Consider the following 144,179-nt stretch of genomic DNA (forward strand, 5'->3'; position numbering starts at 1 on the left):
TCAGCAGGTGGAGAGGTTAACTACACGATGGCTAGGCTGTAGCCACAACACAAGCTGACACAGTTCCAAGACTGAGCCTCAAGAAATGGGAATGGAGTGACTCTGGAACTCAAGGTTAACTGTACCTAAAACAATGAGCAGACAACCAGTGATCAGTTTCGAGTTGACTGTCACAGCTGCCTGCTGTTTGTATGTGGAGCACCCTCCCTCTGTCTATAAAAGCTCTTCCCCACTGACTGTCAGTTGGGGGAGGTGGGCGGGGAGTCAGCCTTTGGCCAGGAGTTCCGTCTGACCCTCTTCCTTGTTGCCGGCTTCCAAAATAAACTTTCCTTTCCAGCAGCCTGGTCCTTTCACTAGCTTCGGAGCAGGGAGCAGCCAGACCCCACTTTGGGTTACGTTATCAAGTTGCCCGTGTTGGTAGGTTGTTCCACTTCATTTCTGATTTGAACTCCATATGCGAATATCCCATCATTGTTCATTCTCTGTGCTGTGGGCCTAATGAGAGTACTTCCAGTTTGGGGCTCTTGAGGATGAAGCGGCAGGCAGTTGGCTTTCCTGCAGACAGGGCTCAATCATCTTACATAAACACCCAGGGGGGAAACTGTGGAGAGATGGCCGTAGATGTGTAATGGAAGCAGGAAGGAATTTGTCAGAGTGGCTGAGCTGGTTTTCATCCTCCCCTGCAGGGCATCACAGTTAAACAGGCTCCCTTTTAAGAACCCTGAAGGGTCTGTAAGGAGAGACACAGTGAAGGGGAATAGCGGCTGTCTTTTCACGGGTCTCTACTGGCCGACTCTTTTTGGCATCAGATAAGTTGGTGCCGCAAAATAAAACACATACGGTGGTGAAGAAACCCCTGCTAATGCAGGAGACCCGGTTTTCATCCCTGGGTTGGGAAGACCCCCTGGAGGAGGAGATGGCGACCCACTCCAGGATTCTTGCCTGGAGAATCCCACGGGCAGGGGAGCCTGTGCTGTGTCAGTCAGTCGTGTCTGACTCTCTGCGACCCCATGGACTGCAGCCCACCAGGTGCCACCGTCCACAGGGATTCTCCAGGCAAGAATACTGGAGTGGGTAGCCATTCCCTTCTCCAGGGGATCTTCCCAACCCAGGGATGGAACCGAGGTCTCCCGCATTGCAGGCGGATTACTTACCATCACTAAGTCCCACTCCTGTGATCTCCATGGACTGTAGCCTGCCAGGCTCCTCCGTCCGTGGGATTCTCCAGGCGAGAACCCTGGAGTGGGTTGCCGTTTCCTTCTCCCAGAGGAGCCTAGTGGGTTACAGTCCATGGGGTCATAAAGAGTCGGACAGACTGAGCAACTGAACAATAAGCAGCCCAGGTGTCTGTACTCTAGCAATCACGCTGCAATCGTGGGTTAATCCATGATTAACCACTACCCTGAATTTTTTGATTGTTTGCTTTTATTGTGGTAAAAGTCATACAACACATATTATTTTAACCATATTTAACTGTACAGTTCAGTGGCAGTAAGCACATTCACATTATTGTGTCCTACAAGTATTTATTGATCATTTTTGGCCTAGTTATTACATTGTTTTTGTGTAAGGTTGTATCCTTACTTTTGTGTAAAGTTTTCACTTTCATGCACCGGAGGAGGAAATGGCAACCTACTCCAGTATTCTTGCCTGGAGAATCTCAGGGACAGAGGAGCCTGGTGGGCTGCTGTCTATGGGGTCGCACAGAGTTGGACACGACTGAAACGACTTAGCAGCAGCAGAATCCTTACACAGGGATACAAAGTTGTATCCGTACTTTTGTGTAAGGTTGTATCCAGCTCTTGCGAACCCATGTAGCCTGCCAGGCTCCTCTGTCCATGGCATTCTCCAGGCAAGAATAGTGGAGTGAGTTGCCATTTCCTTCTGCAGGGAGTCTTCCCCACCCAGGGATCGAACCTGGGTCTCCTGCATTACAGGCAGATTGCTGTCTGAGCTGCACTCTAGGCTGTGGTTTCACAGTTTATTTATTTATTTTTATTTTTGGCTAGCTGGATCTTTCTTGATGCACACAGCCTTCCTGTATTTGCGGGTAGCCGGGGGTACTTTTCCTTGCGGTCGGAAGGCATCTCATTGTGGTGTCTTCTCTTGCGGCACAGCAATGGGCCGCAGGCTCTCCGGCTTCAGGAGTGTTTTTTCTTTTCTTTTCTTTTTTTTTTTTTTGCTTTGAAAGCTTTACTCTTTTACCAAACACCTACGGTGAATTACCTGTTTTCCAGCTAGCAGGCAGCCTGCAAGGCTGCACGGTTGGCTGCAGTCTTTCTCTCGAGGAACGTGGAGTCTCAGCTGCGGCTGGTTGAGCCGAGCGACTGGCTGGCACCATGCACCCCTCCCCAGGCGTGTGCGCCTGTGCGTGTGAGCGCGGGGTACGCTCGTGATCGCGGGGGGCCAGACTCACAGTCCTGCCTGCACAGAAGGACCGGGAGCAGGTCTTGTCCACATTTTCTGTGGCCCCTGGTCTCACTGCTGTGTCTCTACTTGGCCTGCGTGCCTGTGTGTGCACCGTGGGGTACCCTCCTGACCGCTGGGGTCTGGGGGCGTGGTCCCGTTTGCACAGAAGGACCTCAGGTAGGCCTTGTCCGCATCTCTCCTGTCCCTCTGGCCTCGCCGCATCGCCACCACCGGGCCTGCATCTTCATCTTCTACCATCCACCCTCTGCCCCGGCCTTCCCTGGAGGCGGACTGGCGGCCGGGTCCACCTGTCGCCTCGCCTGCTGCCAGATGGACGCCCTCTCCTTCTACCATGCTGGGCGTCTGCATTTGCTGGACGTCTGGCCAGACGAACTTGGTTCAGTGACGGGTTCGGAAAGGCAGCAGGAGTCAGTCCTTTTTTCAAAATTTTTTTATTATTATTATTATTTATTTATTTTTGGCTCTGCTGGCTTTTCCGTTGCTTTTGTGTGGGCTTTCTGTAGTCGTGTCGAGTGGAAGTTTCTCTTCTTGCAGTGCGGGGGGGGGGTTCCATTGTGGTGCCTTCTCTTGTCGTTGAAACCGGGCTCAACACTTGTGGCTCCCAGACTTAGTTGTTCCACACAACACGTGGGATCTTCTCGGAGCAGCCCCGTGTCTCCTGCATGGGCAGGCGGATTCTTTTTTTATTTTTATTTTAACAGAATACCATTTATTGTTGATGGTTTTAATTAAGTTAGTGAAGCTAAAGAGAAAATGAGGCATAATTTATATATTTGATAGCTTAGTGCAAGTTACCTTTATGTTTAGATCCATCTTTTTGAATATGTCACCAGTCAGTTCAGTTCAGTCGCTCAGTTGTGTCCGACTCCTTGTGACCCCCATGGACGGCAGCATCAACTCCTGGACTTGACTCAAACTCCTGTCCACTGAGTTGGTGTCACCAATGTTTGTTCTTGTTTGTATATGTTTATACACATTTGATGGATATATTGCTCATTATTCCAAACACACTTTCTAGGTTCTAATGTTTATTTGCAAAAAATCTTGGTATTTATAGACAACATGTGTTCATTTACATGATAGAGTTTTACAAATGTCCTTTAAATTTAGTACTTTTTTGTTCATGGAAGTATTCTGATATGTAGTCGGCAAATAATGATGTTCGCTCTACATTTTTAAAGAAAGAGAAGCAATTGACTTTCTCCATCAAATACCTGGTTTAGATCATTGTGGTTGGCAGGTGGATTCTTCACCACAGAGCCACCAGGGAAGCCCGTGGGTGGCTTTGAGAAGGAGCTGTGTGCATTCAGGAATGGTGGCTTGTTCTGTGGGGTTCAGGAGTCCCCCTCCAGTCATATGTTCGGGGAACCCAGCCACGTGTGTTGCAGAGAAGCATGCAGTGGATGACTGAGTCATAGGCGCATGAGACACAGACACCCTGGATCCTTCCAGGCCCGCTTGGAACAGCCCCACGGAACCCCCTTCCAGGGCCCTGGCTCTGAATGCAGAAAGGCCAGGTCCCTCCGTGTGTCCCACTCACTGTAAACCATGAAAGTGCTTTTTCCTTTTGTTTCAGCATCCCTGACAGCACATCCCATCACTCACCAAGGCAGGGGGGGAAGATCTGGTAAAGGGACCCAAGGCATCCGGTTGTACTCAGGGTTAGGCTGACTGTGGTATTTACCAGATCACGTGTTGAGTGAGGAAGACTCAGCTAGTGGAGGTGATGGAATCCCAGTTGAGCTATTTCAGATCTTAAAAGATGATGCTGTGAAAGTGCTGCACTCAGTATGCCAGCAAATTTGGAAAACTCAGCATTGGCCACAGGACTGGAAAAGGACAGTTTTTATTCCAGTCCCTAAGAAAGGCAATGCCAGAGAATGCTCAAACTACCACACAATTGCACTCATCTCACATGCTAGCAAAGTGATGCTCAAAATTCTCCAGGCCAGGCTTCAACAGTAACATGAACTATGAACTTCCAGATGTTCAAGCTGGATTTAGAAAAGGCAGAGGAACCAGAGATCAAATTGCCAATATCCACTGGATCATCAAAAAAGCAAGAGAGTTCCAGAAAAACATCTACTTCTTTATTGACTACGCCAAAGCCTCTGTGTGGATCACAACAAACTGTGAAAAATTCTGAAAGAGATGGGAATACCAGACTACCTGACCAGCCTCCTGAGAAATCTATAGGCAGGTCAAGAAGCAATAGTTAGAACTGGACATGGAACAACAGACTGGTTCCAAGTTGGGAAAGGAGTATGTCAAGGCTGTATATTGTCACTCTGCTTATTTAACTTATGTGCAGAGTACGTCACGAGAAATGCTGGGGTGGATGACACTCAGGCTGGAATCAAGATTGCCGAGAGAAATATCAATAACCTCAGATATGCAGATGACACCACCCTTCTGGCAGAAAGCGAAGTAGAACTAAAGAGGCTCTTGATGAAAGTGAAAGAGGAGAGTGAAAAAGTTGGCTTAAAACTCAACATTCAGAAAACTAAGATCATGGCATCTGGTCCCATCACTTCATGGGAAATAGATGGGGAAACAGTGGAAACAGTGTCAGACTGTATTTTTTGGGGGCTCCAAAATCACTACAGATGCTGACTGCAGCCATGAAATTAAAAGATGCTTGTTCTTGGAAAAAAAGTTATGACCAACCTAGACAGCATATTAAAAAGCAGAGACGTTACTTTGCCAACAAAGGTCTGTCTAGTCAAAGCTATGGTTTTTCTAGTAGTCATGTGTGGATGTGAGAGTTGAACTATAAAGAAAGCTGAGCGCCAAACAGTTGATGCTTTTGAACTGTGGTGTTGGAGAAGACTCTTGAGAGTCCCTTGGACTGCAAGAAGATCCAACCAGTCCATCCTATGGGAGATCAGTCCTGGGTGTTCATTGGAAGGACTGATGTTGAAGCTGAAAGTCCAATTCTTTGGCCACCTGATGCGAAGAGCTGACTCATTGGAAAAGATGCTGATGCTGGAAAGATTGAGGGCAGGAGGAGAAGGGGACGACAGAGGATGAGATGGTTGGAAGGCATCACTGTCTCAATGGACGTGGGTTTGGGTGGACTTCGGGAGTTGGTGATGGACAGGAAGGCCTGGTGTGCTGGGGTTCACAGGGTTGCAAGGAGTCCGACACGACTGAGTGACTGAACAGAACTGAACTGTACAGCCTAGTGACTCAGTTACACACATACAGACATTCCTTTTCTAATATTCTTTCCCAGTGTGGTTTATTTCAGGAGACTGGATATAATTCTCAGTGCTCTACAGTAGGACATTGTTGTTTGTGCATCCTGCATATATTAGTTTGCATATGCTAGTGTCAAACTCCCACACCATCCCTCCCCTGCCTCTTGGCACCCACAAGTCTCTATGTCTGCAAGTCTATTTCTGTTTTGTTAAATAGGTTCACTTGTGGACACCGTATATTAGTATTGCATATTGTTCTCATTGCAATCTAGGCAAAGCACTGTAGAACTACCATCTGTGGTTTATTTTCTCTTCTCACAAAGACAGTTTCAGGATTCACACCATGCTTCCTAAACAGGGTTATCACCTGCTTCACTGTGCATTCAATTTCTACATAGTTGGATTTACATGCTTTGTGCATGAGAAGTATGGCCGATGTCCTCACTGACACATATGTGCATTAATCAGTTTATTGATCAGTTTAGAAATCCAGTAACATCAACAAGAGCACAGGAGATTCATACTAGGAAAGTCATGGGTCATGACTTCCTGGGAGAGAAAAAAATGACAATTTCAAGGAAAAGGTCTATTATCTTCACACGGATGATTGTGACCCATTAGTGCTGTGACGCTGCTCATATTCTTAACTTTGTTTTCTTCTTGAAACATGAAAAAAAAAAAGCACATTGTTGAGCTGATTAGGATTAACGTGATGTTGCTCATAGCATGCAAGAGGAAACAGAAGCAGTGGATGGTGGAACCAGTGGGTAAATTTTCCTACAGCTTTCACAGAAGTCCCTCTGTGAGTGTGGCCATGTGGGGTTGCATAGAAGTATCACCTGGTGAAAGCAGATGTGAGCAACGCTGTATCAGCTCTTATGTTGAGAGTCACTGAGTTACATATTCAGAGGTCTGAGATGTAGGAGACTATATACTGTGTCACCTGTGCGGCTCTCATCTTCTGTAGACTCATTTATCATCATGAATGTGTGGTGGCTGCAAGGTCATTCACTCACAGTGGGATTCACCAGGGGTCATCATATCTCACAGCTTGGGGCTTCACACAGCATCCTCCTCTGTCTTCAGAGCATCTCACTGTGGAGTCTAGACCAGTGTTGTGTTTGGACATTTAAATCCAAACACTTACGGAAGCCCCATCCTTTGCCGCTGGCAAAGTGGACTGTTTTGTTATCCTATTCTTTTCATAAATTAGTTTTTATTGAAACGTCCTTGATTTGCAACGTTGTATTACTTCCAGCTCAGCAAAGTGATTTATTTGTATGTTTGTTGTTGCTGTTTAGTCACTAAGTCATATCCCACTGTTTGTGTCCAATGGACTATAGCTTGCCAGACTCTATCCATTGGATTTTCCAGACAAGAATACTGGAGTGGGTTACCATTTTCTACTCTAAGGGTTCAGGGATAGAACCCACGTCTCCTGTGTCTCCTGCACTGGCAGACAGATTCTCGACCACTGAGTCACCTCCAAAGCCTCAGTTATACATATATGTAGGTAAATGCACACCTTTTAGATTCTTCTTTATAAATTATTACAAGACATTGAGCATAGTTCTCTGTGCTATCCACTATGTCTTTGTTGTTTATTTAATATATTTTACTGTGTATCTGCTCATCTGAAACTCCTAATTTACCCCTTGCCTGCTTCCCCTTTGGTAACTATTAATTTTGTCTGTGGTTGAGAGTCTGTTTCTGTTTTATGAATGGTTCATTTGCATGATATTTTAGACTCCACATGGAAGTGATACCATGATATTTGGCTTTCCTCTGTGACTTACTTTACTGAGTAAGATCATCTCTAGCTCCATATATGTGGCTACCAATGGCATTATTCCATTCTTTTTCATGGCTGAGTAATATTCCATTGTGTATGTATCCCATTCTTAAAACAGTGAAACCCCTTCCCCCAAAGTGTCAACCTACTGAAAAAAAGCTCAGTGTTGTACGTGTTATGTTTCTACTCACCCAACTGATGTTCTCTGTTCTTATGGAGGACAATCGTCTGTGAAAGAGAAAGAAGAAGGGGAATAATGGCCATTGACATGCGTTGGTTTCCAAGGATTATTTCATAACAGCTTTTTAAAAAGATACCTGTGCCAATGGGAATTTTGAATTGAATGTCCTGGTGATGTGTTTTCATTTTGGATACTTGTTGTCATCTGGGGCTTTACCTGTTTCGATGACATTATCTATATTTTCATTCGGAATCCCCCTTTCACTGGTCAGCTCCTGATACTTCTGAAGTTCTTCTTGCGTGAAACTGGTTCCTTTGGCTGGATTTCATAGCAAACGGGGCAGAAGAGGTGTGCATTAGAATCTTTCATAGGTTATAGAGTGTCACCTGGCTCCTACCTGTGGAGATGGGTAAGTCTCACCAACACCACTGCCCTCCCCCATCATCTAAACCCTGCTCTCCAGGTACTTTCCTACAGACGTGCCCGAGTGTGCACACAGGTCTTCACCTGTGTCCATGGGGGTAGAGTCCGCATAGTTAACGTGTTACCACGTTCCAGCTCTCACAACTACTGAGTGAGGTACAGATCATTCAGCTGTGAGCTTAAGCATGCCCCAGTGAGATGCAATTTTTCATGGTACATCGGAGAAGGTCGTGGCAAGTCTGAGACTCAGGATTTTCCCCAACTCTAACGCTTTCTGTCTAGAATTCCACCCCTGTGGTTTGCATGAACGCTCATGAAATGAATGGGGCGGGGGAATGATTTGGAATTTTCAGAAGCACACTGACCCCATTGAGATGGTGCAGGACCATGTGTTCTTTGCCCCACCCCTGATATTTTCTGCCTGCCTTTTGTCTGTGAAAGATTGTAGTCAATGTGTAAGTTTCATCAGAGAATTGCGAATGTCATATAGCAAAGGAAAACTGTCAAAGGAGATGAAATAATAATGTCGTTATGAAGCAGAGACAAGCACCTGCATTTCCCTCCCGAGGGCAGTAGATACTGTTCTGGGTCATATCATGTGAGCTGTCTCACAGATACTGAAACCCCCACCCGCTGGACAAGTTAACGACAGGATGACCAGACTGTAGCCGTGACAGAAGCTGCCACGATCCTGAGAATTGATTTCAAGGAGATGGGACTCTCAACTGTCAATTAACTGTACCTAAAGCAATCATGATGCTGCTGCTCATACCACTGATGACCGATTTCAAAATGACTGTTGGAGCTGACTGCTGTTTTTGCAGGGAGCCCCCTCCCTCTGTCTATAAATCTCTTGTCCCACTGTTTGCCAGTTGTGGGGCGGGGCAGTCAGCCTTCGGACAGAAGCCCACCCTCCCCCCAGTTGCAAGCATCTGAACGAAAGCAGACTTTTCTTTCTAAGAAGCTGGCCTGTTAATTGCCTTTTGAAGGGCAGGCAGCAGGGTCCCACATTTGGTAACCACATCACACATGCTACTGAGGAAAGAACTCATGGTCTGTCATCCTCAAAGAACAGACACGACCCCCACCCATCCCCAATGAGGATGTAACATCAGAGGGGATAAAGCGATGTGGCAGTGAACCCAGGGGATTGGCCGGATGGCAGAATGACTGACATTCCAGACCACACCGCCTCTGCAGTCTTCAGTGTGATCCAGTGATATTTGCAGAGCATTGGGTTCAGGTTCAGGCAGTACTTTTATGATTGTAACAAAGGAGAAAGCATTTGTCGTGGAGATGAATGCAGTCATGGCCGGGACCTGTGAGTTTTCTAAACTCAGATCTAAACCTTGGTTCACTTTGGTGTCAGGACCCAGCAACTTTGTTTGTGTGATACTTGGCAAGGAACTCATGAAGCATCCTGAAATATTTCCTTGGATTTCTGGGATAAGGGTATCTCATTTTTTAAAAAGCCATCTGATAGAATCCCCAGTGGGTACGTTTCTTCATTTTTCTAGCCGACTTTCTATATCCCTGACTCACGTCGCATGAAGCCTGAATTCTCCATGTGAACACACATCTGTTCCAGCGTGCTTCAGATAAGGCGCTGTGCTTAGTTTCTCGGTCGTGTCCGGCTCTTGGTGACGCCATGGAGTAGAGCCCACCGGGCTCCTCGTCCGTGGGATTCTCCAGGCAAGAACACTGGAATGCATTGCTATTCCCTCCTCCAGGGGATCTTCCCGACCCAGGGATCAAACCCAGGTCTGCCCCACTGCGTGTGAGCTCTTGCCCATCTGAGCCGCCAGCCAAGCCCTAATACAAGTTATGTGTGTACCTCTCTCCTTTCTGTAAAAATACTGATCATACGAACACAGCTACTTTGTACTGGGTAAGCGATAGTACGTACCAGAACCTTCAGTTATTTTTGTGATCTTCTGTCCGTCATCGTTTTCAAAATAAAATACCAGCATGTTGTCTGATACATGAATGATGTGCAAATAATTGGTACCCGCAACTGTGACAGAGAAAAAAAAAAAATCAAACCTCAATGTGATTAACTTCTTTTCATTTGAGCGTGTCTTACTTCACATGCTATTGCCAATCTTCCCTTGGATGGTGAACTGTATCTCGCTGAGATTTCTAGTGATGCGTTGTTAGAACCAGTTAAGACAGCTGGTGAACTAGGAAAGCTTTCTCCACACCCCCTTCTCCTGAAGAGAATGAAGACTTCCAGTCTTCTAGACTGAGCAGTCTGTGAATGATAGAAAGTTGTTTATTGCAACTGTAGTAGGTGTGGAACCTCAGCCATCTCATATGAGCTCACAAGAGCTGACTATTAAATTTTCACGAATTTTGTAACCCAGTTTGCAAGTACAATCATGGTTAGAAAGGAATTCAACAATTTAAATGCATGATATTAAAATGAATGTCAGTACATCATCCTGAGTTATTTCCTAGTACAAGAGGTAATAAAAGAGGTACAAATTAGTCTATTGCGAAATGTTGGACATATATAATCTGAAATGGTTGCAGATTAGATCCTGTGGCTCTGTGTCCACAGTTGAAATTAAAATAAATGCATCAGACCAAGATTAGAGTGCTCTGCTGTACATTTTTTCCCATAAAAATGAAACATACAGACATTTGATCACTGAATAGAATATTGCAGTACTGACATTAATATTGGAGAATTATTTCCTGTCATTTTCAACTTCAGAGATAGAAATCTATATTAATGCCCCTTTCAAATTATGTATTGATATTCATATTTGAGAATTGTTTCTCCTTATTTTAAGCTATGGAGATAGAAGTCTATGCTAAAGTCCATTTCAAATTATGTAAAAATTAGTTTGAAATTTTGGCTGTTATTTTAACTGTTTCCATTTTTGGACTTTAAGTTAATCATGTTCTACTTACTAAACTTGCTAACGAGCAACTTTTAATATTTAAATAATTTATTTAGTCAGAACAAATTTCATCATGTAGGTCAAGTAAAAGCCAAAATTGTGAAAGAGTCGATATTAGCCTAAGTGGGTAATTGCACTTCTCCATGCGCGAGGAACATGAGGAGTCAGTGTTCTGGGGCTTTTTCTCAGAGACCATGAATGGCCACATTCCAACCTTGGACCTCATCCTGGTGTTGTGGGACAGAATTGATTGCTGAAAAATTAAATGGCTTTTCCAAGTTGCATTGGTAATGAGTAGAGGAAATAGTCCACCCATTGAGATATCTAGTTGTTTTGGATGAAATGGAGACTATCCATCCAAACACATTCCATGGTTTGGGGAAGACCACCCATCAGAGAAGCTGGAATACTCACACTCTATGACGTAAACACCTCCCTCTTGTCTCTGTAGCACTTCTGAGAAAAACTGGCATCTCCCATCAATCCTGAAAAGCAAACAGACAAGACATTCCTTCCTCACCATTCACTTCCCGGGGCTTGAGGACACCCTTCCGGGAATAGAGTTCGCACACCCAACTTCACAGCCATGACGCACACCTCTCCCTGTACATTGGACACCGTACCCCATGTCAGAGGTCCACAGACTCCTTGTTCTCAGCTGAGGAGGATTGTGCTTACTTGACATAAAATGTAAGGGAGAGGTATTGGCAGTCATCAATACATTCAATCTGGCGATTATAACACCTCAGTGGGCCCCCTTCCACAATCTTCTCCTTGTTATCCGCGGCTGCGTAAATAGTGCGCCATGTGTTAACAGTTACTCTCCTGTAACCTAAGAAGGAAGGTCTTCATAAACGTCAGTCAGGCTCTTTTCTGGTTACTCACCGATACACGGCACTATCCATGCTTCTGCACTTACCACAGAGGAGAAGTAAATTTAATCTTACTAAGCAAAGAGGAGTTCTACCCCCTACCTTGCTGAATAATGTGAGATGAAATCATCTTTCCTATTGGAGCACAAAGCATAGAATTCAGAAATTTTTGCAGACAGTTCACAGTTTTTTGAAACAGCTTAAACAATGCCAGTCAAGACCAGGACAGTTTGTAACTTTCTGAATGTTAGCATGTTAGGCTTTTTTTGTTTGTTTGTTTTACCTACAGATGAATAAGATAAGTGAAAAATACCAAGAACAGACAGAGGGTAATGTTATGTTCATGTAGATACGTGGACCACAGAAGGTGCACATTCTGGTCATCCGTATACACCAAATTATCTCTGTCACATGCACACACAACCTCACACGCACACGTGCACACACATGCACACACACACAATCAAACAAGCAACAACTTCTAGCAGATCAGCTCATTCTGGGTACCTTTGAGGGGTCTATCTCAGCTGGAGTTTCCTGGGCCGCACAAACCAGAGCAAAGAGGAGCGTCAGGAACACAGCCTTCATCTTGTAACTCACGTGGTCCTTCTTCTAGAGAAGCTGAGGGTGCCCCAGTTGTTGGAGAGGATGTGAAATGGTTCCACTTTTTATGGGCTCTGTCTCTTGGCGGAATACATATTGATCAAACAGTGGTTAATCACAAGACCATGGTGAGGTAAGCATAATCTTCTGATATCCTGGTTGGCAGCTGAGCATTTTGGTATTCTGTGCTTCTTATACAACTCCTGGGTTATTCCTTTCACATTGAAGAGGTCTGTTTAAGCTTATTTTCTAAAACTAATGATGGCACCTTTGGTTTGAGAAGATAAATATGTGGTATCTCTACCAGGAATCAGTTATCAGGGCATTCCTCAGAGGGGTCTATATTTTTTTTTTAATATTGAAATTGAAGTATAGTTGATGTACAATATTTTTTGTTACAGGTGTACTGTATAGGTATTCATAATTTTATTTCTCCTTTTGGAGTTATAAAAATATTGGCTTTTTTATTCCCTATGTTGTACAATCTTTATTTTTCAAATAATTTTTGTATGTTATTTATTTTATGCGTAGTACTTTGTACCTCTTATCCACTGCTTGTGTGTGCATTACTGACTTCTTTCCCTCAGCATATTCGTTTGAATAAACATCCATATATTTTTGTAGACTCCTTTCCCATTGACCCTGCATAGTATCATCAGGATATGTTCCACTTTTATCCATTCCAGTGTTGATGGATACATGTTCATAGACAAGATTTTGTAAGGAAGAGAGCCATCTTCTCTCTTGGGTAGAGACTTAGGGGCTCAACTTCTGGATCTCGGTGCCTCTTGATTTTCGATTCCTGCCAACAGGTGACGAGACTTTCCATTACTCCATCCTTGCCAGGACTCAGTATGGTCAGTTGTTTTCATTTCAGAGATTGTATTAAGTGTGTGAGTGTATCCAATTTCAGAAGTAGTTTCCATTTCCTCAATGAATAAAGTGGTGGATTTGCCATTTGTCTGTTTCCTTTGCTAGGTGTCTCTGCAAGTCGCTTGTTCACGACTGTGTGAATTATTTGTTTTTTTAGGCTTTTACCTTTTCTGGATATGAGTCTCTTTTCAGATGGCGATGTGTGAATATTTTTCCCCTGCCACTGGCTTCACTTGTGTTTCCTTAAAGTTGTCCCTCAAAGATGCAAATATTTTGATTGAGGCTTGGTTACTAACATTCTGTTCCCAGTGTGGGATCCTGCTTGGTTTAGATTCTAATCAGTAACCGCCTAGTCTGTGGTCACAGAGTTTCCGCCTGTGTTTTTCCTCTAGAGTCTTTCTTGCTTTGGGTCTTAAGTACACGTCTATGAGTCTCTCTGTGTGAGTTGTAAAGCGTGGAGCGATGAAAGGGTTGAAGCTCTTTATATTTTTTTTGGCATATGAATTCCCAATTTCTCCAGCAGTCCTCCTTATAAGATAATTATGCTCTTCTGAATTTCCTTTGTAACTGTATCCAAAATCTATGCCTGTATAGTCCTGTCCCTTCCCCATGAGCAGATTTGGTTGTGTTTTGGTTTGTGTTTCCCCATTCTTGGTCCTTTTTGGGGGCAGTGTTAAACACAGTTGGAACATGAAGACCATATGACTAGCCTTCAACCAGTTTGTGTCAAAAACCAAGTGTTCACGGTTCACAAGCTTGTGAAAATAGAATTTTCATCCGTTTATGGATCATTGCTGCTGCTGCTGCTAAGTCACTTCAGTCGTGTCTGACTCTGTGTGACCCCATGGACAGCAGCCCACCAAGCTCCTCTGTCCACAGAATTCTCTAGGCAGGAATACTGGAGTGGGTTGTCTTTTCCTTCTCTTTCTGGATCATTAGAGCAGTGCATATTTCTGTTGATTTTCACAAACCGTGTCTGAAATAGCAAGACATTAGTTTTGCTACATTTTGGAGCCAAAGGAAATAATCCTTGAGTAAATGCTGGCTGCAGAGTTCTCAACATAAGCCGATACTCGGTTTCAAAAAACCGTAAGGATTTAATTGACTTAAGTTCTACTGTTTTTTTTTTTTTTTTTTTTTTTGATATGCTTTTTCCTGTTTAGTGATAATTACCTTAGGAGCTCCTGTGATTTAAAGAAATATGTAATGAACAGCATGGTGACTATGACAAATAGGATTGCACATATATCTGTCAGTGATTTAGAGCAGAACTTTTAGGTGTTTTTATCTCATACACACACAGACACACACACACAGGGTAAAATGAGTAACAGATGTGTTAGTTAACTTGTGTCTTATGTAAATCACCAGTGACGGTTTTTCTTCGACTCTGCCTTCCTGCTCTTTATCTCCCTGCAATCTTCTAAGAGTTGGTGTATATCCACGCTGATTAAACTTAATCCACTTGTGATAGAGGACCCCTCTTCCCCAGGGTTTGATATATTGTCAGTTGGATAAAGATCCCTGAAAATAATTTCTCAGATAAAAATTTTTTAATGGTTCATATTTCCTGCCTGGTTCCTAATGTTCTTTTCATTATTCAGATGGCAACAGTTTCTCTGAGAATTTTTAAAAGTCTTTTAGTGGTGTATCTCCGTGGTCACACTTCTTATAACTTGTGCTGTTTTTTTTTTTTTTTTTTTTAAATTTTACAACACACGCTGGGTCTTGGTTGCGGTGTTGTGCCTTTCGCTAGTGCTGGACGGAGGGCTTGTCCTTGTGACGGTTCTCCTGTTCGGGCTCTGGAGCACAAGCAGAGTAGATGAAGTGCATGGACTTGGTTGTGGTACAGCAGGTGGGATCCTCCAGGATCAAGGATTCAATCTGTGTCCCTTGCATTGGCAGGTGGATTCTGAACCACCGGACCCTGGGGAAGTCCCTCTGCTCAGTGATTTTTTTTTTTCTGTTTCTTAGTTTTAATTCTTGTTTTAGTGGCTTCCTTGGGTGAGACCTAAGTGAGCATAGCTTCATTCGTTCCGGGGCTATTAGTGGTCATCCTCCACTCTTCCCCAGAAGCAATACTGGACACCTTCCAACCTGGTGGGGGGTCGTGTTCAGTATCGTATCTGTTTGCCATTTTACACAGTTTGTGGGGTTCTCCCAGCAAGAATACTGGAGCGGTCTGCCACTCCCTCCTCCAGTGGACCACGTTCAGTCAGAACTCTTCACTGTGACGCGTCTGTCTTGGGTGGGCCTACACGAAATGGCTCATAGCTTCCCTGAGCTATGCCAGCCCCTTCAGCACACAAGGTGTGATCCATGAAGGGAGTATAGCCTATTCGTCAACCGCTATTGTTCTGTTTTCTGTCAACAACTCGAGTTAACGGACACCTATATGTTGACCTTGGAGACCAGTGTGCGGTGGGAACGTGCATTCAAACTGCACGCAGCTTGCAGTGAGCCTTGGCAGGGTCCGTGCCCAGTGCCCTATTCAGTCTTTCTTCTCACTCCACAGCCGTTCAGGTGCACCCAGCCTTCCACATCCTTACGAGCCTACCAGAGGTCTCCAGAGTGGTCTAGCACGGCCTCATCTTTCCCATCCCCCTTACACATCTTTCCTGGTCTTTTGTCTAGTCCAGTGTCGTGACCTCTGGGGTACCCATGATGCTCGTTTTGCCCATTAGTAGGCACGAGTCAATGACTATTACTTTGAAAAATGTCTGATGAGGAACTTCTAAGCAGAGCCTTAGGTAACTCAGCACCTGCATCAGCAGCAAGGCCTCTGCTCCTGGGGTTTGAGCTGCAGAGTAGCACCCCCTGGTCGGACCCCACAGACCCCATGCTTTGTAAACACCATCAGGGCTCTGGCTTTACTAAACACTGTTCACTTTTCTTGTATGTGTGTGTGTGATCAGTTGATAAATCGTGCCTGACCTTTGTGACCCCATGGACTGTAGCCTACCAGGCTCCTCTGTCCATGGGATTCTCCAGGAAAGAATACTGGAGGGAGTTTCCATTTCCTTCTTCAGGGGAGAAGCCATGTGAGACTGCATTCTGCAACATCCTCGCCACCTCCTGCAACCCCACAGCAGATGAACACTGCTTGACACCATCATTGAGTTGTTTTCAGGTTCCACTTAGGACAGCTCAGATGAACGTGTCTGACCAACCAGTCCCATTTCTCTTGTGACATCTGATCGAAACCTCATTTCGCCATATAAAACTACTTTCTGTGGTGTATTCTCTCATCTAGCAGAAACACCTGCAGGATTCACACCATGCATCGTAAACAGTTATTTCCTCCTTCGTTGTACACTCGATTTTATGCGTGGTTGAATTTACATGTTTTGAGTGTTAGCAAACACAGAACCTTTGTTCACTACACATATGTGCTTTAATCAATTTATTTATCAGTTTAGGAATCTAGTAACATAAGCAAGAGCAGAGGACATTCATAGTTGGAAAGCCGTAGATTCAGGGTCATGATTTCCCGGGAGAGAAGAAATGATGATTTCAAGGAAAAGGTCTTCTGTCTTCATATGTGTGATTAGGACACATTAGTACTTTGATGCTGCTCGTATTCTCACTTCATTTTTTTCTTTTAACATGAAAAAAAGTAATACATTGTTGAGCTGATTAGGATTAATATGATATTGGCTGTAGCATGACAGAACATAGAAGCAGTTGCTGATGGAAGCAGTGGGGAAATTTTCCTACAAGACACATTTCACAGAAGTTCCTCTCTGTGTGTACCCCTGGGGGTTCCATGGAATTGCCACCTAGTGAAACTAGCTGTGAGCAGTCCAGTATCAGGTCTGATATTGAGAGTTACTAAGCTATGTATTCACAGCTCTGAGATGTAGGAGATTATATGCTATGTGACATGTGCCACTTACATCTTCTGTAGTCTGATTTATCCTCATGCACGTGCGGTGGCTGCAAGGTCATTCATTCACAGTGGGATTCCCAAGCGATCATCCTGTCTTACAGCTCAAGGCTTCACACCACCTCCATTGTCCTTAAAGCGTCTCACTATGGATTCTAGACCAATGTCAGGGTTTAGATATTCTAATCCAAAGACTAAGGAAGCCCAAGATTTTCACACTGACAAGGTGAAGTATTTTGTCATCCCATTTATTTTTAAATTAATTTTTATTGACATGTAGTTGATGTTCAGTGTTGTGTTAGTTTCGGGTCTAGAGCAAAGTGACTCATTTATACATTTGTTGTTGTTTTATCGCTATGTTGCGTCCCACTCTTCTGTGACCGTATAGAGTATAGAGTCCCAGATTCCTCTGTTCATTGGATTATCCAGGCAAGCATCCTGGTGGGGGTACCATTTCTTATTCGAAGGATCTTCCTGACCCGGGGATAAACCCACGTCTCCTGTGTCTCCTGCATTGGCACACAGATTCTGGAACTCTTGAGTCACCTGGAAAGCCCTCAGTTACATATATATATTTAGGTATGTGTATACCTTTTGTCATTCTTCTTTTTAAAGTTATTAGAAGATATTGAGTATAGTTCTCTGCTCTCCCCAGTTTGTCTTTGTTGTTTATTTTATATATTTTAGTGCATCTGCTCGTCTCAAACTCGTATTTACCCCTTGCTGGTTTCCCCTTTGATAACCATTAATTTTGTCTGTGTTTTAGTCGTCTCTGTGTTTTATTGCTTTATTTGAACCATATTTTAGATTCCACATGGAAGTGATAGCATACGATATTTGCCTTTCTCTTGCTGAGTTACTTTACTTAGTAAGATCATCTCTAGCTTCATCCATGTTGCTGCATCTGGCATTATTTCTTTCTTTTTCATGGCTGAGTAATATTCCATTGTGTATGCATCCCATTCTTAAAGCAGTAAGCCCCCCTCCCCAAAAGTGTTAACCTACTGAGAAAAAAATGTGTTGTATGTGTCATATTTATACTCACCTGACCGCTGTTCACTGTTCTTATGGAGGACAGTTGTCTGTGAAAGAGAGTGAATAAGGGGGAAAATGACCATTGACATGCCTCTATTTCAAAGGATTATTTCCAAACAGCTTTTATTAAAGATATCTCTGCCAATAGGTAATTTGAATTGAATAGTCTAGTGATGTGTTTTCATTTTGGATACCTGTCATCGTCTGGTGCTTTACCTGTTTTGATGACATTATCTATATTTTCATTTGGGATCCCCCTTTTGCTGTTCAGTTCCTGATACTTCTGAAGTTCTTCTGGAGTCAAACTGGTTCCTTTGGCTGGATTTCATAGCAGACAGGGCAGGAGAAGTGTGCATTAGAATCCTTTATGGGTTGTAGAGTGTCATGTGGCTCCTACCTGTAGTGATCAGTAAGCCTCACTAACACCACTGCCCTCCACCATCAGCTAAACCCTGGCCCCCAGGAAGTTTGCTACAGACGTGCCTGAGTGTGCACACAGGGTCTGTGGGGGTGGAGTCCACGTAGTTAACATCTTAGCAGATTCCAGTTCAGAGAACTCCTGAGTGAACTACTAATCATTCAGCGGAGACCTTAAACATCCCCCTAGGAGATGCAGTCTTTCATGGTACATCAAAGAAGGTCAAGGCGGGTCTGAGACTCAGAATTCCTCCCAACTCTTATCTCTTCCTGTCCACTCTGTCTACATTCTAGAAGTCCAGCCCTGGGGTTTTCATGAACCCTTATGCAATGAATGGGTGCGAGAATGATGGGGAGGTTTCAAAACCACACTAATCCTAGTGAGACGGAACAGGAGCCTGTGTTCCTTGCCCCACCCACCATGTTTTTGGCCTGCCTTCTGTCTGTGAAATGTTTAAGTCAAAGAATAAGTTTAATCAGAGAAATGAGAATGAGGAAAAGCAAAGGAAAACAGTCACAAGAGACCAAATAATAATATTGTAGTCATGAAGCAAAGACAAGGACCCGTAGTTCCTCCCCAAGGACAATAGATATTGTTTTGGGTCATATCCTTTGAGCTCTTTGCTACCACATGGACTGTAGCCCGCCAGGCTCCTGTGTCCATGGGGATTTTCCAGGGAAGAATTCTAGAGTGGGTTGTTATGCCCTCCTCCATGGGATCTTCCCTACCCAGGGATCAAACCAGGCCTCCACATTGGATGTGGGTTCTTTCCCATCTGAGCCACCAGTGAAGCCCTATTATAAGGTGTGTGTACCTGTCTCCTTCGTATAAAAATACTGATCATACGAGCTCATCTACAGAAGCTACAGTACTTACCAAGACCTTCAGTCATTTTTGTGAACTTCTCTCCATCATAATTTTCAATATAAGTTACCAGCGTGTTGTCCGATACATGAATCACTTCAAAAGTATTTGTACCCTAGACTGTGACGGAAAAAAATAATTCAAACCTCAGTATGATTAACCTCTTTCCTCTTCAGTTGAACGTGTCTTATTCTTCACACGCTCTCTATCGTCTGTTTTCCCTGTGATGGTAAACTCTGTCTCGATGACATTTCTAGTGGTGTGTTGTTAGAACCTTTTAGACAGCTAGAGAAGTAGGAAAGCTTTCTGTACACACCCCTCTCCTGAAGATCATTAAGACTTCCAGCCTTCTATACTGGGCAGTCTGTGAACGACGGCAAAGTTGCTCGTTGCAGCTAGAGTATTTGTTGAACCTCAACCAACTCATACCCGCTCACAAGAGCTGATTGTTACATTTCCAGGAATTTTGTCACCCAATTTGCCAGCACAGTCATGGTTAGAAAGGACTTCAAAAGAATTAAATGAATCTTGGTAAAATAAAATTTACTACATAATCCAGAGTTATTTCTTAGCAAAAGAGGTAACAAAAGAGGTACAAGTTAGTCTACTGCCTAATGTTGGGCATATATACCCTTTAATGATTGCAGATTAGATCCTGTGGCAGTTGAAATTAAAACAGTTGCATCAGGCCAAGATTAGAGTGCTCTGTTGTATATTTTTTCCATGAAAATGAAATCCATGGATATTTGATCACTTAATGTAATGTTACAGTGTTGATATTACTATTTGAGTATCATTTCCTGTTATTTTCAACTGCAGAGATAGAAATCTATGTTAGTGCCCCTTTCAACTTCGTATTGATATTATATTTGAGAAATATTTCTTGTTATTTCAAGGTGTGGGGATCGAAGTCTATGCTAAAGTCACTTTCAGTGTATGTAAAAATTAATTTGAAATATTTGCTCTTATTGGGAAGTGAAGTGAAAATCACTCAGTCGTGTCTGACAGTTTGCAAACCTTGCCTGTCACCCATCAGACTCCTGTGTCCATGGGAGTCTCCAGGCAAGAATACTCGAGTGGGTAGTCATTTCTTTCTCGAGGTTACTTTCCAACCCAGGGGTTGAACCTGGGTCTCCTGCATTGCAGAGCTCTTATTTTAGCTGTTCTAATTTTGGGGCTTGAAATTAATCATGTTCTCCTTACTACACTTACTAATAAAGAACTTTTAACATTTAAAGAATTTCTTCATTTTAAGCAAATTTGATCATGTAGGTGAAATAAAAGATATAAAAAGTTTTGAAATAGTGTTTATAATCTTAAGTACGTTTACACACTTCACCATGCCTAGTGTACATGTATAATCACCGTTCTGGTGCTTTTTCTGAGACCATCAATGGCCATATTCCACCCTTGGACCTCATCTTGGTGTTGTGAGACAGAATTTATTCCTGAAAAATTAAATCGCTTTTCCACGATTGCATTGGTAATGAGGAAACAGTCCAGCCATCCAGATATCTAGCGGTCTTTGCTTGGAACTGAGGCTATCCAACTGAACACGTTCCATGGTTTTGGGAAGACAGCACATTGGAAAAGCTGGAATACTCATTCTAAGACGTAAACATACCTTCTTTTCTCTTTGCCACTTATGTGAGCAACAGGCATGTGCCACCAACCCTGAAAAACCAATAGACAAGACATTCCTTCCTCACCATCCATTTCCCAGCACTTGAGGACACCCTTCTCTGAATAGAGTTTGCACCCTCAACTTCACAGCCATGACCCACACCTTTCACCGCACATTGGAGCCTGGACCCCATGTCTGAAGTCAACAGTCTCCTTGCTTTCCGTTGAGGAAGATTGTGCTTACTTGATATAGAATGTAACGTCGAGGGTTTCGCAGTCATCGATACATTCAGTCCAACGATAGTAACCCCTCAGTGGTCCCCCGTCCACAATCTTCTCCTTGTTATCTGCGGCTGCATAAACGGTACGCCACTCTCCTGGAATCTAAGAAGGGAGGTCTCCATAAGCATCAGTCAGTATCTTTTTTGGTTACTCACCAGTACACAGCACCACCTTTGCTTCTGCATTTTGCACAGAAGAGAAGTAAATTCCACCTTATTAAGCAGAGTTCTACCCTCTACCTTGTTGAGTATCATGACTTGAATTCATGACTCCTATTGGAGCAGAGAGCGTAGAATTCAGGGGTTTTTCTGAAATAAAACAGGTCATGACAGGTCATGACTCTCTGAATGATAGCATGCTAATTTTTTTTTTTTTTTTAACATATAGACAAATAAGATGAAGAAAAAAATAAAAGAATGGATAGACAAAGGGTTGTATTTTGCTCAGGTAGTTACGTGGACCTGGTATGTATACAATGTGATCATGCATATAAATGAGCTTATCTCTTACATGTACACAAAACAACCACACACACACACACCAACTCAAACAAGCACAACCTTCTAGAAGATAACCTCCTCCTGGGTACCTTTGAGGGGTCTATCTCAGCTGGAGTTTCCTGGGCACCCCAAACCAGACCAAAGAGGAGAGTCAAGAACACAGTCTTCATCCTGTGACTCGTGTGGTCTTTCTTCTAGGGAAGCTGAGCGCATCCCAGTTGTTGGGGAGGTTGTGAATTGGTTGCACTTTTAATAGGATACGTCTCTTGGCAGAATACATAATGATCAAACAGTAGTTAATCACACGTTGTGGTTACATAGACGTCATCTTCCGATATCCTGGATGGCAGCTGAGCTTTTTTAGCATTCTGTGGTTCTTATAAAGTTATTTATTTTTAGAGAAGCTGCAGTGGATCTGGACATTAAATCTTCAGAGTAAATAACTCATAGAACACTTGAGATATTTCCAGGACAGTGATATTTATATTCTCGCCCATCCTCAAACAGTCCACATATCCTCAACCTCTGTGTTATTTCTTTCACATTGAAGAGGTCTGTTTAGGCTTATTTTCTAAAAGTACAGATGGCACTGTCCGGTTTAAGAAGATAGATATGTGTTGTCTCTACCAGGAATCAGTTATCAGGGCATTCCTCAGTGTGGTCTGTATTTTTTTTATATTGAAATTGAAATATAGTTGATGTACAGTATTTTTTGTTACAGGTATACCATATAGGCACTCATAATTGTATTGCTCCTTTTGAAGTTATAAATATGTGGGCTTTTTTATTGCTTTATGTTGTACAATATATATTGATACATTATTTATTTTAACATAATTGTTTGTACCTCTTATTCCACTCTTCTTCTCTCAACCTACCACTTTTCTTCACCCCACTGGTCACCACTATTTTCTTCTCTGTTATCTTTTTTGTTATATTTTAGAGTATGTTTTATTTTTTATTTTGCACATATAAGTGGAATAGAACCCTTTGCCTATCTGCTCTGTTATTTTTTCTTCATCTTATTTGTCCGTAGGTTAAAAAACTTGCTATCATTCATAGAGTCAAGAACTATCACAGTCATTTGCCATGATATCATACAATATTTGTCTTTCTCCATCTGACTTATTTCACTTAGCATAATACCCTCAAAGTCCATCCACGATGCTCTAAACTTCACATATTCATGGTTGCCAAGTATTCCACTGATTTGTGTATGGATATACACACATAGGTGTGTGTGTGTATACATATACAGATGTTCATGCTGAATTTAGAAAAGGCAGAGCAACAAGAAATCAATTGCCAACATCCATTGGATCATTAAAAAAGCAAGAGAGATCTAGAAAAGCATCTGTGTGTGTGTGTTGGTTCCTCAGTCATGTCCGACTCTTTGCGACCCCACAGATTGTAGCCTGCCAGGCTTCTCTGTCCATGGAATTCTCCAGGCAAGGATCCTGGAGTGGATTGCCATTCCCTTCTTCAGAGGAACTTCCCAATCCTGGGATAAAACCCTGGTCTCCTGTATCATAGGCAGGTTCTTTACCGTTTGAGCTACAGGAAAGTTCATCTATTTCTGCTTTATTGACTGCGCTGAAGAGTTTGACTATGTGGATCACAACAAAATGTGGAAAATTCTTCAAGAGAAGGGAATACCAGGCCACCTTACTTGCTTCCTGAGAAATCTGTATGCAGGTCAAGAAGCAACAGTTAGAACTGGACATAGAACAACAGACTGGTTCCAAGTTGGGAAAGGAGTACATCCAGGCTGTATATTGTTACCCTGTTTATTTAATGTGTATGCAGAATACCTTATTTGAAATGCTGGGCTGGATGAAGCTCAAGGTGGTATCAGAATTTCCTGGAGAAATTTCGATAACCTCAGATATGCAGAAGACACCACCCTTATGGCAGAAAGTGAAGAGAAACCAAAGAGCCTCTTGATGAAAGTGAAAGAGGAGACTGGAAAAGCTGTCTTAAAACTCAGCTTTAAAAAAACTAAGATCCCAGCATCTGGTTCCATCACTTCATGGCAAAAAATGGGGAAACAATGGAAACAGTGAGAGACTTTATTTTCTTAGGCTCCAAAATCACTACAGATGGTGACTGCAGCCCTGAAATTAAAGATGCTTGCACCTTGGAAGAAAAAGCTATTACCAACCTAGACAGCATATTAAAAGGCAGTGAGACTACTTTGCCAGCAAAGGTCCATCTACTAAGTGCTGTGGTTTTTCTGGTAGTCATGTATGGATGGAAGAGTTGGACCATAGAGAAGGCTAAGCACTGAAGAATTGATGCCTCTAAACTGTGGTGCTCGGATGACTCTTTAGAGTTCCTTGGACTGCAAGGAGATCCAACCTGTCAATCCTAATGGAAATTAGTCCTGAATATACATTGGAAGGACAGATGCTGAAGGTGAAACTCTAGTAATTTGACCATGATGAGAAGAACTGATTCATTGGAAAAGACCCTGATTCTGGAAAAGATTGAAGGCAGGAGGAGAGGGAGACAACAGAGGATGAGATAGTTGGATGGCATCACTGACTTGATGGATGTGAGTTTGAGCAAACTCCGGGAGATGGTGAAAGACCGGGAAGCCTGGCTAGCTGAAGTCCATGGTGTTGCAAAGAGTCGGACATGACTGAAGGACCGAACTGAACTGATGTGTGTGTGTGTGTGTGTGTGTGTGTGTGTGTGTGTGTGTATACACATACATATATATATATATACATACACATGCACAAATGTCCTATACCTTCTTTGGGCTCCCAAGGTGGTGCTACTGGTAAAGAATCCACCTGCCAAGGCATGAGATGGGTGCAGATTCCATCCTTGAGTTGGGAAGATCCCCTGGAGAAGGGTATAGCAGCCAACTTCAGTATTCTTGCCTGGAGAATCTCATGGGCAAGGAGCCTAGCGGGCTACAGTCCCTGGGGTCACAAGTGTTTTACATGACTCAGTGACTAAAGCATCATCACCATGGTTTCTTTATATATTTTATTTAATTTTAATGAAAAATTTTCAACAGGACCCAATTTTCATCTTCTACCCCACTCAAGGATCCCTCCCAAACTCATCTCTCCAATTTAATTTTGCCTTTAGGGTATAACTTACTCTCACTGCAGCGTATGAGATTTCTGCCTTACATGCAGCCCCTGACACTGAGATCCAGGTTCTTTGAACCACCTTCCTGCCAGTCCACGCGCTATGCAAACTAGATTAAAGAACCTATGGGCAGCCACTCTCTAAATGACACTCACTTGGGCAGTTTACTTCCAGGATGACACCAGCACTATGATGATCATCAGTTCAGTTCAGTTGCTCAGTCGTGTCTGACTCTTTGCGACCCCATGGACTGCAGCACGCCCCCCAGGCCTCCCTGTCCATCACCAACTCCCAGAGTTTACTCAAATTCATGTCCATTGAGTTGGTGATGCCATCCAACCATCTCATCCTCTGTCGTCCCCTTCTCCTCCTGCCTTCAGTCTTTCCCAGCATCAGGATCTTTTCAAATGAGTCAGCTCATCGCATCAGGTGGCCAAAGTATTGGAGTTTTAGCTTCAACGTCAGTTCTTCCAATGAATATTCAGGACTGATTTCTTTTAGGATGGACTACTCAGCTTTCTTTTTAGCCCAACTCTCACATCCATACATGACTACTGGAAAAACCATAGCCTTGACTAGACGGACCTTTGCTGGCTCAGTAATGTGTCTGCTTTTTAGCATGCTATCTTGCTTGCTCATAGCTTTTCTTCCAAGGAGTAAGCGTCTTTTTATTTCATGGCTGCAGTCACAATCTGCAGTGATTTTGGAGCATATACTAAATAACGCCTACCACTGTTTCCTCTGTTTCTCCATCTACTGGCCATGAAGTGATAGGGCCAGATGCCATGATCTTCGTTTTCTGAATGTTGAGTTTTAAGCCAACTTTTTCACTCTCCTTTTTCACTTTCATCAAGAGGCTCTTTAGTTCTTCTTCGCTTTCTGTCATAAGGGTGGTGTCATCTGCATATCTGAGGTTATTGATATTTCTCCCAGCAAACTTGATTCTAGCTTGTGCTTCATCCAGTCCAATGTTTCTTATGATGTACTCTGCATAGAAGTTAAATAAGCAGGGTGACAATATACAGCCTTGACATACTCCTTTTCCTATTTGGAACCAGTCTGTTGTTCCATGTCCAGTTGTAACTGTTGCTTCTTCACCTGCATGCAGGTTTCTCAAGAGACAGGTCAGGAGATTGGGTAGTCCCACCTCTTTCAGAATTTTCCACAGTTTATTGTGATCCACTCCTCAGTTTTCTGGCACAATAGATGATTAATTGGTATTCTTTAGAATTTTTCAAAAGTTGACAAATCTGTTGTGTGTTTATGGCTTTTGTCCCTCAGCATCTTCGTTTGAGTAAATACTTATATTTTTTGTAGATCCAGTCCCATTGGCCCTGCATAGTATCTTCAGGATATGTTCCATTTTTATCCTTTGCCGTGTTGATGGATCCATGTTCATCAACAAGTTTTTCTAAGGAACTAAGCTGTCTCTTTGGCTGGATAGTCATTTAGGAGTGGAGCTGGTGGATCTCAGCACCTTCTGATTCTTGATTCCTGCCAACAGGAGATGAGAATTGCTGTTGCTCCATCCTGGCCAGCATTCAGTGTGGTCAGTTGTGTTCAGTTTGGATATTATAATAAGTGTGTGATCAAATGCAGTTACAGTTGTAATTTCCATTTCCTTAATGAGTAAAGAGGGGTGATTTCCATATCACCCCTTTGTGAAGTGTGTTTGTGACGTGTCTCTGCAAGCCATTTGCTCATTCCTGCGTGGATTAAGGTTTCATTTTTTATGAAGTTTGTAGGTTTTTAAGATATTCTGGGTATGAGTCCCTTTTAAGATAGAGATGTGCCAATATGTTTCCCCCATTACTGTCTTCTCTTCTGCTTCCTTAAGATTGTCCCCCAAAGATGTAAATATTTTGATTGAGGCTTGGTTATTAATATTCTGTTCCCAATGTGAGATCCTGCTTGGTGTATATTCTAATCAGTTACCGCCTAGTCTCTGGCCACAGAGTATCCACCTGCTTTTTACCTCTAGAGGCTTTCTTGCTTTCTGTCTTGCATATAGGTCTACAAGTCTCTGTGTTACTTGTAAAACATGGAGCAATGAATGAGTTGAAGTTATTATTATTTTTTTTTTTTTGTCAAATGAATTTCCAATTTCTCCAGCAGTTTTCCCTCTACGGTAATTATTTTACTGAATTTCCTTTGTAACTATATCCAAAATCTATTTGTATATTCCTGCACCTTCCCCAAGAGCAGGTTTCGTTGGGTTTTGGTTAGAATTTCCCCACTCTAGATTCCTTCTTCTGGGCAATGATAAAAGACAGTCAGAGGATGAAGGTCATATGACTAACCCTCAGCAAGTTTGTGTCAACAGCAAAGTGTTCACACTTCACAAGCTTGTGAAAATAGAATTTTAATCGATTTATGGATCATTAGAGCATTGTATGTATGTTTTGATTTTCACAAAGGGTGTCTGAAATAGCAAGACATTAGTTTTTCTGCATTTTGGAGCCAAAAGCAATAATCCTTGAGTAAATGCTGGCTGCAGAGTTCTCAACAGAAGCAGATATTTGCTTACAAACATAAGGCTTTAATTAAGTTCTACTGTTGATTTCTTTTTGTTTTTCTATGTGTTTTTCTGTTTATTGTATTATCTGAAGAGCTCATGTGAATTAAAGATGTAATGAACAGCATGGTGACTACGACAAATAGGATTGCACATGTAACCTGTCAGTTGCTTAGAGAACTTTTAAGTATTTTTATCTCTAACACACACAGACACACACACATATGGGGTAAAGTGAGTAACAGATGTGTTAGTTAATTTGTGTCTTATGTAAATCACCAGTGACATTTTTTCTTTGACTCTTGCTTCCTGCTCCTTATCTCCCTGCAAACTTCTAAGAGTTGGTATATCCACACTGATTAAACTTAATCCACTTGTGATAGAGGATCCCTCTTCCCCATGATCTGATACATTGTCAGTTGGATAAAGATCCCTGAAAATAATTTTTCAGATAAAAATTTTTTAATGGGTCATATTTCCTGCCTGGTTCCTAATGTTGCTTTCATTATTCAATCTGCACCTTTTTCTGTTAGAAGTTTTACAAGTCTTTTAGTGCCGTATCTCAGTGGTCACACTTCTTACAGCCTCTGGTCAGCTTTGTTTTGATTTTTAAAAACATACACTGGGTCTCAGTGCTGTGTTCTGCTTTTCTCTACTTGCAGTTCGAGGGTTTCTCATGGTGACGGTTCTCTCTTTCGGGGTCTTGAGCACAAGCACGGTTGATGTAGTGCATGGACTTGGCTCTGGTATAACATGTGGGATCTTCCCCGATGAGGAATTCAGTCTGTGTCCCCTGCACTGGCAGGTGGATTCTGAACCAGTGGACCCTGGAGAAGTCCCTCTGGTCAATTTGTCCTTTCTTTGTTTTAATTCTTGTTGTAGGTGGCTTGCCTGGGTGAGAACTAAGTGAGCATTGCTTCATTCTTTCCGGGGCTTTTAGTTGTTATCCTTCACTCTTCCCCAGTAGCAACATCGGACACCTTCCAACCTGGGGGACTCATCTTTCCATGTCATATCTGTTTGCCATTTTACACAGCTCCTGGGGTTCCCGCAGCAAGAATGGAGTGGTTTGCCCACCCCCCTCCAGTGGCTGACGATTTGTCAGAACTGTTCACCATGACCTGTCTGTCCTGGATGGCCCTGCACGAAAAGGCTCACAGCTTCACTGAGTTATGCCAGCCCCTTCAGCACACAAGGCGGTGATCCATGAAGCGGGTATAGCTTAGTCGTCAACCACTATTGTTCCGTTTTCTGTCAACAACTCGAGTTAATGGAGACAAGTATCTTGACCTTGGAGATGAGTGTGTGGTTGTAACATGCATTCAGCGCACATGTAGCTTACAGGGAGCCCTGGCAGGGTACGTGAGCAGTGCCCTACTCTGTCTTGTCTGTCACTCCTGCAGCATTTCCGGTGCACCCAGCCTTCCTTATCCTCAGGAGCTCACCAAAGGTCCCTGAGTGGTCTAGGAATGCCTCATCTCTCCCATCTCCCTTAATCATTTTGCCTGGTCTCTTGTCTCATCCAGTTGCATGATCTATTGGGTACCCATGATGCTCCTTTATTCCCATCAGTTGTCTGACTAACCAATTCTATCTCTCCCATGACATCTGACAGGAACATTATATCACCATATACAACTACCATGTTTGGTTTATTTTCTCTTCTCATAAACACACTTGCTGGATTCACACCATTTGTCCTAAACAGCATTATCCCCCCCTTCTTTGTACACTCGATTTTCTTCACAGTTGAATTTACATGTTTTGTGCATTTCCCAGTAGAAGTTTGTTCAGTACACATGTATGCATTAATGAATTTATTGATCAGTTTAGAAATCCAGTAACATCAGGAAGAACAGAGGACATTCATAGTTGGAAAACCGTGGGTTCTGGGTCATGATTTCCTGGGAGAGAATGAATGATGATTTCAAGGAAAAGGTCTATTATCTTCATACGTATGATTGGAACACATTACTGCTTCGATGCTGCTCATATTCTTACTTCTTTTTTTTCTTTACATCTGAAAGGAAAGTAACATATTGCCCATAGCAGGAATGGTAAAAGAGAAGCAGTTTCTGATAGAAACAGTGAAGAAATTTTCGTGCAAGAGTCATTTCTGAGAAGTTCATCTGTGTGTGTGCCCCTGTGGGGTTGCATAGAATTACCACCTGGTAAAGTTAGTTATGAGCAGTCCTGTATCTAGTCTTATATTAATAGGTACTAAGTTACGTATTCACAGCTCTGAAATGTAGAAGATTATAAACTCTGTGAAATGTGCCACTTACGTCATCTGTAATCTCATCTATCATCATGCATGTGTTGTGGCTGCAAGGTCATTCATTCTCAGTGGGATTCCCCAACGATCATCATATCTTACAGCTCAGGACTTCACACAGTCTCCTCGTTTGTCCTCAAAGCATCTTTCTGTGGAGTCTAGACCGTGTCCATCTTTAGATATTTAATGCAAAGACTGAGCCTTTGGCACGTGGCAATGTGAAGTGTTTTGTTATCCCATTCTTTATTAAAATTGATTTTTATTGACGTATAGGTGATGTGCAATGTTGTATTAGTTTCAGGTGTAGAGGAAGGCGATTCATTTATACATTTGTTGTTGCTGAGTTGCTAAGGTGTGTCCCAAACTTTGTGTCCTATGGGGTATATCTTGCCAGACTCCTCTGTTCATTGGATTTTCCAGGCAAGAATACTGGATGGGGTTTCCATTTCCTGCTCCAAGGGATCTTCGTGACCCAGGGATAGAACCCGCCTCTCCTGTGTTTCCTGCATTGGGAGGCAGGTTCTCAACATATGAGTCACCTTAGAAGCCCTCATTTATACATATATGTAGGTACATGTATACCTTTTTAGATTCTTCTTCTTTTAAGTTATTACAAGCCATTGAGTATAGTTCTCTGTGTTATCCAGTAGATCTTTTTTGGCTTATTTTATATAATTTCACGTGTATCTGGTCCTCTGAAACTCCTAATTTACCCTTTGCCTGCTTCCCCTTTGGTCACCATTAATTTTGTCTATGAGAGTCTGTTTCTGTTTTATTAATGGTTCATTTGCATCATATTTTAGACTCCACATGGACTTGATAGCATATATTTGCCTTTCTCTTTCTGACTTACTTCTCTCAGTAAGATCATCTCTAGGTCCAACCATGTTGCTGCAAGTAGCATTATTTTCTTCTTTTTCATGCCCTGGTAATATTCCATTGTGTATGTTCAGTTCAGTTCAGTCACTCAGTCGTGTCTGATTCTTTGTGACCCCATGAATCGCAGCACTCCAGGGCTCCCTGTCCATCACCAACTCCCAGAGTCTACCCAAACCCATGTCCATCGAGTCAGTGATGCCATCCAGCCATCTCATCCTCTGTCATCCCCTTCTCCTCCTGCCCCCAATCCTTCCCAGCATCAGGGTGTTTTCCAATGAGTCAATTCTTCGCATGAGGTGGCCAAAGTATTGGAGTTTCAGCTTCAACATCAGTCCTTCCAATGAACACCCAGAACTGATCTCCTTTAGGATAGACTGGTTGGATCTTCTTGCAGTCCAGGGCACTCTCAAGAGTCTTCTCCAACACCACAGTTCAAAAGCATCTGTTCTTCGGCGGTCAGCTTTCTTCATCGTCCATCTCTCACATCCATACATGACTACTGGAAAAACCATAGCCTTAACTAGACGGACCTTTGTTGGCAAGGTGATGTCTCTGCTTTTAAATATGCTATCTAGGTTGGTCATAACCTTCCTTCCAAGGAGTAAGTGTCTTTTAATTTCATTGCTGCAATCACCATCAGCAGTGATTTTGGAGCCCCCAAAATTAAAGTCTGACACTGTTTCCATTGTTACCCCATCTATTTCCCATGAAGTGATGGGACCAGATGCCATGATCTTCGTTTTCTGAATGTTGAGCTTTATGCCAACTTTTTCACTCTCCTCTTTCACTTTTATCAAGAGGCTCTTTAGTTCTTCTTCACTTTCTGCCATAAGGGTGGTGTCATCTGCAAATCTGAGGTTATTGATTTTTCTCCAGGCATTCTTGATTCCAGCTTGTGTTACTTCCAGCCCAGAGTTTCTCAGGATGTACTCTGCATATAAATTAAATAAGCAGGGTGACAGTGTACAGCCTTGACGTATTCCTTTTCCTATTTGGAACCAGTCTGTTGTTCCATGTCCAGTTCTAACTGTTGCTTCCTGACCTGCATACAGGTTTCTCACAAGAGAGGTCAGATGGTCTGGTATTCCCATCTCTTGAAGAATTTTACACATTTTATTGTGATCCACACAGTCAAAGGCTTTGACATAGTCAATAAAGCAGAAATAGATGTTTTTCTGGAATTCTCTTGCTTTTTCGATGATTCATCAGATGCTGACAATTTGATCTCTGGTTCCTCTGCCTTTTCTAAAACCAGGTTTAGCATGTGTATGTATCCCATTCTTAAAGCAGTAAAATACTCCTCCCTCAACGAGTAAACGGACAGAAAAGAAACTCAGCCTTGTTATTTGTCACATGTCTACTCACCCAACCGATGTTCTCTGTTCTTATGGAGGACAATTGTCTGTGAAAGAGAATGAATAAGGGGAAAGATGACCATTGACATGCCTCTATTTCAAAGGATTATTTCAAAGCAGCTTTTATAAAAGATGTCTCTGCGAAAGGGAAATTTGACTTGAATGTCCCCGTGATGTGTTTTCCTTTCGCATACCTGTTGTCGTCTGGGGCTTTACCTGTTTCGATGACATTTTGAATATTTTCATTGGGAATCCCCCTTTCACTGTTCAGTTCCTGATACTTCTGAAATTCTTCTTGAGTGAAGCTGTCTCCTCTGCCTGGGTTTCATAGGAAACAGGGCAGAAGAAGTGTGCGTTAGAATCTTTTATAGGGTATAGAGTACCACCTGGTCATAGCTGTAGTGTCCAGCATGACTCCCCAACACCACTGCCCTCCACCATCACCTAAACCTTGCTCTCCAGGTAGTTTTCCACAGATGTGCCTGAGTGTGCACATAGGTCTTCAGATTTTTCCATGGGATAGAGTCCACATAGTTAACAAGTTACCACATTCCTGTTCTTACAACTACCGAGTGAGCTACGGATCATTCACCTGTGAGCTTAAGCATCCCCCAGTGAGATGCAATCCTTCATGGTGCATCAAAGAAGTTCATGGCGAGTCTGAGACTCAGAATTCCTCCCAACTCTAACATTTCCTGTTCACTTTGTCTACATCCTAGAATTCCATCCCTGTGGTTTTCATGAACCCTCATGAATGGGCGGGGAATGATTTGGAATTTTCAAAAGCACACTGACCCCATTGAGATGGTGCAGGACCATGTGTTCTTTGCCCCACACCTGATATTTTCTGCCTGCCTTTTGTCTGTGAAAGATTTTAGTCAAAGAATAAGTTTAATCAGAGAATTGAGAATGTTGGATAGCAAAGGAAAACAGACAAAGGAGATGAAATAATAATAATGTCATTAAGAAGCAAAGACAAGAACCTGTAGTTTCTCCCCAGGAGCAATAGATATTATTCTGGGTCATATCCTGTGAGCTGTTTTATACACACTGAAACCCCCAACCAATGGACAAGTTTACTATATGATGACCAGACTGCAACCATGATATAACCTGCCACGGATTAGAGAATTGACATCCAGGAGATGGGAACATAGTGACCCTGGAACTGAAGATTAACTATCTTGAAAGCAATCAAGATGATGCTGGTCAGAACCCTCATGGTCAATTTCAAAATGACTGTCAGAGCTGACTGTTTTTGCAAGAAATCCCCTCCCTCTGTCTGTAAAAGCTTTTGCCCCACTGGTTGCCAGTTGTGGGGTGGAGCAGTCAGGCTTTGAACAGAAGTCCACCCCACCCCCACCCCCTTGTTGCTGGCATATGAACGAAAGCATACATTCCTTCCTACGAAGCTGGGCTCTTAGTTGGCTTTGGAAAGGCGAGTAGCAGGAACCCACTTTTGGTAACAACCTCACACACACTTCTCAAGGATTCATTCAGGCTTTGTCATCCTCAAATACGAGGCAAAATAGCCATCCACCTCCAATGCCCATATAATACCAGAAAGGATAAAGGGATGTCAGAGAACCCATGGGATTGTGCAGATTGCAGAATGATTGACATGCCTGTCCACAATTCCTCTGCAGGATTCAAATCATTGAGAGGTATCTGCAGAGCATTGGGTTCAAGTTCAGGGATCGTTTTAATAGTGTGATGAAGAAGACAGTGTTAGTTGTAGAGATGAATGCAGCCATGGCCGGGACCTGTGAGTCTGCTAAACTCAGATTTAAACCTTGGTTCACTTGGGCATCAGGACCTGGGAACTCTGTTGTCTGATACTTGGCGAGAAACTCATGGAGCTTCCTGGAATATTTCATTTGAAATCTGGGATAAGTGTATCTCATGTTTAAAAATGCCATCTGATAGAATCCCCAATAGATATATTTCCTCATTTTTCTAGCAGACACACTTTCTATATCCCTGACTCATGTCACATGAAGTCTGAGTTCTCCATGTGAACACATGTCTGTTCCAGGGTTCTTCATAGGAGGTGCTGTGGTTAGTTGCTCATTCCTATCTGACTCTTTCAAACCCCATGAACTCCAGCCTTCCAGGCTCCTCTGTCCATGGGATTCTCCAGGCAAGAACACTGGAGTGTGTTCCCAGGCTCTCCTCCAGGGATTTCTTGACCCAGGGATAGAATCCAGGTGTCCTACGTTGCAGGTGGGTTCTTTTCCTGTCTGAGCAGCCCCAAAGCCATCATATAAGGTATGTGTGTACTTATCACATTAGTATAAAAATACTGATCATAGGAACACATCTACTTTTTATTGACTAAACTACAGTACGTACCAACACCTTCAGTCATTTTTGTGATCTTCTCTCCATCATCATTTTCAATATAAGTTACCAGCATGTTGTCTGATACATAAATCAGTTGCAAAATATTTGTACCTGCGACTGTGACAGGAAAAAAAAAAAAATCAAGCCTCAATATGATTGACTTCTTTGCTTTTCATTTGAGTGTGTCTTATTCCTCACATGCTGTCATCAGTCTTCCCTCCGATGGTGGACTGTAACTCGCTGACATTTCTAGTGCTGTGTTGTTAGAACCAGTTAAGACAGCTAGTAAACTAGGAACGTTTTCTCCACACCCCTTTCTCCTGAAGATAAAAGACTTCCAGTCTTCTAGAATGAGCAGTCTGTGGACGAGGCAAAGTTTCTTATTGCAGCTATCATAGGTGTTGAACCTCAGCCATCTCATACCAGCTCACAACAGCTGACTGTTAAATTTTCAGGAATTTTGTGACCCAGTATGGAGGTGCAGTCATGATTAGAAAGGAATTCTAATAATTTGAATGAATTATAGCAAAATAAAAGTTAATACTCAATCCAGAGTTATTTCCTAGTACAAGAGCTAATAAAAGAGGTACAAATTAGTCTATTGCAAAATGTTGGGCATATATACTCTGCAGTGATTGCAGATTAGATCCTGTGGCTGTGTGTCCACAGTTGAAATTGGAAAAGATTCATCAGACCAAGATTAGAATCCTCCTTTCTACATTTTTTCCATGAAATTGAAATATATGGACATTTGACCACTTAGTATATTACAGTATTGATATTAATATTTGAGAATTATTTTCTGTTATTTTCAACTACAGAGATAAAATCTATGTTAATGCCCCTTTTAAATTATGTATTTATATTCATATTTGAAAATTATTTTCTGTTATTTTCAACTACAGAGACAAAATCTATGTTAATGCCCCTTTCAAATTATGTATTTATATTCATATTTGAGAATTCTTCTTATTTTAAGCTATAGAGATAGAAGTCTATGGTAAAGTCCCTTTCAATTATGTAAAAATTAGTTTGAAATTTGGGCTCTTTTTTAGCTGTTCTCATTTTTGGGCTTTAGGTTAATCATGTTCTACTTACTAAACTCTCTAGTGAAGAACTTTTAATATTTAAAGAATTACTTTAGTTATTGCAAATTTGATCATGGAGGTCAAATAAAAGAAAAAAAAATTGAGAGAATTGTTACAATTCTAAGTAGATCTATGCACTTCTCCATGCCCGAGGAACAGGAGGAGTCAATAATCTTGGAATTCTTCTCAGAGAGCATCAATGCCCACATTCCAACCTTGGACCTCATCCTGGTATTGTGGGGCAGAATTGATTGCTGAACAATTAAATGGCTCTTCCAAGGTTGTATTGGTAATGAGTAGAGGAAATGGTCCACCCATCCAGACATCTAGTTGTCTTGATTGGAACTGAGACTATCCACCTGAACATGTTCCATGGTTTTCTGGAAGACGGCCCATCTGAAAAGCTCAAATACTCACATTCTATGACGTAAACATCTCCTTCTTGTCTCTTTAGCACTTCTGTGAATAAAGGGCATCTCCCGTCATCCCTGAAAACCAAACAGACAAGACATTCCTTCCCACCATTCACTCCCCAGGGCTTGAGGACACTCTTCTGGGAATAGAGTTCACACTCCCACTTCACAGCCATGATTCACACTTTTCACTACACATTGGAGACTGGACCCCATGTCAAAAGTCAACAGACTGCTTGTTTTCAGTTGGGTCAGATTGTGCTTACTTGGCATAAAATGTAAGGGCGAGGTATTCACAGTCATTGATACATTCAATCCGACGATAGTAACCCCCCAGTGGGCCCCCTTCCACAATCTTCTCCATGTTATCTGCAGCTGCGTAAATGGAGTGCCACTCTCCTATAACCTAACAAGGAAGTTGTATGTTAACGTGAGTCAGTCTCTTTTCTGGTTCGTCACCAATACACAGCACCATCTTGGCTCTGCATTTACCACAGAAGAGAAGTAAATTGAATCTTTTTAAGCCAAGAAGATTAATAAATTAAAATATGCTTGCTCCTGGAAGAAAAGTTATGACCAACCTAGACAGTGTATTAAAAGGCAGAGACATTACTTTGCCAACAAAAGTCCATCTAGTCCAAGCTATGGTTTTTCCAGTAGTCGTGTGTGGATGTGAGAGTTGGACTATAAAGAAAGCTGAGCACTGAAGAATTGATGCTTTTGAGCTGTGGTGTTGGAGAAGACTCTTGAGAGTCCCTTGAACTGCAAGGAGATCCAACCAGTCCATCCTAAAGGTGATCAGTCCTGAATATCCATTGGAAGGACTGATGCCGAAGCTGAAACTCCAGTGCTTTGGCCACCTGATGCTAAGAACTGACTCACTAGAAAAGACCTTGATGCTGGGAAAGATTGAAGGCAGGAGGAAAAGGGGATGACAGAGGATGAGGTGGTTGGCTGGCTTCACGGACTCGATGGACACGAGTTTGAGTAAGCTCCGGCAGTTGGTGATGAACAGGGAGACCTGGTGTGCTGCAGTCCATGGGGTTGCAAAGAGTCGGACACAGCTGAGCGACTGAACTGACTCACTGAAGCAAAGAAGATTTCTACTTCCTACCTTGCTGGATAACATGACATGAGATCACGATTTCTGTTGGAGCAGAAAGCATAGAATTCAGAGATTTTTGTAATAGCTGAAACAACGCCAGTAAAGACCGTGAGAGTTCATAACTTTCTGAATGTTAGCATGTTAGGCTTTTTTTGTTTTGTTTTACCTACAGACAAATAAGATAGAAGAAAAATACCAACAGCAGGTAGACTGAGTATTGTGTTACGCTCGTGTAGATACAGTGGACCATGGTATGTGCACAGTCTGATCATACATGTAAACAAGAATATCTCGGTCACGTGCACACACAACATGTGACACACACATGCACACACACAATAATAAGCAAGACCTTCTAGCAGATCAGCTCATTCTGGTACCTTTGAGGGGTCTATCTCAGGTGGAGTTTCCTGGGCAGCACAAATCAGGACAAGGACAAGACTCAGCAACAGAACCTTCATCTTCTGACTCTCGTGTTGCTCCTTCTAGAGAAACTGAGGGTGCCCCAATTGTTGGAGAGGATGTGAATTGGTTCCGCTTTTTATAGGCTCTGTCTCTTGGCGGAATACATGTTGATCAAACAGTGGTTAATCACAAGACCATGGTGAGGTAAGCGTAATCTTCTGATATCCTGGTTGGCAGCTGAGCATTTTGGTATTCTTTGCTTCTTATACAACTCCTGGGTTATTCCTTTCACATTGGAGTGGTCTGTTTAAGCTTATTTTCTAAAACTAATGATATCACCTTTGGTTTGAGAAGATAAATATGTGGTATCTCTACCAGGAATCAGTTATCAGGGCATTCCTCAGAGGGGTCAAATTTTTTTTTTTTTAATATTAAATATGCAGTATAGATGATGTACAGTCTTTTTTGTTACAGGTGTACCATATAGGTATTCATAATTTTATTTATATTTTTGAAGTTATAAAAATATTGGCTTTTTTACTCCCTATGTTGTACAATCTTTATTTTTCAAATAATATTTGTATATTGTTTATTTTATGCATAGTACTTTGTACCTCTTATTCCACTCCTTGTGAGTGCATTACTGACTTCTTTCCCTCAGCATATTCATTTGAATAAACATCTATATATTTTTGTAGACTCCTTTGCCATTGTCCCTGCATATTATCATCAGGATGTGTTCCACTTTTATCCATTCCAGTGTTGATGGATACATGTTCATAGACAAGATTTTGTAAAGAACTGAGCCATCTTATCTCCTGGGTAGAGACTTAGGGGTTGAACTGCTGTATCTCAGTGCCTCTGATTTTCGATTCCTGCCAACAGGAGACGAGACTTTCCATTGCTCCATCCTTGCCAGGACTCAGTATGGTCAGTTGTTTTCATTGCAGAGATTGTATTAAGTGTGTGACTGTATCCAGTTTCAGAAGTACTTTCCATTTCCTCAATGAATAAAGTGGGATGATTGCCATTTGTCTGTTTCCTTTGTCAGGTGTTTCTGCAAGTCGCTTGTTCATTATTGAGTGAATTATTTGTTTTTTTATTAAGTTTGTAAGTTTTTAACATATTCTGCATATAAATCTCTTTTCAGATGGAGATGTGCAAATATGTTTTCTGCCATCGCTGGCTTCTCTTGTGTTTCCTTAAGGTTGTCCCTCATAGATGTAAATATTTTGATTGAGGCTTGGTTATTAACGTTCTGTTCCCAGTGTGGGATCCTGCTTGGTGTATATTCTAATCAGTAACCGCCTAATCTTTGGCCTCTTTAGTCACAGAGTGTCCACCTGTGTTTTGCCTCTAGAGTCTTTCTTGCTTTCGGTCTTAAATACACATCTGTGAGTCTCTCTGTGTTAGTTCTAAAATGTGGAGCAATGAAAGAGTTGAGATTATTTATATATTTTTTGTCATATGAATTCCTAATTTTTCCAGTAGTTTTCCTTATAAGATTATTGTTTTCTTCTGAATTTCCTTTGTAACTGTATCCAAAATCTATGCCTGTATCTGCCTGTCCCTTCCCCACGAGCAGATTTGGTTATGTTTTGGTTTGTGCTTCCCCACTCTTGGTCCTTTTTGGGGGCAGTGTTAAAGACAGTTGAAACATGAAGACCATATGACTAGCCTTCAACTAGTTTGTGTCAAAAACCAAGTGTTCACAGTTCACAAGCTTGTGAAAATAGAATTTTCATCCATTATGGATCCATTCATCAATCCATTTATGGATCATTAGAGTAGTGTGTATTTCTGTTGATTTTCACAAAGGGTGTCTGAAAGAGCAAGACATCAGTTTTTTGCTGTATTTTGGAGCCAAAGGAAATAATCCTTGAGTACATGCTGGCTGCAGAGTTCTCAACATAAGCAGATACTCGGTTTCAAGCATAAGGGTTTAATTGAGTTAAGTTCTACTGGTTTTCTTTTGTGTGTGTGTGTGTGTGTGTGTGTGTGTGTGTGTGTTTTCCCTGTTTAGTTGTAATTACATAAGGAGCTCGTGTGATTTAAAGAAACATGTAATGAACAGCATGGTGAGTACGACAAATAGGATTGCACATATACCTGTCAGTCGCTTAGAGCAGAACTTTTAAGTGTTTTTATCTCACAGACACACACACACACACAGGGGATAAAGTTAGTAACAGATGTGTTAGTTCACTTGTGTCTTATGTAAATCGCCAGTGAAATTTTTTCTTTGACTCTACCTTCCTGCTCCTTAACTCCCTGCAAACTTCTAAGAGTTCATATATCTGCATTGGTTTAAACTCAACCCACTTCTCATAGATCCCTCTTCCCCTGGATTTTATATATTGTCAACTCGATAGAGATCCTTGAAAATAATTTTTCAGATAAAAAAATTTTAGTGGTTCATATTTCCTGCCTGGTTCCTAATGTTTTCATTATTCAAATGGCAACTATTTCTCTGAGAATTTTTTAAAGTATTTTAGTAGGGTATCTCAGTGGTCACACTTCCTATAACTTCTGCTAAGGGTTTTTTTTTTGTTTTTTGTTTTTTTTTTTAATTTTACAACACACGCTGGGTCTTGGTTGCTGTGTTCTGCCTTTCGCTAGTTATGGACTGAGGGCTTGTCCTTGTGATGGTTCTCTTGTTCAGGCTCTGGAGCACAAGCAGAGTTCGTGTAATGCATGGCCTTTGTTGTCATATAGCACGTGGGATCTTCCAGGATCAAGATTCAGTCTGTGTCCCCTGCATTGGCAGGTGGATTCTGAACCACTGGACCCTAGGGAAGTCCCTCTTTCAGTTTATTCTTTCTTTGTTTTAATTCTTGTTTTAGTGGCTTCCTTGGGTGAGACCTAAGTGAGCATAGCTTCATTCTTTCCGGGGCTATTAGTAGCTGCCGTCTGCACTTCCGCAGTAGCAATACCTTCCAACCTGGGGGGCTCATCTTTCAGTGTCATATCTGTTTGCCATTTTGTACAGTGCGGGGTTCTCCCAGCAAGAATACTGGAGTGGTGTGCCACTCTCTCCTCCAGTGGATCATGTTCTGTCAGAATTCTTCACTATGACACGTCTGTCTTCGGTGGCCCTACATGAAATAGCTCATAGTTTCACTGAGTTATGCCAGCCCTTTCAGCACACAAGCACTAATCCACGAAGGGGGTATAGCTTAGTCGTCAACCACTATTGTTCCGTTTTCTGTCAACAACTGGAGTCAATGGACACCAATATCTTGATCTTGGAGACTGTGGTTTATTCTCTCTTCTCCCAAAGATACTTTCATGATTCACACCATATGTCCTAAACAGAGTTATCACCTCCTTCATTGTACACTCAATTTTCTGCTTGGTTGAATTTACATCTTTTGTGCATTTGCGAATATAGCACCTTTGTTCACTAGACATATGGGCATTAATCAATTTATTGATCAGTTTAGGAATCCAGTAACACCAGCAAGAGCAGAGGACATTCATAGATGGAAAGCCATAGGTTCAGAGCCTTGATTTCCTGGGAGAGAAGAAATGATGACTTGAAGGAAAAGGTCTGTTATCTTCATCTGGATGATTGGTACACATCAGTGCTTTGATGGTGCTCATGGTCTTACTGTTATCCTTATGGGAATGCCCTTGTGTGTTATTTGTTGTTTTTCCCTTGCTGCTTTAATTTTTTTTACTTTTTGTTTGATCTTTGTTAATTTTATTACTATGCATCTTGGGGTGTTTTGTCTTGGATTTATCCTGTTTGGGACTCTCTGATTTTCTTGTACTTGGGTGGCTATTTCCTTCCCCATTTTAGGGAAGTTTTCAACTATTATCTCCTCAAGTATTTTCTCATGACCTTTCTTTTTGTCTTCTTCTTCTGAGACTCCTATGATTCGAATGTTGGGGCGTTTGACATCGTCCCAGAGGTCTCTGAGGTTGTCGTCATTTCTTTTAATTCTTTTTTTCTTTTTTCCTCTCTGCTTCATTTATTTCCACCATTCTATCTTCCACCTCACTTATCCTATCTTCTGCTTCAGTTATTCTACGATTGGTTCCCTCCAGAGTGTTTGTGATCTCCTTTATTGCAATATTCATTATGATTGACTCTTTTTTCTTTCTTCTAGGTCCTTGTTAAACATTTCTTGCATCTGCTCAATCCTTGTCTCCAGGCTGTTTATCTGTAACTCAATGTTGTTTTCAAGATTTTGGATCATTTTTACTGTCATTATTCTGAATTCTTTTTCAGGTAGACTCCCTATCTCCTCCTCTTTTGTTTGGTTTGGTGGGCATTTATCTTGTTCCTTTACCTGCTGAGGATTTCTCTGCCTTTTCATCTTGTTTAGATTGCTGTGTATGAAGTGGCCTTTCTGTATTCTGGCAGTTTGTAGTTCCTCTTTATTGTGGAGGTTCCTCCCTGTGGGTGAGATTGGATGGGTGGCTTGTCAAGGTTTCCGGGTTATGGAAGCTTGCATAGGTGTTCTGGTAGGTGGAGCTGGATTTCTTCTCTCTGGAGTGCAATGAAGTGTCGAGTAGTGAGTTTTGAGATGTCTATGGGTTTGGTGTGACTTTGGGCAGCCTTTATATTAATGTTCAGGGCTATATTCCTGCATTGCTGGAGAATTAGTGTGGTATGTCTTGCTCTGGAACTTGTTGGCTCCTGGGTGGAGCCTGGTTTCAGTGAAGGTATGGAAGCTTTTGGATGAGCTCTTATCGATTAATGTTCCCTGAAGTCAGGAGTTCTCTGGTGTTGTAAAATTTGGGATTTAAGCCTCCTGCCTCTGGTTTTCAGTCTTATTCTTGCAGTAGTCTCAAGACTTCTCCATCCATACAGCACCAATGATAAAACACATAGGTTAATGGAGAAAAGATTCTCCAGAGTGAGGGACACCGAAAAAGGTTCGCTGAATTAGATGGAAAATTGAAGAGGGAGGAGGGAGATAGAGGTGACCAGGAGGAGAAGAGGGGGAATCAAGGGAGAACGCAATCTAGTCAGTAATCAATTCCCTATGTGCTCTCCACAGTCTAGAACACTCAGAGAAGTTCACGGAGTTCCATACACAAGAGAAGATGAAGGAAGGAGATAGAGGTGACCAGGGGGAGAGGAGGAGGAGTCGAAAGGAGAGAGACCAGTCTAGCCTGTGATCAGTTCCCTACATGTTCTCCACAGCCCGGAACACCCATAGAGCTTCACAGAGTTGGGTAGAGAAGAGAAGGGGGAGGGAGGAGATAGAGGTAACTTAGGGGAGAAAAAGGAGAATTAAAAGGGGGAGAGGGCAGTCAAGCCAGTAAACACACTAAGTAAAAATGGGTACTGAAGATTGGTTTCTTACAGGTACAAAGATTAAAAAGCAAAGATTAAAAATCTAGAGTAGAGGTTAGACTCTCAAAAATACAATATTAAAAAAACAAAACAAAATCACAAAAATTATGAAAACTATATATGAAATTTGCTTTAAAAATAAGGTCTTTTTTGCAAGGTAATAGTAGGTTATGAAAATGAAAATTAAAGGAGCAATAAAGGACTGAAAAGTAAAAAGAAATTAAAAATTTAAAAAATGATAATAGTAAAGATATGTCTAGGAATATCTCTGGGCGTGTGGTGGGCGGCGTGGGGTTAGTTCAGTTTCAGATAGTTCCTTGTTCTAGCTTATATTTCTCAAGGTCTATAGGCCCCTTCCAGTGTAGTTGGTGGCAAGTACAAGGTTTTAATGTGTTGCACCTTTCACTTCCAAAGTGGTTCCCTCTGTTTATTTTGGCTTGTTGTGTTTGCAAGTCTCTTCAGTGTCTAATTTCCGGCCTGACACAAGGGGGTGAAAGTGGTCACTTATTTAGGCTCACTTGTTCTGTCGTGCTGTGGGGAGGGAGGAACACTGCAAACAAATATCATTGGTGTGTGTGGGGAGTGCTTGCAGTGTCTCGGCCACATTGGGTTTGCCCCCGCTTACAGCGTGTGTGCTTTCCCAGTCTACACTGCTCAGGACAAATAATCCTTGAATAAATGCTGGCTGCAGTCTTCTCAACATAAGCAGATACTCGGCTTCAAACATAAGGCTTTAATTGACTTGAGTTCTACTTTTTTTTTGCATGTGTTTTTCTGTTTCACTATCATTACCTAAGGAGGTCCTGTGATTTAAAAAAGATGTAATGAACAGCATGGTGACTATGACTAATAGTATTGCAGTCGCTTAGAGTAGAACTTTTACATGTTTTTATCTCATACACAAAAACACACACGGGTTAATGTGTGAGGAGGGAGATGTGTGAGTTCCCTTGTTTCTTATGCAAATCACCAGTGATATTTATTCTTTGATTCTACCTTCCTGCTCCTTTACACTCTGCAAAGTTCTGAGAGTTACTATGTCAGCACTGATTAAACTCAATGCACTTGTCATAGATCCCTCTAGCCCAAGATTTGATATATTTTTAACTGGCTAAAGATACTTGATAATAATATTTCATATACGTGTTTTAATGGTTCATATTTCCTGTCTGGTTTCTAATGTTGCTTTCATGATTCAAACTGAAGTTGTTTCTGTTAGAATTTTACAAACTATTTTATGATGTGTCAGAGTGATCACACTTCTTATAACTTCTGCTCAGTTTTATTCTTTTTTTTTTAACTTTAAACTACACACTGGGAGTTGGTTGCTGTGCTCTGCTTTTCTCGTCTTGCAGCTGGAGGGCTTCTCATGGTGATGGTTCTCCAGTTGGGGCTCTAGATCCCAAGCACAGTTGATGTAGCTCATGGGCTTAGTTGTGCAGCATAGGGGATCTTTCTGGATCAGGGATTCAACCTGTGTCCCCTGCATTGGCTGGTGGATTCTGAAGCACTGGACCCCAAAGTCATTTTTTTGTTTCTTTGCTTTGCTTCTTGCTTTAGGCAGCTTTCTCATGGTGAGAATAAATAAGCATTGCTTCATTCTTTCCGGGGCTAATAGTAGTCATCCTCCGCTCTTCTCCAGTAGCAACATCTAACACCTTCCAACCTGGGGGACTTATCTTTCCGTGTCATATCTGTTTGCCATTTTACACAGCTCCTGGGGTTCCCGCAGCAAGAATGGAGTGGTTTGCCCACCCCCCTCCAGTGGCTGACGATTTGTCAGAACTCTTCACTATGACCTGTTTGTCCTGGGTGGCCCTACATGAAAAGGCTCACAGCTTCACTGAGTTATGCCAGCCCCTTCAGCACACAAGGCAGTGATCCATGAATCGGGTATAGCTTAGTCGTCAACCACTATTGTTCCGTTTTCTGTCAACAACTCTAGTTAATGGAGACAAGTATCTTGACCTTGGAGATGAGTGTATGGTTGTAACATGCATTCAGCACACATGTAGCTTACAGGGAGCCCTGGCAGGGTACGTGAGCAGTGCCCTACTCTGTCTTGTCTGTCACTCCTGCAGCATTTCCGGTGCACCCAGCCTTCCTTATCCTCAGGAGCTCACCAAAGGTCCCTGAGTGGTCTAGGAATGCCTCATCTCTCCCATCTCCCTTAATCATTTTGCCTGGTCTCTTGTCTCATCCAGTTGCATGATCTATTGGGTACCCATGATGCTCCTTTATTCCGATCAGTTGTCTGACTAACCAATTCTATCTCTCCCATGACATCTGACGGGAACATTATATCACCATATACAACTACCATGTTTGGTTTATTTTCTCTTCTCATAAACACACTTGCTGGATTCACACCATTTGTCCTAAACAGCATTATCTCCCCTTTCTTTGTACACTCGATTTTCTCCACAGTTGAATTTACATGTTTTGTGCATTTCCCAGTAGAAGTTTGTTCAGTACACATGTATGCATTAATGAATTTATTGATCAGTTTAGGAATCCAGTAACATCAGGAAGAACAGAGGACATTCATAGTTGGAAAACCGTGGGTTCTGGGTCATGATTTCCTGGGAGAGAATGAATGATGATTTCAAGGAAAAGGTCTATTATCTTCATACGTATGATTGGTACACATTGCAGCTTCGATGCTGCTCGTATTCTTACTTCGTTTTTTTCTTTAAGTCTGAAAGGAAAGCAAACCGTTGTTTAGCTGACTAGGGTTAATATGATATTGCCCATAGCAGGAATGATAAAAGAGAAGCAGTTTCTGATGGAAACAGTGGAGAAATTTTCATACAAGGTTCATTTCAGAGAAGTTCATCTGTGTGTGTGCCCCTGTGGGGTTGCATAGAATTACCACCTGGTAAAGTTAGTTTTGAGCAGTCCTGTATCTAGTCTTATATTAATAGGTACTAAGTTACGTATTCACAGCTCTGAAATGTAGAAGATTATAAACTCTGTGAAATGTGCCACTTACATCATCTGTAATCTCATCTATCATCATGCATGTGTTGAGGCTGCAAGGTCATTCATTCTCAGTGGGATTCCCCAACGATCATCATATCTTACAGCTCAGGACTTCACACAGTCTCCTCGTTTGTCCTCAAAGCATCTTTCTGTGGAGTCTAGACCATGTCCATCTTTAGATATTTAATGCAAAGACTGAGCCTTTGGCACGTGGCAATGTGAAGTGTTTTGTTATCCCATTCTTTATTAAAATTGATTTTTATTGACGTATAGGTGATGTGCAATGTTGTATTAGTTTCAGGTGTAGAGGAAGGCGATTCATTTATACATTTGTTGTTGCTGAGTTGCTAAGGTGTGTCCCAAACTTTGTGTCCTATGGAGTATATCTTGCCAGACTCCTCTGTTCATTGGATTTTCCAGGCAAGAATACTGGTGTGGGTTACCATTTCCTACTCCATGGGATCTTCCTCTGCCTGGATATAACCCGCCTCCCCTCTATCTCCTGCATTGGCAGACAGATTCTTGACCTCTGAGTCACCTGAAAAGCCCTCAGTAAATGTGTAAATGTAGGTAAATGTATACCATTTTACATTCTTGTTCTTATAAGTCATTTCAAGACATGGAGTATCATTCTCTCCAGTAGGTCTTTGTTGTTTATTTTATATATTTTAGTGTGTATCTGTTCATCTCCAACTCCTAGTTTATCCCTTGCCTACTTCCCCTTTGGTAACCATTAATTTTGTCTGTGCTTAAGAGTCTGTTTTATAAACGGTTCATTTTCATCATATTTTACATTTCACATGGAAGTGATGGTATATGATATTTGCCTTTCTTTCTCTGACTTATTTCACTTAGTAAGATCATCCCTAGGTCCATCGATGTTGCTGCAAATGGCATTATTTCATTCTTTTTCATGACCAGATAATATTCCATTGTATACGTATACCATTCTTAAAGCAGTACAACCCACCCCCCCAACACACACAAAGAGTGTGAACCTCCTGAAAAAAAAGCTCAGTGTTGTTTGTGTCACATTTCTGCTCATCCCACTAATGTTCTGTTTTCTTATGGAGGACAATTGTCTGAAAGAGAATGAATAAGGGGAAAAATTACCATTGACATGCCTCTATTTCAAAGGATTATTTCAAAACAGCTTTTATAAAGGATGTCTCTGCCGATAGGAAGTTTGACTTGAATGTCCTAGTGATGTGTTTTTATTTTGGATACCTGCTGTTCTCTGGGGCTTTACCTGTTTCAATGACATGTTCTATATTTTCATTTGGGATCCCCCTTTCACTGTTCAGCTCCTGATACTTCTGAAATTCTTCTGGAGTGAAGCTGTCTCCTCTGCCTGGATTTCATAGCAAGCAGGGCAGAAGAGGTGTGCGTTAGAATCCTGTATAGGTTATAGAGAGTCACCTGGATGCTACCTGTAGTGATTGGTAAATCTCACCATAATTACTGCCCTCCCCCATCACTTAAACCCTGCTCCCCGGGTATTTTTCTACAGACGTGCCCGAGTGTGTACACAGGCTTTCAGATGGGTCCATGGGGGTAGAGTCCACATAGTTAACATGTTATCATGTTCCAGTTCTCACAACTAGTAAGTAAACTATAGATCATTCACATGTGACCTTAAGCATGCCCCAGTGAGATGCAATCCTTCGTGGTACATTGGAGAAGGTCATGGGGGGTCTGAGACTCAGAATTCCTCCCAGCATTAACTCTTCCTTTCCACTTTGTCTACATCCTAGAATTCCATCACTGAGGTTTTCATGAACCCTCATGGAATGAATGGAGGGTGGGAATGATTTGGAATTTTCAAAAGGACGCTGATCCCATTGAGACAGTGCAGGACTTTATGTTTTTTGCCCCGCCCGCCATGTCTTTGGCCTGCCTTTTCTCTATGAAAGATTTTAGTCAAAAATAAGTTTAATCAGAGTATCGAAAACATGGGATAGCCATGGAAAACAGTCAAAGTAGACGATATAATAATAATGTAGTCATGAAGCATAGACAAGGACCTGTAGTTCCTCCCTGAGGGCAGTAGATACTGTTCTGGGTCTTAGCCTGAAAGCTGTCTCATAGACAATGAAAACCCTACCTGGTGGAAAAGTTAAATACAGGATGACTAGACCTGCCACGGTTCAGAGAACTGACGTCAGGGAGATGGGAATAAAGTGACCGTGGAACTGACGGTTAACTGTACTGAAAACAATCAAGGTGATGCTATTCAGACCGCTGATGACCAATTTCAAAAAGACTGTTTGAGCTGCCTGCTGTTTTTGCAGGGAGCCCCCTCCCTCTGTTTATAAGCTTCTTGGCCCCTCTGGTTGCCAGTTGTGGGGTGGGACAATCAGCCTTTGGACAGAAGTCCACCCTCGCTCCATCTGCCGGCATCTGAATGAAAGCAGACATTCCTTTCTACGAAGCTGGCCATTTATTTGGCTTTTGAGTGACAGCCAGCAGGACCCCACTTTTGATAACAACACTACTCATGCCACTCAGGGAAGAACTCAGGCTTTATCGTTCTCACAGACCAGACACAACCCTCAGCCACCCTAAACATGCATATAATACTGGACAGGATAATGGGGCATGTCCGTGAGCCCAAGGGATTGGCCAGACGGCAGAACGACTGACGTTCCTGACTACACTTCCTCTGCAGCCTTCAGTGTGACCCTGAGGTATTTGCAGAGCATTGGGTCCAGGTCTCAGGAAGTGTTTTAACAATTGTGACAGAGAAGAAAGCATTTGTGGTGGAGATGAATGCAGTCATGCCGGGAACCTGAGAGTCTGCTAAACTCATATTTAAACCTTGGTTTCCTTTGGTGTCAGGAGCCAGCAACTCCATTGTGTGATACCTGGCAAGGAACTCATGGACCCATTCTGGAATATTTCCTTGGATCTCTGGGGTCAGTGTATTTCATTTTTTAAAAAGCTGTGTAATAGAATCCCCAGTGAATACATTTCCTCATCTTTCCAGCAGACAACCTTTCTGCAGCCCTGACTGACCTAAAGTCTGAATTCTCCCATGTGAACCCATATCTGCTGCAGTCTGTTCCTTACAAAGTGCTGTGCTTAATTGTTCAGTAGTGTTCAATTCTTTGTGACCCCATGGACTCTAGCCTGCCAGGCTCCTCTGTCCATGGGATTTTCCAGGCAAGAATATTGGAGTGGGTCGCCATGCCCTCCTCCAGGGGATATTCCCCACCCAGGAATGGAACCCAGGTCTCCCGCATTGCAGGCAGATTCATTGCCATCTGAGCCAGCAGGGGAGCCCTAATATAAGTCATGTGTTTTTCTCTCTCCCTACTATAAAAATATGGATCATATGAACACATCTACTTTGTATTGGATAAGCTACAGTACATACCGACGCCTTTAGTTTGTTTTGTGATCGTCTCTCCATCATCATTTTCAATATAAGTTTACCAGCATGTTGTCTCATGCATGAATCAGTTGCAAAACATTTGTACCTGCGACTGTGACAGAAAAAAAAATTCAAATTTCAATATGATTATCTGCTTTCCTTTCTAATGAATGCATCTCATTCTTCACACGCTATTGTCTGTCTTGCCTCTAATTTTGAACTCGGTCTCATTGACATTGTAGTGGTATGTTGTTAGAACCAGTTATGACAGCTAGTGAACTAGGAAAGCTTTCTACATACCCCTTTCTCCTGAAGATAATTAAGACGTTCAGTCTTTTAAGCTGTGCAGTCTGTGAATTATAGCAAAGTTGCTTATTGCAACCATCATGGGTGTTGAACCTCAACCATCTCATACCAGCTCACAAGACCTGACTGTTAAATTTTCAGGAATTTTGTGACCCATTTTACAAGTACAGTCATGGTTAGAAATGAATTCTACAAATTTAAATGAATAATATTAAAATGAAAGTTAACACGTCATCCAGAGCTATTTCCTAGTACAAGAGGTAATTAAACAGGTACAAATTAGTCCATTGCAAAGTGTTGGAAATATATACTCTGAAATCATTGCAGGTTAGATCCTGTCACTGCATGTCCACATTTGAAATTACAATAAATGCATCAGACCAAGATTAGAGTGCTTTGTTGCACAGTTTTTTCCTTGAAAATGAATCATAGGGATATGTGATCACTTAATATAATATTACAGAATTGATGTTAATATTTGAGAATTATTTCCTTTTATTTTCAGCTACTGAGGTAGATGTCTATGTTAATGCTCATTTCAAAGTTTGTATTTCTATTCATATTTGAGACTTATTTCTTATTTTAAACTATAGAGATAGAAGTCTATGCTAAAGTCTCATTCAAATTAGGTAAACATCAATTTGAGATTTTTTTGCTCTTACTTTTGCTCTTAAGGTTTCTCATTTGGGGCCTTACATTAAACATGTTCTACTTACTCAACTTGCTGATAAAGAACTTTCAATATTTAAAGAATTCCTTACTGAAAGCAAACTTTTTCGTGCAGGTCAAATAAAAGATAGAACAAGGCTGGGAAGAGTCATTATATTTTCAGGTAGTTTCTTTCACTTACTCATGCCCGAGGAGCACAAGGAACCAACGTTCTGGGGGTTCTTCTCAGAGACCATCAATGGCAACATTCTACCCTTGGACTTCATCCTGGTGTTGTGGGACAGTATTGATTCCTGAAAAATTGAAAGGCTTTTCCAAGGTTGTCTTGGTAATGAGTTGAGGGAACAGTTCACCCATTCAGACATCTAATTGTCTTGGATGGAACCGAGACCGTCCATCTGAACACGTTTTATGTGACAACCCATTGGAAAAGCTCAACTCCTCACATTCTATGATGTAAACATCTCCTTCTTGTCTCCTTGCCACATTATGGAATAAGTGGCATGTCCCGTCAACCCTGAAAAACAGACAAGAAATTATTTCCTCACCATCCATGCCCCAGTACATGAGGACAGCCTTCTACGGGTAGAGTTCACACACTCAACTTCACAGCCATGACCCACACCTTTCACTGCACCCCATGTCGGAAGTCAACAGTCTCCTTGCTTTCAGTTGGGTCAGATTGTACTTACTTGACATAAAATGTAAGGGAGAGGTATTTGCAGCTATTGATACATTCAATCCAACGATAGTAACACCTCAGTGGACCCCCTTCCACAATCTTCTCCTTGTTATCCGCAGCTGCGTAGAAGGTGTACCACTCTCCTGCAACCTAAGAAGAAAGGTCTCCATAAACATCAGCCAGACTCTTTTCTGGTTACTCACCAATATACAGCAACATCTTTGCTTCTGCATTTACCACAGAAGGGAAGTGAATTGATCCTTATTAAGCCAAGAAGAGTTGTACCCCCTACTTTGTTGAGTAACCTGACATGAATTCATGATTCCTATTTGAACAGAAAGCATAGAATTCAGAGAATTTTGCACAGAATTCAGAGTTTTTTGAAATAGCTAAAACAAAGCCAATAAAGACTGGGATGGTTCACAGCTTTCTGAATGATCACGTTAGGCTGTGTTTTTTTTTTTTAACCTACAGAGAAATAACAACAGCAACAAAAATACAAAGAGTAGCTCATGTAGTTAATGGACTGTGTTATGTATACAATCTGCTCATACATATAAACATGAATATCTCTGTCACATGCACCCCGCAAACTCTCAAACAAGGAAGCCCTTCTCCCACGTCAGCTCGTTCTGGTACCTTTGAAGGGTCTATCTCAGCTGGAGTTTCTGGGCAGCACAAACCAGGACAAGGACAAGACTCAGCAACAGAATCTTCATCTTCTGACTCTCGCATTGCTCCTTGTAGAGAAGCTGAGGGCGCCCCAGTTGTTGGAGAGGTTGTCAATTGGTTCTGCTGTTCATAGGATACATCTCTTGGCGGAATACATATTGATCAAACCGTGCTTAATCACCAGACCATGGTGAGGTAAACATAATCTTCTGATATCCTAGTTGGCAGCTGAGCTTTTTGGCATTCTGTGCTTCTTATGGAATGCCTGTGTTATTTCTTTAACATGGAAGAGATCTTTTTAAGCTTGTTTTCTAAAGCTAAAGATGGCACCGTCCGGTTTAAGAAGATAAATATGTGGTATCTCTACCAGGAATCAGTTGTGAGGGAGTTCCTTAGAGGGGTCTATATTTTTTTATATTGAAGTGGAAGTATAGTTGGTGTACAATATTTGTTGTTACAGGAATACCACATAGGTATCTGTTATTTTATTTCTCCTTTTGAAATTATGAAAATGTTGGATTTTTTTATTCTCTGTGTTGTACAATCTTTATTTTTAAAATAATCTTTGTATATAATTTATTTTATGCATAGTACTTTGTGCCTCTTACTCCGCTCCTCCTGCAAGTGTGTTACTGACTTCTTTCCCTCAGCATATTTGTTTGAATAAACATTTATATATTTTTTTGTAGACTGCATTCCCATTTCCGCATAGTATCATCATAGCATAGTCTTACCAGGACACGTCCCATTTTTATCCATTCCAGTGTTGATGGATACATGTTCATAGACAAGTCTTTGTAAGGAACCGAGCCATATTATCTCATGGGTAGAGACTTAGGGGTCTCAGTGCCTTCTGATTTTCGATTCCTGCCAACAGGAATTGAGACCTTACATGGCTCCATCCTTGCCAGGACTCAGTGTGATCAGTTGTTTTCATTTCAGAGATTATAAGTGTGTGCTGACATCCAGTTGCCGTCGTAATTTCCACTTCCTGAATGAATAAAGTGCTGGGATTGCCATCTTCTATTCTCTTTGTTAAGTGTCTTTGCGAGTCATGTGTTCATTGTTCAGTGAATTATTATTTTTTTTTATGAAGTTTGTAGGTTTTTAACATATTCTGGATATGACTCACTTTTCAGTTGGGGATGTGCCAATATTTTTCCCCTGTTGCTGGCTCTTGTGATGGTCTTAAATATAGGTCTATGAGTCTCTCTGTGTTAGTTGTAAATCATGGAGCAGTGAATCAGTTGAAGCTCTTTATATATTTTTTCATATGAATTTCCAATTTCTCCAACAGTTTTCCCTATAGGATTATTATTTTTTACTGAATTTCCTTTGTAACTACATTTAAAATCTATTTGTTTGTATATTCCTGTCCCTTCCTCACGAGCAGATTTGGTTGCGTTTTGGTTTGTGTTTCCCCATTCTTGATTCTTTTTTTTGTTTGTTTTTGGTAAGCTTAAAGATAGTTGGAACATGAAGATGATATCACTAGCCTTCAACAAGTTTGTGTCAAAAGCAAAATGTTCACGGTTCAGAAGCATGTGAAAATAGAATTTGTCATCCATTAATGGATCATTAGAGTAGTGTATATTTCTGCTGATTTTCACAAAGGATGTCTGAAATAGTGAGACATTAGTTTTGCTACATTTTGGAGCCAAAAGAAATAATCATTGAGTAAATGCTGGCTGCAGAGTTCTCAATGTAAGCAGATACTCGGTTTCAAACATAAGGCTTTAATTGACTGAAGTTCTGCCGTTTGTTTGTTGGTTTTTGTGTGTGTGTGAGTCTGTGTGTATGTGTGTGTTTCTGTTTAGTTATCATTACCTAAGGAGCTCCTGTGATTTAAAGAAAGATGTAATGAACAGCATTGTGACTATGACTAATAGTATTGAACACATACGTGGCAATCGTTGAGAGCAGAACTTTTAAGTGTTTTTATCTCAGACACATACAGACACACACACACACACGTGGTGTAACTATGTGAGGAGACAGATGTGTTAGTTCACTTGTTTCTTATGTAAATCACAAGTGACATTTATTCTTTTACTCTGCCTTCCTGCCCCTTACCTCCCTGCAAACTTTAAATGTTTGTATATCTACACTGATTAAACTCAAACCACTTGTCATAGATCCCTCTTCCCCAGGATTTGATATGTTGCCTCTTCCCCAGGATTTAATATGTTGCCCCTACTGTTCAGTTTTGTTGTGTGTGTCTGTGTGCTCAGTTGAGAAATCCTGTCTGACTCTTTGCCACCTCAAGAACTGTATAGCCCACCAGACTCCTCTGTTCATCGGATTCTTCAGGCAAGATGACTGGACTGGGTTTTCAATTCCTCCTCCAGGGCATCTTCTCGACACAGGGAATGAACCTGCATCTGTTGCATCTCCTGCCTTTTTTTTTTTTACCAGGGCACCCCTGTATTTTTTACCAGGGCACCCCTGGAAGCCCATGGAAGACTGCATTCTGCAAAATACTTACCACCCTCTGCAACCCCACAGCAGAGGAATGCTGCTGTGTAAAGCACCCCATAGTTGAGTGAATTTCAGCTGTTACTTTGGACTACTTCCATTCTATTTGAAGTTGTGTGATTTACTAATCCCATCTCTCTCGTGACATCTGCTGGGCACCTTATACAACTCTATAAAACTACCACCTGTGGTTTATTCTCTCTTCCCGACAAGACCCTTGCAGGATTCACACCATGCATCCTAAACAGAGTTCTCCTACTTTATTGTTGCTAGATTTTCTGAATAGTTGAATTTACATGTTTAGTGCATTTGCAAATACAGCATGTTTGTTCATTACACATATGTGCATTAATCAATTTATTGATCAGTTTAGGAATCCAGTAACATCAGCAAGGGCAGAGGAGATTCATAGTGAAAGCCGTGTCCAAGATCATGACTTCCTGGGAGAGAAGAAATGAGGATTTCAAGGAAAATATCTTTTATCTTCATATGGCTGATTGTGACACATTAGTGCTGCGATGCGGCACATATTCTTTCTTTGTTCACTTCTGTATGGCTGATTGTGACACATTAGTGCTGTGATGCGACACATATTCTTTCTTCGTTCACTTCCATAAAGAGAAAAAAAAAAAAACGTAGTTGAACTTATTAGGATTAGCATGATGTTGGCCAGAGAATGAAACAGAAAATAGAAGCGGTTGAAAGCAGTGGAGAAATTTCCCTACAAGACCCATTTCGCAGAAGTCCCTCTGTGTGTGTGCCCATAGTGGGTTGCGTAGAACTACCACCTGATGAAACTACTTGTGAGCAGTCGTGGATCAGCTGGTACGTTGAGAGTTGCTGAGATGCATCTCCACAGCTCCCTGGTGTAGGGGATTACTGTGTAACCTGTTCCTCCTACTTCTCCTGTAAAACTTATTTTTCATCATGAAGGTATTGTGGCTGTCAGGTCATTCATTCGCAGTGGTTTTCACCAGGGGTCATCGTATTTCACAGCTCAGGGCTTCACACAGTCCTCAAAGCATCTCACGGTGGAGTCTATACCGGTGTGATTGTTTAGGTATTTAAATCCTAACACTTACGGAATCTCGAGCCATTACCATGTGGCAAGGTAAAGAGTTTTGTGTTCGTACTCCTTTTTAAAATTATTTTTTATTGAAATGTAGTTGATGTGCAATGTTTTGTTAGTTTCAAGTGTATAGCGGCATGATGGTTTGTGCATATGTTGTAGTTTAGTGTCCAAGTCCTGCCCAACATTTTTGTGTTCCTATGGACTTTAGCCTGCCAGGCTCTTCTGTCCATGGGATTTCCCCGGCAAGAATATTGGACTGGGTTGCCATTTTCTCCTCCAGAGGATCTTCCCGACCCAGGATCAAACCACATTGCCTACATTGGCAGGCAGATTCTTTGCCGATGAACGACCAGGAAGCCCTCAGTTACACATATATGTATATACACACCAGGAGTGTGTATCTCTTAATGCCAAACTCCTAGTATATCCCTCTCCCCATTTTTTTCTTTAGGAACCATCATGTTTTTTTGGACTGTGAAACTGTTTCTATTTTGTAAATAGTTCATTTGTGCCATATTTTACGTTCCACATGGAAGTGATATCAAACTCGCCTTTCTCTTTCTGACTTACTTCCCTTCGTATGATCATCTCTAGATCTGCCCATGTTACTGCAAATGGCATTATTTCATTCTTTTACATAGTTGAGTAATATAGTCCACTGTGTATATATCCCATGCTTAAAGCAGTATGCCCCAGAATAACGTCTTACCTTAGGAAAAAAAACCTGCATGTTGTATATGTGATTATTCTACTCACCCAGCAGAGGCTCTCGGTTCTTATTGAGGACAGTCATCTGTGAAAGAGAATGAATAAGTGGAAAAATAATCATTGACATGCCTCTATTTCAAAGGATTATTTCATAACAGCCTTTGTAAAAGATGACTGTGCAAATAGGAAATTTGAATCGAGTGTCCTCATGATGTGATTTCATTTCAGATCCCTGTTGTCTTCTTGGCTTTACCTGTTTCAGTGACATCTTCAATATGTTCTGTTGGAATCCCCTCTTCTTTGTTCAGTTCCTCATACTGCTGAGTTTCTTCTTGAGTGACACTGTCTCCTTTGGCTGGGTTTAATAACAGAGGGCAGAAGAGGTGTGCGTTAGAATCCTTTGCAGCTTATAGAGTGTCACCCAGCTCCTATGTGTAGTGTCCAGTCAGTCTCACCATCGCCATGGCCCTCTTCAATCACCTAAACCCTGCTCACCAGGTAATTTTCTACAGAGGTGTCTGAGTGTGCACACCAGGTCTTCAGATGTGTCCAGGGGATAGAGTCCACATAGTTAACATTTTATCACATTCCAGTTCTTACAACCACTGAGTGAACTACAGACCATTCACCTGTGAGCCTAAGCATCCCCAAGCCAGATGCAAGCTGGAATGATACATCGGAGAAGGTCATGGTGGGTCCTGAGACTCAGATATCCTCCCAAGTTTAACTCCTCCTGTCCACATTGTCTGCGTCCTAGAATTCCGTCTCTGGGGTTTTCCTGGACCTTAATCTATTAAGATGTGTAGAGACCATCACAGACTCAATGGACAAGTGTTTGAGCAAACTCTGGGAGATACTGGACGGCAGGGCAGCTTTGCGTGCTGCAGTCCATGGAGCCACAATCAGACACGACACCACGCATAACTCAACAACAACGTTGAAATGAATGGGGGATACATTTTTCGGGGTTCTCACCAAGCACGCTCATCTCATTGCACATGCTACTCAGAGAAAACCTCAGGCTCTGTCATCCTCAGAGACCAGACACAAGCCCCACCCACCCCAAATGAGAATATATCAGATGGGATAAAGGGTCATGTAAAATGAAACTTGTGGTTGGCCAGTTGTCAGAAAGATTGGCATGATTGACCACGCTGATTCTGAAGGATTCTGTATGATCCAGGGGTGATTTGCAGAGGGTTGGGTTCTGATTTCAGGTATTATTTCAGTGATTGTGGCAAAAAAAGAAAGCATTTTTATTCAAGAGGAATCAGTCATGGCCAGGACCTGCAAGTCTTGGAACTCAAAGTTCCAACCTTGGTTAACTTTGATGTCCAAACCCGGCAACTCCAATATGTGATATTTATCAAGAAACACACGGAGCATCCTGGAATATTTCATTGCACCTCCTGGGTAAGTGTGTCTAATTTTTTAAATGTCAACCAATAGAATCCCCAATGGATGCATTTCTTCAGTTTTCTAGTAGACAACCTTTCTGCAGCCCTGAATCATGGCACATGAAGTCTGAATTCTCCCATGTGAATTCATGTCTACTCTAGTGTGCTTATAAAACATAAGGTGTTCATGCACTTCTGTCCTTAAATGAAATAATGATAATATGAACACTGTTAATTTGCTCAGAATAAGCTTCAGTAACGTACCGAGGAGTTGACTCACTTTTGTAATCTTAACACCATCAAAGTTTTCACCGTAGATTACTAATGCGTTGTCTGATACAGGAATCAGTTTGAAAGAATTTGTACCCATATCTGTGACAGGAAAAAAAGAATTCAAATCTCAATGTGATTAACTTCTTTACATTTGGAAGTGTCATGTTCTTCACATGCTATCATCAATCCTCCCTCTGATAGTGAGATGCCACCGTCTCACTGGCATTTCTTGTGGTCTGTGGTTAGAACCTGTTGAAACAGTTAGTGAACCTGAAAAGCTTTCTCCACACACCGCTCTTCTTAAGAGAGTAAAGACTTCCAGTCTTCTAGACCGAACAGTCTGTGAACAATAGCAAAGCTGCTTATTGCAACTATAGTAGGTGCTGGACCTCAATCATCTCATACAAGCTCACCAGAGCTGACTGTGACAGTTTCAGGAATGTTTTGACCAAATTCACAAGTGCCGTTATGATTACAAAGAGACTTCGAAATCATGTGAAAATAAAACTTAATAGATAAACCAAAGTTACCTTCTGGTATAGAGGTAATCAGAGACGTAGAAATGAAGGTATTGCCACATGTTAGAGATATATACTCTGAAATGTTTCCTAATTAGGTCCTGTGTCTAATGTCCACAGATGAAAAAAAAAAAAAAAATGCCTCTGACCAAGATTACAATGTTCCATTGTACATTTTCTCCATGAAATCAAATAGGTACTTTTCATTACTTAGCATTACAGTATTGTTATTTGAGGTTTCTTTCTAGTATTGAAACTATAGAGATCAAGGTCTGTGCTAGTGCCCCTTTTGATTTCAAATTAGGTAAAAATTAGTGTGAAACTTCTGCTGTCATTTTAACTATTCTTATACTCATCTGTCGGAGAAGGCAATGGCACCCCACTCCAGTACTCTTGCCTGGAAAATCCCATGGATGGAGGAGCCGGGTAGGCTACAGTCCATGGGGTCGCTAAGAGTCGGACACGACTGAGCGACTTCACTTTCACTTTTCCCTTTCATGCACTGGAGAAGGAAATGGAGTTATACTGGAAATACTGCAGTATACTGCCAATGCAGTATACTGGAAATACTCCAGTATTCTTGCCTGGAGAATCCCAGGGACAGCGGAGCCTGATGGGCTGCCGTCTGTGGGGTCGCACAGAGTCGGACACGACTGAAGCGACTTAGCAGCAGCAGCATACTCATCTGTGAGATTTAGATGAATCAGGTTCTACTTCTTCAACATGCTAAAAAGTAACTTTTCATGTTTAAAGGATTTCTTTAGTTAAAGACAATTTGATCTTGACAGTTAAATAAGGGACTTCTCAGGTGGCTCAGCGATAAAGAATCCTCCTGCCATTGCTGGAGATGCAGGAGACTTCATCTTGATTCCTGGGTCAGGAAGATCCCCTGGAGGAGGAAATGAAAACCCATTCTAGTTTTCTTGCCTGCAGCATCCCACAGACAGGAGCCTGGTGGGCTAGAGTCTATGGGGTCACAAGAGTCAGACACAGCTGAGCGAGCATTTAACATGCTTCGGAAGACACACACATCAGAAGAGCTCCCATACTCACATCCTGCGTGATAAACATCCCCTTCTGCCTTTGCAACTACATTGAGTAATGTGCATTTCTCGTGAAACCTGAAAAACAGACAGGATGTTCTTTTGTCATCATCTGTTCCCAAAGTTTGAAGGCACTCTTCCATCGATAGAGTTCGCACACTCAACTTCACTCCCTTGACTCACACCCTTCGCTACACATTGGAGATGTGACCCCATGTCAGAAGTCAGCAGTCTCATTGTATTCATGTCAGGCAGATTGTGCTTACTTGGCATAAAATTTAATGGATAGTGAGGAACAGCCGTCAATACATTCAAGCTCACGGATGTATGCCCTCAGGGGGCCTTCTTCCTCAATCTTCTCCTTGTTATCTGCGGCCGTGAGAATGGTGTGCCAGTCTCCTGTAATCTAAGAAGGCAGGTCTCCATAAACATCACTCAATCTTTTTACTGGATTCTCACCAATACCCAACACAATCATTGCCTCTTCATTCACCTCAGAAGAGAAGAAAATTCAATCTTAGTAAACGAAGTAGGATTCTACCCCCTGCCTTGCAGAATAACATGAAATAATCATTCGTATTCAAGCAGAAAGCATAGAGTTTGAGTTTCTTAAAATAGCTAAAAGAGCAACATTAAAGACCATGGCAGTTCATTGATCCCTAAAGGATAGCATGGTTAGCTTTTTTCTTTTTTTCACATGGAGACAAATAAATTGAGAAAAAAATGCCAAGAGCAGAAAGACAGAGGGTTGTATTATGTTCATGTAGATAGGTGGACCATGGCATATGTATACAATCTGCTCATACATATAAACAAGGCTATCTCTGTCTCTCTCTCTCTCACACCCACACACACACTCAGAGACCAAGACCTTCCCCAGATCAGCTGAATTTGGGTACCTGTGAGGGGTCTAGCTCAGCTGGAGCTTCCTGGGCAGCACAAACCAGACCAAGGAGAAGAGTCAGGAACACAGTCTTCATCTTGTGACTCTCGTGGTCCTTCTTCTACAGAAGCTGAGGGTGTCCCAGGTGTTGGAGAGGCTGTGAATTCATCCCTCTTCTTATAGGATGGGTCTCTTGGCAGAATACATAATGATCAAACAGTGGTTAATCACAAGACCTTGGTTATATAAACGAGATCTTCTGATATCCTGGTTGGCAGGTGAGGTTTTTTTGTAATCTGGGGTTTTTATAAAGAGATTAATTTTAAGGGAATCTTAGTTAGATCTGGACAATTTCCTTTAGATTAAATGAGAAATTAGAGAACATATGAGGTATTTCAAAGACACTGATACTTATATTCTTTAGGATCTTCAGATTCTAAAATGGGACAAAGAGTCCAAGACTCATAGTCCCAACTCTCATGTTATTTATTTAGCATTGAAATGTCAGTTTAAGTTTATACCCTAAAACTAAATAAAGACAGTATAATCTGGTTTAAAAGATTAATATGTGGCTTCTTTACCAGCAATTGGTTGTCAGGGCATCCCTCAGAGGAGTCTATATTTTTTGTTTTGAAATTGAGGTATAGTTGATGTACCAAATTATGTAAGTTAGAGATGTACCATATAGTGATTCATAATTTTTATATACTCCATTTATAGCTATAAAATATAGGCTTTTTTCCCCCCTATGCTGTACCATATATCTTTGTACCCTGTTTATTTTATACATAGTAGTTTGTACCTCTTATTCCCCTCCTGTTACCTTACACCTGCACCCCTTCCCACACTTCTAACCACTAGTTAAATATTTGGATAGAGGCCTGGTTACTGTTCCCACTGAAGGCTCCTTCTTGGTGTATATTCTAATCAGTAACCACTTAATCTTTGCTCACAAAGTAACCACCTGTGTTTTACTGCCAGAATCTTTTGGGCTTTCGGTCTTACATATAGGTATGTGAGTTTCTCTCTGTTAGTTGTAGAACATGGAGTAATGAATGAGATGAAGTTCTTTTTTTTTTTTTTTTGGCATATGGATTTCTAATTTCTCCAGCAACTTATCTCTATCATTTCAGTTCAGATCATTTGCTCAGTCTTGTCCAGCTCTTTGTGACCCCATGGACTGCAGCATGCCAGGCCTCCCTGTCCATCACCTACTCCCAGAGTTTACTCAAACTCAAGTCCCCTGATTTGGTGATGCCATCCAACCATCTCATCCTCTGTCGTCCCCTTCTCCTCCTGCCTTCAATATTTCCCATTATCAGGGTCTTTTCCAATGAGTCAGTTCTTCCCATCAATATGAAGTATAGCAGTTTCAGCTTCAGCATCAGTCTTTCCAATGAATATTCAGAACTGATCTCCTTTAGGATGGACTGGTTGGATCTCCTTGCAGTCCAAGGGACTCTCAAGAGTCTTCTCCAACACTACAGTTCAAAAGCATCCATTCTTCAGCACTCGGCTTTCTTTATAGTCCAACTCTCACATCCATTCATGACTACTAGAAAAACCCTAGTGTTGATTAGATAGAAATGGTTGGCAAAGTAATGTCTCTCCATTTTAATATGCTGTCTAGGCTGGTCATAGCTTTTCTTCCAAGGAGCAAGCATCTTTTAATTTCATCGCTGAGTCATCTGCAGTGCACTTTTGCGGTAATTTGAGCATTCTTTTGCATTGCCTTTCTTTGGGATTGGAATGAAAGCTGATCTTTTCCAGTCCTGTGGCCACTGTTGAGTTTTCCAAATTTCCTGGCATATTGAGTGTAGCACTTTCACAGCATCATCTTTCAGGATTTGAAATAGCTCAACTGGAATTCCATCACCTCCACTGGCTTTGTTTATAATGATGCTTCCTTGGGCCGACTTGAGTTTGCATTCCAGAAAGTCTGGCTCTAGATGAGTGATCACACCATCGTGATTATCTGGGTCATGAACATCCTTTTTTGTATAGTTCTTCTGTGTATTCTTGGTACCTCTTCTTAATATCTGTTGAGGTCCTTTAATGGACCGGAACCTTGTGGTCCAGAGTCGATGATAAGAAAATGAAAGAGAGAAAGATAAATGAAAGAGAGAAAGATAGATAGAAAAGGAAAGAGAGAGAGAGAAACAAAGACACAGGGACCCAAGCCTCTGATGGAGGAAGGGTGCTTCAATGATCTTTCTATGAGTATATATATACTGTGTTGCAAGAAATTTCTTTTGACAATGACAAAGGTCAGAAAAGCAAACATACAACAACCATTACCAAGGGAACAAGGGAATAATAATAGTCACAAGGTCAGGAGACAAACCATATCTCAAAACATAGGATCGAGACTAATTAGTTTTTCCTGAGGAGAATGGTTACTGAAGGAGACCCTAGCCTGTCTCATTCCATGACCTCTGTCCTGGGAGCAGCTTGCCGTTCCACTTGATAAGGAACAGAGGTTTTATGAGAAACAGCACTTAGAAATCCTTCTGTTAAACATCCCCTGATAATTCCCCCTTATTTATTTATAATATTTGCAAAAAGAGTTCTGACCATTTGAGTTTGTTTGTTTGCTATTAACAATTCTTGCCTGCAGGCATCTGTAAACAACAAATATAATTGTCAAGACAATCACCAAAATTATAGTTCCAGATCCGATATTGTGAGTAATGCTTTGAAACCATCCACGTGGGTCTAGCCCAGATAATTGATCAGCTAGTTGTTCAGCTAAAGTTTCCAAATTAGTTGAAGAGGGCAGATTTTTAGAAAAGGTTTCAATGATTTCTTTCTGTAATAATTATACATTCAGAGAGGCATTATCATGTATGTCTTGTAAGTGAAATCTGATTTGTTCTCAGTTGTAGGCACTATGATTGAATTGAACAGGAGTAACACAGAACTGAGTAGAATTCCAATCACACTTTAGCATCACCTGTTTTTGCAAATCTCTCAGTTGATCTCCAATCCATTGATGGCTATTCTTAGGTCCTGTATTTCATCTTGAATATCCTCATCTATCTTAGCCTGAGTGTCCCACATAGTATGAGCATGTTCAGTCCAGTTTTGGATAAAATTATGTGTTTGAATTGAGGTTTGTAAAGCAACGCCAGTGACTGTAGCAGTGGTGCAAATAGCTATTAATCCCAAAATGCCAAGAATCAGCCATCTAACGAATCATTTAGATCACCGGAGCAGTTTCGTAAGTAACCAGGAAGCAAGTCCAGCCATGGGACCTTCCTCCCAGGGCCCCTGGAGATTTATTGGTAACCACAGATTACGTCAAGATTGAAGAATCAAAAGGGAATTGTTTCTTAAAGAAATAGAAGAGTTAAGACAAGTATACATTTTGCAATTTATACAAGTTACAGAACGTAAAGGCTTATTGAATTTTAAGTTTGCTATAGCTACAACAAAAGGAAGTGGAACACAGGCTTGTATAAAATATAATTGATTATAGTGAAAGAAATAATTATTATGACTACGATTGGTCCCTATGAAATGTTCGGTCCAAGTCCCAAGTTCCTCCATGCTTGCAGCAAGTTTCTAGATGTCCCATTGTTCAGGCCCAATCTGTTCATCGAGGATGATTTGAGGACGACGGGGGGTGGGGGGGGGGCATTCCATTGTCAAGCCAGCCAAGAAGTCCTTTGTCATGATAATGTTCCATAGTAGTTTTAGTAACTTTTCATGCTACTTGAGTAACATAATCACACACAGTGCTGTTAATATCATCTGAGCAGTTAGATAACCACATACCATAGGGTCCCCAGTCGACAATTGCATGATTAGCCATAAACATTAATTTTCCTGATTTTTCTTGACATCTGTCCCAATGAACAGGGGTATATTTAAAGTTCTTATTGGTAAACCCTTCACATAGTGTTCTTTCTTTCCCTAACTCTTTCCCTAAAGTTTCAGTAGTATCAACATAGTTGATGGACAAAGAAAGGGCAGTAAATAATCCAAGCAACATCCGAAAGTCCTCTTTTGGAGGCAGGGTGAAAGCCCAAGTTTGTTGGCTAACGTTTATGCATAATTCTGCTGGGTCCATACACAAAGGAAGGACTTCATAACCTAGAAAGATATTAATTAGTTTCCCTTCTTCGTCAGGGCATGAGAGCCCTTTAAAGCTCCAAGGAGAAGACATATGTATGGAGCTATCGGTTCAAACAATTGGTCCTTTTCCCGTCCATTCTATGCTTCTGCTAAGTCACGTCAGTCGTGTCCGACTCTGCGCGACCCCATAGACGGCAGCCCACTAGGCTCCTCCATCCCTGGGATTCTCCAGGCAAGAATACTGGAGTGGGTTGCCATTTCCTTCTCCAGTGCATGGAAGTGAAAAGTGAAAGTGAAGTCGCTCAGTCGTGTCCGACTCTTCGCGACCCCGTGGACTGTAGCCTACCAGGCTCCTCCGTCCATGGGATTTTCCAGGCAAGAGTACTGGAGTGGGGTGCCACTGCCTTCTATAACCTGAAGTAAAAGGGGGTTGGGTATGTAAGTCCAGTAATTATGATTTCTTGATTCAACTAGAGCAAGGGAGGCATAAGCAAGCAAAACAAGCGGGGCAGCAAAAAATATTTTCAGGATTCCGAGGCATTTCTGTTGAGAAACCAAATTTTTGGCTTGATTAGTAAGGGTTTATATTTGTCCCCAAGTGGGGAGATCATAAGGTTGATGTCGCCGGGGGCAGTGCTTTCTGGAGATCTTTAGAGCCGCCGTGGCCCGTATTGGAATTTCTACTTCCTGGGATTTTTGTTGTTTTGTCTCTACTTTGAAGGCTGGGGGCCCCTCCGGTCTTCCATCTGCTCGAAATGTCTTTATGCTCCTGTCAAGACATTTTCCTGTGGTATGTTTAAAAAATTTAAAACAAACAAAGCTGTATTAACAATAGTAATAGCTTTAGAAAATTTCTTATGTTGGAATTTAGTAAAGTCTGCTTTAGATAAGGAAGACAGCAGTGTTCCTGTGTATATTCTCTTCTTTAATTGTTTTATTTGTAATTTTAGTGTGTGTTGTGCTCATTCAACTATGTCTTGTGTTTGTGGATTATAAGGAACGCCTGTAACATGTTTAATAGAAAAGGATTGTAAAAATTGTTTGAAATATCTTGAAGTGTAGGCTGGGCCATTATCTGTTTTTAAAAGCCATATTCCAAGAAAACTTGGTTCTTTTATCAGGAAGAGAAAAGAAAATTCCAGATTGGTATCAGCTCATATTTACTGTGAAACATTAGTTATTTACTTAGTCCAAGTAATAATAAAAGATCTCAAAGGCAGTCTAATGACTTAAGAAACTTGAATCGTGCATAAAACTCGCTTTCAATTGCTATAAACCCCTTTTATATTTTTTGTATTTATCATTCTATATGTCCACTCACAGAATAGCCAGCCACCTGTAAGTTCAGATTTATTTATTTATTTATTTTTAATTTAGAACTGTTTGATTTGTAAGTGCTTACTTTTCTTTAGGCCAGATAAACAGACCTTGTTGACTAACTGGCGTTTAGCAATTTTGTCCAAGGACAAAGAGTGAGACATACATAAATCTGGACAGAGACTTTATAGATTTTATATTTAAAATGTTTTTGCCCAGTTTTTTCCTTGGCTTCAAGTTCCACCAATTTTCTCATGCCTGGAGTTTCAGACGGAGTGGGCTGTATATCTCAAGGACATGATAAGAGTTAACTTCAGGTTTTTCCCAGACATGTTTTTGTTTCTCAAGCAGGATCAGAGCTCAAAAACAAAATGTTTTTTAATAAGCCAGTTTTTTCCTAATTGTAGGTGCAAAAAGAAACAATTTTGCAATTTCTAAAAGACTTCATTTTAATCAGTTTTTTCTGGAGTCTAAAGAATATCGTGACAATTCAGTGTCAAAAATGTCATTTCTCTTTTTTGTGGTTATAGTTTCAACCAGGCAATGTTCAAATTGGCTCTGCTGACGGGGGTAGGTTGGCTGATGAGATGTTGTCCCAGCAGGGATTGTCTCTGTAAAATGGGTATAGATCTATTCTATTGGGTGTTTTAGTTGGGCGAGAAGTCTTGTGGGGGAATAAAGAGAGGTGGGTATAAATAATTTTAGAGGTAAATTAAGTCTAATGTGAGCAAGAAACTGTTTTTATAATTTATTTTGTATTAAATAGAATTCCTCTCATGCCTCTTGAGAAAGTGAATGAGGGCTATTTAAATTAGGATCTCTTTTCAAAGTATGAAATAGATTAATCAGTTGATAATTGCAATGCCTAATGAAGGTCTAATCCAGTTTATATCACCTAATAGTTTTTGAAAATCATTTAAAGTTGATAATTTATCAACATGAATCTATGTTAGGTGGGGAGTAATATGTTGTCTATTAACAACAATTCCTAAATAATGGTAAGGTATAGAGGTTTGAATTTTTTCAGGGGCAATAAGTAATCCAGAGTTCTTTAAGCATGGTTGAGCTATATCAAACATGTGTTGAGTTTTTAAAACAGATGGAGCCGAAAACAATATATCGTCCATATAATGAATAATAAGAAAGTCATGAAATTGTTTTCTCATAGGTTCAAGGGCTTCAGCTATGTAGTATTGACACATGGTGGGAGAATTCATCATTCCTTGGGGCAGCACAGTCCATTGGTATCGTTTATGAGGCCCAGTATGCTTAGGATAAGGGAGGGAGAAAGTGAAATCTTTCCCAGTCTAAAGGGTGTAGGGGTATATTGAAAAAACAATCTTGTATATCAATAATAATAATAATAATATGTCAGTTTTGAGGAATAGTGGCAGATGATGGGTTTCCTGGTTGGAATGTACCCATAGGTTTCATAGATGCATTAACTTTTCTAAGGTCTGTTAAGAGGCGCCATTTGTTAGATTCGTTTCTTATAACAAAAATAGAGTTCCAAGGAGAGCAAGATTCCTCAATATGTATCAATTCTAATTGTGTGTCTATAAGTTCTTTAGCAGCCTGTAGTTTTTCTTTCGTAAAGGGGCCATTGTTCTGTCCAAATAGGCTCTTCATTCTTCCAAGTTATTTTAATGATTGCTTTGTTTGTTAAATGAGCAGTGGCCCCTAGAAAAAATGTGGAATGTATGTCTGAGTTTGCCATTGCATGAGTCCCTGCCTATTAGATTAAGGGGTGCATTTATCACATAAGGTCTTAATGTTGCAAGTTGGCCTTCTGGCCCCTCACATGCGAATATTTGAACATTATGATAGACTTCTTGCATATTGGTTTGAGAAATTCCTGCAATTTGGCAAGAGACCTTTTGTATAGGCCAGGGTTTAGGCCATAAGTATTTGGAAATAATCGTAATATCAGATCCAGTGACGAGGAGATCAGAAAATCTTTTACCATTAATGTTGATATTTATATTTAATCAGGTATTTTCAGATACCAATTATGTCCGTCAAGATTGTTTTTGATTTGTACTGCCAAATCTGCCTGTCCGTACATTATTAGAGGAGTTAATAGAAATGTAAGGCCAAAGAAGTAATTGCGCAATTTTGTCCCTCCTTTTGTATTTCCATAGAATGTGAGATGACATCATAATTTGAATCTCTCCTTTATAATCTGAATCAACTACTCCAGGGTGAACAGTAATTCCTTTAGAAGTCAAACTAGATTGGCTATGTAAAAAACGGAAAGTTTGTGGGAGCAGGGGTCCATAAAGTCCGGTAGGTATTCTACAAGGGACTGCTTGAAGGTAAAGGAAAAAATCATTTAGAATTGGTATATGAATGGCAGCACTGTTAGATGTTGAGGATTTGAGGGAAAAGATAGAATTTGTCTATGGTTTTTGTAGAAGGGGACCTGGGGGTCCCCTGCTTGAAGTTTCCCGGAATAGCTTTTCCTTCAATATCAAATTTAGATTTACAGTTTTTGGCCCAGTGCATTCCTCTATGGCAGCGAGGGCAGATTCTTGGAAGTTTTTTATTAGCTTTCTTAGGGCAGTCTCTTTTTAAATGGTTCTTATCTCCACATGTAAAGCATCCTTTATTCCCCTTTCTAAAGGCAACAGCCATTGTCTCAGCTAGCATTTGCATCTCTTGAGTTTCTGATCCTAGATTGTGGCAAGCCTTCAAATAATCAATAATAGTCCCAGTCTCTCGACCTGGAGTGATAGCTTTTTGACATTTCTGATTTGCATTCTCATAAGCAAGTAATTTTTTTTTTTTTTAGCTGTTTTTTGGCTTCTTCTCTAATTACAGTACAGGAAATAGCAGTTTCTAATCTAGCTAAAAAATCGGCATGACTTTTATTAGGTCCTTGTAATATTTTATTGTAGCTATTTGCAGGCTCTCCTTGAGGAGTCATTTGATCCCAAGCTTCAAGGGCCACTGTTTTTAATTGTACATGCAACAAGGGAGGGCATTGTATTTGAGCTTCTATGGCATCAAATTGTGCGGTGCCAGCTAACATTCCAAAAGTAATTTGGTTTTGGGGAGTGCCAGCTCGAGCATTCTTGTTAGCGTGATCTCTGGCTATGTTGTGAAAGATATTTTCCTGGTTTAAGGAGAGTTAACTCTGGGGCCAAAGATAGGTTTTAGTCATTTAAGGCTTTGTGTGTGAAATCTTACTTAAAGTGACAGAACAGAGAAAGCTTCTGTCTTAGATATCAAAAAGGGGGTAGAAAGAGGATTTGTCTTATTACTTTAAGTGAGACCTTATATCTTTTTCAGTTAGTTATTGAGAATAGATAAAAATAATACTTTAACATTGTAAGAGTTCTATTTGGCCCTTTCCCAAGACATACATTCTGAGATAACTTTGGCATAAGATTAGTCAGAGAGAACAGATTCCATATAATGTCTCTGGGCAAGATATATTGTTGCTGTGCAATCAGGGGTACAAGTCTTGAGATACAAGATCCTAGGCAAGATTTGTTACAATTCTAATCATTAATGTAGAGCCTAAGAAAAGCATTTCCATGAGTAAGACATTGTGCTGTGTAATTATTAGTTTTGGACCTAAAGAAAGGTCAGTTTTCCGGCAAGATACACTGTTGCGTAGGGCTTAAAGAAAGCATGAGTGAGAATGTTTGCTTCCCATTTATAGGGCCTGGACTGTGTGTTAAGTTTTAATTCTTTCATTTTCTCCTGCTTTTAGGAGAATATGATTGTCAGGGAAAGGGGTGCAGAAATCTTTTTGTAACCTCTTCCTGCTGGGAAGGGGCATAGGTCTTAATTTGTTGAGGCAATAAACTGTAGGAGCATGAATAAGCCTTTTGTGATTCAAATGCTTAAGCCACTTAGATATAAAATTCACTATATAGTTACAGATATAAAAAGCAAACAGCAAGAATAAGACAACTACAATTATTACAGTCAAGATAGTTTTCCACCAATTAAAGAGAAAAATAGTGGGGCTTTCCAGCTGTTTAACCCGTGTCTCAGTACTTACCAGCCTCAATAGGCTCTGGGTCATGCCAGCCAAACTGCCATGTATACCAGTCCCTGTTCTGGGTGCCACCTGTTGGGGTCCTTTAATGGACCGGGAATTGGTGGTCTGGAGTCGACGATAAGAAAATGATGAATGGATAAGGAAGCTGTGGTACATATACACAATGGAATATTACTCAGCCATTAAAAAGAATACATTCGAATCAGTTGTAATGAGGTGGATGAAACTGGAGCCTATTATACAGAGTGAGTAAGCCAGAAAGAAAAACACCAATACAGTATACTAACACATATATATGGCATTAGGTTAATCAGTAAAGATAACCCTGTATGTGAGACATCAAAAGAGACACAGATAAATAGAACAGTATTATGGACTCTATGGGAGAGGGCGAGGGTGGGATGATGTGGGAGAATGGCATGGAAGCATGTAAATTATCATATGTGAAATGAATCGCCAGACCAGGTTCGACGCATGATACAGGGTACTTGGGGCTGGTGCACCGGGATGACCCAGAGGGATAGGATGGGGAGGGAGGTAGAAGAGGGGTTCTGGAAGGGGAAAACATGTACACCCATGGTGGATTCATGTCAATATATGGCAAAACAAATGCAATATATTAAAGTTAAAAAAATAGAAAATAAAGTAATTGAAAAAAAACAGAAATAAAATGAAAGAGAGAAAGATAGATAGAAAAGGAAAGAGAGAGAGAGAAAGACAGACATGGGCCCCATGCCTCTGATGGAGGAAGGGTACTTTAATGATCTTTCTATGAGTATATATATGCTGTGTTACAAGAAATTCCTTTTGACAGTGACAAAGGTCAGAAAACCAAACGTACAGCAACCATTACCAAGGGAACAAGGGAATAATAATAACCACAAGGTCAGGAGACAAACCATATCTCAAGACAGAGGATTGAGACTAACTAGCTTTGCCTAAGGAGAATGTTTACTGAAGGAGACCCGAGCCTGTCTCATTCCATGACCTCTGCCCTGGGAGCAGCTTGCTATTCCACTTGATAAGGAACAAAGGTTTTATGAGAAACAGCACGTAGAAATCCTCCTGTTAAACATCCCCTGATAAATACCTTTTGCTTCTGTTAGGTCGATGCCATTTTTGTCCTTTATTGTGTCCGTCTTTGCATGAAATGTTCCCTTGGTATCTTTAAGTTTCTTGAAGACATCTGTAGTCTTGTTTTCCTGTATTTCTTTGCCTTGATCACTGAGGAAGGCTTTCTTATCTCTTCTTGCTATTCTTTGGGTCTCTTCATTCAAGTGGGTATATCTTTCCTTTTCTCCTTTGCCTAATCCAACTAATCAAATGGATCACATGGACCCTAGCCTTGTCTAACTCAATGAAACTACGAGCCATGCCATGTAGGGCCACCCAAGATGGATGGGCGTGGTGGAGAGTTCTGACAGTGTGTGGCCCACTGGAGAAGGGAATGGCAAACCCCTTCAGTATTCTTCCCTTGAGAAGCCCATGAACAGTATGAGAAGGCAAAAATATATGACAATGAAAGATGAACTCCCCATGTTGGTTGGTGCCCAGTATGTTACTGGAGAAAAGTGGAGCTGTAACTCCAGAAAGAATGAAGAGATGGAGTCAAAGCAAAAACAACACCCGGTTGTGGATATGACTGGTGATGGAAGCAAAGTCCAATGCTGTAAAGAACAATATTGCATATGAAACTGGAATGATAGATCTGTGAATCAAGGCAAATTGGAAATGGCCCAACAGGAGATACAGAAGAACTGTACAAAAAAGATCTTCATGACCCAGATAATCACGATGGTGCGATCACTCACCTAGAGCCAGACCTCCTGGAATGTGAAGTCAAGTGGGCCTTAGAAAGCATCACGATGAACAAAGCTAGTGAAGGTGATGGAATTCCAGTTGAGCTATTTCAAATCCGGAAAGATGATGCTGTGAAAGTGCTACACTCGATATGCCGGCAAATCTGGAAAACTCAGCAGTGGCCACAGGACTGGAAAAGGTCAGTTATCATTCCAATCCCAAAGAAAGGCAATGCCAAAGAATGCTCAAACTACCGCACAATTGCACTCATCTCACACACTAGTAAAGTAATGCTCAAAATTCTCCAAGCCAGGCTTCAGCAATACATGAACCGTGAACTTCCAGATGTTCAAGCTGGTTTTAGAAAAGGCAGAGGAACCAGAGATCAAATTGCCAACATCTGCTGGATCATTGAAAAAGCAAGAGCATTCCAGAAAAACAACTATTTCTGCTTTATTGACTATGCCAAAGCCTTTGACCATGTGGATCACAATAAACTGTGGAAAATTCTTAGAGAGATGGGAATACCAGACCATCTGATCTGTCTGTTGAGAAACCTGTATGCATGTCAGGAAGCAACAGTTAGAACTGGACATGGAACAACAGACTGGTTCCAAATAGGAAAAGGAGTACGTCAAGGCTGTATATTGTCACCCTGCTTATTTAACTTATATGCAGAGTACATCATGAGAAACGCTGGGCTGGAAGAAGCACAAGCTGGAATCAGGATTGCTGGGAGAAATATCAATAACCTCAGATATGCAGATGACACCACACTTATGGCAGAAAGTGAAGAAGAACTAAAGAGCCTCTTGATGAAATGATAGAGGAGAGTGAAAAAGTTGGCATAAAGCTCAACGTTCAGAAAACTAAGATCATGGCATCTGGTCCCATCACTTCATGGGAAATAGATGGGGAAACAGTGTCAGACTTTATTTTTGGGGGCTCCAAAATCACTGCTGATGGTGATTGCCGCCATGAAATTAAAAGATGCTTACTCCTTGGAAGGAAGGTTATGACCAACCTAGGTAGCTTATTTAAAAGCAGAGACATTACTTTGCCAACAAAGGTTCATCTAGTCAAGGCTGTGGTTTTTCCAGTGGTCATGTATGGATGTGAGAGTTGCATGGTGAAGAAAGCTGAGCGCCAAAGAATTGCTGCTTTTGAACTGTGGTGTTGGAGAAGACTCTTGAGAGTCCCTTGGACTGCAAGGAGATCCAACCAGTCCATCCTAAAGGAGATCAATCCTGGGTGTTCATTGGAAGGACTGATGTTGAAGCTGAAACTCCGATACTTTGGCCACCTGTTGCAAGGAGCTGACTCATTTGAAAAGACCCTGATGCTGGCAAAAATTGAAGGCAGGAGGAGAAGGGAACACCAGAGGATGAGATGGTTGGATGGCATCACTGACTCAATGAACATGAGTTTGAGTAGACTCTTGGCGTCGGTGATGGGCTGGGAGGCCTGGTGTGCTGCAGTTCATGGGGTTGCAAAGAGTCGGACACGACTGAGCGACTGAACTGAACTGAACAAGCACCATCATGAATTTAAGGAGATGATGTGAAAATAAAATTAATAGATAAACCAAAGTTACCTTCTGGTATAGTGGTAATCAGAGAGGTATAAATGAGGCTATTGCCAAATGTTGGGAGATATATATTCTGAAATGTTTCCTAATTAGGCCCCGTGTCCGCGTGTCCATACACGAAATTAAACATGCCTCAGACCAAGATTAGAATGTTCCATTGTACATGTTTCCCATGAAAATCAATTATGTAGGCTTTTCTTTGCTTAATACTACAGTATTGATATTTGACACTTATTTCTAGTATTGTAAACTATAGAGATCAAGGTCTGTGCCAGTGCCCCTTTTGTTTTCAAATTATGTAAAAATTAGTGTGAATTAAAAAAAATTATTTATTTATCTATTTTTTTACTTTGCAATATTGTATTGGTTTTGCCATACATTGACATGAATCCACCATGGGTGTACATGTGTTCCCCTTCCAGAACCCCCCTTCCACCTCCCTCCCCATCCCGTCCCTCCGGGTCATCCTGGTGCACCAGCCCCGAGCACCCTGTATCATGCATCGAACCTGGACTGGCGATTCGTTTCACATATCATAATCTACATGCTTCAATGGCATTCTCCCATATCATCCCACCCTCGCCCTGTCCCATGTTCTATACATCTATGTCTCTTTGCTGTCTCGCATACAGGGTTATCTTTACCATCTTTCTAAATTCCATATGTATGCATTAGTATACGGTATTGGTGTTTTTCTTTCTGGCTTCACTCTGTATAATAGGCTCCAGTTTCATCAACCTCATTAGAACTGATTTGAATGTATCTTTTTTTTAAAAAAAACTTTCTCTCTCTCTTTTTTTCGCTTTATTTTATTTTTTGTATTTATTTATTTTAGTTGGAGGCTAATTACTTTACAATATTGTAGTGGTTTTTGCCATACATTGATATGAATCAGCCATGGGTTTGCTGTAATATTCCATTGTGTATATGCACCACAGCTTCCTTATCCATTCGTCTGCTGATGGACATCTAGGTCGCTTCCATGTCCTGGCTATTATAAACAGAGCTGTGATGAACATTGGGGTACACGTGTCTCTTTCAATTCTGGTTTCCTCGGTGTGTATGCCCAACAGTGGGATTCCTGGGTCATATGGCAGTTCTGTTTCCAGTTTTTTGAGAAATCTCCACGCTGTTCTCCATAGTGGCTGTACTAGTTTGCAATTTTTTTTGCTTTTGTTTTAACTATTCTCATACTTATCTGTGAGATTTAAATGAATCAAGTTGTACTTCTTCAGCATGCTAAAGAACTTTTCATATTTAAAGGAAATTGGTTAGTTAAAGAAAATTTGATCTTGATGGTTAAATAAAGGGTTTCTCGGGTGGCTCAGCAATAAAGAATCTGCCTACCATTGCTGGCGATGCAGGAGACCTGAGTTCGATCCCTGGATTGGGAAAATCCCCTGGAGTAGGAAATGACAACCCGCTCTAGTATGTTTGCCTGCAGAATCCCGTGGACAGAGGCACCTGGCAGGCTAGAGTCCATGGGGTCGCAAAGTCAGACACTGCTGAGCAACTAACATGCTTGAGAAGACACACACATCGGCACAGCTCGCATATTCACATCTTAGGACATAAACATTCCCTTCTCTCTTTGCAACTGCATTAAGTAACATGCATGTCTCATAATGCCTGAAAAACAAACAGACAAGACGTTTCTTGGTCACCATCTGTTCCCCAGCGCTTGAGGGCACCCTTCCATCTATAGAGTTCACACAGTCAGCTTCACAACCATGACTCACACCGTTCACTGCACATTGGAGACCAGACCCCATGTCAGAAATCAGCAGTCTCATTGTTTTCAGTTTAGGCCGATTGTGCTTGCTTGACATAAATTATAATGGAGACCTCTTTGCAACTGTCAGTACATTCAAGCCAACGGACATATGCTTTCAGGGGACCTCCTTCCTCAATCTTCTCCTTGTTATCTGCAGCCGTGGAAACGGTTTGCCACTCTCCTGTAATCTAAAAAGTCTAAGTCTCCATAAACATCATTCAGTCTTTTCACTGGATTCTCACCAACACCCAACACAATCTTTGCCTCTGCATTTACCTCAGAAGAGAAGAAAATTCAATCTTATTAAGCAAGGTAGGATTCCACCCCCTGCCTTGCAGAAGAATATGAAATGAAATAATCATTCATATTTGAGCAGAAAGCATAGAATTTGAGTTTCTTGAATTAGCGAAAGCAGCAACATTAAAAACCATGACAGTTCTTAGCTCCCTGAATGATAGCATGGTAACTTTTTTTTCACATACAGACAAATAAGATGGAAAAAAAAAATACAGAGCAGAAAGACAGAGGGTTGTATTATGGTCATGTAGATAGGTGGACCATGGCATATCTGTACAATCTGCTCATACATATAAACAAGGCTATCTCTCTCTCACAGGATGTATGAAGTATTTCAAAGACACTGATACTTATATTCTTTTATATCCTCAGATTCCAAAATGGGACAAACAGTCTGAGACTCATAGCCCCAACTCCCATGTTATTTGTTTAGCATTGAAGAGATCAGTTTAAGCTCATGTTCTACAACTAAAGACGGTACTGTCCGGTTTATGAAGATTAACGTGTGGGTTCTTTACCAGGAATTGGTTGTCAGGACATCCGTCAGAGGAGTCTATATTTCTTTGTTTTGAAATTGAAGTATAGTTGATGTACATTATTATAGAAGTTAGCGATGTACCACATAGTGATTTCCAATTTTATTTAGCCACTCAGTAGTGTCTGACTATTGCAACCCCATGGAATGTAACCCACAACCCACAAGGCTGCTCTGCCCATGGGATTTTGTGAGAAAGCATACTGGAATGGGTTGCTATTTCCTTCTCCAGGGGATCGTCCTGATCCAGAAATTGAACCTGGGTCTCCTGCATTGCAGGCAGATCCTTTCCTGACTGAACTACAAGGAGTTTTTGTTTAGTTACAATTACCTGAAGAGATCCTGCGGTTTAAAGAAAGATGTAATGAACAGTATGGTGACTGTAATTAATAATATATCACGTATACTTGTCATTCGCTTAGAACATAGCTTTTAAATATTTTTATCTCACTCACAACACACACACAGGGTAACTACATGATGAAACAGACGTGTTCCCTCACTTGTTTCTTATTAAAATCACAAGTGGTTTTTACTTTTTGATTGCACCTTGCTACTCCTTAACTCCTGGAAAACTTTAAGAGTACACTGATGCACACTGATTAAACTCAGTCCTGTTGCTATTGTATTGTTCAGGCCCTCAGTTGTGTCCAACTTTTTGCAACCCCATGGAATGCAGCACCCCAGGCTTTCCTGTCCTTCACCATATCCCAGAGTTTGCTCATACTCATGTCCGTTGCGTTGGTGATGCCATCTAACCATCTCGTCCTCTGCCATCCCCTTCTCCTGCCTTCAATCTTTCCAAGCATTAGGGTTGTTTCCAATGAGTTGGCTCTTCGCATCCAGTGGCCAAAGTATTGGAGCTTCACTGTTGGCATCAGTCCTTTCAGTGAATATTGAGGATTGATTTCCTTTAGGATCGACTGGCTTGATCTCCTTGCAGTTGCAGGGACTCTCAAGAGTCTTCTCCAACACCACAGTTCAGAAGCATCAGTTCTTCAGTGCTTAGCTTTCTTTATGGTCCAACTCTTACATCTATACTGGAAAAACCATAGCTTTGACTAGATGGATGTTTGTTGGCAAAGTAATGTGTCTCCTTTTTAATACACTACCTACATTTGTCATAGCTTGTCTTTGAAGGAGCAAGTGTCTTTTAATTTCATGGCTGTAGTCACCGTGCCATAGACCCCTCTTCTCTAGGATTGGATATATTGTCAACTGGGAGAAAGACCTTGAAAATAATTTTTGAAGATAAAATATTTTTTAGTGGCTCATGTTTCCTGTTTGGGTCCTAAGATCACTTTCGTTATTTAAACTGCCGCCATTTCACTTTAAATTCTTGAAACTATTTTAGTGGTCTGTCTCCCTGGTCACACTTGTTATTGTACCTCATTATTATATTTAAGAGCATTTGTGTAAACCTTCCTTGCATTCAATAACAAACTCTGTTTATATTGCAAAAGCTTTGAGTAATGTCTCTTCCATTACTCTTATGTGGAAAACGTAAGAGGGTTTTATAATTAACACCTGAATTTGTGTCTGTCCACACAATACTGTCTACTTCAGTCAGCAAAACTGCATTGTCATTTAGTAAGTTTTGATTTTGGCTGCATTTCTCCTGTGACCTGCCACCTATCCATACTCAGCTTTTGATTTCATTTTCATGTGGTTCAGATACCTGAGAGCTCAGAGATACAGAGAGTGCAAGGTGCACATGTTCCCATGGACTCTTGTAGCAAAATAACTTGGGGAATAGGAACCCACATAGACACCTAAAGGAAATTATTATTATTATTATTATTATTATTTTACAGTAGTTTGGAGTTGATGTGGAGCAGGCCATGAAACGGTTCCTATTGCCAAATTTTCAAAATGTATTTATGAAGTGCCCCTTTTAAACCAGAGCAAATGAGAGAATGATGTTAGAACAAGGCATTCGTTCAGAGAAAGGAGCTGAGGGCTGGAGTCCCTGAAAATAAATGAGATGCCCACAGCAGTGGTGGTGAATGGTGAACAGAAAAGACAAATTCTATTCTGTCCCAAATAAAGACTAAAAATTATCGTTTTCCTTGCCAGCATACTGTAAGTTCAGTTCAGTTCAGTCGCTCAGTCGTGTCAGACTCTTGGCGATCCCATGAAACGCAGCACGTCAGGCCTCCCTGTCCATCACCAACTCCTGGAGTTTACCCAAACTCATGTCCATTCAGTTGGTGATGCCATCTAACCATCTCATCCTCTGTCGAGCATAATGTAGGTGCTTTGAAATATTTCGACTAACTGAGAAACTAAGAAACTAAGATCATGGCATCTGGTCCCATCACTTCGTGGGAAATAGATGGGGAAACAGTGGAAACAGTGTCAGACTTTATTTTTGGGGGCTCCAAAATCACTGCTGATGGTGATTGCAGCCATGAAATTAAAAGACGCTTACTCCTTGGAGGGAAGGTTATGGCCAACCTAGATAGCATATTTAAGAGCAGAGACATTACTTTGCCAACAAAAGTCCATCTAGTCAAGGCTATGGTTTTTCCAGCGGTCATGTATGGATGTGAGAGTTGGACAGTGAAGAAGGCTGAGCGCCGAAGAATTGATGCTTTTGAACTGTGGTGTTGGAGAAGACTCTTGAGAGTCCCTTGGACTGCAAAGAGATCCAGTCAGTCCATCCTAAAGGAGATCAGTCCTGGGTGTTCATTGGAAGGACTGATGTTGAAGCTGAAACTCCAATACTTTGGCCACCTGATGGAAAGAGTTGACTCATTGGAAAAGCCCCTAATGCTGGGTAGGATTGGGGGCAGGAGGAGAAGGGGACGACAGAGGATGAGATGGTTGGATGGAATCACTGACTCAATGGACATGGGTTTGGGTAGACTCCGGGAGTTGGTGATGGACAGAGAGGCCTGACATACTGCAATTCATGGGATCTCAAAGAGTCGGACACGACTGAGCGACTGAACTGAACTGAACTGAACTGAGAAATACTTAATTTGGCATAAACTCGCATTGGGCTTCCCTGATAGCTCAGTTGGTAAAGGATCTGCCTGCAATGCAGGAGACCCTGGTTTGATTCCTGGGTCGGAAAGATGCACTGGAGAGGGGATAGGCTACCCACTCCAGTATTCTTGGGCTTCCCTGGTGGCTCAACTGGTAGAGAAGCTGCCTGCAATGTGGGAGACCTGGGTTTGGTCCCTGGGTTGGGAAGATCTCCTGGAGAAGGGAAAGGCTACCCACTGCAGTATTCTGGCCTGGAGAATTCTGTGGACTGTATAGTCCACAGGGTCACAAACAGTTGGACAGGACACAGTGACTTTTACTTACCTGCTTACTATAAACTTTCCTCAAGGGATCTGTAGTCTATTTATGAAACAATTGAGAAAATTGTATTATAAAATGTGGTGAGGTAGATAAATATAGAACACAAAGATGAATACATTACCAAAAGCAAGAAAGTAAGGAGGAAGAAACTATTTGGATTAAATACGGAAGGATGAAAAATAAATAAATACGGAAGGCTGAACGGTGTGTCCTTAAGCAGAAATGTGGGTATTTGGCCTGAAAGTTAGGATGGCATCAGTATTTTTTTTTTTTTTTTTTTGGCTGTGTCGACTCTTCGTTGCTCCATGGCACGTGTGATCTTGGTTCTCCGACCATGGGTGGAACCCAACATTCTGTGCTTTGGAAGGTGCAGTCTTAACTGCTGGACCACCAAGACAGTGGCTGCATCAGTATTGTTGAATTTCAAGACAAGAACCATGTAAGATTTGGTTCTTTATCCCCTGGAGATTGCTAAAAATGTTGAAGCAGGAAGTGACACGGTGAAGCGCGTTTACCTGGATTCTGAGTGAAAGGCGCCTTGGGCATGGGGTGAGCCGTGTTGCTAAGCTTCCGGGTGACGGTGGACTTACGTCTCGAGAATATTGACATCTTAGGAGGCATGGTAGGGGAGTGGTGTTTCATCTGAGCTATAAAGTAGCAGAAGGAAGTCACTGCTTCTGGGCTCCGTTTCTGCACCCCCACCCTGGCCCGTTCCCTGCGGGGTCAGAGCTCCCGCTGACCTCTGGTTACTGTGTGTCCTACTGAGGACCGGTCACCATGTGGCTGGTGGGATCCTGGGAATGGAAGTGGACGGAGACACACCCTTCTGGGAGCCGAGGCCTGCGGTTCTTTTCTTTGTACGGGGATTGACTGTGATTTGATTCCCTCCTTCCTGCCTCTTACCACTTTATTAAAAAAAAAAATGGAAGTATCTTTGATTTCCATTGTTGTGTTAGTTGCTGCCATGCAGCAGTGATTCAGTTATAGACATAGACAACGTCTAGTGTTTGCCAGATTCTGTTCCAGTATAGATTGGTATGAGATATTGAATCTAGTTCCCTGTGCTGTGCAGAAGCACCTTGTTGTCCCTCTCAGTGCTTCTGGCTCATCTTTAGAATGTTCTAGAACCCTGGTTGTCCTGGTACCCTGTTATCTATTGGCCTGCATGCTCCTCCAGTGACAAGGAAAGTGTCTATCGGCATGTCTGTGTCTCCTTTAGGAGACTCGAAGGAAACAGCTCAATATCTATATACAACATAAGGTGTGACAGGTCATGGCAGTATTTATATGCCATAGGCAGTATTCCATATGTGTAAAGTTATGTATAGCTGCCTTGATTATACTGATACATTCAGGTATATAACACATGAGTGGAAACTATATAAACATTTATTTATTCACACACGGCAGCTCTGACTCTTTGTTGAGCATGCAGACTTTCTGTACTTGCTGCGAGTGGGGGCTTCTCTCTAGTTGCAGTGCAGCATTGTGTAGCTTATCTTTTTGTGGAGGCCGGGCTCCAAATTGTGGGATTCAGTAGCTGCTGCACATGGGCTCACTATTTATGGTATACGGGCTGAGGTGTCCCAAGGTATGTGGAATCTTCCTGGACGTGGGATGAAACCCGTGTACCCTGCATTGGCAGGTGGAGTCTTTACCACTGGGCCCTCACACAAGTCCATTATTTATTCATAAATTAAATACATCATGTAAATAACGTGCATATTTGTGTACATTTTATTATATGACTCTCACAATTATATGATCAATTAAACATTAAATATATATTTAAGTACAACTACTCATTGTTATTATAGTATCTATTGATAACACTCAACGCTGTCTCCATTTATAATGATACAATATTCATAAGTTTATATTGTAAGTTTTATGGAAATTTACTTCTGTATTTATAAATAAGTAAATAATAAAGTTGCATTTCTATTTATAGTATATTTAGGAAATGGTGTATTTATTAAATTCATCTGGTGTAATACACACCTGCATATAAAGCTGTGTCTTTCTTTTATTCTCTGTGAAGAAGAATTACAGAGTCAGGGAATGTGGGCCCACCATCCCATGAGTGAATCCTGAAATATGTTTTAGAATTAAAAAAAAATTTGGATTTCAACGAATTAATGTACCTCACTTAGTTAAGAAAAAATGAACTCTCTTTGCATATTAATGGAAGAAATGCCTCCCCTTTTGCAGAAGCACAGTCTCCAAAGGATCTAGTGTGTTGGGAACAGTCATGAGGTGTTTACTGCTTGGTAGTGTTTTCTCAAGGATGAAATGGCAGCAGCTGTCACCCTGACTCAGCAATTCATACACCTCCTGACCACACCCCCACTTTCTGCTGGCCTTATGAGCAAGTTATGGAAACTCTGAATCCTTCTGTGCTCGAGAAAAGTCACCGCTTCACTCATCAGGTTATTAGAGAAACGTCTGTAAAGTGTAGCACATGTGGTGTCTGTGTGCAATCTGGGAGCATTTTGTTCTCATCAGCTACAGAGTTGTCCCCATGTATTTCAATCCAGAACCAAGAAAAATGGCACGTGCGCACACACAAACACACAGACAGACACACACACACACAGACACACAGAAACAGACACACAAACACATAGACACATACACAAACATACACAAACTAACACACAGACACATACAGACATGTGCAAACACACACACACTATTTTCATCACTGTAGCTCTAGGCATTACAGTCCTGTTAAATAAAAGGAGTTTATTAAAAAGTTTGTTCCTCCAAGACATATACAGGCAGTTTCAAACCATGAAAAGTATTTGATGCTTTAATATAATGAATTAACATATAACATATAATTTTTCATAGATATAATTTGTTATAGGTATAGTTTATTGTATATGGGGAGAAGGAAACAGCAACCCACTCCAGTATTCCTGCCTGGAGAACTCCATGGACAGAGGAGCCTGGTGGGTTACAGTCCATGGGGTTACAAAGAGTCAGACATGACTGAGCAACTAACACACATTATGTATGGACTATATATATAAAGTATATAATTAATATAGAATCACCTGAGAGACGTCCGGTAGATGTCTGCAGTAAAATGAAGCCCATGGGACGGAACGAATACCAACAGGCACTTAGAGACCCGAGAAATACCAGACTTAAACCCAGCCATGCAGTGACCTGCAACAAGTACGAATGAACTATACACCTAAATGAAACAGAAGGCAGATTGTCTTTTGTATTCTCGAAGGAAGACAGAACTACATGTATTCTTTTCTTTTTTTTCTTTGCCTTTGTCTTGATTATTCTAGGCTTCTCTACAAACATTTTATTTATTTATTTGTTTAAAATAAATGTATGTATTTTAGTTGGGGGCTAATTACTTTCCAATATTGTAATAGTTTTTGTCATACATTGACATGAATCAGCCATGGGTTTACATGTGTTCCCCTTCCTGGACCCCCCACCCACCTCCCTCCCCATCCCATCCCTCTGGGTCATCCCATTGCTCCGGCCCTGAGCATTTGTCTCATGCATCGAACGTGGAATGGTGTTCTCTTTCACATATGATAATATACATGTTTCAATGCTATTCTCCCAGAACGTCCCACCCTCACCTTCTCCCTCAGAGTCCATAAGACTGTTCTATGCATCCGTGTCTCTTATTCTGTCTCGCATATACGGTTATCGTTACCATCTTTCACATTCCATATATATGCATTAGTATACTGTATTGGTGTTTTTCTTTCTGGCTTACTTCACTCTGTATAATGGGCTCCAGTTTCAACCATCTCAATAGAACCGATTCAAATGTATTCTTTTTAATGACTGAGTAATATTCCATTGTGTATATGTACCACAGCTTCCTTATCCATCCGTCTGCTGATGGACACTAGTACAGCCACTATGGAGAACAGTGTGGAGATTCCTTAAAAAACTGGGAATAGAACTGCCATATGACCCAGCAGTCCGACTGCTGGGCATACACACCGAGGAAACCAGAATTGAAAGAGACGCGTGTACCCCAGTGTTCATCACAGCACTGTTTACAATAGCCAGGACATGGAAGCAATCTATAAACATTTTAGATTGGCCTGGTCATGACCATCCGAGCTCTGAGTATAAACTGAACTACCTGCGTTCTCATCTCAGTGCCTGGCACCCCTTCCTGCACAGAATCCACTTCCGATGGATCTTAGTGAAACCGAGCAGGACTCCGTGGCCCTTCCCCCCATGTCCTCCACCTGCCTTTTGTCTGTGGAAAAACTTGAGCCAGAGAATCAGTTTAACCAGAGAAGCGATAAACGCAGAAGCAAAAAAAAACATCCAACCATACTAAACACTAATAGTGTAGTCAGTGAGCGAATTCAAGGCCTTTCGTTTGTCCTCAAAGGTTGTAGACAGTATTCTGAGCCATGTCCTGGGAGCTGTCTTACAGACACTGAAACCCCCGCCAGGAGGACAAGTTACCTACAGGATAACCAGACTGTCGTCATGACATAAGTTGTCACAATTCTGAGAACGTGCCTCAGGAAGAGGGAAAGAAAATGACCGTGAAACTGATGATTGTTGTTGTTGAGTCGCTCAGTCGTGTCCTGAGTCTTTTCCAGGCCATGGACAGTAGCCCACCAGGCGCCTCTGTCCAGGGGATTCTCCAGGCAAGAATACTGGAGTGGGCTGTCATTTCCTTCTTTAGGGGATCTTCCTGACCCAGGGATCAAACCCACATCTCCTGCATTGGCAGGTGGGTTCTTGACTGCTGAGTCACTTTGGAAGCCCCGTTTTAGATCAGTATAGAGTAACAGATTTGAATTCTCATTTTTCACCTCTCTGGGGCAGTTGTTTCCATTATTGTTTTGAATGTAGGGCTGAACAAACTGTTCTGTTTTTTTGTTGTTTTTTTTTTAATTTACTGAGAACCAGTAATAAATTTACAGTCTTAGTTCACAGCAGAGTGCAGCCGCTGAAGCCGCTGCTCTGCATTTGTTTAATTTTAAAATACACACTAGTTATTTGTTGTGTTCTCTGCCTTTATCTACTGTGATATGAAGGCTTCTCGTGGTGGTGGTGATCTTGTTGAGTCTCATGGTCTATAGAGAAGAAGGTCAGTAGTGCTTCAGAAAAGGCAATGGCAGCCCACTCCAGTACTCTTGCCTGGAAAATCCCGTGGACGGAGGAGCCTGTTAGGCTGCAGTCCATGGGCTCGCAAAGAGTCAGACGTGACTGAGCGACTTCACTTTCACTTTTCACTTAAATGTATTGGAGAAGGAAATGGCAACCCACTCCAGTGTTCTTGCCTGGAGAATCGCAGGGACGGGGGAGCCTGGTGGGCTGCCGTCTGTGGTGTCACACAGAGTCAGACATGACTGAAGCAACTTAGCAGCAGCAGCAGCAGCAGTGCTTAGTTGCCTGCTGCATGTGGGATCTTTCAGGATCAGGGGTTCAACCTGTGTCTTCTGCTTTGGCAGGTGGATTCCCAACCTCTGGGCCCCTAGGGAAGTACCTCTGCTCAGATTTTTAATTTTTTTTTTTTTTTGGTTTGATTTGAACTCTTGCTGTCGTTTTAAGGTTAGCTTAAGAAACTAGAGAGCAAATTAAAAAACAGAGACAGTACCTTGCCAATAAAGGTCCATATAGTCAAAGCCATTGTGTTCCCAGTAGTCATGTATGGATGTGAGAGTTGGACTATAAAGAAAGCTTGAGCGCCAGAGAATTGATGTTTTTGAACTGTGGTGTTGGAGAAGACTCTTGAGAGTCCCTTGGGCTGCAAGGAGATCCAACCAGTCCATCCTAAAGGAAATCAGTCCTGAATATTCATTGGAAGGACTGATGCTGAAGCTGAAACTTCAATAGTTTGGCCACCTAATGGGAAGAACTGACTCATTGGAAAAGACCCTGTTGCTGGAAAAGATTGAAGGCGGGGGGAGAAGAGGATGACAGAGGGTGAGATGGTTGGATGGCATCACCGACTCAATGGACATGAGTTTGAGCAAGTTCCAGGAGTTGGTGATGGACACTAGCACCGCAAATAAGACACCACATACCCAGTGCCTTGTATCCAACTTCAGTGCTCTTTCTTGAGTAGTTACGGTTCACTTTTGTTATATATGTGTGTGTGCTAAATCAATAAATCATGTCTGACTCTTTGAGACCCCATGGACACCATAGCCTGCCGGGCTCCCCTTTCCATGGGATTCTCCAGGCAAGAATACTGGAGTGGGTTGCCATTCCCTTCTCCAGGGGATCTTCCCAGCCCAGGGAAGGCTCCCATGTGTCTTGTGTGACCTGCATTGGTCAGCATATTCTAAACCTGGAAAACCCATGTAACACTGCATTCTGTTAAATCCTTGTCACTACTGACAACCCCATAGCAGGTGAGCACTGCTTAGCCACAGAATTGAATTGTTTTCCAATACCAGTTAGGAAAGCACAGGTTCTGTTTCAAGTTGTCTCATTAACCAGTCCCATTGCTCACATGACATCTCGTGGGAACCTTCTATCACTGTATAAAATTAATGAAAGTGAAAGTCGCTTAGACGTGGCTGACTCTTTGAGAACCCATGGACTATACATTCCATGAATTCTCCAAGCCAGAATATTGGAGTGGGTATACATGGACTTCTCTGAGATTCTTCCCAACCCAGGGATCAAACCCAGTTATTCCCCATTGCACGTGGATTCTTTACCAGCTAAGCCACAAGGGAAGCTCAGAGAAAATTAGTATCTGTCGTTTATTCTCACTGATCACTAAGATACTTGCAGTGTTCACACCACGTATCCTAAACAGAGTTATCACCTGCCACACCGTATACTCAAGTTTCTACACAGTTGGATTTACATGGTTTTAGTGTTTGCAAATACGGCACCTTTCTTTACTGACACATATGTGCTTTAATCATTTTATTGAACAGTTTAAGAATTCAGTAACATCAGCAAGAGCAGAGGATATTTGTGGCAGGAAAGTCATGGGTCCAGTCTCATGATTTCCTGGGAGAGAAGAAAGGATGATTTCAAGGAAAAGGTCTGTTATCTTCATATGAATGATTGTGACAGATTAGTGATGCGATGCTTCTCATAATCTTACTTCATTTTCTTCTTTCATGATGAAACAATTTAAAACGTTGTGGAGACGATTAGGATTAGCATGATGATGGTGAGAGAATGAAAGAAGATAGAAACAGTTACTGGTGGAAGCAGTGGAGAAATTCCCTCACAAGCCCCATTTCACAGAAGTCCCTCCACGTGACTGCCCTTGGGGTTTGCATAGAATTACTACCTGCTGTCCATCTAGTAAAGCTATGGTATTTCCCCTAGCCCATATATGAGTATGAGAGTTGGAATATAAAAAGGGTTGAGCGCCGAAGTTTTGAAGCTTTTCAACTGTGGTGTTGAAGAAGACTCTTGAGAGTCCCTTGGACTGCAAGGAGATCCAACCAGGCCATCCTAATGGAAATTAGCCTTGGATATTCATTGGAAAGATTGATGCTGAAGCTGAAACTCCAATACTTTGGCCACCTGATGGGAAGAAGTGACGGACAGGAAAAGACCCTGATGCTGGAAAAGATTGAAGGCGGGAGGAGAAGGGGATGACGGAGGGTGAGATGGTTGGATGGCATCACTGACTCGATGGACATGAATTGGCGTAAGCTACGGGAGTTGGTGACGGTCAACTGGTGTCCTGCAGTCATGGGGTCCAAGAGTGTTGGACGTGACTGAGCAACCAGAGTGAAGTGAAACTATCTGTGAGCAGCCTGGCATCAGGTCTTATGATGAGAGTTACTAAGTTACGTATGAACATGTCCGAGATGCAGTAGACTATGTACTGGGTCACCTATGCTCCTTACATCTTCTATAAAGCTTCCTTATAATCATAAATATGTGGTTGCGAGATCATTCATTCACACTGGGATTCCCCAGAGTTCATCATGTTTCACAGCTCAGGGCTTCACACAATCTCCTTTGTCTGCAAAACATGTCACTGTGGCATCTCCATCCGTGTGAATGTTTTCATACTTAAATCCAAATACTTAGGGAAGCCCTAGCCTTTGACACTTGGTAAGGTGGACGGTTTTGTGATCCTACGTTTTTAAAATAAAGTTTTATTGAAATGTAGTTGGCTGATTCACGTCAATGTATGGCAAAAACTATTACAATATTGTAAAGTAATTAGCCCCCAACTAAAATAAATAAATTTATTAAAAAAAAAAAGAAATGTAGTTGATGTGCAATGTTGTGTTAGATTCAGGTACACAGCAAAGTGCTTTACGCATACATTAGTTGTTTTTGTTTAATGGCCAAGTCGTGTCCCACTCCTGTGTCCCTATGGGACGTTGCCAGATTCCTCTGTCTTTGACGTTTTCTAGACAAGAATACCTGAGTGGCCAGTCATTACCTATTGCATGACCCGCATCTCCTGCATCAGCAGGCAGATTCTTTATACTGAGCTCCCAGGGAACCCCTTAGTTATACAAATATATGTACGTAAATATGTACCTTTTTAGATTATTCTCTGTACAGTTTATTCCGAGTCATTGAGTATAGATTTCTGTGCTCCACAGCAGATTCTAGTTGTTTATTTTATGTTTAGTAGTATGTATGTCTTAAACCCAAACTCCCAATTCATCCCTCCCCCCAATTAGCAGTTTGGTAAGCATAGTTTGTTTTCTGTCTTAAGTCTGTTTCTGTTTTGTAAATAGTTCATTTGTGTCGTATTTAACATTCTCCATGTAAGGGATATCATATCACGTGTGCTTTTCTCTTTGTGACTTATTGCCTATCTCTGGGTCCATCCATGTTGCTGCAGATGGTATTATTTCAGTCTTTGTCACGGTGGAGTAATAGCCCATTGTGTATATATCCCATTCTTAAAGCAGTATTCCCCCAGAAAAAAAGCCTTAACCTACTAAAGAAAACCCAGTGTTGTTAGGTACCGTGTTACTACTCACCCAACGGAGGTTGTCAGTTCTTATCTAGGACAGTTGTCTGCGAAAGAGAATGAATAAAGGCAAAAATGACCATTGATATGCCTCTACTTCAAATAATTATTTCACAACAATCTGTATGAAAGATGACTGAGTGAGAAGGAAATTTGAATCGAGTATCCTCGTGACATGTTTTAATTTCTGATACCTGCTGTCCTCAGGGCCTTTACCTGTTTTGGCGCCATCTTCTGTATTTTCATTTGGAATACCCCTTTCGTTGTTCAGTTCCTCGTACTTCTGAATATCTTCTTGACTCAGACGGTCTCCTTTGCCTGGATTTCGTAGCAAACAGGGCAGAAGAGGTGTGGGTTAGAATCCTTCATAGGTTGCAGAGTGTTCCCTGCCTCGTATCTGTAGTGTCCAGTAAGTGTCACCGTGACCACGCCCCTCCTCCGTCGCCTGAACCCTGCTCACCAGGGAATTTTCTACAGAGGTGCCCGTGTGTGCCTACAGGTCTTCAGATGGGTCCAAGAGGGTGGAGTCCACATACTTTCCATTTTTTCACGTTCCAGTTCTCAGAGCTACTGAGAGACCTACAGACCATTCACCTGTGAGCTTAAGCAGCCCCGAGTGAGTGCTGTCTGTAGTGGGACATCCGAGAAGGTCATGGTGGAGATTGAAACTCAGAATTCCTCCCAACCCCAACCCTTCCTGTCCACCTTGTCTGCATGCTAGAATTGCATCCCTGGGGTTTTCATGATCTCCAGTCAAAGGAGTGGTTAGATAGCACCACTGACTCAGTGAGCATAAGTTTGAACAAACTCTGGGACAGAGTGGAAGACAGAGGAGCCTGGCGTGCTGCAGTCCATGAGGTCGCAAAGAATCAGGCAGAACTTAGAGACTGAACAATGATATTCAAACGATGGAGAAGAAATGATTTGGACTTTCACCAAGCACTAGTCTCCTCACACATGTTACTGAGGGTAAAAACTCAGGCTCTGTCATCCTCACAGCCCAGACACTCCCCTTACCCAGTCCCAATGTGGATTTAGTATCAGAAAGGATAAAGGGACCAGGCAGTGACTCTGTGGGGTTGGCTGCGTGGCACATGATTCACACACGTGACCACATGCCTCTGAAGGATTCAGTATGATCCAGTGCTTTTTGCAGAGCATTAATTCAGGTGTCAGGATTTAATGATTGTGACAAAGCATGAAGCATTTGTGGTGGAGATGAATGCACTCATGATCGGGAACTGTGAGTCTGCTAAACTCAAATTTAAACCTTGGTTCACTTCGGTTTCAGAATCTGGCAACTCCAATATGAGATGTTTGACAAGAAAGCCACGGACCATCCTGGACTATTTCATGGCACCTCCAGGATGAGTGTATCTACTTTTTTAAAAAGCTACCTGATAAAATCGCCAGTGGCTACATTTGTTCAGTTTCCTGATAGACAACCTTTGTGCAGCCTTGACTCGTGTCACATGAAGTCTGAGTTCTCCCTTGTGAATACATGTCTGCTCCAGTGTACTTAATAAAATATACAGTGTGTAATGTCTTCTGTTCTCAATACAAAATGACTGATAATATGAACATGACTAGTTTGCATAGAATGAGCTACAGTACATACCGAGGGCATAAGTCACTTTTGTGATCTTCTCTCCATCAAAGTTTTCAGCATAGAATACCAGCAAGCTTTCTGATACACGAATCAGTTGCACAGAATTTGTACCCATGACTGTGACAGAAAAACATAAATTCAAACCTCAATACAATTGGCTTCTTTCCTTTTAATTTGGACATCTCTTATTCTTCACATGCCTCTGATGGTGGTCTTAGTTGCATTGACATTTATAGTGGGTGTGTTGTAAGAAACAGTCAAGACACCTAGTGAAGTAGGAAAGCTTTCTCCACATGCCTCTCTTCTGAACACATTAAAGACTTTCAGTCTTCTGGACTGCACAGTCTATGAACAATAATGAAGTTGCTTATTGCAACTATAGTAGATGGTGGACCTGAACCATCTCATACCAGCTCATAAGAGCTTACCGTTAAAGATGGCTATTAACTTTTCAGGAATTTTGTGACCAAATTTACAAGCACAGTCCTGATTACAAAGGTATTCTCTAAATTTAAGCAGATCATATTAAAATAAATGTTAATAGATAAACTGACATTATAAAGTACAGAGGGTGGTAAAAGAGCTAGAAATGAGGCAATTGCCAAATGCTGGAGATATACTCTCTGCAATGATTCTTATAGTTTCTGTGGCTGCATGTACACATTGGCAATTAAAAAACATGCAGCAGACCAAATTAGAATGCTCCGTTGCACATTTTCTCCTTGAAAATCAAACATGTAGACATTTAATCACTCAGTGTTACAGCACTGGTATATGAGAATTCTTTCCAGTGTTACAAACCATAGAGATGGAAATCTGTGCTAGTCCCCTTTTGTTGTCAAATTACATAAAAAATATTTTGAAATGTTACTGTTACTTTATCGTCATACTTTTCTGTGGCATTTAATTTAATCAGGTTCTACTTCTTATTGAGACTAGTAAAAACTTTTAATTTTTAAAGAATCTCTTTGGCTAAAGCAATTTTGATCTTGTAATGTTAAATAAGTGGCTTCCCAGGCGGCTCAGCTGTAAGAAATCTGCCTGTCAGTGCTGGAGATGCCTGAGATGTCCCTTTGATTCCCAGGTCAGGAATATCCCTGGAGGAGGAAATGGCAACCCCCTCCAATATTCTTGCCTGGAGTATCCCATGAACAGAGGACCTGTAGCCTATAGTCCATGGGGTCATTAAGAGTCAGTCGAGACTGAGTGTCTTGAGCACAGACACATGCACAACAAATAACGAAAATCATTTTTGAATGGATTCTTGCAATCTTAGGTAGCTGTATACGCTTCCCCATGTCTGAGGAACATGGGGAATCAGTGTTCTGGGGCTTTTTCTCAGATGCCATCAATGGCACCTTCCAAATTGTACCTTATCCCAGTTTTCTGGTGCATAATTAATGCCTGGAAAATGTAATGTCTTTCCCAAGCTGGCATTTGTAATGGATAGAGAAAATATACACAAGTCCAGACGTCTAGTTGTCTTAGATGGAGCCAAGCCCATTGATCTGAGCATGGTCCATGGTTTTGGGCTTCCTATTGGCTCCGGTGTAAAGAATCTGCCTGAAATGCAAGAGACCTGGCTTTGGTCCTCGGGTTGGCAAAATCCCCTGGAGAAGTGAATGACTACCCACTCCTGGAGTCCCTTGGACAGCAAAGAGGTCAAACGAGTCAATCCTGTAGGAAACCAACTCTGAATATTCACTGGAAGGACTGGTTCTGAAGCTCCAATACTTTGGCCGCCTAATGGGATGAGCTGACTCATTGGAAAAGACCCTGATGAGGGAAAGTTTGAGGACAAGAGGAGAAGAGGGTGACCAAGGCTGAGATGGTTGGATGGCATCACTCAGTGGCCATGAGTCTGAGCAAACTCTGGGACCTGGGGAAGGACAGGGAAGGCTGGTGTGCTTCAGTCCATGGGGTCACAAAGAGTCGGACCCCACGTGGTGACTCACATCCTTGAGGAGACACACACTGACAGAGCTCGCCTACTCACAGTCTGGGCGGTAAACATTTCCTTCTGCTCTCTGTGCCACGACTGTGACCAACGTGCAGCTATGGTAATTCCTGAGAAACAGACAGACAAGACATTCCTTAGTCACCATCCATTCCCCAGCAGTGGAGGTCACCCTTCCATGAGCAGGGTTCACACACTCATCTTCACTTTCATCACCCCCACCATTCACTGCACATTGGAGACCAAATCCCATGATAGAATTCAACAGTCTAGTTGTGTTCAGTTGGGGAAGCTTCTGCTTACGTGAGAATAAAAGTAATGGACAGTTTTTCACAGTTGTCAATGCATTCAAACCGGCGGAAGTATGTCCGCAGTGGGCCTCCTTCTTCAATCTTTTCCTTGTTGTCTGCAGCCATGTAAATGGGGTACCAGTTCCCTGTAATCTAACAAGAAAGGTCTCCATAAACATCAGTCAATCTCCTTCCATGTTTTTCACCAACACCCAGCACAACCTTGGCTTTTGCCTTTACCTCAGAAGAGAAGTAAAGTCAATCTTATTAAGCCAAGTAGTGTCCTGCCTCCTACCTTGCTGAATAATGTGAAATGAAATAATGATTCATATTCAAGCAGAAAGAATTCAGAGTTTCTTGAAATAGCTAAAACAGTACCATTAAAACCATGACAGTTCCATAGCTCCCTAAATGATAGCATATTAGCTTTTATTTTTCTTACATACAGACAAATAAGATGAAAAAAAATACAAAGAGCAGCAAGATAGAGTGTTGTATTATACTTCTATAAATATGTGTATCACAGTATGTGTGTGTGTGTGTGTGTGTACATATACGTATACATACATACACAAACTGGTCATCCATGTTAACAAGACTGTCTTTCTCTGTCACACTCACAGAACCAAGACCTTTTCCCAGATCAGCAGAATTTGGGTACCTCTGAGGCTTCTGGCTGAGCTGGAGCTTCCTGGGCAGCACAAATCAGACCAAGGAGAAGAGTCAGGAAGACAACCTTCATCTTGTGGCTCTGTGGTCCTTCTTCTAGAGAAGCTCAGGGTGTCTCGGTTGTTGGAGAGGTTGTAAATTGGTCCCACTTCTTAAAAGATGGGTCTCTTGGTGGAAAACGTGATGATCAAACAGTGGTTGATCACAAGACTTTGGTTACGTATGCATCATCTTCTTATATCCTGGTTGGCAGTTGAGCATTTTTTGCAATGTTTGGCTTTTAAAAAGAGATTAATTTTAAGGGAAGCTTAGGTAGGTCTGGACATTTGCCTTCAGAGTAAATGAGAACTCACAGGATGTATGAAGTATTTCAAAGACACTGATACTTATATTCTTTTATATCCTCAGATTCCAAAATGGGACAAACAGTCCGAGACGGACAAACAGTCCGAGACTCATAGCCCCAACTCCCCTGTTATTTGTTTAGCATTGAAGAGATCAGTTTAAGCTCATGTTCTACAACTAAAGACGGTACTGTCCGTCTTTATGAAGATTAACGTGTGGGTTCTTTACCAGGAATTGGTTGTCAGGGCATCCGTCAGAGGAGTCTATATTTCTTTGTTTTGAAATTGAAGTATAGTTGATGTACAATAGTATAGACGTTAGTGATGTACCATATAGTGATTTCCAATTTTTGTATACTCCATTTATAGTTATGAAATTCAGGCTTTACTCTCTATGTTGTACCATATATATTTGTACACTGTTTATTTGACACATAGTAGTTTGTACCTCTTACTCCCCACCTGTTACCTTACCCCTACCCCCTTTCCCACACGACTCATCACTAGTTTGTTTTCTGTATCTATGGATTTGTTGCTTTTTTGTTATATTCACTAGTTTGCTTTATTTTTTAGATTTCACATGTGTTATCATACAGTATTTGTCTTTCTTCAACTTTATGCACTAGGCCTAATGCCATCAAAATTCATCCATGTTGCTGCAAATGGCAAAATTTCAACTTTTTTATGGTTGCATAGTATTACACGTGTATGCGTGTTTGTATGTGTGTATACACTATGACTTCTTTATGTTTAGATTGTTATATTTTAATTTAATAAAGTGTTTTCAACAGGAGAAAATTCTTATCTCCTACCCTACTCAAGTATTCCTCCCAGGTTCATCTCTACAGTTTCATTTTGCCTTGTGGATATAACCTAGTCTCACTACAGTTGGTAAGATTTCTGCCTTACATGTAGCTCCTGATACTAAGATCCATGTTCTTTCAACCTTCCTCCTGAACTTATCCATGCATTACAGAACATAGATTAAAGAAACCATGGGCAACCTCTCTCTAAATAATACTCAGTTTGCTCTCAGGACGACACCAGCCCTATTAATTAAAAAAAAAAAAAAAGTAAATGGATGGATAGTGATTGGAGACATAAAAATACAGATATTGAACTGAACCTCTGTAACTGAACTGAACTCTAGAGCTGAAGTGAAAGATGAGCTTTTAAAAGCATTATCTGAGATACAACAAAAGTCCGTCTAGTCAAGGCTATGGTTTTTCCAGCGGTCACGTATGGATGTGAGAGTTGGACAGTGAAGAAGGCTGAGCGCTGAAGAATTGATGCTTTTGAACTGTGGTGTTGGAGAAGACTCTTGAGAGTCCCTTGGACTGCAAGGAGATCCAGTCAGTCCATCCTAAAGGAGATCAGTCCTGGGTGTTCATTGGAAGGACTGATGTTGAAGCTGAAACTCCAATACTTTGGCCACCTGATGGAAAGAGTTGACTCATTGGAAAAGACCCTGATGCTGGGAAAGACTGAGGGCAGGAGGAGAAGGGGACGACAGAGGATGCGATGGTTGGATGGCATCACTGACTCAATGGACATGGGTTTGGGTAGACTCCGGGAGTTGGTGATGGACAGAGAGGCCTGGCGTGCTGCAATTCATGGGATCTCTAAGAGTCGGACACGACTGAGCGACTGAACTGAACTGAACTCAACTGAGAAATACTTAATTTCGCATAAACTCTCATTGGGCTTCCCTGATAGTTCAGTTGGTAAAGAATCTGCCTGCAATGCAGGAGACCCTGGTTTGATTCCTGGGTCGGAAAGATGCACTGGAGAGGGGATAGGCTACCCACTCCAGTATTCTTGGGCTTCCCTGGTGGCTCAACTGGTAGAGAAGCTGCCTGCAATGTGGGAGACCTGGGTTTGGTCCCTGGGTTGGGAAGATCTCCTGGAGAAGGGAAAGGCTACCCACTCCAGTATTCTGGCCTGGAGAATTCTGTGGACTGTATAGTCCACAGGGTCACAAACAGTCGGACAGGACAGAGTGACTTTTACTTACCTACTTACTATAAACTTTCCTCAAGGGATCTGTAGTCTATTTATGAAACAATTGAGAAAATTGTATTATAAAATGTGGTGAGGTAGATAAATATAGAACACAAAGATGAATACATTACCAAAAGCCAGAAAGTAAGGAGGAAGAAACTATTTGGATTAAATACGGAAGGATGAAAAATAAATAAATACGGAAGGCTGAACAGTGTGTCCTTAAGCAGAAATGTGGGTATTTGGCCTGAAAGTTAGGATGGCATCAGTATTTTTTTTTTTTTTTTTTTTTGGCTGTGTCGACTCTTCGTTGCTCCAGGGCACGTGTGATCTTGGTTCTCCGACCATGGGTGGAACCCAACATTCTGTGCTTTGGAAGGTGCAGTCTTAACTGCTGGACCACCAAGACAGTGGCTGCATCAGTATTGTTGAATTTCAAGACAAGAACCATGTAAGATTTGGTTCTTTATCCCCTGGAGATTGCTAAAAATGTTGAAGCAGGAAGTGACACGGTGAAGCGCGTTTACCTGGATTCTGAGTGAAAGGCGCCTTGGGCATGGGGTGAGCCGTGTTGCTAAGCTTCCGGGTGACGGTGGACTTACGTCTCGAGAATATTGACATCTTAGGAGGCATGGTAGGGGAGTGGTGTTTCATCTGAGCTATAAAGTAGCAGAAGGAAGTCACTGCTTCTGGGCTCCGTTTCTGCACCCCCACCCTGGCCCGTTCCCTGCGGGGTCAGAGCTCCCGCTGACCTCTGGTTACTGTGTGTCCTACTGAGGACCGGTCACCACGTGGCTGGTGGGATCCTGGGAATGGAAGTGGACGGAGACACACCCTTCTGGGAGCCGAGGCCTGCGGTTCTTTTCTTTGTACGGGGATTGACTGTGATTTGATTCCCTCCTTCCTGCCTCTTAACCACTTTATTAAAAAAAAAAATGGAAGTATCTTTGATTTCCATTGTTGTGTTAGTTGCTGCCATGCAGCAGTGATTCAGTTATAGACATAGACAACGTCTAGTTTGTGCCAGATTCTGTTCCAGTATAGATTGGTATGAGATATTGAATCTAGTTCCCTGTGCTGTGCAGAAGCACCTTGTTGTCCCTCTCACTGCTTCTGGCTCATCTTTAGAATGTTCTAGAACCCTGGTTGTCCTGGTACCCTGTTATCTATTGGCCTGCATGCTCCTCCAGTGACAAGGAAAGTGTCTATCGGCATCTCTGTGTCTCCTTTAGGAGACTCGAAGGAAACAGCTCAATATCTATATACAACATAAGGTGTGACAGGTCATGGCAGTATTTATATGCCATAGGCAGTATTCCATATGTGTAAAGTTATGTATAGCTGCCTTGATTATACTGATACATTCAGGTATATAACACATGAGTGGAAACTATATAAACATTTATTTATTCACACACAGCAGCTCTGACTCTTTGTTGAGCATGCACTTTCTGTACTTGCTGCGAGTGGGGGCTTCTCTCTAGTTGCAGTGCAGCATTGTGTAGCTTATCTTTTTGTGGAGGCCGGGCTCCAAATTGTGGGATTCAGTAGCTGCTGCACATGGGCTCACTATTTATGGTATACGGGCTGAGGTGTCCCAAGGTATGTGGAATCTTCCTGGACGTGGGATGAAACCCGTGTACCCTGCATTGGCAGGTGGAGTCTTTACCACTGGGCCCTCACACAAGTCCATTATTTATTCATAAATTAAATACATCATGTAAATAACGTGCATATTTGTGTACATTTTATTATATGACTCTCACAATTATATGATCAATTAAACATTAAATATATATTTAAGTACAACTACTCATTGTTATTATAGTATCTATTGATAACACTCAACGCTGTCTCCATTTATAATGATACAATATTCATAAGTTTATATTGTAAGTTTTATGGAAATTTACTTCTGTATTTATAAATAAGTAAATAATAAAGTTGCATTTCTATTTATAGTATATTTAGGAAATGGTATATTTATTAAATTCATCTGGTGTAATACACACCTGCATATAAAGCTGTGTCTTTCTTTTATTCTCTGTGAAGAAGAATTACAGAGTCAGGGAATGTGGGCCCACCATCCCATGAGTGAATCCTGAAATATGTTTTAGAATTAAAAAAAAATTTGGATTTCAACGAATTAATGTACCTCACTTAGTTAAGAAAAAATGAACTCTCTTTGCATATTAATGGAAGAAATGCCTCCCCTTTTGCAGAAGCACAGTCTCCAAAGGATCTAGTGTGTTGGGAACAGTCATGAGGTGTTTACTGCTTGGTAGTGTTTTCTCAAGGATGAAATGGCAGCAGCTGTCACCCTGACTCAGCAATTCATACACCTCCTGACCACACCCCCACTTTCTGCTGGCCTTATGAGCTAGTTATGGAAACTCTGAATCCTTCTGTGCTCGAGAAAAGTCACCGCTTCACTCATCAGGTTATTAGAGAAACGTCTGTAAAGTGTAGCACATGTGGTGTCTGTGTGCAATCTGGGAGCATTTTGTTCTCATCAGCTACAGAGTTGTCCCCATGTATTTCAATCCAGAACCAAGAAAAATGGCACATGCGCACACACAAACACACAGACAGACACACACACACACCTAAATGAAACAGAAGGCAGATTGTCTTTTGTATTCTCGAAGGAAGACAGAACTACATGTATTCTTTTCTTTTTTTTCTTTGCCTTTGTCTTGATTATTCTAGGCTTCTCTACAAACATTTTATTTATTTATTTGTTTAAAATAAATGTATGTATTTTAGTTGGGGGCTAATTACTTTCCAATATTGTAATAGTTTTTGTCATACATTGACATGAATCAGCCATGGGTTTACATGTGTTCCCCTTCCTGGACCCCCCACCCACCTCCCTCCCCATCCCATCCCTCTGGGTCATCCCATTGCTCCGGCCCTGAGCATTTGTCTCATGCATCGAACGTGGAATGGTGTTCTCTTTCACATATGATAATATACATGTTTCAACGCTATTCTCCCAGAACGTCCCACCCTCACCTTCTCCCTCAGAGTCCATAAGACTGTTCTATGCATCCGTGTCTCTTATTCTGTCTCGCATATACGGTTATCGTTACCATCTTTCACATTCCATATATATGCATTAGTATACTGTATTGGTGTTTTTCTTTCTGGCTTACTTCACTCTGTATAATGGGCTCCAGTTTCATCCATCTCAATAGAACCGATTCAAATGTATTCTTTTTAATGACTGAGTAATATTCCATTGTGTATATGTACCACAGCTTCCTTATCCATCCGTCTGCTGATGGACACTAGTACAGCCACTATGGAGAACAGTGTGGAGATTCCTTAAAAAACTGGGAATAGAACTGCCATATGACCCAGCAATCCGACTGCTGGGCATACACACCGAGGAAACCAGAATTGAAAGAGACGCGTGTACCCCAGTGTTCATCACAGCACTGTTTACAATAGCCAGGACATGGAAGCAATCTACAAACATTTTAGATCGGCCTGGTCATGACCATCCGAGCTCTGAGTATAAACTGAACTACCTGCGTTCTCATCTCAGTGCCTGGCACCCCTTCCTGTACAGAATCCACTTCCGATGGATCTTAGTGAAACCGAGCAGGACTCCGTGGCCCTTCCCCCCATGTCCTCCACCTGCCTTTTGTCTGTGGAAAAACTTGAGCCAGAGAATCAGTTTAACCAGAGAAGCGATAAACGCAGAAGCAAAAAAAAACATCCAACCATACTAAACACTAATAGTGTAGTCAGTGAGCGAATTCAAGGCCTTTCGTTTGTCCTCAAAGGTTGTAGACAGTATTCTGAGCCATGTCCTGGGAGCTGTCTTACAGACACTGAAACCCCCGCCAGGAGGACAAGTTACCTACAGGATAACCAGACTGTCGTCATGGCATAAGTTGTCACAATTCTGAGAATGTGCCTCAGGAAGAGGGAAAGAAAATGACCGTGAAACTGATGATTGTTGTTGTTGAGTCGCTCAGTCATGTCCTGAGTCTTTTCCAGGCCATGGACAGTAGCCCACCAGGCTCCTCTGTCCAGGGGATTCTCCAGGCAAGAATACTGGAGTGGGCTGTCATTTCCTTCTTTAGGGGATCTTCCTGACCCAGGGATCAAACCCACATCTCCTGCATTGGCAGGTAGGTTCTTGACTGCTGAGTCACTTTGGAAGCCCCGTTTTAGATCAGTATAGAGTAACAGATTTGAATTCTCATTTTTCACCTCTCTGGGGCAGTTGTTTCCATTATTGTTTTGAATGTAGGGCTGAACAAACTGTTCTGTTTTTTTTTTTTTTAATTTACTGAGAACCAGTAATAAATTTACAGAGTCTTAGTTCACAGCAGTGTGCAGCCGCTGAAGCCGCTGCTCTGTATTTGTTTAATTTTAAAATACACACTAGTTATTTGTTGTGTTCTCTGCCTTTATCTACTGTGATGTGAAGGCTTCTCGTGGTGGTGGTGATCTTGTTGAGTCTCATGGTCTATAGAGAAGAAGGTCAGTAGTGCTTCAGAAAAGGCAATGGCACCCCCTCCAGTACTCTTGCCTGGAAAATCCCGTGGACGGAGGAGCCTGGTAGGCTGCAGTCCATGGGCTCGCAAAGAGTCAGACGTGACTGAGCGACTTCACCGTCACTTTTCACTTAAATGTATTGGAGAAGGAAATGGCAACCCACTCCAGTGTTCTTGCCTGGAGAATCGCAGGGACGGGGGAGCCTGGTGGGCTGCCGTCTGTGGTGTCACACAGAGTCAGACATGACTGAAGCAACTTAGCAGCAGCAGCAGCAGCAGTGCTTAGTTGCCTGCTGCATGTGGGATCTTTCAGGATCAGGGGTTCAACCTGTGTCTTCTGCTTTGGCAGGTGGATTCCCAACCTCTGGGCCCCTAGGGAAGTACCTCTGCTCAGATTTTTAATTTTTTTTTTTTTTGGTTTGATTTGAACTCTTGCTGTCGTTTTAAGGTTAGCTTAAGAACCTAGAGAGCAAATTAAAAAACAGAGACAGTACCTTGCCAATAAAGGTCCATATAGTCAAAGCCATTGTGTTCCCAGTAGTCATGTATGGATGTGAGAGTTGGACTATAAAGAAAGCTTGAGCGCCAGAGAATTGATGTTTTTGAACTGTGGTGTTGGAGAAGACTCTTGAGAGTCCCTTGGGCTGCAAGGAGATCCAACCAGTCCATCCTAAAGGAAATCAGTCCTGAATATTCATTGGAAGGACTGATGCTGAAGCTGAAACTTCAATAGTTTGGCCACCTAATGGGAAGAACTGACTCATTGGAAAAGACCCTGTTGCTGGAAAAGATTGAAGGCGGGGGGAGAAGAGGATGACAGAGGGTGAGATGGTTGGATGGCATCACCGACTCAATGGACATGAGTTTGAGCAAGTTCCAGGAGTTGGTGATGGACACTAGCACCGCAAATAAGACACCACATACCCAGTGCCTTGTATCCAACTTCAGTGCTCTTTCTTGAGTAGTTACGGTTCACTTTTGTTATATATGTGTGTGTGCTAAATCAATAAATCATGTCTGACTCTTTGAGACCCCATGGACACCATAGCCTGCCGGGCTCCCCTTTCCATGGGATTCTCCAGGCAAGAATACTGGAGTGGGTTGCCATTCCCTTCTCCAGGGGATCTTCCCAGCCCAGGGAAGGCTCCCATGTGTCTTGTGTGACCTGCATTGGTCAGCATATTCTAAACCTGGAAAACCCATGTAACACTGCATTCTGTTAAATCCTTGTCACTACTGACAACCCCATAGCAGGTGAGCACTGCTTAGCCACAGAATTGAATTGTTTTCCAATACCAGTTAGGAAAGCACAGGTTCTGTTTCAAGTTGTCTCATTAACCAGTCCCATTGCTCACATGACATCTCGTGGGAACCTTCTATCACTGTATAAAATTAATGAAAGTGAAAGTCGCTTAGACGTGGCTGACTCTTTGAGAACCCATGGACTATACATTCCATGAATTCTCCAAGCCAGAATATTGGAGTGGGTATACATGGACTTCTCTGAGATTCTTCCCAACCCAGGGATCAAACCCAGTTATTCCCCATTGCACGTGGATTCTTTACCAGCTAAGCCACAAGGGAAGCTCAGAGAAAATTAGTATCTGTCGTTTATTCTCACTGATCACTAAGATACTTGCAGTGTTCACACCACGTATCCTAAACAGAGTTATCACCTGCCACACCGTATACTCAAGTTTCTACACAGTTGGATTTACATGGTTTTAGTGTTTGCAAATACGGCACCTTTCTTTACTGACACATATGTGCTTTAATCATTTTATTGAACAGTTTAAGAATTCAGTAACATCAGCAAGAGCAGAGGATATTTGTGGCAGGAAAGTCATGGGTCCAGTCTCATGATTTCCTGGGAGAGAAGAAAGGATGATTTCAAGGAAAAGGTCTGTTATCTTCATATGAATGATTGTGACAGATTAGTGATGCGATGCTTCTCATAATCTTACTTCATTTTCTTCTTTCATGATGAAACAATTTAAAACGTTGTGGAGACGATTAGGATTAGCATGATGATGGTGAGAGAATGAAAGAAGATAGAAACAGTTACTGGTGGAAGCAGTGGAGAAATTCCCTCACAAGCCCCATTTCACAGAAGTCCCTCCACGTGACTGCCCTTGGGGTTTGCATAGAATTACTACCTGCTGTCCATCTAGTAAAGCTATGGTATTTCCCCTAGCCCATATATGAGTATGAGAGTTGGAATATAAAAAGGGTTGAGCGCCGAAGTTTTGAAGCTTTTCAACTGTGGTGTTGAAGAAGACTCTTGAGAGTCCCTTGGACTGCAAGGAGATCCAACCAGGCCATCCTAATGGAAATTAGCCTTGGATATTCATTGGAAAGATTGATGCTGAAGCTGAAACTCCAATACTTTGGCCACCTGATGGGAAGAAGTGACGGACAGGAAAAGACCCTGATGCTGGAAAAGATTGAAGGCGGGAGGAGAAGGGGATGACGGAGGGTGAGATGGTTGGATGGCATCACTGACTCGATGGACATGAATTGGCGTAAGCTACGGGAGTTGGTGACGGTCAACTGGTGTCCTGCAGTCATGGGGTCCAAGAGTGTTGGACGTGACTGAGCAACCAGAGTGAAGTGAAACTATCTGTGAGCAGCCTGGCATCAGGTCTTATGATGAGAGTTACTAAGTTACGTATGAACATGTCCGAGATGCAGTAGACTATGTACTGGGTCACCTATGCTCCTTACATCTTCTATAAAGCTTCCTTATAATCATAAATATGTGGTTGCGAGATCATTCATTCACACTGGGATTCCCCAGAGTTCATCATGTTTCACAGCTCAGGGCTTCACACAATCTCCTTTGTCTGCAAAACATGTCACTGTGGCATCTCCATCCGTGTGAATGTTTTCATACTTAAATCCAAATACTTAGGGAAGCCCTAGCCTTTGACACTTGGTAAGGTGGACGGTTTTGTGATCCTACGTTTTTAAAATAAAGTTTTATTGAAATGTAGTTGGCTGATTCACGTCAATGTATGGCAAAAACTATTACAATATTGTAAAGTAATTAGCCCCCAACTAAAATAAATAAATTTATTAAAAAAAAAAAGAAATGTAGTTGATGTGCAATGTTGTGTTAGATTCAGGTACACAGCAAAGTGCTTTACGCATACATTAGTTGTTTTTGTTTAATGGCCAAGTCGTGTCCCACTCCTGTGTCCCTATGGGACGTTGCCAGATTCCTCTGTCTTTGACGTTTTCTAGACAAGAATACCTGAGTGGCCAGTCATTACCTATTGCATGACCCGCATCTCCTGCATCAGCAGGCAGATTCTTTATACTGAGCTCCCAGGGAACCCCTTAGTTATACAAATATATGTACGTAAATATGTACCTTTTTAGATTATTCTCTGTACAGTTTATTCCGAGTCATTGAGTATAGATTTCTGTGCTCCACAGCAGATTCTAGTTGTTTATTTTATGTTTAGTAGTATGTATGTCTTAAACCCAAACTCCCAATTCATCCCTCCCCCCAATTAGCAGTTTGGTAAGCATAGTTTGTTTTCTGTCTTAAGTCTGTTTCTGTTTTGTAAATAGTTCATTTGTGTCGTATTTAACATTCTCCATGTAAGGGATATCATATCACGTGTGCTTTTCTCTTTGTGACTTATTGCCTATCTCTGGGTCCATCCATGTTGCTGCAGATGGTATTATTTCAGTCTTTGTCACGGTGGAGTAATAGCCCATTGTGTATATATCCCATTCTTAAAGCAGTATTCCCCCAGAAAAAAAGCCTTAACCTACTAAAGAAAACCCAGTGTTGTTAGGTACCGTGTTACTACTCACCCAACGGAGGTTGTCAGTTCTTATCTAGGACAGTTGTCTGCGAAAGAGAATGAATAAAGGCAAAAATGACCATTGATATGCCTCTACTTCAAATAATTATTTCACAACAATCTGTATGAAAGATGACTGAGTGAGAAGGAAATTTGAATCGAGTATCCTCGTGACATGTTTTAATTTCTGATACCTGCTGTCCTCAGGGCCTTTACCTGTTTTGGCGCCATCTTCTGTATTTTCATTTGGAATACCCCTTTCGTTGTTCAGTTCCTCGTACTTCTGAATATCTTCTTGACTCAGACGGTCTCCTTTGCCTGGATTTCGTAGCAAACAGGGCAGAAGAGGTGTGGGTTAGAATCCTTCATAGGTTGCAGAGTGTTCCCTGCCTCGTATCTGTAGTGTCCAGTAAGTGTCACCGTGACCACGCCCCTCCTCCGTCGCCTGAACCCTGCTCACCAGGGAATTTTCTACAGAGGTGCCCGTGTGTGCCTACAGGTCTTCAGATGGGTCCAAGAGGGTGGAGTCCACATACTTTCCATTTTTTCACGTTCCAGTTCTCAGAGCTACTGAGAGACCTACAGACCATTCACCTGTGAGCTTAAGCAGCCCCGAGTGAGTGCTGTCTGTAGTGGGACATCCGAGAAGGTCATGGTGGAGATTGAAACTCAGAATTCCTCCCAACCCCAACCCTTCCTGTCCACCTTGTCTGCATGCTAGAATTGCATCCCTGGGGTTTTCATGATCTCCAGTCAAAGGAGTGGTTAGATAGCACCACTGACTCAGTGAGCATAAGTTTGAACAAACTCTGGGACAGAGTGGAAGACAGAGGAGCCTGGCGTGCTGCAGTCCATGAGGTCGCAAAGAATCAGGCAGAACTTAGAGACTGAACAATGATATTCAAACGATGGAGAAGAAATGATTTGGACTTTCACCAAGCACTAGTCTCCTCACACATGTTACTGAGGGTAAAAACTCAGGCTCTGTCATCCTCACAGCCCAGACACTCCCCTTACCCAGTCCCAATGTGGATTTAGTATCAGAAAGGATAAAGGGACCAGGCAGTGACTCTGTGGGGTTGGCTGCGTGGCACATGATTCACACACGTGACCACATGCCTCTGAAGGATTCAGTATGATCCAGTGCTTTTTGCAGAGCATTAATTCAGGTGTCAGGATTTAATGATTGTGACAAAGCATGAAGCATTTGTGGTGGAGATGAATGCACTCATGATCGGGAACTGTGAGTCTGCTAAACTCAAATTTAAACCTTGGTTCACTTCGGTTTCAGAATCTGGCAACTCCAATATGAGATGTTTGACAAGAAAGCCACGGACCATCCTGGACTATTTCATGGCACCTCCAGGATGAGTGTATCTACTTTTTTAAAAAGCTACCTGATAAAATCGCCAGTGGCTACATTTGTTCAGTTTCCTGATAGACAACCTTTGTGCAGCCTTGACTCGTGTCACATGAAGTCTGAGTTCTCCCTTGTGAATACATGTCTGCTCCAGTGTACTTAATAAAATATACAGTGTGTAATGTCTTCTGTTCTCAATACAAAATGACTGATAATATGAACATGACTAGTTTGCATAGAATGAGCTACAGTACATACCGAGGGCATAAGTCACTTTTGTGATCTTCTCTCCATCAAAGTTTTCAGCATAGAATACCAGCAAGCTTTCTGATACACGAATCAGTTGCACAGAATTTGTACCCATGACTGTGACAGAAAAACATAAATTCAAACCTCAATACAATTGGCTTCTTTCCTTTTAATTTGGACATCTCTTATTCTTCACATGCCTCTGATGGTGGTCTTAGTTGCATTGACATTTATAGTGGGTGTGTTGTAAGAAACAGTCAAGACACCTAGTGAAGTAGGAAAGCTTTCTCCACATGCCTCTCTTCTGAACACATTAAAGACTTTCAGTCTTCTGGACTGCACAGTCTATGAACAATAATGAAGTTGCTTATTGCAACTATAGTAGATGGTGGACCTGAACCATCTCATACCAGCTCATAAGAGCTTACCGTTAAAGATGGCTATTAACTTTTCAGGAATTTTGTGACCAAATTTACAAGCACAGTCCTGATTACAAAGGTATTCTCTAAATTTAAGCAGATCATATTAAAATAAATGTTAATAGATAAACTGACATTATAAAGTACAGAGGGTGGTAAAAGAGCTAGAAATGAGGCAATTGCCAAATGCTGGAGATATACTCTCTGCAATGATTCTTATAGTTTCTGTGGCTGCATGTACACATTGGCAATTAAAAAACATGCAGCAGACCAAATTAGAATGCTCCGTTGCACATTTTCTCCTTGAAAATCAAACATGTAGACATTTAATCACTCAGTGTTACAGCACTGGTATATGAGAATTCTTTCCAGTGTTACAAACCATAGAGATGGAAATCTGTGCTAGTCCCCTTTTGTTGTCAAATTACATAAAAAATATTTTGAAATGTTACTGTTACTTTATCGTCATACTTTTCTGTGGCATTTAATTTAATCAGGTTCTACTTCTTATTGAGACTAGTAAAAACTTTTAATTTTTAAAGAATCTCTTTGGCTAAAGCAATTTTGATCTTGTAATGTTAAATAAGTGGCTTCCCAGGCGGCTCAGCTGTAAGAAATCTGCCTGTCAGTGCTGGAGATGCCTGAGATGTCCCTTTGATTCCCAGGTCAGGAATATCCCTGGAGGAGGAAATGGCAACCCCCTCCAATATTCTTGCCTGGAGTATCCCATGAACAGAGGACCTGTAGCCTATAGTCCATGGGGTCATTAAGAGTCAGTCGAGACTGAGTGTCTTGAGCACAGACACATGCACAACAAATAACGAAAATCATTTTTGAATGGATTCTTGCAATCTTAGGTAGCTGTATACGCTTCCCCATGTCTGAGGAACATGGGGAATCAGTGTTCTGGGGCTTTTTCTCAGATGCCATCAATGGCACCTTCCAAATTGTACCTTATCCCAGTTTTCTGGTGCATAATTAATGCCTGGAAAATGTAATGTCTTTCCCAAGCTGGCATTTGTAATGGATAGAGAAAATATACACAAGTCCAGACGTCTAGTTGTCTTAGATGGAGCCAAGCCCATTGATCTGAGCATGGTCCATGGTTTTGGGCTTCCTATTGGCTCCGGTGTAAAGAATCTGCCTGAAATGCAAGAGACCTGGCTTTGGTCCTCGGGTTGGCAAAATCCCCTGGAGAAGTGAATGACTACCCACTCCTGGAGTCCCTTGGACAGCAAAGAGGTCAAACGAGTCAATCCTGTAGGAAACCAACTCTGAATATTCACTGGAAGGACTGGTTCTGAAGCTCCAATACTTTGGCCGCCTAATGGGATGAGCTGACTCATTGGAAAAGACCCTGATGAGGGAAAGTTTGAGGACAAGAGGAGAAGAGGGTGACCAAGGCTGAGATGGTTGGATGGCATCACTCAGTGGCCATGAGTCTGAGCAAACTCTGGGACCTGGGGAAGGACAGGGAAGGCTGGTGTGCTTCAGTCCATGGGGTCACAAAGAGTCGGACCCCACGTGGTGACTCACATCCTTGAGGAGACACACACTGACAGAGCTCGCCTACTCACAGTCTGGGCGGTAAACATTTCCTTCTGCTCTCTGTGCCACGACTGTGACCAACGTGCAGCTATGGTAATTCCTGAGAAACAGACAGACAAGACATTCCTTAGTCACCATCCATTCCCCAGCAGTGGAGGTCACCCTTCCATGAGCAGGGTTCACACACTCATCTTCACTTGCATCACCCCCACCATTCACTGCACATTGGAGACCAAATCCCATGATAGAATTCAACAGTCTAGTTGTGTTCAGTTGGGGAAGCTTCTGCTTACGTGAGAATAAAAGTAATGGACAGTTTTTCACAGTTGTCAATGCATTCAAACCGGCGGAAGTATGTCCGCAGTGGGCCTCCTTCTTCAATCTTTTCCTTGTTGTCTGCAGCCATGTAAATGGGGTACCAGTTCCCTGTAATCTAACAAGAAAGGTCTCCATAAACATCAGTCAATCTCCTTCCATGTTTTTCACCAACACCCAGCACAACCTTGGCTTTTGCCTTTACCTCAGAAGAGAAGTAAAGTCAATCTTATTAAGCCAAGTAGTGTCCTGCCTCCTACCTTGCTGAATAATGTGAAATGAAATAATGATTCATATTCAAGCAGAAAGAATTCAGAGTTTCTTGAAATAGCTAAAACAGTACCATTAAAACCATGACAGTTCCATAGCTCCCTAAATGATAGCATATTAGCTTTTATTTTTCTTACATACAGACAAATAAGATGAAAAAAAATACAAAGAGCAGCAAGATAGAGTGTTGTATTATACTTCTATAAATATGTGTATCACAGTATGTGTGTGTGTGTGTGTGTGTACATATACGTATACATACATACACAAACTGGTCATCCATGTTAACAAGACTGTCTTTCTCTGTCACACTCACAGAACCAAGACCTTTTCCCAGATCAGCAGAATTTGGGTACCTCTGAGGCTTCTGGCTGAGCTGGAGCTTCCTGGGCAGCACAAATCAGACCAAGGAGAAGAGTCAGGAAGACAACCTTCATCTTGTGGCTCTGTGGTCCTTCTTCTAGAGAAGCTCAGGGTGTCTCAGTTGTTGGAGAGGTTGTAAATTGGTCCCACTTCTTAAAAGATGGGTCTTTGGTGGAAAACGTGATGATCAAACAGTGGTTGATCACAAGACTTTGGTTACGTATGCATCATCTTCTTATATCCTGGTTGGCAGTTGAGCATTTTTTGCAATGTTTGGCTTTTAAAAAGAGATTAATTTTAAGGGAAGCTTAGGTAGGTCTGGACATTTGCCTTCAGAGTAAATGAGAACTCACAGGATGTATGAAGTATTTCAAAGACACTGATACTTATATTCTTTTATATCCTCAGATTCCAAAATGGGACAAACAGCCCGAGACGGACAAACAGTCCGAGACTCATAGCCCCAACTCCCCTGTTATTTGTTTAGCATTGAAGAGATCAGTTTAAGCTCATGTTCTACAACTAAAGACGGTACTGTCCGTCTTTATGAAGATTAACGTGTGGGTTCTTTACCAGGAATTGGTTGTCAGGGCATCCGTCAGAGGAGTCTATATTTCTTTGTTTTGAAATTGAAGTATAGTTGATGTACAATAGTATAGACGTTAGTGATGTACCATATAGTGATTTCCAATTTTTGTATACTCCATTTATAGTTATGAAATTCAGGCTTTACTCTCTATGTTGTACCATATATATTTGTACACTGTTTATTTGACACATAGTAGTTTGTACCTCTTACTCCCCACCTGTTACCTTACCCCTACCCCCTTTCCCACACGACTCATCACTAGTTTGTTTTCTGTATCTATGGATTTGTTGCTTTTTTGTTATATTCACTAGTTTGCTTTATTTTTTAGATTTCACATGTGTTATCATACAGTATTTGTCTTTCTTCAACTTTATGCACTAGGCCTAATGCCATCAAAATTCATCCATGTTGCTGCAAATGGCAAAATTTCAACTTTTTTATGGTTGCATAGTATTACACGTGTATGCGTGTTTGTATGTGTGTATACACTATGACTTCTTTATGTTTAGATTGTTATATTTTAATTTAATAAAGTGTTTTCAACAGGAGAAAATTCTTATCTCCTACCCTACTCAAATATTCCTCCCAGGTTCATCTCTACAGTTTCATTTTGCCTTGTGGATATAACCTAGTCTCACTACAGTTGGTAAGATTTCTGCCTTACATGTAGCTCCTGATACTAAGATCCATGTTCTTTCAACCTTCCTCCTGAACTTATCCATGCATTACAGAACATAGATTAAAGAAACCATGGGCAACCTCTCTCTAAATAATACTCAGTTTGCTCTCAGGACGACACCAGCCCTATTAATTAAAAAAAAAAAAAAAGTAAATGGATGGATAGTGATTGGAGACATAAAAATACAGATATTGAACTGAACCTCTGTAACTGAACTGAACTCTAGAGCTGAAGTGAAAGATGAGCTTTTAAAAGCATTATCTGAGATACAACAAAAGTCCGTCTAGTCAAGGCTATGGTTTTTCCAGCGGTCACGTATGGATGTGAGAGTTGGACAGTGAAGAAGGCTGAGCGCTGAAGAATTGATGCTTTTGAACTGTGGTGTTGGAGAAGACTCTTGAGAGTCCCTTGGACTGCAAGGAGATCCAGTCAGTCCATCCTAAAGGAGATCAGTCCTGGGTGTTCATTGGAAGGACTGATGTTGAAGCTGAAACTCCAATACTTTGGCCACCTGATGGAAAGAGTTGACTCATTGGAAAAGACCCTGATGCTGGGAAAGACTGAGGGCAGGAGGAGAAGGGGACGACAGAGGATGCGATGGTTGGATGGCATCACTGACTCAATGGACATGGGTTTGGGTAGACTCCGGGAGTTGGTGATGGACAGAGAGGCCTGGCGTGCTGCAATTCATGGGATCTCTAAGAGTCGGACACGACTGAGCGACTGAACTGAACTGAACTCAACTGAGAAATACTTAATTTCGCATAAACTCTCATTGGGCTTCCCTGATAGTTCAGTTGGTAAAGAATCTGCCTGCAATGCAGGAGACCCTGGTTTGATTCCTGGGTCGGAAAGATGCACTGGAGAGGGGATAGGCTACCCACTCCAGTATTCTTGGGCTTCCCTGGTGGCTCAACTGGTAGAGAAGCTGCCTGCAATGTGGGAGACCTGGGTTTGGTCCCTGGGTTGGGAAGATCTCCTGGAGAAGGGAAAGGCTACCCACTCCAGTATTCTGGCCTGGAGAATTCTGTGGACTGTATAGTCCACAGGGTCACAAACAGTCGGACAGGACAGAGTGACTTTTACTTACCTACTTACTATAAACTTTCCTCAAGGGATCTGTAGTCTATTTATGAAACAATTGAGAAAATTGTATTATAAAATGTGGTGAGGTAGATAAATATAGAACACAAAGATGAATACATTACCAAAAGCCAGAAAGTAAGGAGGAAGAAACTATTTGGATTAAATACGGAAGGATGAAAAATAAATAAATACGGAAGGCTGAACAGTGTGTCCTTAAGCAGAAATGTGGGTATTTCGCCTGAAAGTTAGGATGGCATCAGTATTTTTTTTTTTTTTTTTTTTTTGGCTGTGTCGACTCTTCGTTGCTCCAGGGCACGTGTGATCTTGGTTCTCCGACCATGGGTGGAACCCAACATTCTGTGCTTTGGAAGGTGCAGTCTTAACTGCTGGACCACCAAGACAGTGGCTGCATCAGTATTGTTGAATTTCAAGACAAGAACCATGTAAGATTTGGTTCTTTATCCCCTGGAGATTGCTAAAAATGTTGAAGCAGGAAGTGACACGGTGAAGCGCGTTTACCTGGATTCTGAGTGAAAGGCGCCTTGGGCATGGGGTGAGCCGTGTTGCTAAGCTTCCGGGTGACGGTGGACTTACGTCTCGAGAATATTGACATCTTAGGAGGCATGGTAGGGGAGTGGTGTTTCATCTGAGCTATAAAGTAGCAGAAGGAAGTCACTGCTTCTGGGCTCCGTTTCTGCACCCCCACCCTGGCCCGTTCCCTGCAGGGTCAGAGCTCCCGCTGACCTCTGGTTACTGTGTGTCCTACTGAGGACCGGTCACCACGTGGCTGGTGGGATCCTGGGAATGGAAGTGGACGGAGACACACCCTTCTGGGAGCCGAGGCCTGCGGTTCTTTTCTTTGTACGGGGATTGACTGTGATTTGATTCCCTCCTTCCTGCCTCTTAACCACTTTATTAAAAAAAAAAATGGAAGTATCTTTGATTTCCATTGTTGTGTTAGTTGCTGCCATGCAGCAGTGATTCAGTTATAGACATAGACAACGTCTAGTGTTTGCCAGATTCTGTTCCAGTATAGATTGGTATGAGATATTGAATCTAGTTCCCTGTGCTGTGCAGAAGCACCTTGTTGTCCCTCTCAGTGCTTCTGGCTCATCTTTAGAATGTTCTAGAACCCTGGTTGTCCTGGTACCCTGTTATCTATTGGCCTGCATGCTCCTCCAGTGACAAGGAAAGTGTCTATCGGCATCTCTGTGTCTCCTTTAGGAGACTCGAAGGAAACAGCTCAATATCTATATACAACATAAGGTGTGACAGGTCATGGCAGTATTTATATGCCATAGGCAGTATTCCATATGTGTAAAGTTATGTATAGCTGCCTTGATTATACTGATACATTCAGGTATATAACACATGAGTGGAAACTATATAAACATTTATTTATTCACACACAGCAGCTCTGACTCTTTGTTGAGCATGCACTTTCTGTACTTGCTGCGAGTGGGGGCTTCTCTCTAGTTGCAGTGCAGCATTGTGTAGCTTATCTTTTTGTGGAGGCCGGGCTCCAAATTGTGGGATTCAGTAGCTGCTGCACATGGGCTCACTATTTATGGTATACGGGCTGAGGTGTCCCAAGGTATGTGGAATCTTCCTGGACGTGGGATGAAACCCGTGTACCCTGCATTGGCAGGTGGAGTCTTTACCACTGGGCCCTCACACAAGTCCATTATTTATTCATAAATTAAATACATCATGTAAATAACGTGCATATTTGTGTACATTTTATTATATGACTCTCACAATTATATGATCAATTAAACATTAAATATATATTTAAGTACAACTACTCATTGTTATTATAGTATCTATTGATAACACTCAACGCTGTCTCCATTTATAATGATACAATATTCATAAGTTTATATTGTAAGTTTTATGGAAATTTACTTCTGTATTTATAAATAAGTAAATAATAAAGTTGCATTTCTATTTATAGTATATTTAGGAAATGGTATATTTATTAAATTCATCTGGTGTAATACACACCTGCATATAAAGCTGTGTCTTTCTTTTATTCTCTGTGAAGAAGAATTACAGAGTCAGGGAATGTGGGCCCACCATCCCATGAGTGAATCCTGAAATATGTTTTAGAATTAAAAAAAAATTTGGATTTCAACGAATTAATGTACCTCACTTAGTTAAGAAAAAATGAACTCTCTTTGCATATTAATGGAAGAAATGCCTCCCCTTTTCCAGAAGCACAGTCTCCAAAGGATCTAGTGTGTTGGGAACAGTCATGAGGTGTTTACTGCTTGGTAGTGTTTTCTCAAGGATGAAATGGCAGCAGCTGTCACCCTGACTCAGCAATTCATACACCTCCTGACCACACCCCCACTTTCTGCTGGCCTTATGAGCTAGTTATGGAAACTCTGAATCCTTCTGTGCTCGAGAAAAGTCACCGCTTCACTCATCAGGTTATTAGAGAAACGTCTGTAAAGTGTAGCACATGTGGTGTCTGTGTGCAATCTGGGAGCATTTTGTTCTCATCAGCTACAGAGTTGTCCCCATGTATTTCAATCCAGAACCAAGAAAAATGGCACATGCGCACACACAAACACACAAACAGACACACACACACACCTAAATGAAACAGAAGGCAGATTGTCTTTTGTATTCTCGAAGGAAGACAGAACTACATGTATTCTTTTCTTTTTTTTCTTTGCCTTTGTCTTGATTATTCTAGGCTTCTCTACAAACATTTTATTTATTTATTTGTTTAAAATAAATGTATGTATTTTAGTTGGGGGCTAATTACTTTCCAATATTGTAATAGTTTTTGTCATACATTGACATGAATCAGCCATGGGTTTACATGTGTTCCCCTTCCTGGACCCCCCACCCACCTCCCTCCCCATCCCATCCCTCTGGGTCATCCCATTGCTCCGGCCCTGAGCATTTGTCTCATGCATCGAACGTGGAATGGTGTTCTCTTTCACATATGATAATATACATGTTTCAACGCTATTCTCCCAGAACGTCCCACCCTCACCTTCTCCCTCAGAGTCCATAAGACTGTTCTATGCATCCGTGTCTCTTATTCTGTCTCGCATATACGGTTATCGTTACCATCTTTCACATTCCATATATATGCATTAGTATACTGTATTGGTGTTTTTCTTTCTGGCTTACTTCACTCTGTATAATGGGCTCCAGTTTCATCCATCTCAATAGAACCGATTCAAATGTATTCTTTTTAATGACTGAGTAATATTCCATTGTGTATATGTACCACAGCTTCCTTATCCATCCGTCTGCTGATGGACACTAGTACAGCCACTATGGAGAACAGTGTGGAGATTCCTTAAAAAACTGGGAATAGAACTGCCATATGACCCAGCAATCCGACTGCTGGGCATACACACCGAGGAAACCAGAATTGAAAGAGACGCGTGTACCCCAGTGTTCATCACAGCACTGTTTACAATAGCCAGGACATGGAAGCAATCTACAAACATTTTAGATTGGCCTGGTCATGACCATCCGAGCTCTGAGTATAAACTGAACTACCTGCGTTCTCATCTCAGTGCCTGGCACCCCTTCCTGTACAGAATCCACTTCCGATGGATCTTAGTGAAACCGAGCAGGACTCCGTGGCCCTTCCCCCCATGTCCTCCACCTGCCTTTTGTCTGTGGAAAAACTTGAGCCAGAGAATCAGTTTAACCAGAGAAGCGATAAACGCAGAAGCAAAAAAAAACATCCAACCATACTAAACACTAATAGTGTAGTCAGTGAGCGAATTCAAGGCCTTTCGTTTGTCCTCAAAGGTTGTAGACAGTATTCTGAGCCATGTCCTGGGAGCTGTCTTACAGACACTGAAACCCCCGCCAGGAGGACAAGTTACCTACAGGATAACCAGACTGTCGTCATGGCATAAGTTGTCACAATTCTGAGAATGTGCCTCAGGAAGAGGGAAAGAAAATGACCGTGAAACTGATGATTGTTGTTGTTGAGTCGCTCAGTCGTGTCCTGAGTCTTTTCCAGGCCATGGACAGTAGCCCACCAGGCTCCTCTGTCCAGGGGATTCTCCAGGCAAGAATACTGGAGTGGGCTGTCATTTCCTTCTTTAGGGGATCTTCCTGACCCAGGGATCAAACCCACATCTCCTGCATTGGCAGGTGGGTTCTTTACTGCTGAGTCACTTTGGAAGCCCCGTTTTAGATCAGTATAGAGTAACAGATTTGAATTCTCATTTTTCACCTCTCTGGGGCAGTTGTTTCCATTATTGTTTTGAATGTAGGGCTGAACAAACTGTTCTGTTTTTTTTTTTTTTAATTTACTGAGAACCAGTAATAAATTTACAGAGTCTTAGTTCACAGCAGTGTGCAGCCGCTGAAGCCGCTGCTCTGTATTTGTTTAATTTTAAAATACACACTAGTTATTTGTTGTGTTCTCTGCCTTTATCTACTGTGATGTGAAGGCTTCTCGTGGTGGTGGTGATCTTGTTGAGTCTCATGGTCTATAGAGAAGAAGGTCAGTAGTGCTTCAGAAAAGGCAATGGCACCCCCTCCAGTACTCTTGCCTGGAAAATCCCGTGGACGGAGGAGCCTGGTAGGCTGCAGTCCATGGGCTCGCAAAGAGTCAGACGTGACTGAGCGACTTCACCGTCACTTTTCACTTAAATGTATTGGAGAAGGAAATGGCAACCCACTCCAGTGTTCTTGCCTGGAGAATCGCAGGGACGGGGGAGCCTGGTGGGCTGCCGTCTGTGGTGTCACACAGAGTCAGACATGACTGAAGCAACTTAGCAGCAGCAGCAGCAGCAGTGCTTAGTTGCCTGCTGCATGTGGGATCTTTCAGGATCAGGGGTTCAACCTGTGTCTTCTGCTTTGGCAGGTGGATTCCCAACCTCTGGGCCCCTAGGGAAGTACCTCTGCTCAGATTTTTAATTTTTTTTTTTTTTTGGTTTGATTTGAACTCTTGCTGTCGTTTTAAGGTTAGCTTAAGAACCTAGAGAGCAAATTAAAAAACAGAGACAGTACCTTGCCAATAAAGGTCCATATAGTCAAAGCCATTGTGTTCCCAGTAGTCATGTATGGATGTGAGAGTTGGACTATAAAGAAAGCTTGAGCGCCAGAGAATTGATGTTTTTGAACTGTGGTGTTGGAGAAGACTCTTGAGAGTCCCTTGGGCTGCAAGGAGATCCAACCAGTCCATCCTAAAGGAAATCAGTCCTGAATATTCATTGGAAGGACTGATGCTGAAGCTGAAACTTCAATATTTTGGCCACCTAATGGGAAGAACTGACTCATTGGAAAAGACCCTGTTGCTGGAAAAGATTGAAGGCGGGGGGAGAAGAGGATGACAGAGGGTGAGATGGTTGGATGGCATCACCGACTCAATGGACATGAGTTTGAGCAAGTTCCAGGAGTTGGTGATGGACACTAGCACCCCAAATAAGACACCACATACCCAGTGCCTTGTATCCAACTTCAGTGCTCTTTCTTGAGTAGTTACGGTTCACTTTTGTTATATATGTGTGTGTGCTAAATCAATAAATCATGTCTGACTCTTTGAGACCCCATGGACACCATAGCCTGCCGGGCTCCCCTTTCCATGGGATTCTCCAGGCAAGAATACTGGAGTGGGTTGCCATTCCCTTCTCCAGGGGATCTTCCCAGCCCAGGGAAGGCTCCCATGTGTCTTGTGTGACCTGCATTGGTCAGCATATTCTAAACCTGGAAAACCCATGTAACACTGCATTCTGTTAAATCCTTGTCACTACTGACAACCCCATAGCAGGTGAGCACTGCTTAGCCACAGAATTGAATTGTTTTCCAATACCAGTTAGGAAAGCACAGGTTCTGTTTCAAGTTGTCTCATTAACCAGTCCCATTGCTCACATGACATCTCGTGGGAACCTTCTATCACTGTATAAAATTAATGAAAGTGAAAGTCGCTTAGACGTGGCTGACTCTTTGAGAACCCATGGACTATACAGTCCATGAATTCTCCAAGCCAGAATATTGGAGTGGGTATACATGGACTTCTCTGAGATTCTTCCCAACCCAGGGATCAAACCCAGTTATTCCCCATTGCACGTGGATTCTTTACCAGCTAAGCCACAAGGGAAGCTCAGAGAAAATTAGTATCTGTCGTTTATTCTCACTGATCACTAAGATACTTGCAGTGTTCACACCACGTATCCTAAACAGAGTTATCACCTGCCACACCGTATACTCAAGTTTCTACACAGTTGGATTTACATGGTTTTAGTGTTTGCAAATACGGCACCTTTCTTTACTGACACATATGTGCTTTAATCATTTTATTGAACAGTTTAAGAATTCAGTAACATCAGCAAGAGCAGAGGATATTTGTGGCAGGAAAGTCATGGGTCCAGTCTCATGATTTCCTGGGAGAGAAGAAAGGATGATTTCAAGGAAAAGGTCTGTTATCTTCATATGAATGATTGTGACAGATTAGTGATGCGATGCTTCTCATAATCTTACTTCATTTTCTTCTTTCATGATGAAACAATTTAAAACGTTGTGGAGACGATTAGGATTAGCATGATGATGGTGAGAGAATGAAAGAACATAGAAACAGTTACTGGTGGAAGCAGTGGAGAAATTCCCTCACAAGCCCCATTTCACAGAAGTCCCTCCACGTGACTGCCCTTGGGGTTTGCATAGAATTACTACCTGCTGTCCATCTAGTAAAGCTATGGTATTTCCCCTAGCCCATATATGAGTATGAGAGTTGGAATATAAAAAGGGTTGAGCGCCGAAGTTTTGAAGCTTTTCAACTGTGGTGTTGAAGAAGACTCTTGAGAGTCCCTTGGACTGCAAGGAGATCCAACCAGGCCATCCTAATGGAAATTAGCCTTGGATATTCATTGGAAAGATTGATGCTGAAGCTGAAACTCCAATACTTTGGCCACCTGATGGGAAGAAGTGACGGACAGGAAAAGACCCTGATGCTGGAAAAGATTGAAGGCGGGAGGAGAAGGGGATGACGGAGGGTGAGATGGTTGGATGGCATCACTGACTCGATGGACATGAATTGGCGTAAGCTACGGGAGTTGGTGACGGTCAACTGGTGTCCTGCAGTCATGGGGTCCAAGAGTGTTGGACGTGACTGAGCAACCAGAGTGAAGTGAAACTATCTGTGAGCAGCCTGGCATCAGGTCTTATGATGAGAGTTACTAAGTTACGTATGAACATGTCCGAGATGCAGTAGACTATGTACTGGGTCACCTATGCTCCTTACATCTTCTATAAAGCTTCCTTATAATCATAAATATGTGGTTGCGAGATCATTCATTCACACTGGGATTCCCCAGAGTTCATCATGTTTCACAGCTCAGGGCTTCACACAATCTCCTTTGTCTGCAAAACATGTCACTGTGGCATCTCCATCCGTGTGAATGTTTTCATACTTAAATCCAAATACTTAGGGAAGCCCTAGCCTTTGACACTTGGTAAGGTGGACGGTTTTGTGATCCTACGTTTTTAAAATAAAGTTTTATTGAAATGTAGTTGGCTGATTCACGTCAATGTATGGCAAAAACTATTACAATATTGTAAAGTAATTAGCCCCCAACTAAAATAAATAAATTTATTAAAAAAAAAAAGAAATGTAGTTGATGTGCAATGTTGTGTTAGATTCAGGTACACAGCAAAGTGCTTTACGCATACATTAGTTGTTTTTGTTTAATGGCCAAGTCGTGTCCCACTCCTGTGTCCCTATGGGACGTTGCCAGATTCCTCTGTCTTTGACGTTTTCTAGACAAGAATACCTGAGTGGCCAGTCATTACCTATTGCATGACCCGCATCTCCTGCATCAGCAGGCAGATTCTTTATACTGAGCTCCCAGGGAACCCCTTAGTTATACAAATATATGTACGTAAATATGTACCTTTTTAGATTATTCTCTGTACAGTTTATTCCGAGTCATTGAGTATAGATTTCTGTGCTCCACAGCAGATTCTAATTGTTTATTTTATGTTTAGTAGTATGTATGTCTTAAACCCAAACTCCCAATTCATCCCTCCCCCCAATTAGCAGTTTGGTAAGCATAGTTTGTTTTCTGTCTTAAGTCTGTTTCTGTTTTGTAAATAGTTCATTTGTGTCGTATTTAACATTCTCCATGTAAGGGATATCATATCACGTGTGCTTTTCTCTTTGTGACTTATTGCCTATCTCTGGGTCCATCCATGTTGCTGCAGATGGTATTATTTCAGTCTTTGTCACGGTGGAGTAATAGCCCATTGTGTATATATCCCATTCTTAAAGCAGTATTCCCCCAGAAAAAAAGCCTTAACCTACTAAAGAAAACCCAGTGTTGTTAGGTACCGTGTTACTACTCACCCAACGGAGGTTGTCAGTTCTTATCTAGGACAGTTGTCTGCGAAAGAGAATGAATAAAGGCAAAAATGACCATTGATATGCCTCTACTTCAAATAATTATTTCACAACAATCTGTATGAAAGATGACTGAGTGAGAAGGAAATTTGAATCGAGTATCCTCGTGACATGTTTTAATTTCTGATACCTGCTGTCCTCAGGGCCTTTACCTGTTTTGGCGCCATCTTCTGTATTTTCATTTGGAATACCCCTTTCGTTGTTCAGTTCCTCGTACTTCTGAATATCTTCTTGACTCAGACGGTCTCCTTTGCCTGGATTTCGTAGCAAACAGGGCAGAAGAGGTGTGGGTTAGAATCCTTCATAGGTTGCAGAGTGTTCCCTGCCTCGTATCTGTAGTGTCCAGTAAGTGTCACCGTGACCACGCCCCTCCTCCGTCGCCTGAACCCTGCTCACCAGGGAATTTTCTACAGAGGTGCCCGTGTGTGCCTACAGGTCTTCAGATGGGTCCAAGAGGGTGGAGTCCACATACTTTCCATTTTTTCACGTTCCAGTTCTCAGAGCTACTGAGAGACCTACAGACCATTCACCTGTGAGCTTAAGCAGCCCCGAGTGAGTGCTGTCTGTAGTGGGACATCCGAGAAGGTCATGGTGGAGATTGAAACTCAGAATTCCTCCCAACCCCAACCCTTCCTGTCCACCTTGTCTGCATGCTAGAATTGCATCCCTGGGGTTTTCATGATCTCCAGTCAAAGGAGTGGTTAGATAGCACCACTGACTCAGTGAGCATAAGTTTGAACAAACTCTGGGACAGAGTGGAAGACAGAGGAGCCTGGCGTGCTGCAGTCCATGAGGTCGCAAAGAATCAGGCAGAACTTAGAGACTGAACAATGATATTCAAACGATGGAGAAGAAATGATTTGGACTTTCACCAAGCACTAATCTCCTCACACATGTTACTGAGGGTAAAAACTCAGGCTCTGTCATCCTCACAGCCCAGACACTCCCCTTACCCAGTCCCAATGTGGATTTAGTATCAGAAAGGATAAAGGGACCAGGCAGTGACTCTGTGGGGTTGGCTGCGTGGCACATGATTCACACACGTGACCACATGCCTCTGAAGGATTCAGTATGATCCAGTGCTTTTTGCAGAGCATTAATTCAGGTGTCAGGATTTAATGATTGTGACAAAGCATGAAGCATTTGTGGTGGAGATGAATGCACTCATGATCGGGAACTGTGAGTCTGCTAAACTCAAATTTAAACCTTGGTTCACTTCGGTTTCAGAATCTGGCAACTCCAATATGAGATGTTTGACAAGAAAGCCACGGACCATCCTGGACTATTTCATGGCACCTCCAGGATGAGTGTATCTACTTTTTTAAAAAGCTACCTGATAAAATCGCCAGTGGCTACATTTGTTCAGTTTCCTGATAGACAACCTTTGTGCAGCCTTGACTCGTGTCACATGAAGTCTGAGTTCTCCCATGTGAATACATGTCTGCTCCAGTGTACTTAATAAAATATACAGTGTGTAATGTCTTCTGTTCTCAATACAAAATGACTGATAATATGAACATGACTAGTTTGCATAGAATGAGCTACAGTACATACCAAGGGCATAAGTCACTTTTGTGATCTTCTCTCCATCAAAGTTTTCAGCATAGAATACCAGCAAGCTTTCTGATACACGAATCAGTTGCACAGAATTTGTACCCATGACTGTGACAGAAAAACATAAATTCAAACCTCAATACAATTGGCTTCTTTCCTTTTAATTTGGACATCTCTTATTCTTCACATGCCTCTGATGGTGGTCTTAGTTGCATTGACATTTATAGTGGGTGTGTTGTAAGAAACAGTCAAGACACCTAGTGAAGTAGGAAAGCTTTCTCCACATGCCTCTCTTCTGAACACATTAAAGACTTTCAGTCTTCTGGACTGCACAGTCTATGAACAATAATGAAGTTGCTTATTGCAACTATAGTAGATGGTGGACCTGAACCATCTCATACCAGCTCATAAGAGCTTACCGTTAAAGATGGCTATTAACTTTTCAGGAATTTTGTGACCAAATTTACAAGCACAGTCCTGATTACAAAGGTATTCTCTAAATTTAAGCAGATCATATTAAAATAAATGTTAATAGATAAACTGACATTATAAAGTACAGAGGGTGGTAAAAGAGCTAGAAATGAGGCAATTGCCAAATGCTGGAGATATACTCTCTGCAATGATTCTTATAGTTTCTGTGGCTGCATGTACACATTGGCAATTAAAAAACATGCAGCAGACCAAATTAGAATGCTCCGTTGCACATTTTCTCCTTGAAAATCAAACATGTAGACATTTAATCACTCAGTGTTACAGCACTGGTATATGAGAATTCTTTCCAGTGTTACAAACCATAGAGATGGAAATCTGTGCTAGTCCCCTTTTGTTGTCAAATTACATAAAAAATATTTTGAAATGTTACTGTTACTTTATCGTCATACTTTTCTGTGGCATTTAATTTAATCAGGTTCTACTTCTTATTGAGACTAGTAAAAACTTTTAATTTTTAAAGAATCTCTTTGGCTAAAGCAATTTTGATCTTGTAATGTTAAATAAGTGGCTTCCCAGGCGGCTCAGCTGTAAGAAATCTGCCTGTCAGTGCTGGAGATGCCTGAGATGTCCCTTTGATTCCCAGGTCAGGAATATCCCTGGAGGAGGAAATGGCAACCCCCTCCAATATTCTTGCCTGGAGTATCCCATGAACAGAGGACCTGTAGCCTATAGTCCATGGGGTCATTAAGAGTCAGTCGAGACTGAGTGTCTTGAGCACAGACACATGCACAACAAATAACGAAAATCATTTTTGAATGGATTCTTGCAATCTTAGGTAGCTGTATACGCTTCCCCATGTCTGAGGAACATGGGGAATCAGTGTTCTGGGGCTTTTTCTCAGATGCCATCAATGGCACCTTCCAAATTGTACCTTATCCCAGTTTTCTGGTGCATAATTAATGCCTGGAAAATGTAATGTCTTTCCCAAGCTGGCATTTGTAATGGATAGAGAAAATATACACAAGTCCAGACATCTAGTTGTCTTAGATGGAGCCAAGCCCATTGATCTGAGCATGGTCCATGGTTTTGGGCTTCCTATTGGCTCCGGTGTAAAGAATCTGCCTGAAATGCAAGAGACCTGGCTTTGGTCCTCGGGTTGGCAAAATCCCCTGGAGAAGTGAATGACTACCCACTCCTGGAGTCCCTTGGACAGCAAAGAGGTCAAACGAGTCAATCCTGTAGGAAACCAACTCTGAATATTCACTGGAAGGACTGGTTCTGAAGCTCCAATACTTTGGCCGCCTAATGGGATGAGCTGACTCATTGGAAAAGACCCTGATGAGGGAAAGTTTGAGGACAAGAGGAGAAGAGGGTGACCAAGGCTGAGATGGTTGGATGGCATCACTCAGTGGCCATGAGTCTGAGCAAACTCTGGGACCTGGGGAAGGACAGGGAAGGCTGGTGTGCTTCAGTCCATGGGGTCACAAAGAGTCGGACCCCACGTGGTGACTCACATCCTTGAGGAGACACACACTGACAGAGCTCGCCTACTCACAGTCTGGGCGGTAAACATTTCCTTCTGCTCTCTGTGCCACGACTGTGACCAATGTGCAGCTATGGTAATTCCTGAGAAACAGACAGACAAGACATTCCTTAGTCACCATCCATTCCCCAGCAGTGGAGGTCACCCTTCCATGAGCAGGGTTCACACACTCATCTTCACTTGCATCACCCCCACCATTCACTGCACATTGGAGACCAAATCCCATGATAGAATTCAACAGTCTAGTTGTGTTCAGTTGGGGAAGCTTCTGCTTACGTGAGAATAAAAGTAATGGACAGTTTTTCACAGTTGTCAATGCATTCAAACCGGCGGAAGTATGTCCGCAGTGGGCCTCCTTCTTCAATCTTTTCCTTGTTGTCTGCAGCCATGTAAATGGGGTACCAGTTCCCTGTAATCTAACAAGAAAGGTCTCCATAAACATCAGTCAATCTCCTTCCATGTTTTTCACCAACACCCAGCACAACCTTGGCTTTTGCCTTTACCTCAGAAGAGAAGTAAAGTCAATCTTATTAAGCAAAGTAGTGTCCTGCCTCCTACCTTGCTGAATAATGTGAAATGAAATAATGATTCATATTCAAGCAGAAAGAATTCAGAGTTTCTTGAAATAGCTAAAACAGTACCATTAAAACCATGACAGTTCATAGCTCCCTAAATGATAGCATATTAGCTTTTATTTTTCTTACATACAGACAAATAAGATGAAAAAAAATACAAAGAGCAGCAAGATAGAGTGTTGTATTATCCTTCTATAAATATGTGTATCACAGTGTGTGTGTGTGTGTGTGTGTGTGTGTACATATACGTATACATACATACACAAACTGGTCATCCATGTTAACAAGACTGCCTTTCTCTGTCACACTCACAGAACCAAGACCTTTTCCCAGATCAGCAGAATTTGGGTACCTCTGAGGCTTCTGGCTGAGCTGGAGCTTCCTGGGCAGCACAAATCAGACCAAGGAGAAGAGTCAGGAATACCGCCTCCATCTTGTGACTCTAGTGATTCTTCCTCTCCAGAATATGAGGGTGACTCTCCAGAATATGAGGGTGACTCTCCAGTTGTTGGAGAGTTTGTGAATTGTTTCCACGTTTTATAGGATACATCTCTTGGCAGAATATGTAATGACCAAACAGCAGTTATTCACAAAACCTTGGTTACATAGATACCATCTTCCAGTATCCTGGTTGGCAGCTGAGCTTTTTTCACAATCTGTGGTTTTTATAAATGTATTAATTTTAAGAGAAGCATAAGTAAATTTGGACATTCGGCCTTCAGAGTAGATGAGAAATCATAGCACATATGAAGTATTTCAAGCACAGTGATATGTATATTATTTTGTTTCCTCAGATTCCAAAAGGGGTAAACAGTCCTAGACACATAACCCCAAATTCTGTGTTATTCCTTTAGCATTGAAACAGTCAGTTTAAGCTGATTTTCTAAAACTAAATATGGTACTGACTGGTGTGCTTTAGTCACTCAGTTGTGTCTGACTCTGCTCCCCAAGGACTGTAGCCCACCATCCTCCTCTGTCCATGGGATTCCCCATGGACAAGCAAGGCTACTGGATTGAGTTGCCGTTTATGTCTCCAAGGGATCGTCCCGACCGGGGATTGAACCCGGGTCATCTGCATGCAGGCAGTCTCTTGTATTGCAGGCGCGTTCTCTACCAGCTGAGCCATGAGGGAAGCCCCTGTCTGGTGGAAGGAGATGAGTATGTGGCATCTGTCCCAGGACCAATTATGAGAGCATTTCTCAGAGCAGTCTATATTTTTTATTTGAAATTGAAGTATTAGTTGATGTACAGTTAGTCAGTTCAGTCACTCAATCATGTCCGATTATCTGCAGTCTCATGGACTGCAGCATGCCAGGCTTCGCTGTCCATCACCAACTCCCAAAGCTTTCTCAGAGTCGTGTCCATCCAGTTGGTGATGCCATCCAACCATCTCATCCTCTGTCATCCCCTTCTCTTGCCTTCAGTCTTTCACAGCATCAGGATCTTTTCCATTTTTAATGTACAGTATTATGTAGGTACAGACATATCATGTAGTGATTCATATTTTTATATACTCCATTTATCATTATAAGAATATTGGCTGTATTCCCTGTGTTGTACAGAATAGGTTTGTACACTGTTTATTTCATACCTAATAGCTAATACCTCTTTCTCTCCTCCTGTTAACTTACCCCAACCCCCTTTCCTTCCACACTAGGAACCACTAGTTTGCTGTGTCTATCTGTCAGTTTGCTGCTTTTTTATAATATTGACTTGTTGGATTTATTTTTTAGATTTAACATGTAAGTGATGTGATACAGTATTTGCCTTTCTCTGTCTAAAGTCGTTCACTTAGCCTATACCCTCAACATCCATCCAAGTTGCTACAGATGGCAAAACTTCAACTTTGTTATGATTGTGTAGCATTCCATCCTGTGTCTGTGTGTATACACTATGGCTTCTTTTAATTCAGATTGTTATATGTAAATTTAATGAATTATTTTCAACAGGAGAAAATTCTTATTTGCTATCCTACTCAAGGATTCCTCCCAAGTTCATCTCTACAATTTTGTTTTGCCTTGTGGGTATAACCTAGTCTGACTAGGTAAGATTTCTGCCTTACTTTTAGCTCCATTGTGTTCTTTCAACCTTCCTCCTGAACTATTCGTGAGTCAGGGAACCCAGATTAAAGAATTCATGTGCAACTACTTTGTAAATAATACTCAGACAGTTTGCTCTCAGGACAACACCAGCTCTGTGATGATCTTGTTAATAATAATAAAAAAAAATGGGTGGATAATGATTAGAGATATAAAAGTACAGAAATTGAACTGAACCTCTGTAACTGAACTGAGCAAACTCCAGGAGTTGGTGACGGACAGGAAAGCCTTGTGTGCTGCAGTTCATGAGATTACCAAGAGTCAGACATGCCTGAGCGACTGAACTAAACTGAACTGAACTCTATAGCTGAAGTGAAAGGTGAGTTTTTTAAAACTCATTTAGTTGAGATTCGACAAAAGTTCACATATTTGAGGTGCACGGTTGATAAGTTTTGGATGAACTGAGCTGTGAAAACCTTTCCTCAGTCAGCATGGTGAGCTTATCTGTCACGTTCAGGACTATCCTCGGGCTCCTTGGTCATCCTTCCTTCTACCCCTTCTCATCCACCTTCCACCCGGTCCTGGGATCCCCTTCTTCAGTTTTCTGGCACAGTAAGTCAGCTGACATTCTTTAGAATTTTCCAAAAAAGGAATATGCGTGTGTTTCTGGCTTCTTTCACTTAGCCTGTTCATTTTAATAATCGTCTATATTCTTTGTAGACTCCATTCCTATTGACCCCTGCGTTGTATTATCCTGGGACTTGCCTGATGGCTCAGATGGTAAAAAAATCCGCCTGCAATGCAAGAGACCTCGGTTCTATTCCTGGGTCGGAAAGATCAACCTTTTGGTCTTCCCTGATAGCTCAGTTGGTAAAGTATTATCTTGCTTGGGCACAGTGAAGTGTGTGGGCTCAGTCGCTAAGTGTGTCCAAATCTTTTGAAGCCCCATGGACTGTAGCCTTTGTCCATGGACAGGCTCTCTGTGGGGGTTTCCCAGGGGAGGCTGCTGGAGTGGGTGCCGTTTTCTCCTCCAGGCTGTCTTCCCGATCCAAGGATGGAACTGGTGTCCCCTGCATTGGCAAGTGGGTTCTTTACTCCTGAGCCACCAAGGAAGTATGGATATATCCCAATCTTAACCATTCACATGTTGATGGATACAGGCTGATACAGGTTCATCTTATCTCCTAGGTAAACAGTTAGGGGCGGAACTATGGGATCTCCGTATGTTCTGATTTTAGAGTACTGCCAACAGTCGGCGAGAGACCCATTGCTTCAGATCCTTGCCAGGACTCAGTGGGATCAGTTGTTTTCATCTCAGACATTGAACTAAGTGTGTGAGCGTATCTAGTTATGGTTGTAACTTTCACTTCCTGAAGGAATAAAGCCATGGGGCATCTTTTTTAGGTCTCTACTTCCAGTTTTTCTATTTTCTTTGGCAAGTGACTCTTTAGATCATGGGGTCATTATGAAGTGAATTATTTGTTTCCTTATTATGAAGGTTGGAGGTTGTATATGTATTCTGGGAACAAGTCCTTTTTGAGATAGGGGGGCAAATATTTTTCCCCAGCCCCAGGCTTCTTTTGTACTTTCTTAAGGGTGTTGCTCAAGTTTGTAAATATTTTCATGTTGATATAGGCCTGGTTACTAACATAGTGTCCCCTGTGGATGAAACTGTCTTGGTACTTTTCCTAATCAGTAACCTTTTGGTCTTAGATCACAGAACTTCCTCCCATGTTTTACCTCTTGAGTCTTCCTTGCTTTGAAAGTGAAAGTCGCTCAGTTGTGCCCGACTCTTTGTGACCCCATGGACTATACAGTCCTTGGAATTCTCCAGCCCAGAACATTGGAGTGGATAGCCTTTCCCTTCTCCAGGGGATCTTCCCAACCCAGGGATTAAATCCAGGTCTCCCGCATTGCAGCCGGATTCTTTACCAGCTCAGCCACAAGGGAAGACCTTTCTTGTTTTAGGTCTTACATATACGTCTATGAATCTCTCTGTTATTTCTAAAACATGGAACAATGACTGCATTGAATTATTTATTTATTTTTTTTTTGGCATATGGATATCCCACTTTTCCAGCAACTTTACTCCATAAATTTCTTATTTTCCACTGAATTTCCTTTGTACTTTTATGTGAAATTTGATTGGGTGTATATTCTTGTCTCTTTTCCTGGCACAGGTTTCCTTTTGTTTTGTTTTATCCCTCCAATTCTTTATTTGTGTTTGAGACAGCATTTAATTAAAGATAATTAGAACATGAAGCTCATATGTCTAACCTTCAACACATTGGTGTCAAAAGCATCAAGTGTTCATGGTTCACAAACTTGTGAATATAGGACTGCTCATCCATTTATACTAGATTACAGTATTATGTTTTTCTCCTGATTTTCCCACAGAGCTGTCTAAACAAGCAAGACCATATGTTTGCTACAATTTGAACCAAAAACATATAATCATTGAATAAATGCTTGAGACTTGCAGAGTCCTCAACATCATCAGATCCTCAGTTTCAAACATAAAGCTTTATTGACTTAAAAAGGTGTTGTTGTTGTTTAGCCACTCGGCAGTGTCCGACTATCGTGACCCCGTGGAGTGTAACCTACTAGGCTCCTCTGTCCATGGGATTTCCCAGACAAGAATACTGGAAGGGTTTGCCGTTCCCTTCTCCATGGGATCTTCCTGACCCAGGATTTGAAGCCGGATCTCCTGCATTGCAGGCAGATTCTTTCCCAACTGAGCTACAAGATGTTTTTGTTTAGTTATAATTACCTGAAGAGCTTCTCTGATGTAATGAAAGATGTAATGAACAGTATGGTGAGTATAATTAGTATTGCACATATACTTGTCCCTCACTTAGAGCATAGCTTTTAAGTGTTCTTATCTCACTCATGTAACACACAGACAGGGTTAGTGTGTTAGGAAGTAGATATGTTTATTAACTCGTTTCTTATTAAAAGCACAATGGCATTTACCCCTTGACTATACCTTCCTGCTCCTTGCTGTTCAGTCCCAAATTTGTATCCAATTCTTTGCGACCCCATGCACTGTAGCATGCCAGGCTTCCCTGTCCATCACCAACTCCCGGAGCTTGCTCAAACTCAGGTCCATTGAGTCGGTGACTCCATCCTACCATCTCCTCCTCTGTCATTCCCTTCTCCTGCCTTCAACCTTTCCCAGCATCAGGGTCCTTTCTAATGAGCCCCACTCCTTAACCTGCAAAGTTTAAGAGTTCATTGATCCACACTGATTAAACTCAATCCATAGATTGAGATTAAACTTGCCATAGATTCCTCTTTTCTAGGATTTTATATATTGTTAGCTGAAGAAGATCCTTTAAAATAATTTCTAAAGGTAAAAATTTTGCAATGGCTCCTATTTCCTGCCTGTGACTAAGTCATTATTTAAACTGCAAACATTTCACTTAAAATTCTTCACACTTATTTCAGTGGCCTGTTTCCCTGGTCACTTTTATTGTATCTCATGATTATATTTAATAGCGACTGTATGAACCTTGCTTTCACTCAGTATGACGTCTGTTTATATTACAAAACCTTTGAGTAATGTCTCTTCCGTTAGCCTTATGTGCAAAATGAAAGAAGGTTGTATCAGTAAGACATGAATTTGGATCTGTCCACACAGTAAAATCTATTTCAGTCAGGATAGCTTGGTTGTCATTTAGTGAGTGCTGTAGTTTTTGGCTGCATTTCTCCTGTGACTTTCTGCCTCCTATGTTTACTCAGTTCTTGATTTCATTTTCATTGGGTGCTAATAACTGAGAGCTTAGAGATACAGAGAAAGCAAGGTACACATGTTCCCATAGACCTCACCAGAAAATACCTTGGGGTACAGGAACCCACATAGACCCCTAAATGAAATCCTTTTTTTTTTTTTTCCAAAGTAGTTTGTACTCGATATGGAGCAGACCATGAAACAGTTCCTATTGCCAAGTTTCAACATGTACTTAAGGATTCCCCCTTTTAGACCAGGAAAGTTGAGACAATGACAATTGTGTTCAGATAAGGCATAGGTTCAGAGAAGGGCCTTGAGGACTGGTGTCCCCGGTAATTAATCAGGTGCCCAGCAGTGTAGTGGAGGGTAACTGAGAGGACAGATTCTTCTGTCCCAATTAAAGACCTAAAGTGTTCTTGTTTTCCTTGTGCAAAATAATGTAGGTGCTTTGCAATATGTAGTCTGAGAAATTTTTAAGTTAAGAATTCTTTACACCATAGGTGAAATAGATGACTAGTGCAAATTCAGTGCATGAAGTAGGGCACCCGAAGCTGGTGCTCCGGGACAGTTCAGAGGGGTGGGGTGGGGAGAGAAGAGGGAGTGGTGTTCAGGATGGGGGGGACCCATGTACAACCATGGCTGATTCACGTCTGTGCACGGCAAAAACCACCACAATATTGTAGTCATTAACCTTCAATTAAAACAAACAAATTAATTAGGAAAAGGGAAGAATTATCTAGTTCAGTTCTATCAGGGGATGTTTAACAGGAGGATTCCTACGTGCTGTTTCTCATGAATCCTCAGATTGTCAGGGAATGGTTAACAGGAGGATTCCTACGTGCTATTTCTCATAAAACCTCTGTGCTGTTTCTCATAAAACCTCTGTCCCTTATCAGTGGGACAGAACACCATTCCCAGGGCTGAGGTCATGGAATGGGACGGGCTCCGGTCTCCTTCAGTAAACATTCTCCTTAGGCTAAACTAGTTAGTCTCGATCCTCTGTCTTGAGATATGGTTTGTCTCCTGACCTTGTGACTATTATTATTCCCTTGTTCCTTTGGTAACAGTTGCTTTACATTTGGTTTTCTGACCTTTATTATTGTCAAAAGAAATTTCTTGTACAACAGCATATATATACTCACAGAAAAATCATTAAAGCACCCTTCCTCCATCAGAGGGTTGGATCCCCATATCTCTCTTTCTCTCTCTTTCCTTTTCTCTCTCTCTATCTTTCTCTCTTTCATTTTCTTATCATCGACTCTGGACCACCAGATCCCGGTCCATTAAAGGGCCCCAACACAGTTCAGTTCAGTCGCTCAGTCATGTCCGACTCTTTGGGACCCCATGAATCACAACACGCCAGGCCTCCCTGTCCATCACCAGCTCCCGGAGTCTCCCCAAACTCATGTCCATCGAGTCGGTGATGCCATCCAGCCATCTCATCCTCTGTCATCCCCTTCTCCTCCTGCCCCCAATCCTTCCCAGTATCATAACTCATATCAAGGTGTGTGTAGTCTATTTATGAAATGATCTAGAAAATTATAAACTATAATCAGGTAGATAAATAATGAACACAAAGATGAATACATTATCAAGATCCAAAAAGTAAAAAAAAAAAATGAAGAAACTATTTGGATTAAATACAGACAGATGAACAGTGTATCTTTAATACAAATGTGGGTATTTGGCCTGAAAGTTTGGTTGGCATCAGTATTTTTCTTTTTTGTGGCTGTGTCAACTCTGCAACTGCTCCAGGGCATGTGTGATCCTACTTCTCTGACCATGGGTGGAACCCAACATTCTGTGTTTTTGAAGGTGGAGTCTTAACTGCTGGACCACCAAGACAGTGGCTGCATCAGTATTGTTGAATTTCAAGACAAGAACCATGTAAGATTTGGTTCTTTATCCCCTGGAGATTGCTAAAAATGTTGAAGCAGGAAGTGACACGGTGAAGCGCGTTTACCTGGATTCTGAGTGAAAGGCGCCTTGGGCATGGGGTGAGCCATGTTGCTAAGCTTCCGGGTGACGGTGGACTTACGTCTCGAGAATATTGACTTCTTAGGAGGCATGGTAGGGGAGTGGTGTTTCATCTGAGCTATAAAGTAGCAGAAGGAAGTCACTGCTTCTGGGCTCCGTTTCTGCACCCCCACCCTGGCCCGTTCCCTGCAGGGTCAGAGCTCCCGCTGACCTCTGGTTACTGTGTGTCCTACTGAGGACGGGTCACCACGTGGCTGGTGGGATCCTGGGAATGGAAATGGGCGGAGACACACCCTTCTGGGAGCTGAGCCCTGCAGTTCTTTTCTTTGTGTTGGAGTTTACTGTGATTTGATTCCCTCCTGACTTCCTTACTGCTTTTTTAGAACAGTGAAATATCCTCGATTTACGGTGTTGAGTTAGTTTCTGCTGTGCAGCAGTGATTCAGTTATACATATATTCATATCTAGTGTTTTTCAGATTCTGTTCCATCATAGATTGATATGAGATATTCACTATAGTTCCCTTTTTGCTCCTCTAACTGCTTCTGGCTCATCCATCGACTGTTCTAGACCCCTGGTTTTCGCAGGATCCTGTTATCTGATAGCCTACCTGCTCCTGTAGTGAGAAAAAATGGATGGTCAGCATCTCTCTGCTTCCTTTAGAAGACTGAGAGGAAATAGCTCCATATCTCTATACAGTATAAGAATATGCTATAAGCCATAATCCATTTATGTAGTGTTATCTACAGCCACATTTATTATATTGATATGATCAGCTAAGTAACACATGAATGAGAAGTATATAAGCATTTTATATATTTATTTATGTTTGGCTGCACTGGGTCTTTGCTGAACATGCAGGCTTTCTGTACTTGCAGCAAGCGGGGGTTACTCTCTAACTGTGGTACACAGACTTCTCATTGCAGTGGCTTCTCTTTTTTTGGAGGATGAGCTCCTGAGTACGGGCTTCAGTAGTTGCAGCACATGGGCTCAGTAGTTGTGTACAAGAGCTTAGCTGCCCCATATCACGTGGAATCTTCCTGGAGCAGTGATCTAACCCGTGTCCCCTGCACTGGCAGGTGGATTCTTTACCATGAGATCACCAGGGACTTCCAATATTTATTTATAAATTATGTAAACCATGTAAACATTTCTGTATTTGAGCATATTTTATTATATGAAACTCATAAATGATTAAACAGTACATACATATTCACAGTTATACATTGTTATTACCTTATACATTGATAGCACACAAACAACCCTGTACCCATTTATAATGATATGTTATTGATAACTATATTGCAAATTTTATGGAAATTAATCCTTGGAAGTAAAGCTGTGACAAACCTAGACAGCATATTAAAAAGGAGAGACATTAGTTTGCCAACAAAGGTCCGTCTAGTCACAGCTATGTTTTTTCCAGCGGTTATATATAGATGTGAGAGTTGGACCATAAAGAAAGCTAAGCGCCAAAGAATTGATGGTTTTGAACTGTGGTATTGGAAAAGACTCTTGAGAGTTCCTTGGATTGCAAGGAGATCCAACCAGTCCATACTAAAGGGAATCAGTCCTGAATATTCATTGAAAGGACTGATGCTGAAGCTGAAGCTGCAGTACTTTGGCCACCTGATTCGAAGACCCAACTCATTGAAAAAGACCCTGATGCTGGGCAAGATTGAAGGCAGGAGGAGAAGGGGACAACAGAGGATGATGTCGGTGGGTTGCATCACTAACTCAATGAACATGAGTTTGAGCAAGCTCTGGGAGTTGGTGATGGACAGGAAAGCTTGCCGTGCTGCAGTCCATGGCATCAGAGTTGGACACGACTGAGTGACTGAACTGAACTGAACTGATGTATTTATAAATAAATAAGCAAGCGATACTTGTATTTGTATTTATGGTATATTTATAAAATGGCATATTTATTAAATTCATCTGGTATGATACACATGTGCAGTATAAAAATTTGTCTTCCTACAAGTTATAGTCTCGTTCTTTGTGAAGAAGAATTACAGAGTCAGGAAATGTGAGCCCACCATCCCATAAGCGAATCCTTAAATACATTTCAGAATTCAAAAAATTTTGTTTCAACTAATTAATATACATGACGTAGTTTAAAAAAATGTTGTTTCTTTGCACAATATTAATGGAAGAAATGGCTCCCCCTTTCCAGACACAGTCTCCAAAGGATCTAGTGTGTTGGGAACAGTCATGAGGTGTTTACTGCCTGGTAATGATTTCTCAAGAATTAAATCGCAGTAGCTGTCACCCTGACTCAGCGATTCATGCACCGCCCATCTCCTGACCACAACCCCACTTTCTGCTGGCCTTATGAGTGTGTTATGGAAACTCTGAATCCTTCTGTGCTCGAGAAAAGTCACCCCTTTGAAAGGCTGTCGCTGAGCCACAGAAAAACGGCCGGGATTCTTGGCCTCTGGAGGAGAAGAATTCAATCCTGGGCCAGAGACGAGGCTGGATCGCTCAGAGCTTTGGTGTCATAAAGTTTTATTAAAGTATAAAGGAGATAGAGAAAGCTTCTGACATAGGCATCAGAAGGGGGCAGAAAGAGTACCCCCCCTGCTGGCCTTCAGCTGGATGTTATATAGTCACTAGCAGTTTGTTAATGTAAGAAAAGAATGTCTTAAAACTCAGAATGGCACCAGACCCCTCATCCATAAGATGTATTTTCGAATAATCTGGGCACCTGACATTCCGGGTCATAAAACGATTGACTTGAATTTTGCAGAAAGGCAGATCATGCCAATAGTTTCATTTACATAGATTAGGGGAACAGTGTCTGAGTATAACATACTGGTTTGCCAAGTAGGTTCTGAGCCATTAGGCGGAAGACAGCGTTTGGGGTAAATGCACTGCACATTAACATAGCTTAAGACAAACATTTCCATAAGAAAAATGCATTGGTTAACTCAAAGTTTGAGAATAGTTAACTTCAAGTGAAACCAGGTGTCATGGCAACACAGTATTTTAAGAGAAACCTGTTTTAAATTTGTATAGAGAAGGGAAAAATATCGCTCGTTTGTTTCCTCCTGCTGCTTAAGAGAGATAAAATGTCTGACACTTGCAGCCTATTACCTCCGTTTGGAGACCCCTGGCCTTCCTGCCTGTTGCCTTCTCTCACCTTCACTCGTCAGGTTATTAGAGAAACGTCTGTAAAGTGTAGCACGTGTGGTGTCTGTGTGCAATCTCGCAGTGACCTGTTTCTATAAACTACAGAGTTGTCCCCGTGGTTTTCAGTCCAGAACCAAGAACAATGGGGCACACAGAAACACACACACACTCATAGACACAAACACAAAACGCAGACACACACACAGACACGCACACTCGTAGATACACAGAAACACACATGGACACACGCACACAGAGACACACACACAGACACAGACAGACACAGATATACACACACACAGACCCACAGAGACACACAGACACAGAGACACACACAGACATAGAAACACACATACAGACACACACAGAGACACACACACAGACATAGAAACAGACACACACAAAGGTACACACAGACCCAGACACACACAGACACACACACACACACTGTTTTCATCATTGTAACTCTAGGAATTATAGTCCTATTAAGTCAAAAGAGTTTATTAAAGAGTTGGGACCTCCCTGACATGTACAGGCAATTTCAAACCATGAAATGTGTTTGATGCTTTAATATAATTAAGTATAATTAGTTAATATATAACATGTATATAATTTATTTTGCATAATTTATTACACATATAATTTATTATAGATATAATGTATTATATATAGAGTATATATATAAAAGACATATAATTGATATAAAATCATCTGACAGACCTGAAGTAGATGTCTGCAGGGAAATGAAATCCATGGGACACAAGAGGAGAACCAACAGGCAGTTAGAGATCTGAGAAATGCCAGACTTAAACCCAGCCATGCAATGAACTGCATTAAATATAAATGAAATGAACAATGTAATAAAGGAAAAGGTACAAATTGTCATTTTGGATTTTCAAAGGAAGACTGATCAATGTGTATTCTTTTTTCCTTTTTTTTTTTACTTTGATTTTATTATTCAGATTTCTCTACAAACACCTTATAGTCCACTTGATCATGACCTTTGGAAACCTTAATCTAAACAGAACTGCGTGTTTTCTACTCACAATGCATGGCATCTCTTTCTGCACAAAATCCCTTTCCCAGGTACCTTACTGAAATGGAGTGGGACCCTATGGTCCTTGCCCCTCACATCCTCCACCTGCCTTTGGTCTGTGGGAAAACTTTGGCCAAAGAATCAGCTTAATCAGAGAAGATAGAACATGCAGACAAAGGAAAACAGTCCAACAAGTCTGAGTATTCTGTGACTATTGAGGGTTTGTGCATTATAGCCGCAAGTTCTTCATCTTGCATCTGCATTGTTTTCCTCCAACTTAAACTTCTCAGATTTCAGCTGCTTGCTCATCTTCAATGGCTAGTCATTATAGTCCACAGGGGCTTCCCTGAGAGCTCAGTTGGTAAAGAATCCGCCTGCAATACAGGAGACCTCTGTACGATTCCTGGGTCCAGAAGATCTGCCAGAGAAGGGATAGGGCTACCCATTCCAGTATTCTTGGCCTTCCCTGGTGGCTCAGACAATAAAGGATCTGCCCACAGTGTGGGATTCCTGGGTTTGATCCCTGGGTTGGAAAGATCGCCTGGAGAAGGGAAAGACTACCCCCTCTAGTATTCTGGCCTGGAGAATTCCATGGACTGTATAGCCCATGGGGTCGCCAAGAGTTGGACACAAGTGAATGACTTTCACTTTCATTATAGTCTAAGGGAAATGATATCTCTCATTTTCAGGAAAGAACTATAAGCAGATGAGATGTGGAGAGAGTTTATCAATTGAAGCTTTCTCTAAATTACACCACTGGTCATATTGCACTGTATGTCTTGATATGTATGTATGTGTGTGCGCTCAGTTTTTGCAACCCCATGGACTGTAGCCGCAAGCACAGAATGGTATTTTGAACTTGTCTGAATAACCAGGCCCATCTTCTCATTGACATCTGGTGGGAGCTTCATGTCAAAGTTAGTCACTCAGTTGTGTCTGACTCTTTGTGACCCCCATGGATTATAGCCCATCAGGTTCCTCTGTCCATGGGATTCTCCAGGAAAGAATACTGGAGTGGGTTGCTGTTCCCTCCTCCAGGGGATCTTCCTGACTCAGGGATCAAACCTGGGTCTCTCTCATTGCAGGTGGATTATTTATGGCCCGAAGCCCCAGGGAAGCCCTGGGCAATATTTTATCAAACAATAAAACTACCATCTGTGATTTATTTTTTTTTTAATTTTTTTAAAATTAGTTTATTTATCTATTTTTTAACTTTACAATATTCTATTGTTTGTTGGCAGGTGATCCTCGTTGGCAATCTGTGTGTTTTATAGAGAGATTAATTTTAAGGGAAGCTTAAGTATATCTGGACATTTGCCTTCAGATTCAATGAGAAATCACAGGACATGAGGTATTTCAAGGGCAGTGATTTACATTCTTTTAGATCCTCAGTTTCCAAAATGGGGCAGACAGTCCAAGACACATAGCCACAACTTCCATATTATTACTTTAACGCTGAAGAGGTCTGTTTAAGCTCCTTTTCTAAAACTGAAGATGGGACCCTTGTCCAGTTTAAGGAGATGAATATATGATGTCTCTGCCAGGAATTGTCTATCAGGGCATTCCTCAGAGGAGTCTCTATTTTTTGTTTTGAAATCAAAGTGTGGTTGATGTGAAATATTGTATAAGTTAGAGGTGTACCATATAGTGATTCATAATTTTTATATACACCATTTATAGTAATAAGAATATGGGCTTTAATCCCTATGATGTACGATACATCTTTCTACATTATTTATTTTATACATAGGAGTTTGTAGCTCTTACTCTCCTCCTGTTACCTTAACTCTATTCATTTCGTCTCTGCAGTAGTAATCACTATTTGTTCACTGTATCTGTGAGTTGCTTCCGTTTTGCTATATTAGTTTGTTTTATTTTTTAGATTTTACACAGAAATGGTATCGTTCAGTATATGTCTTTCTCTGTCTAACTTATTTCACTTAGCCTAATGCTATCGAAGTCCATCCAAGTTGCTGCAAATGGCAAACTTTCCACTTTTAAAGGTTGTGTAGTATTCCATTTTGTGTGTGTGTGTATGTACACTACAGCTTCTTTATATTTTTATTTTTTGTTTATTTTTTAAAATAAATGTATTTATTTTAGTTGGGGGCTAATTACTTTACAATATTGTAGTGGTTTTTGCCATACATTGACATGAATCAGCCATGGGTTTACATGTGTTCCCTTTCCTGGACCCCCCCTCCCACCTCCATCCCCATCCCATCCCTCTGGGTCATCCCATTGCCCCAGCCCTGGGCATTTGTCTCATGCATCGAACCTGGAATGGTGTTCTGTTTCACATATGATAATATACATGTTTCAATGCTATTCTCTCAGAACGTCCCACCCTCACCTTCTCCCTCAGAGTCCATAAGACTGTTCTATGCATCTGTGTCTCTTATTCTGTCTCGCATATAGGGTTATCGTTACCATCTTTCAAATTCCATATATATGCATCAGTATACTGTATTGGTGTTTCTCTTTCTGGCTTACTTCACTCTGTATAATGGGCTCCAGTTTCATCCATCTCAATAGAACTGATTCAAATGTATTCTTTTTAATGGCTGAGTAATATTCCATTGTGTATATGTACCACAGCTTCCTTATCCATTCATCTGCTGATGGACATCTAGGTTGCTTCCATGTCCTGGCTACTGTAAACAGTGCTGCGATGAACACTGGTGTACACGTGTCTCTTTCAATTCTGGTTTCCTCGGTGTGTATGCCCAGCAGTGGGATTGCTGGGTCATAGGGCAGTTCTATTCCCAGTTTTTTAAGGAAGCTCCACACTGTTCTCCATAGTGGCTGTACTAGTTTGCATTCCCACCAACAGTGTAAGAGGGTTCCCTTTTCTCCACACCCTCTCCGGCATTTATTGCTTGTAGACTTTTGGATAGCAGCCATTCTGACTGGCGTGAAATGGTACCTCATTGTTGTTTTGATTTGCATTTCTCTGATAAGGAGTGATGTTGAGCATCTTTTCATGTGTTTGTTAGCCATCTGTATGTCTTCTTTGGAGAAATGTCTGTTTAGTTCTTTGGCCCATTTTTTGATTGGGTCATTTATTTTTCTGGAATTCAGCTGCAGGAGTTGCTTGTATATTTTTGAGATTAATTGTTTGTCTGTTGCTTCGTTTGCTATTATTTTCTCCCATTCTGAAGGCTGTCTTTTCACCTTGCTTATAGTTTCCTTTGTTGTGTAAAAGCTTTTAATTTTAATTAGGTCCCATTTGTTTATTTTTGCTTTTATTTCCAATATTCTGGGAGGTGGGTCATGGAGTATCCTTCTGTGATTTATGTCAGAGAGTGTTTTGCCTATGTTTTCCTCTAAGAGTTTTATAGTTTCTGGTCTTACGTTTAGATCTTTAATCCATTTTGAGTTTATTTTTGTGTATGGTGTTAGAAAGTGTTCTAGTTTCATTCTTTTACAAGTGGCTGACCAGTTTTCCCAGCACCACTTGTTAAAGAGATTGTCTTTTCTCCATTGTATATTCTTGCCTCCTTTGTCGAAGATAAGGTGTCCATAGGTGCGTGGATTTATCTCTGGGCTTTCTATTTTGTTCCATTGATCTATATTTCTATCTTTGTGCCAGTACCATACTGTCTTGATGACTGTGGCTTTGTAGTAGAGCCTGAAGTCAGGCAGGTTGATTCCTCCAGTTCCATTCTTCTTTCTCAAGATTGCTTTGGCTATTCGAGGTTTCTTATATTTCCATACAAATTGTGAAATGATTTGTTCTAGTTCTGTGAAAAATACTGTTGGTAGCTTGATAGGGATTGCATTGAATCTATAGATTGCTTTGGGTTGTATACTCATTTTCACTATATTAATTCTTCCAATCCATGAACATGGTATATTTCTCCATCTGTTTGTGTCCTCTTTGATTTCTTTCATCAGTGTTTTATAGATTTCTATATATAAGTCTTTTGTTTCCTTAGGTAGATATATTCCTAAGTATTTTATTCTTTTTGTTGCAATGGTGAATGGTATTGTTTCCTTAATTTCTCTTTCTGTTTTCTGATTATTGGTGTATAGGAATGCAAGGGATTTCTGTGTGTTAATTTTATATCCTGCAACTTTACTATATTCGTTGATTAGCTCTAGTAATTTTCTGGTAGAATCTTTAGGGTTTTCTATGTAGAGGATCATGTCATCTGCAAACAGTGAGAGTTTTACTTCTTCTTTTCTTATCTAGATTCCTTTTATTTCTTTTTCAGCTCTGATTGCTGTGGCCAAAACTTCCAAAACTATGTTGAATAGTAGTGGTGAGAGTGGGCACCCTTGCCTTGTTCCTGACTTTAGGGGAAATGCTTTCAATTTTTCACCATTGAGGATAATGTTTGCTGTGGGTTTGTCATATATAACTTTTATTATGTTGAGGTATGTCCCTTCTATTCCTGCTTTCTGGAGGGTTTTTATCATAAATGGATGTTGAATTTTGTCAAAAGCTTTTTCTGCATCTATTGAGATGATCATATGTTTTTTATCTTTCAATTTGTTAATGTGGTGTATTACATTGATTGATTTGCAGATGTTAAAGAAACCTTGCATTCCTGGGATAAAGCCCACTTGGTCATGATGTATAATCTTTTCAATATGATGTTGGATTCTGTTTGCTAGAATGTTATTAAGGATTTTTGCATCTATGTTCATCAGTGATATTGGCCTGTAGTTTTCTTTTTTTGTGGCATCTTTGTCTGGTGTTGGAATTAGGGTGATGGTGGCCTCATAGAATGAGTTTGGAAGTTTACTATCTTCTGCAATTTTCTGGAAGAGTTTGAGTAGGATAGGTGTTAGCTCTTCTCTAAATTTTTGGTAGAATTCAGCTGTGAAGCCATCTGGTCTTGGGCTTTTGTTTGCTGGAAGATTTCTGATTACAGTTTCGATTTCTGTGCTTGTGATGGGTCTGTTAAGATCTTCTATTTCTTCCTGGCTCAGTTTTGGAAAGTTATACTTTTCTAAGAATTTGTCCATTTCTTCCAAGTTGTCCATTTTATTGGCATATAGCTGTTGGTAGTAGTCACTTATGATCTTTTGTACTTCTGTGTAGTCTATATTTAAATACCATGAAATATTTTCAACAAGAGCATATTCTTATCTCCTACCCTGCTCAAGGATCCCTCCCAAGTTCATCTCTACAGTTTTATTTTGCCTTGAGGGTATAACCTAGTCTCCCTACAGTGGGTAAGGTTTCTGTCTTACCTGTAGCCCCAGGTCCTTTCAGCCTTCCTCCTGAACTATCCACACATCCGGGAACCTAGATTAAAGAAACCATGGGCAACCGCTCTCTAAATTATACTCACTTGGACAGTTTGCTCTCAGGGTAATAGCAGCCCTATGATGATCATGTTCGTAATAATAAAAAAGAAATGTTAATGTTAATAATAATAAAAAAGAAACAAAATGGATGGATAGTGATTAGAGATAGAAAAATATAGAAATGGAACTGAAGATTTGCAACTGAACTGAACTCTATAGCTGAACTGAAATGAGTTTTTAAAACTAATTTAGTTGAGATACAGCAAAAGTTCACCTATTTCAGGCATCCAGTTGATATGCTTTGTATAAGTAGAACTGTGAAAACTTTTTCCCCAGTCAGCATGGTGAGCATATCTGTCAAGTTCAAAACTATCCTCAGGTTCCTTGGTCATGACTCTTCCTGCTGCTTCTCAACTATCTCCCACCTGGTTCTGGGAACCCACTTTTTAGTCTTCTGACACAATTCATTAGTTTGTATTTTTTCAATTCGTCTTCAATTCAACTGCTCAGTCGTGTCTGACTCTTTGCGACCCCGTGGACTGCAGCATGCCAGGCCTCCCTGTCCATCACCAACTCCCGGAGCTTACTCAAACTCATGTAAATCGAGTCTGTAATGTCATCCAACCATCTCATCTTCTGTTGTCCCCTTCTCCTCCCACCTTCAGTCTTTCCCAGCATCAGGGTCTTTTCCAATGAGTCAGCTCTTCACATGAGGTGGCCAAAATACTGGAGCTTCAGCTTCAGCATTAGTCCTTCCAATGAATCTGCAGAACTGATTTCCTTTAGGTTGGACTGGTCAGATCTCCTTGCAGTCCAAGGGACTCTCAAGAGTCTTCTCCAACACCACAGTTCAAAAGCATTGATTTTGTGGCACTCAGCTTTCTTTATAGTCCAACTCTCACGTCCATACACGACTACTGGAAAAACCATAGCTTTGACTAGACGGACCTTTATTGGCGAAGTAATGTCTCTGCTTTTCAAAATGCTGTCGAGGTTGGTCATAGCTTTTCTTCCAAGGAGCAAGCATCTTTTAATTTCATGGCTGCAGTTAACCATCTGCAGTGATTTTGGATCCCAAAAATATAAGGTCAGCCACTGTTTCCTCATCTGTTTGCCATGAAGTGATGGGACCAGATACCATGATCTTAGTTTTCTGAACGTTGAGTTTTAACCCAACTTTTTCACTCTCCTCTTTCACTTTCATCAAGAGGCTCTTTAGTTCTTCACTTTCTTCCATAAGTGTGCTGTCATCTGCATATCTGAGGTTATTGATATTTCTCCCCGCAATCTTGATTCCAGCTTGTGCTACATCCAGCCCAGCGTTTCTCATGATGTACTCTGCATAAAAGTTAATAAGGCAGGGTAACGATATACAGCCTGGGTGTATTCCTTTCCCAATTTGGAACCAGTCTGTTCTTCCATGTATTCTTTAGAAGTAGTTAAAAACTGGATCTGTGTGTGCTTCTGGCTTCTTTCACTTAGTGTATCTATTTTAATAATTGTTTATACTTTTTGTGTAGACCCCGTTTGCATTTACTTCTGCATAGTATTATCTTGCTTGGGTACAGTGATGTGTGTAGGCTCAATTGCTAAGTCGTGTCCAACTCTTTTGTGACCCCATGGACTGTAGCCTCCCAGGCTCCTCTGTCCATGGGATTTCCCAGCAAAGAATACTGGAGTGGGTTTCCATTTCCTCCTCCAGGGCATCTTCCCAACCCATGGATGGAGCCTGCATCTCCTTCATCGGCTGGTGGGTTCTTTCCCATTGAGCCACCAGGGAAGCCTGGATATATTCCATTTATATCCATTAATGGATACAGGTTGATGGATAGAGGTTCATAGACAAGTCTTTGTAAGGACATGAGCCATCTTATCTCCTAGGTTGACACTTATGAGTCGAACTCCTGGATCTCAGTGCCTTCTGATTTTAGAGTCCTGGCAACAGTCAGTGAGAACTTCTGTTGTTCCAGATCCTTGCCAGGACTCAGTGTGATCAGTTGTTTTCATTTCAAATGCAAAAATAAGTGTGTGATGGTATCTACTTACAGTTGTAACTCATTTCCTGAAGGAGTAGGGGCGTGGAACATCTTTTTGGTCTCATTCCTGTTTGTCTATTCTCTTTGGTAAGTGTCTCTGTAAATCATTTGGTCATTACCCAGTAGATTGTTTGTTTCCTTATTATGAAGTTTGAAGGGCATTAATGTATTCTGGATACAACTCCTTTTTCAGATAAAAGTGCAAATGTTTTCTCCAGCCACAGGCTTCTCTTGTACTTTCTTAAGAGTGTCCCTCAAAGGTGTAAATAATTCTGTGATGATTGAGGTCAGGTTACTAACTAATCTTTTCCCATGGAATGATCATCCCACTGAATGTATGTTCTAATTAATAACCTCCCACTCTTTGGTCACAGAGTTTCCACCTGTGATTTACCTCTAAAGTCTTTCTTGCTTTAGGTCTTACATAGAGGTCTGTGAATCTCTCTGGGGCAAAGAATGGTTTGAAGTACTTTTTTATTTTTTGTTTTTTTGATGTATTGGATATTCAATATGTCTATCACCTTTTCTCCCTAAGATTATTCTTTTCCACTGAATTTCCTTTGTACCTTTATTGAAATTCCATTTTTCTGTAAATTCCTGTGCCTTCCCCTGGAGCAGATTTCATTTTGCTTTCATTTGTTCTTTCCCTGCCCTTTACTCCTGTTTTGGGCAGTGTTAAAAACAGAACACGAAGACCCCATGACTTCCTTGATGAATACACTAATACATAAGCTCCAACGACCAACCAATCAGAACAGTCTCCCAGAGTCACTCTTATTCCATTTTCCTTTTGGTGATAGTCCAGACAAAATTCTTCAGTTTTTAGGTTTCCTAACTGATACCGGGCAAAGTAGTGCATCCTCTGCGGTGCAGTGACCATATGAGCCCAAAGCATTCAACACCTCCTTCCTCCTCAAAGCGAGCACTTCTTTCACAAAAGACTCTCCTTGTAAATTGAAGAGACGTATACAGACACTTTATTTGCATTGTTCTATATTTCAAAAGACTCTTTAAAGATCTGATCGTTAATACAACTTGTTCATTACATCCAGTTAGCTAAGCATGAAAGGCATTCCCCTATTATTTGCTTTTCTTGTTGTTGCTTAAATTTTTATTGAAGTATAGTTGCTTTCCAAAGTCGTTAGTTTCTACTGTACAGCAAAATCAATCAGCTATATATCTGTGTGTGTGTGTGTGTGTGTGTGTGTCTATATATATGCCCTCTTTTTGGGGTTTCCTTCCCATTCAGGTCACCACAGAGCATTGAGGAGAGTTCCCTCTGCTATTACAGTATGTTCTCATTAGTTATATATTTAAAGAAGAGAATCTCATGGACAGAGGAGCCTAGCATTCTATAGTCCACAGGGTTTCAAAGAGTTGGACATAACTGAAGTGACTTAGCAAGCACATATGCACAGGTACACACACATACATCAATAGTGTATAAATGTCAATCCTAATCTCCCAATTACTCCACCCTCTCTTCCCCCTTGATGTCCATATGCTCGTTCTATACATCCATGTCTGTTTCTGCATTGCAAAAAAGATCACCTGTACCAGTTTTTTCAGATTCTACGTAGATGTACTGAAAGTGAAAGTCGCTCAGTCGTGTCTGACTCTTTGCTACCCCATGGACTCTACAATCCATGGAATTCTCCAGGCCAGAATACTGGAGTGGGTAGCCTTTCCATTCACCAGGGGATCTTCCCAACCCAGGGATGGAACCCAGTTCTCCCACATTGGAGGCAGATTCTTACCAACTGAGCTGTCAGGGAAGCCACATATATGTATTAATAACATGATATTTTTTTATGTCTCTGACTTTCATCACTCTGTATGGTGGTCTCCAGGTATATCCACAACTCTGCATATGGCACAATTTTGTTCCTTTTTATGGCTGAATAATATTCCGCTGTATATATGTACCACAGCTTTGTCCATTCATCTGTTGACGGGCATTTACGTTGCTTTCATGTCCTGGCTATTGTAAATAGTGCTGCAGTGAACACTGGGGCACATGCGTCGTTTTGAATTATGCTTTTCTCATAGTATGTGCCGAGAAGTAGGATTTCTGGGTCACACGGTAGTTCTGTTTTTAGTTTGTTAAGGAACCTCTGTACTGTTCTCCACGGTGGCTGCAGCAATTTACTTTCCCACCAGCAGTGTAGGAGGGTTCCCTTTTCTCCACACCCTCTCCAGCATTTATTGTTTGTAGATTTTTTGATGATGGCCATTTTGACCAGTTGGAGGTAATACCTCATTGTGTTTTTATCAAACTTGGGTCCGATAGCTGGCTTGGGAAATCCCCTGGAGGAGGGCGTGGCAACCAACTCTAGTATTATTGCTTGGAGAATCCTGTGGACACAGGAGCCTGGCGGGCTGGAGTCTTCAGGGTTGCAAAGAATCACACATGACTGAAGCAATTTACCACAGGACAGCAGCAGTGTGTGTGTGTGTGTGTGTGTATATATTTATTCATATATTTATAATATATATAAATTATATATATATATAAGTTTCTAATATAATCTCTTTTATTATGGTTTATCAAAGGATATTGAGTCGAGTTCCCTGTTCTATACAGTAGGTCCTTGTTGCTTATCCATCATGTATACAAAATTCGCATCTGCTAGCCCCAATCTCCCAACCAGTCCTTCCCCCAACTTCTTCCTTGGCAACCATAAGTCTGTTCTGTGTGCCCGTGTGTTTGTTTCTGTTTTGCAGTAAGTCCTTGCTGATTATCTGTTTTATGTAGAGCTGTGTGTATGTTAATCCCAAACTCCTAATTTATCCGTGTCCCCTTTCTGCCTGGGCTTCCCTTGTGGCTCAGCTGGTAAAGAGTCTGCCTGCAATGTGGGAGACCTGGGTTCGATCCCTGAGTGGGGAAGATCCCCCTGGAGAAAGGGAAAGCCTAACCACTCCAGTATTCTGGCCTGGAGAATTCCATGGACTGTATTGTCATGGGGTTGCCAACAGTTAGGCACGACTGAGACTCTGACTTTCACTTTCGCTTTCCCCCTTTTGGTAACCATAAGTT

At 41.6% G+C, this 144,179-nt stretch overlaps 4 protein-coding genes and 2 pseudogenes across 4 annotated transcripts; all 6 read right to left on the bottom strand.

Annotated features, from left to right (window-relative positions):
* Positions 1 to 15,032: 15,032 nt before the first annotated feature.
* Positions 15,033 to 22,058, bottom strand: LOC145535787 (allergen Bos d 2-like; annotated as a pseudogene).
* A 6,102-nt stretch (positions 22,059 to 28,160) lies between these two features.
* LOC145535788 (allergen Bos d 2-like) lies at positions 28,161 to 45,741 on the bottom strand. The gene is made up of 6 exons (XM_081564118.1): positions 37,347 to 45,741; positions 36,128 to 36,267; positions 35,866 to 35,936; positions 34,370 to 34,477; positions 32,212 to 32,335; positions 28,161 to 28,320 (listed from the first exon to the last, which is right to left on the bottom strand). Exons 1-6 carry the CDS (start codon positions 37,425 to 37,427, stop codon positions 28,161 to 28,163), a joined length of 684 nt encoding a protein of 227 aa, XP_081420244.1. The 5' UTR covers positions 37,428 to 45,741.
* Positions 45,742 to 46,726: 985 nt separating this feature from the next.
* LOC145535789 (allergen Bos d 2-like) lies at positions 46,727 to 59,829 on the bottom strand (annotated as a pseudogene).
* A 27,578-nt stretch (positions 59,830 to 87,407) lies between these two features.
* On the bottom strand, positions 87,408 to 91,971 carry LOC145535790 (allergen Bos d 2-like). The gene is made up of 6 exons (XM_081564120.1): positions 91,891 to 91,971; positions 91,243 to 91,382; positions 90,979 to 91,049; positions 88,992 to 89,099; positions 87,568 to 87,691; positions 87,408 to 87,420 (listed from the first exon to the last, which is right to left on the bottom strand). The coding sequence occupies exons 1-6, from the start codon at positions 91,969 to 91,971 to the stop codon at positions 87,408 to 87,410; spliced, it is 537 nt and encodes a 178-aa protein (XP_081420246.1).
* A 10,632-nt stretch (positions 91,972 to 102,603) lies between these two features.
* LOC145535791 (allergen Bos d 2-like) lies at positions 102,604 to 107,167 on the bottom strand. Its single transcript, XM_081564121.1, has 6 exons — positions 107,087 to 107,167; positions 106,439 to 106,578; positions 106,175 to 106,245; positions 104,188 to 104,295; positions 102,764 to 102,887; positions 102,604 to 102,616 (listed from the first exon to the last, which is right to left on the bottom strand). Exons 1-6 carry the CDS (start codon positions 107,165 to 107,167, stop codon positions 102,604 to 102,606), a joined length of 537 nt encoding a protein of 178 aa, XP_081420247.1.
* Positions 107,168 to 108,469: 1,302 nt separating this feature from the next.
* Positions 108,470 to 122,367, bottom strand: LOC145535792 (allergen Bos d 2-like). The gene is made up of 7 exons (XM_081564122.1): positions 122,287 to 122,367; positions 121,636 to 121,775; positions 121,372 to 121,442; positions 119,385 to 119,492; positions 117,983 to 118,084; positions 109,967 to 110,098; positions 108,470 to 108,486 (listed from the first exon to the last, which is right to left on the bottom strand). Exons 1-7 carry the CDS (start codon positions 122,365 to 122,367, stop codon positions 108,470 to 108,472), a joined length of 651 nt encoding a protein of 216 aa, XP_081420248.1.
* Between the last annotated feature and the right edge of the window lie 21,812 nt (positions 122,368 to 144,179).

Source organism: Giraffa tippelskirchi, chromosome X, assembly GCF_054371585.1.
Source record: "Giraffa tippelskirchi isolate mGirTip1 chromosome X, T2T-mGirTip1v1.2.pri, whole genome shotgun sequence".
Taxonomy (NCBI): Eukaryota; Metazoa; Chordata; class Mammalia; order Artiodactyla; family Giraffidae; genus Giraffa; species Giraffa tippelskirchi.

Bases quoted from the DNA above. Each gene is read 5' to 3' on its own strand.
- LOC145535790 (XM_081564120.1), bottom strand. From the start codon at position 91,971: ATGAAGGTTGTCTTCCTGACTCTTCTCCTTGGTCTGATTTGTGCTGCC. The intron at 91,383-91,890 runs GTACCCAAATTC...CTTTCTTGTTAG, and splicing joins CTCAGCCAGAAGCCTCAGAG to ATTACAGGGAACTGGTACCC. The intron at 89,100-90,978 runs GTGAGTAGGCGA...TTTCTGTCACAG, and splicing joins AAATGTTTACCGCCCAGACT to TCATGGGTACAAATTCTGTG.
- LOC145535788 (XM_081564118.1), bottom strand. From the start codon at position 37,427: ATGAAGGTTCTGTTGCTGAGTCTTGTCCTTGTCCTGATTTGTGCTGCC. The intron at 35,937-36,127 runs GTAAGCACAATC...TTTGGTTTTCAG, and splicing joins GCCCTTACATTTTATGCCAA to GGATGACGGGAGATGCCCTT. The intron at 28,321-32,211 runs GTATGCGAAAGG...CCACTGGTTCAG, and splicing joins AAAGCCCCAGACGACAACAG to AATCCACCTGCCAGTGCAGG.
- LOC145535791 (XM_081564121.1), bottom strand. From the start codon at position 107,167: ATGAAGGTTGTCTTCCTGACTCTTCTCCTTGGTCTGATTTGTGCTGCC. The intron at 106,579-107,086 runs GTACCCAAATTC...CTTTCTTGTTAG, and splicing joins CTCAGCCAGAAGCCTCAGAG to ATTACAGGGAACTGGTACCC. The intron at 102,888-104,187 runs GTATGTACTGTA...TACGAAATCCAG, and splicing joins AAAAGTGACTTATGCCCTCG to GCAAAGGAGACCGTCTGAGT.
- LOC145535792 (XM_081564122.1), bottom strand. From the start codon at position 122,367: ATGGAGGCGGTATTCCTGACTCTTCTCCTTGGTCTGATTTGTGCTGCC. The intron at 121,776-122,286 runs GTACCCAAATTC...CTTTCTTGTTAG, and splicing joins CTCAGCCAGAAGCCTCAGAG to ATTACAGGGAACTGGTACCC. The intron at 121,443-121,635 runs GTAAGCAGAAGC...TCTGTTTCTCAG, and splicing joins TCCATTACTTTTATTCTCAC to GAATTACCATAGCTGCACAT.